We start from the raw sequence: 144,179 nt of genomic DNA on the forward strand, positions 1-144,179 counted from the left end.
ATTTTGGCACTATATTTACACAGGTTTCCAACGCTGGTGCAGGCCATCATATTAATAACATCTATTCAATGTGAAACTGTCTGCTGAGATCAAAAGGACTGCGATGCTGATCACAATTTAGGATGATCACAATTTCTCTTAGCCCTTTCTAGCATATGATAATGGTTGTGTAAAAAACACATGAAATCCTTGTAATTCCAATTGACTTTTTTTCATTTCTACCAAAAAAGCACTGTGGGATTGATGGTTTGGACATGTGAGGTTTCCATCTGACAGCAGCGGTTTGATGGGAGACATTGAAGCCTGTGAAAATGCAGTGAACTGTCAGCCGCATTGAGGGGGGTCAGGGAGTGAAACAGGCAGGAAAGGGCGTACCAAGGACCACATTCCCCCCTCAGATCTCTGAGTTGTCAGCATATCAAAAAGAAACTGCATTTCATATTTCGCCCCCAGCTTTCCCCTTTCTGTCTTGTTTCCTGAACTTCTTTCTGTCTGACCCGGACTTTTTTTAACCTTGAACTTCAAGGGAAAATCAGCTATAACAGAATTCAACTTATTCTCATAATATTGGACAGTCAGGTTTTGATTTGAGGTTCTGATGCATCTGATGTGTGCAAGAGAGAAAACCAGAATCTGCTCCAGTGATTTAGAGATTGACTTTGTATACATATAGATAGGGGTTTGAAGTTTTACATGCAAATAAGCTTTCATGGTATATGTTTAAATTCCTCCAAATCTCTCCTACACCTGGAAAATGCATTGGCTTGAACTAAAATCTAAGCCCAAATGTTAGTGCTAAATGCAAGCCTCCCCTGCACAATTGAGTCATAAAAAAATATATTGGAAAAACTAACCGAGTTGCCATCACTTCACAAATTGAAAAAAAAAAAGTTTTCGCTTTTTTATGCTTCCGACAGACTTTCTGGACAGTGCTGAACCTGTGTAGTATGGGTAACTGGGTGACATCTGAGCATAATTGGACTGTTTTCCCCTGAGGCGCCGATTCAATCAACCAATTGGTAAGCCTCCAAATGGAGAATCAGGATGCATCATAGTGCAATAATCCAAATCGGGGCCAGGCAGCAGTCAAGCTTTGCACCGTTGAACCAAATTGTTACAGATCTTCTTCATGAATGACAAATTATGGGATGAAACATATTGCAGCCAAGTGTCTTCATGGCCCAGATGCACATTTTATCTTTGATTGTGATCGCTTAAGCCCAATTGTTATTTCTCACACTTGCAATACTTTAATGGTATAGTTTAAATTTCACTATTATAGTTAATAGCTTTGACTATTTATACAAAGATTTGACAGCCTTCATAATAATAATCAATTGAAGCCTTTGTCATTACAGTTCAGGCTACAATCCTGAACTGCAATGAGCCGGACTATGAATTTCTTGGTCCAACAGTTAATGAAATATGAAGAGAATAGCCAGAAGTTAACTTGTTCCCAAGTTGAAAAACTAAGCTCTGAAAACATTTCTGATGGCCAACACCATGGTGCAGCTTCTTCAGAGAGAGTGTTATTATAAATAGGCTTTGGACGGCCCTTTTCTGGAGTTGTGTGCATGGATTGTGAACATTAGAATTCAGGGAGTGGACAAAATAATAGAAACGCCTAACACTATATGAATATCAAGTAGCTAATAAGGAGTAGGGCCATCCTTTGCCTTCAGAACAGCTTCAGTCCTGCTTGCACTGTTGCCATCCAGTCCTGAACTGTATGTAGTGGGATACTGAACCTTTCTTCAAGAGGGAAAACCTGCAGTTCTTTGAGGGATGAAGCAGGTGGAACTCTACCTCCCATAAAGGTTCAGTGATGTTTAGATTTAGTAATTGTGGAGGTCATGGAAGGAGTTCGACTTAATCCTGCTGTTTGTTTAGCAATGTGTATGGGGGCATTATCATCTCTGGGTATGGAAATATCATTGTACTCATGGGTTTTCGCTTTCTATAGCACCCTAGAGTGCACCGGTGCAAACACCTGGTCCTGTAACTGGTTTCATATTGAGCCTGGTCTCCTGTAATTTCGTGAAATGAGCACAGTGTCTTAAAATGCAAATATGTGCTCTTTGCATGAAATGTGAGAGAAATATGTTTACCCACAATGAAAGGAATATATGGAGGAGACATGACTGGTAACAGGCAGTATTTTGGCATTGAAAGGTGGAAAATAGGGGCATTGTGGTTATGGTGGTGGATAGGTGGATGCATTTACCTTCAATTCCAATGACCCGGGTATGATTCCCAACTCATTCGAAGGCATTTTCTATTGTGAGTAAAGTCTTACTTTTTAGTGAAAGTGTTTATTTAACCAGCAAAATGACCCTAACTGTTTTATTTTCCTAAACCTAACACCAACCTTAACCAAAGTTGTTCTTCCTTGCCTGACAAACAAAAGAAAATGTTGTTTCCAATTTGTGCTATTGTCACATGATCCAATTCATGGTATTGATACATAATCCAATATGTGGTGGTGGGATAATGTCACAGAATTCGCGTTCACAACACATCATCTGCGGTTCACAATTTGTGCTCATTTCACAAAATTTGATGAGACTGGGTTGTCACATTCCTTGTCCGTTATACGCCCATGCAGAGCAATCATCAGACCTACAGGAAACATAGTGAATGATGACTCATCAGACCATATTATTTTTTCTATTGCTCAGGACAGGTTTTGTACTCTCTACAATAGGTGATGTCTTTGTGTGTTGGCCTTGGATACAAGTGGTTTCTGAATGGCAGCCTTGCCATAAAGAGCAGCTTTATGAAGCTCATGATGTACAGGTTTTGTTGAGACTGTGTGACAGAGGTCTTGACTCAGTTCTGTGGTAGTTTTTGAGACCGTAGTTTTGTGGTGTTTGGCAACTGTCCTGTTTAGTGTCTTTCTATCATTGTCAGTGAGCTTCAACTTGCAACCACCTTTTGCAGTTTTTGAGAATGATGCAGCTACAAATCAGATACAGACTATTTGGTCTCTGTTAGTTAAAAACTCACATATAAACGTGGTGATTGTCAGACTAAACTAATCCCCAAACCCAGATCTGTGGTGAAGCCTGACACCTAATGGTGAAAAGTAGGGTACTGGACTGCTCATCTGCTATTGGCTGGTCTTTGTGTCAGGTGATGTCACCCTCCATAGAGTACAACAGGTGGTGACATCACCTGGCACAAACACCAGCCAATAGCAGACGGCCAGTGCAGTACCCTACTTTTCACCATTAGGTGTCAGGCTTCACCACAGATTTGGGTTTGGGGTTTAGTTACTCTTTAATACAGTATGACTTGCCTGTGTAGCTGCCTTTGTAATTGTGACTTAAATACCTCAAAGTCCTTTTTCATGTGGTGTTTTCCTTTATTCTGTCCACCCCCGTATACTTGGTAAGCCAAAGTGTGTAGGGAAGCCTGTGCAAAAAGCGCCAAGCGTTAAGGAAATTGGAACAGGACCTTAGGCCCCTAAGACCAAACTGTCCAGTATTGTCGGAATAGTTCTTGAATTCTCTCTGATTTTCCTTTTTAATGTGTTGTCCTTTGTTTTTTAAAGCAAAATAAAGCAGTATCCATTCTCCAGAAACTGTTGCCCAGCTGTGAAATACTTCTGTTCTGATCTATTCTACCAACCGACAGTCAACAGCCCCACTGTAGGGCACCATGTACATTATGTTTGTACACTTGGCACTTACATTTGGTTGTCACACCCTTGTAAATAGATAATGTATTATTGTGTTATTATTGTGCCCTTAAACTACATTTCCGTAGGTTAATGGATAGTTGTATACACTAGAACATACTATCTGCTCTCTGCAGCTTAAAAATGTTTTTCTCTATGTACAACCTGCCTTGTTTCTAAGGAGCTACTACAGATCCTATCTTAAAAGGGCTGACCTCCACTCCTCTTTCCCCCCTTCTTCTTTCTCTTTTAATTTTCTCTTGGCTACTCTCCTCACTCTCTTCTTTTTCTTTTTCCTTTTCTTTCTTTTTATTTGTCTCCTCACACCCCCTTTCTTCTCGTCTCTTTCATCCCTCTCTTCTTCTCTTCTCTTTCTAGTTCTAGTGTCCTTTCATGCTCTTCCCCGTCTTCTCCACTTTTTCCTACTCTCTTCTCTTTCCTCCCCCTCTCTGCTCAGCGCAAAAACAGGCGGCAACTTTCTTGCCAGAATTCCCGAGATACTTATACTTTAGTCAGATAGCCTCCAGCGACTCCAGTCCTCTGGGAAATAACCTTACCTCCCCATATACTTATCTCAAGCAGGGCTTTGCTCTTTGTTTTTTGAAGAAAAAAAAACGAAACAAAAAAAAACTGTTGCAGCATATGGTAATGGATGTAGAAACAGTGCTCATCAAGAATCGTGTCTCCTTCAGTAATCTCCTTTTTATCATTTTCTCTGTTTCTCTGTGTCTTTCTATGAAGAAAAAATACATAAGGATATGGATATAAAAAAAGTGAATCTCCTCTCTCATTCTCATGGTGTTTTTCTGTCTGTTTTTCACTTGTTCTCTCTTTCTTTTCATAGGAAGCATATGGATGTGAAGACTGCGCTCGTCATAATCTTCCCTTAAAATAAATTAAATACATTTGAAATGCTTGAGAAAGCACGAGGAACAAATTGACTTATCTCATCTCGCTGAAGAGTGTCCCTGGTTTCAAGGCAGAGGAGCGCGAGACCCTAACCCCCCAACACACACATGCGCACATGCAAGCAAACACACACACGCACGCTCATGCACATGCTTTTGCAGGAGGCAAGTGGCAGTACAAAGAGCCCTGTGAAGCATCAAGTAGTGACTTCCACTCTCGCTCAGGGGTTAAATTTCTGACCTTGGATGAGCTCTCAGATGCTTTTTCTTGCTTTCAGAAAATCACTCACACACTCATGCTCTTTTCCTCTCCTCTCCGCTGTCTCCTCAGTCTCTGAGTCACAAAGCACAACCCCGATGGTGGAATATGCTTTCACACATCACTGATTTCTCTTCAGTCTAAGCTCCATCACAATTCTCTCTCTCTCTCTCTCTCTGCTTCACTTTATTCTTTCTCTTTTGCGTCTCTCTCTCTCTCTGTCTCTCTCTCTCTATCTCACTTGCTCTCAGAGTCTATCTCTTGCTCCCTGTTGATTTAAAAAAAAAAAAAAAGTTCCTTTTCTCCATCCCACCTTCTGCTCCCCAATCCTCGATAACTTCCGATTTTCACTAGAGAGAGATGCATTGATGGGTTTTTAGCCTTTTACCATTATGAGAAAGATTTACTTCCTTTCCTTCTTTGCTCCTGATCTGGCCTGCATCTACGCCCATGATCTGTTCACATGTCTGCACATATCTCTGTACATGAACTGTTTATGAGTATGAACACTTATGTACATGCAGTTTACCCCCGTTCTAAGCTGACATGAAGCTTTATGCCTTTACAAAAAAGGCACATGCGAAAACCCACATGTGAATTCAAAGTACATGTGCTTTTTGGACACATGCTGGTTTACATACAGTATGTGAACATGTGAAATTTCCCACATGAAGATTTTCACCTGTGAATTGTCTCTTTGCATGTGAAATTAAGTTATCAGATGTAATTAAATGTTGTGATATGTAATTGCAGGTGAAAATGTGAAAAAAGAAATGTTCACGTGTGAAAAAAAACAACACTTTTAAGAATTTGAATTTTCCCATCTGTGTAAAAACTGCCACATGTGATGTCAGAATGTGTGAATGTGGAAAAAAAGTGATCACATATGAAAACCAACATGTGTCCAAAATGCACATATGCTTTGAATTCACATGTGACTTTTTGCAGTATCAAACAGATGCAAGTTATATGAAAATAAGGTCTCATGAAGAAGAAAAGTATGAATTACTTAAAAGATAATTGATATTTTTGTTTGTTTTGGTAGTTATTTGACTGGTAACGATAACTGACTGGAGGTCAGGCTCTACCCAGTTTTTTTATTTACAACTAGGCTATGTCATTATAATGCTTCTGTAAATCTTATAATGTAAATAGCTAACAATGCACACTTATACATTTGCTTGGTAAATTGGATAATGTGGATGACCAGCAATGCACATTTGCACACCCTGCATAAAATGAGCTCTTGTACCGGATTTCAAATTAGTAAATCTGTAAACTGCAAACATCTGTATATATTGCAAATCTCTCAATTATTGACATAGCAAGAATTATTTCAAGCCACTATAGGAGCTCTGTGTTAACATGATGGAAATGCCCTATTTTTGAATCTTCAATATGCTCTTTTTGCTGTATTTTTTAATCTATATCCTATTCATTGCTGCCACAAGGACCCAATTTCCCCTCCAGGATCAATAAAATTAATCTCATCCTTCTTTCTTTCTTTCTTTCTTTCTTTCTTTCTTTCTTTCTTTCTTTCTTTCCTTCCATCTTTCCTTCCTTCCTTCCTTCCTTCTACACAAGCCTAAAATGTTGCAAAATCAGATGTAATATTCTAAGACAATACACCATCCTCAGACTCAAATTAACTACAACCGTATCTTATTTGGGTCACTGGAGCCTTTTCAAGAATGACTATAATGGATGTGTTAACAACTGATAAAATGGAGGTTCATCATTGAGCAGACAATTTAAATGATAATAGAAAAGATTGCGAGAGCGAATTGCAACACAGTTTCAGCATGTTACGAGCTCTGATTTACTCCTCCAGGCCACAATTCGGAGCTGAGATAGGCTGCATTTACAATCCAGAATTCAATCTTCTGATCATATCTGAGAGTTAGATGAGGCTGTCCTCATGCAAACTCTCTACATTTGACTCGGATCAGATTTGCGTATCCAGACTGAGGCGTGCTGAATGCCTCGCATGCACACTGAATGTCAGCGGGTGCCTCATTCATAAAAATGCAGCACACTCAGATTGCATCTTCAAGTAGATATCATATTCAATGTCGCCAATATAAGTGTAATATATAAAATAACAGAAAATGACACATTACCGAGCTTCAGTCTGCTGCTCTGGTATAGCCGACAGAGATAAAAGGCCTCATTAGAAATCCATTAGATATCTTTTATAATTGTCACCACTGGCTGGAACTGGGCAACCTACAGCAAAACCGGGGATGTGTCTTCTATGACAAATGCATCAGTACACACTAACTTTTCATGGCACACACCTTTGGGACTCATTCTTCATTGGCTACAAAGTTAGCCCACTTAAAATAGTGAGGGTGTATGTAGCCAATTTGACCATCCCAAACTAAATGCAAAAAATAAAATGAATAGAAATTAAATAGAAATAATACAATGGTAATAATCAGATGTATGTACTATAATTTAAGGTCAAGGTTTCAAAATATATTTTGTAAACCTTCTTTTAGCTTAACTCCATCTGATTTCTTAGAATTAAAGTTGATGTGCAAGACAATTTTCAAGCCCTATTTATTATGATTAACCTGGCAACCTATGGGCAGGAGCTGAAGATGGTTTTCTACAGAATTGGTCTTTATGTATCTGTTAACATATGCATATATAATATATGCATGTGATTGTGATCATATATGCAAGTGATGTATGCACCATTCAAGAGTTAGAGCTTCTTTTTTTTGTTTCTTATAAGAGAGTGTTTGTCCACCTACCTTGAAACTTCAGGATCGATGTCATCTTTACCTGTTGATTTTAGTGCTTCATATGAGCTATAACATGTCTATACTGAGTGACATCTTCAAGACTGGGATGCTGTTTTGCTACGACAATACCATCACAGCACCATTAGAAATTGAGACGTTTTACCCCTTACCATCCATTTCATCACTGTCTGGTAGTCTGATATGAAATTAAAGATACCTTGGAATTTCCACTTTCAAAGCCTGGAAATGCTAGTTGTGTTTCTGAGCCTATAATAGTGGCTTCTATAGCTAGAGATCAAAGGGTAAAGCAGCTGTGAATATGAAGCACAACCAATCTCTCTCTCCTACTGATCTAGCTGTTCACTGAGCCTTTAACTGCTATTGATTGTTTTCCATGTCCAATACGACTGGACAGTCACTAATGAAGCCTGCCAACATGGTGTGTGTGTGTGTGTGTGTGTGTACATGCCAGTCTACAAGCATGTATGTGAATGCATGTGTTTCTGTGCAGTAAGTGTCCATTCAGCACAGTATATGCACATTTTCAATGTGTTATTTTCAATACATCTATGTGTAGTTTGAGACGAGCCACATTTGTGTAAGAACTCAACTCAAATCAACATACAGTATGTTAATGACTCAGGTTGATACTAGGGTTACACTGATGCATTGGGCCAACATTGGTCTTTCAATAAAAATCAGGTATTGGCCAATTGATGGACATGCTGAAAGGATTTTTCTCAACAGCCTCTGGGCAGTCTGTAAAACCTGCAGTGAAACCTGCCTCACCCTGCCTTAAAGGGGCAATAAGTAAGGTTTTTACTGCCCCATAGCACAAAATGACCGTAATATATCTGTGGGGTTTGATAGGGTTGTTGATCAATACCAACGACTCAACGATTACTTGGCCATGGGCCTGTCTCACCAAGCGAGATTAGTGGGTTAGCGAGCTAACTTTGGACTTAACCCTGAGTTTTCAGTCTCATGAAGATGGGTCACTTTTAAGCGGGGTAGATCACCATGGTAACCTATGCTGCACACCTAAGTTCAAGCTATCAGGTTAAAACTTAAAGAAAACTTTAAGAACCACCTCCTCATCAATCAACTCTCTGGGAAAATGGTAGCACTACTCCTAGAGGATCCTGTAGACTTTTAAAAAAATAACCAAATTGCAAAATTGCCATCTACAAAACCCAATATGAACAAAAAGCATTGCATTCAAATGAAGGGGATACTATTGAATTAACATGTAGTATGAAGGTCTGTTTGCATGGCAACAGGGTCTAGAGACTGGCAGAACACTTTGCTTCCCACGATGATTCATTGTCAGAGATATAATAAATGTTAGCAGCATTTTCAGGCCATTTGCTCACTCTGGCTATAAAAGGGGGCTTCTATCAAATAGCAGGTAGCTTACATGAGTTGACTATAGTTATCAACAATGAATGAAATTTACTGTTGCATAGGCTATTAAGTGCAGTGAAGTTCTTTCATAGGATTCCCGAGAGTGATTTGTTCAATAGATCGCAGCCATATCCCATCAGCTCAGCCCTGGTGGACATGAGGCCGACTTTGTGAATAGGAACTCTTTTCACAGCCTCGATGTGGCGGCACAACACTGTATCAGTGAAAAGTATGAACACTGTGCCTTAATGACAGGGCAGTGATAAGCCTATTTATTTACGCATTCACTATCTGCAATTTTCCTCCAGTAATCCTCTCTAACCTTGCCAGCAGCAACAGTGTTACTTTTCACTGTTATGTTTTGTATTGCTCATGTTTATTCATTAGAATAGTTTGTTCTTTTTGAGAGAAGAACACAAATGTTAATAATCCATTTCTTTACCATACCCACTTTTACAGTCTAGTAAACGTGTTGAAATTGTGGGCAGAAATTCGGCATGATTTTAAATCTATATCGTCACAAATTTTTGTCTATCAGCAGCTTCAATCTAAACACACTGGTATTGGCTCTAAAAAAACATATTGGATGCAAGCATTCGTGTGCCAATGCGTGCGCGCCTTATCCTTACATTCTGTCACCAGGCCTTGATTAAGACCTTCCCTCCCCCAGCCTTACACCATCAAACGCCGAGCAAATATCTTATGAGGGCGGAGACTTTTACGTCTCTTACATCCTTAACATCCTCCGAGACACCTCAAAGATTTCCAGACCTTTTGTTGTAAGCTTCAAAATGAGCAGTACCCATTAACAGGAGTCTCGTTTTTTTGTTTTTTTTTCTGGTCCTCTCTACTCCATGTGCAATTGCCTGGAGCAGATTGTAGAGATCAAGCCGGGGCAGCACTCCTCAGCTTTTTATTTCATTATTTTTAAGACAGCTACTGCAAGCCTCCTCCTCTGTGTCCTCGGGATATGATGGTGAGTCAATTCCCCATGTACTCCCTTCTCCCGCTCGCTCCCTTGTTTCTGACTAGAGTGGAGCTCTCGACGTTGCTTCTCTCCGTCTTGGTTTCGCTCGGTCTCTCTCCCTTTGTGTCTGAATTTAGGTCCTTCTGCGGCCCTCTCTCTCTCTCTCTCTCTCTCTCCCTCTCTCTCTCTCTCTCTCTCCCTGTTCCTCGTTCCCTCTCTCACTCTTTCTCTTGAAGCTTACGCTCCCCCTTCTCTCTTTTCTCTAACTTTACATATCCTTCCCCTCTGCTCCTTTCTCGGACTTTTGTCCTTTGTTTCTCCCCTCTACATTTTCTTTCGTCTCCATCTCCAATATAACTAACTTGTAAGTGTGTAGAAAGTGGAGTGGAGTGAGAGTGCGCTGAAAGTTTTGCCACATGAAAACTCCTTACTGGAGATCTGGGTCAGGGACTTAGTATGGATGAAGTGCCATGTCTTAGGGCATGACTTCTTTAACTTTTTTTTTTTCAGCCAGAGACTCAAATGAGAAATTGAGGTTTTCGAGCTGGAACCCAGGCTCATGTAAACTTACTGGGAGCCCACCACAGGTAGGGCCCTTGACCCATTTTCAGCCCTGACCCATAGTTTATGAAACCAGGTGTGACTTCAGCAGTTGTGCAGGGCGGACCCAATGTGATCTCAATTTGTGAAATGAGCTCAAAGTCTGAAACGCAGATTATGTGTTGTGGACACGAATTATGTGAAGATTACGTTCCTCCACCACAAACTGGATTCTGTGACAATAACACTAATTCAACACTAATTCAACACAAATTCGACACCTAAAGGTTGGCTAATGGTTAAGTTTAAGCAAGTAAAATAACTTTGGTTAGCGTTTGGGTTAAGGTTATGGTTAAGGTTAAGGTTAGGAAACTACAACAACTGTATTTAAAGAGTAACTAAACCCCCTTAAAAAAGTGGTGATTGTCAGACTAAACTAAACCATTGATGGTTGTGACCATCGGTTGTCGGTTTGGGGTCTGACCATCTACTATAGGCTGATCTTTAGTGCCAGGTATCACCACCTGTTGTACTCTATAGAGGGTGACATCACCTGGCACCAAAGACCAGACAATAGCAGATGGTCAGTTCAGTACCCTACTTTTCACCATTAGATGTCAGGCTTCACCACAAATTTAGGTTTGGGGTTTAGTTGCTCTTTAAAGTTAGGGTTAAGGTTACGGTTTAGGCAACTAAAACAACTTGGTTAAGGTAAGGGAAAGGCTTTGGTCATGGTTAATTGTGAAAAACTTTAGCTAAAAATTACAACTTAACTCACAGTATAAATGTTCTTGGTAGAAGCTGGGAATTGAACCTGGGTTGTCTGAAATGAAGGCAAACTCATACACCCATGCACCATCCCGACCACAACACCCTTACTTTCCACTGCTTTATTTCAATGTCAGACTAAGTTTATCGCCGTGCCTCATTCATGTAACCGTTTTGTGCTGGGAATACATATTTCTCTCACTTTTCGTGCAGGGAACAAGTATTTGCATGGGCCTTTTAACCTTAATTTATCCAGGGAAAGTCAGCTTAGCACACTTGCACATTCACACAGTTCCATTCATTCACACCTGGGAGCTGCCCAGTACAACCACAGTCTTCTGCTGTTGGCCACTGGAGCAGCTGGGAGTTAAGCGTCTTGCTCAAGGACACCTCGACAGTAGCTGTTTTAGGGAGGGGAGAGTGTTACTCATTCATTTTTTCTGACCCACATTTTTCCAGCCGGTCCAGGGATCTGGAACAGTGAACTTCCGGTCACAAGCCTACTTCTCTCGCCTCTAGGCTGCTGCTGCACAGAGATAGATCCATCATGAGTAAATACAGTCATTGAAGAAGACTCCCTCTCTACTGCATGCTCTTAGTAGAGTAGCTAAGCAGTCAGAAGCCTTTGGATCAAAAGATAGGAATTTGCTTTAGGGAAACCCAGAACTGGTTTCATGTTCACTAAAGTAAGAAAATCAAATCTGTTGCACCGTTCCAGCTCTACCAAGGTGCTTGAGCCCTTGTTTCAGCTGTAGTCGCACAGTAGGGGTTGTTCCCTGATAAAATAAAATAAAATCCCTGGTGATTGTTTAAAAATGTTGCTTTTAACCGAAATCCATCTGTGCCATTTGGTATCCCCAAATGACCACCACAAAGAGAGCAACTGCAAAAATTCCATCACACTTGGTCAACAAGAAAGAAAAGGAAATTGTTTAAACATGTTGCTTTTAACAGAAACACATTTCCTTTTATTTCTTGTTGACCAAGTGCGGTGGAATTGTTCTAGTTACTCTCTTTGTGTTGGTCATTTGGGGATACCAAATGGCACAGATGAACACAACTCGTAAACTACCAGGTTACAACATCCCTGTACCACTAGCTCATCCTATCACCAAAACAAAGCTTGAACTTACCCAGCCTCAACACTTGTATCCCACTGACTTTCTTGGCCAGCCTCAAAGACAAATGACCGTAATTTGTCCTTCCTATTAAACTATGGCTAAATGATCTAATCCTTCATTACAGTATATGTATATTATGTATTCATATTACGGCCCCCTAGGGGGAAAGAACCTCTGGCGGTGTTAGTTCCACCACTAACACAAGATAAGTAATGGATCAAAAGTAACAGATTCATATTGAGGATTTACAATTATAAAACTTGTGAACCTGTCTAACTACAGAAGAGGATTAGGGCCACATGTGCATGTATGTTTATGTGTATATGGACATGTGTATGTACAGATTGATGCTTTTCCATCAAAATTGTTTACATTTATGTGTAGGTATGTTGTCGTAGTTATTCACCAACATTCAGTGTGAAAACACTCTGATCTATTGTATAATTTATGCTTCATCTTGTCTTACATTTTGTTGTATTTGTTGTTTTGTTGTTGTATGCTTTGGCAATATATACACATGTATGGCATGCCAATAAAGCTCATTGAATTGAAAAATTTTAGAATTCTGACATTGATCTCAGAATTCTGAGAATAAAGTCAGAATTCTGACAATAATCTCAGAACTCAAATTTTTCATGTGGCCCTAATCCTCTTCCACATCAAAAAAACTGCGTCACTGTACATTTATGTTTGTACAGGCTTAAATGCCTTTGTGTGTGTTTGTGTGCAGGCTTGTGTGTGTAGATGCCTGTGTGTGTGTGTGTGTGTGTGTGTGTGTGTGTGTGTGTGTGTGTGTGTGCTGACAGCCGTGACGCCGACGTGTGTGTAGAGGGGTTGAAGAAGTGACTTGGGTGAGTGTTCTCCTCCCCACACTGAGAACGTCTGCTTGATGAACAATTATCATTCATTACTGCTAGCTGTCAGCCTCTCTCACTCTCTCTTTCTCGCCCTCGCTGACTCCCTCTCTCCCTCCCACTGTGTCTCTTTACCTCTCTCCCTCTCTTTCCCTCTCCAAGGCTCCCTCTTTTCCTGGATGTCCTTCAGCGATCGGCATGGAGCTGTCATTCTGTCAGCCCTCCGTCAGCCTATCGATTCACCGATCTTTGCCCGACCGTGGACAAACGCTTGCATGCCAATTTCTCGCTGTATTTTCCCTTTCTCCCTCTCTCTCTCCCTCCCTGACCTTCTTTTTTTTTAGCTCTAAGCAGTTTTGGCAGGGGGGTAAATAATCCATCCTGAACTTTATTCCACTGCGACTAGAATATCGCTCGTTCAGACCGAGGTAAAAATCTGCCGATTAGAAATACTGATAATGGCGGACTTTACGGTATTACGGACGCTCAGATGGGATCTTCTCATGGCTCAGGGAAGACAGAGGCAAGCAATGGAAAATCAGATCAGTGCCACAACATCAGATCTTTTTCTAACTGTTTTGCCTACAAATTTTGCCTACATTTGGATCCCTGGCAATCTGAGAAGTTTCGGTTTTTTACCTCTCAGCTTGAAGAGTTGAAGCCACATTCCTTCAATTTTTGAGTTCTTGAATTTTTGGAACTTTTTGTAATTGTCCCTTTTTTTTTAGCTTAAAGTTGCACTAGGCAACTTTACATGTTGGCAGCTCCAAATGGCAGCAAGAGGAAAGTGTTTGAAAAGAATTTGAACTTCAATACCCAGAAATCCTGTCAGGTGACGTCAGTAAAATGCACACAGCTCACTCATATTTACCAACCTGGCCGGTGTGTGATGCTTTATACCAAAGATACCAAACGGACAAGAGAGGAAAAAGATCTAACATTGGTCAGTTATACAGAACAGGTATATTTGTTTTTACATAAAAATCTTGCCTAATTTTCTGTTTTCTTGATTTTCTGTATTTCTCTGTTGGCGCAGAATGGAAGTAAAACAGCCACTCGTCTCAAATTAACTTTCATCATTTAATATAAGAACATTTACATCCTCTTTAAAACATTGAGAGAAATATTTCTGATCTTCAAACCCAGGAGAATAAAAAGCATGTCATTATAGAGCTGACCGGTAGGCATATCAGAACTGGTTGTGTTGTGGGTCGTACAGCAGCTTCTTTATGTACAAGTTAAAAATACATAAAACATCGTCAGGTCACCGGGTGTTACATGGTTTCGATTGGAACTGTACTTGATCATGAGTGGAGGAACAAGGAGGAACAACAGTTAATTTACTGCATCGAGTCACATTTCAATTAGTTTGCATTGTTATCACCCTTCTTGTTAGATTTTCAACTCAAACAATCATACTTGTAGTCTTGTCGTGGCCCATTTTTGTCCCAGACCCATAATTTAAGAATCCAGGCTCTGTTTTGGTTGTGTTTGTATGGTGAACAAGCTGTAAAAGCCTTTCCATACCAACAAGGTTTTTTTTTTTTTTTTTTACAGCAAAAAAAAGCACAGCAAGAAGAAACTAAAATTGACTTCATGTGTTTTTCTGTGACACACTTGCTTGCTTTTCAGGTTATGTGTACTGAAAGGGGGGAAAAAACAAATGCTCGATTACAAAGTTACGCCAGAGTTTGAACGGAATCAGCTTTGCATTTCGCATTTTCACACTCGCTGCATTGGCGTTGCTCCAAGTGAGAACTGTAGGTGAGGAAGGAAGTGAATGAGAGTCAGTGGGGTGTTTTACGCTCCCGACATTCTGCATCCCCCCAGTTGAACGACACCAAATTCTCATCAGGAGAACAATGCAAAATGGTTGCCACAGAAAAAAAGCAAAAGCATATTCACATTTGTTTTGTTTGAGTGAAATGTCAGTCAACTTTACTTTCCCTCAACCCTGGATTTCTGCATTTCATATCATCGGTGTCCTTCAGAAAGCCTGCACATCCAAATTTATCCATGAAATCCAATGAGAAAATCAAACTGCTTTTCCAGTTTCAGTTCCAAATCGAATCAATTGTGTTGACTCAGTCTGCCCAAAACATAAAAACCTGGTCAGCTAAAGCCAATGTAAAGCAAATTCTGAACTTTGCTGAACAGGAATCAATCAATAATTTCGGTGCATCGGCACTGCTTGGGTTGTGATCGCACTTGTTGCAGCGGTTAAGTCTCCTGACTGTCTTTAATTGGCTCTGTGTCACTTTCGGCTTCCTTCCTGCTGAGAAAACACACTTGCTGAGAATTAATTGTAGTTGTAGCATCTGCTGTGGAACATGCAGTTCCCAAATATATCAATTAAGTCTTGAAACAAAGTGAGTTTTCTCCAACATACTACCTTAAGGTTATACTGTGGAGTGAAGCATTAAAACCTCCAGACATATATAGTTAATGCCTTTTTTATGGAGTTAATACTGATTCAAATAAACAAAAGAAACCACATTTAAACCACAGTTATCCTTCCGTCTGTGCTGCACCGTTTCTTAGCTTGTCATACTGTATTGTCCATTATGTCATCCGCTATTTTAGTGGGACTCTCTGGCTGGTTAACTCCATATCACTTCATATTAAAGTCCCCACTCAAAGTCAATTTTGTACCACTGCTAATATATATTTTCCATCCCCCATATCTGGGTCTGTTTGCCTCAAAATTGTGGCAGCAGTCCCATCGCTTTGCCCAACAGGATAAACTGTCCTGTTCTGTTGCATGCCATCCTCCTCTGTTCAGGCCAGCGCTCGAATGACAGGATCGCTATCACAAGGGACAGCTATTTCCGCTGGGGGAATATTTGCATGTCAGCCGGGCCTGTCTGCCTCTCTCTCCGTCTCAATTTGTCATTCTCTCGTTCTCTCGTTTCATCTCGTTCCCTCTCTTTATCTTTTTTTCTCTCCCCTACGCATTCTCTCGTTTTCTCGTGGTCTTTCTCGCTCCGACTCGCGCTCGTTCTCTCGCTTTCCGATGGGGGAAAAAGAAGAATTCTGAGGAAAATGGATATGGGAGAAAAAGTGCTTTTGTGAGAGAGAGAGAGAGAGAGAGAGAGAGAGAGAGAGAGAGAGAGAGAGAGAGAAGAGAAGAGAAGAGAGGAAGAAAAAAATGCCCCTTGTCACAGATTTGAAAAGAGATGAAAATTTTAAGAGGTTTAAAGTGGTTGCCGGCCAAATGCGCACCGCACTCCATGTGCTTGAGCCACTTATAATGTACTTCAGGCAATTAAAGACAACATGAAGTGGCATTTTGAGAGTGTCTTGCTTCTGCAGTTCCACGTATCTCAGGTTGAAGCAGAACGCCGTCAGGGCGAGACGCAGACGATCGTTCGCAAGTGGGTGACGGGGAATCATCGTAAAAAAAACACGGAAAGCGACTCTGAAGAACTGGATGCTAGCCTGGATTCCTCCTCCAACACCTCCATCACCCTGTTATTAGAGCGGCGGTGCATGAAACCCTTGGAGGAGAGAGCCGAGGAGGAGAAGTTGCAGGTTTTATCTGATGCAGGGGAGGAGGGGATTGTCCAAAGGTCTACGATGATATTATCGGCTGGGATATTTTTGTGCAGCTGCTAGTATGCAACCTCTAAAAAGAAGCCATTCTCTAGGAAGGGAAAGCAATGGAGTGTTGATTTACCATGAATGATCAGTGTGTTGTCTGTAGACAGTGCCATGCCTCCTAATGGCCACTAGGGGTCAGATAGGCCAACTTTGAGTATGTGAGTGACTTTACAGGTCGAGGATGAGCTTCAACTAAAAGAGGAAAATGTTTGCTTGTGTTAAATAGGTGTACGTTAGGAAAATTAGCTAACAAGCTGAAAAGTCATTTTCAATTAATTAATTTGCCTTTAAAAGGCTGACGAAGAAATATTAGATAAACAGAAAAGTCAGTATGTCTGTGAAAATACCCAAAGCATCTGCCACAGTAGTATTTGTTATGTGACCTTGTCTATTCTTGATTGGAGGTAATGAACGATTTTGCCAAGTGAGGCATGCGTTTTATTTTTCATATTTTTTGCAAGCGGTCATGTGAGACCGATGAGCTATTGGAGGGTCGAATGTCAGATTTGTCAGCCGTGATGCTGACACAGTTGTAATCTACCAAATTTACGATAACATAAGCATGACTCACTTTTGCCTCTGCCTCTTGTCAGTCAAGGTCACACAACCGCTGACTTTGCGTCTCAGTCTCTCTCTCTCTCTCTCTCTCTCGCTATCACGCTGTCTCCGAACATGAAGCATTCCTCTGGATACATTCATAATAATGCAATTTGAAACCCCCCAAATCTACGCGGTTATTGATGACTGTGCCAAATGACCTACAGGTACGCGAGCGCGAAATGTACACACACACACACACACATGCCAGTCTATTTCACCAATTCTACCTCATTAATTCGAAATTCGTCTGACTTTCTAAACATCATAAATCACTGCAGGACCAGCGGCCCAACCCCTCTCACCTTCTCTCTCTCCCTCTTTCTCACTCTCTCTCTCTCTCTCTCTCATTTCCCTATCCTCTCTCTATCTCTCTCTCTCTGTCATCTGTTCCCCCCTTCAATCACTCTCTCCTTCCCTCTTTCTCTCTCTCTCTTTCTCTCTCTCTCTCTCTCTCTCTCGTTCTCTTTTCTTTGGGAGGTCCAGAAAGTTTGTACCATGCAGTCTAAATAGTGCTCTGATGGATTGGCTGTCTTCCACGGGCCTGAAGATTAGCCCAAGGGCAAACCCACTCCTGTTTCCTGGGTGCCACACCGAAGATGAATAACTGTTTATTAACCCAATGCAGAGTGACTCCTTCCCCACCTCATTATGGGGTGGGGGGGGAAATACAGGCTGCTAAACTTGGGCCAACCTGGCACTCTCTCTCTCTCTCTCTGTCCTACTCTCTCTCTCTTCCTGTCTCTCTCTCCATCTCCCTCTCTCCCTTGCTTTCTCAGATAAACCAGCGGCCTGATGTGATGTGACAGTGTGCATTTGGTTCTTGTTCGCTCCTTGACAACCCAGGAAATTGGCTTTTCATCTTACAAAAAATGCTGTACTCCATATATTAGGGGACATTCATCTTATGATGAGGGGCGGAGGGTAATTGGAAGTTTATGCATCCGTTTTATGGCGGCGTAGCGCGTGTGTGTGTACCGGGGTTCTCAAACGGTGAGGACAATGAAAAATATATGAATTTTAGTTGTCAACACACCAAAGAGGACCTCGTTCTATGAAATACAACAATATGTAATTTGCTAGAGCACACATGTTGTAACAGTGCACAGCTGAAAGTATTTTTTTGAAACAAGAAAATTGATTCCATATAGATAAACTACAACTTTTTTTACTTTAGCAAGCTGGGCACAGAAGAACTGCCGAAAATGAAATATAAGGTTGACTGAATTTCGGTGTGAAATTTGCGAAATAAAATCAGCCTGGTAAATTTGCAAAGTCTCAAGAGAAGTATCATCGCTGCCCTGCAGAAACCTCGTAACTCCGCTGTTTTCTGGTTCTTTGTGGTAACTGACATTGGCCCCACATGTAGAAAAAAGGTTTCATGGACCTGAGACTAAGCCAAAACCATTGAAAACACATTGTAAAATCATCAAATTCTATCGATTTCTGAGAGCTTGTCGCATTGGAGATAGAAGGTTTTTGCAGAACACTTACAGTATGAAAGTACCGGTGTGCACTGTGAGTAGAGTAGTGACTCAAAGCTTCACAACATCAAATCAAAACAAGGAACTCTGCATAAACTGTGACTGGCATTTACATGTAAAAGCTACATTACCACGTATTCTTCAGAATGTGTTTGATGTTCTCTCTTGGTAGAAATATTGAAATATAAAAAGCAAATGCAGCCTTCGCTGGGAAATCAAACACAGAAACTAAATGTGCTTCTTATCTTAACATTGACTCTCCATATAAGGCATGAGTTTGTTTTGTTATAAACATTTTTTTGGTCTTTGCACTTGGTTATCTAAAAAGCAATGTGCACTTCTTCACACCTTGGGTTAGATGGAGCGATATTTACAGCGCTATATCCGCAGACCTTTTTGTTACCACATCAGAGGATTTCTTTATGATGTCAGCTCAAAAAAATAACTTGACATTTAAGACATTTTGCCATTCGGTTTGCCAATGTGTTCACCTTTCTTTTGGTATAGTTACACCGCCAAATACAGAACATCACTAACGGGCTTCTCACTCAGATGTTAAGCACAGATACTTATCGTACACATTTTCAAATGCCAGATAAAATGGAAGGCAGGGATTAAAAAGAAATATTCAAAGACAGTGACGGGGTTCAGGATTATCAAAGTTTTAAACTGTTAAGCATGACAACTCATTCACCACATATATAATATTTTCCCTTTTTCCCCTTCCCCCCAGAGATCGTTCTGTAACCAAAGAAAATAGGGTTAGAAAAGGGGAAATCCTCTTCCATTAACTCGTATTGAAGACCCCTCTAGAGTTCCTCTTTACATATCAAAATCGCCTTTATCTCTGCAAGGCAAAAGTCTTAGGTATACATAATGACATCAGCTTCTCCGTCTCTGAGGTTCCAACTCACAAGGCCTGTCAGTGTAAGAGAGTCTCTTAGCTTCGTCCAGTGGTACAGTTTGTACATGCGTGTTGTTAGAAGCAGGGCAGTAATAGCAAAGTAAGCCTCGAGGCTAGTACACTAGAGCTTCTGAAAGAGTCCCAGCATCTGCGGTTCTCCCCAAAGTCCAAAACATGACTCCATTGCTAGCCAAGGGGCACTGATTGCAACTTCTAGGCCCCCAATAAAAAATGTAACAATGTGCACATACTGGAAAACCAACCAAACGGAACCATAAGAAAAGCCCAGCAATCCAGAATTTTGGTGTTGAAGACTCTTAATCCAGACCAGTTGGGTTCAACACACCGTTAATCCAAACGTTTTGGGACCTCCCCTACCCAGTGTGGGTGCGTCCCTGAATCAGCAACTCCCCCTTCTACTCGTGGCGTTCACTCCTGATCCTGGCTTGTGCGCTAAGCTAGCTAACTGCACAGCTGGGCCAGCTCAGGCTCGGGAGAAGCGTTGGGAAGCTTGGAGTTGAAGAGCTGCAGGGAGTCCTTGATGCGTGCCACCTCGCCGGCGGACAGCTTGAGCCGGTGGCGCAGCAGGCACGAGAACAGGTCCAGCGGCTGCGGTGCGGGCGGCGATAGCCGGTTAATCCGGTCTCTCATCTCCAACAGCATCAGGAAGGCAGCGTCCTGTGTGCCCTGCGTATACGGGTAGTCCAGCTGGAGAATCAAATCCTTGATGCCCTCGGGGTCAAAGTGCATGCTGTATCCGAAAACCTTCAGCGTGTTGATCTTCATGTACCCCAGGTTGGACGTCTGGTCGTCCAGGTCCAACGGTTCGTAGAAGAGCGTTTCGTTGACTGTTGGGTCGTCCGTGACAATGCGGCTGCGCAGGTAGATGTGCACCGTTTCAAAGAAGGACTTCCATTTGTTGCCCAGCGACAGCGTCCAGTTGTAACACTGTGACGTGGCAACGGTGTCCAATCGAGTTCTCTCCCAGTCAGGGAAGTCGGGCTGGTTCACCGGCATGAACCAGCTCTCCGAGTGGCTTCCCCCGAAAGGATTCACGTAAATCGCAGGCACGGGCTCCAGTGTTGAGTTCTTCGTGGAGCAAATCTGGAAAGAGATGCCCATGAGCATGTGGATAAGATTGGACTTGTTCTTGTTGCTCTTCAGCGTCAGCAGCATCCTCTTCCTCCAGGCGGGGTTGAACCAGCTTCCCAGACGGACATCGTTGCTGATGTAGATGGCGTGGACCTCTATCCTGCTGTCCAGACGCTGAAGCAGATACTTCACCTGAAGATGGATAAATAGATTGTGAGATTAGATTTGCACACACATACAGACAAGATAGACAGATAGATAGATTTTAGAAGCTTCTCAAAACCTCGGCGTCAGGCATGTCCAGGTCAAAGTTCAGGTAGTGGTCCAGGGACGCGGCAATGCTCGGCCGGCACGCGCCGAGATGGAGGAGGTTTCCGTGGTGACAGGCGCCGCAGCGGGTCGCGTTGTCGGCAGCGCAGGAGGAGCAGGAGGTGGAGGAGGTGCCCACGATGCAGGGAACGACTCCCTGGCAGGAGGGCTGCTCCACGGGGCAGCTGCAGCTCTTCACCTCCTCAGAGAAGGTGCCCAGAACTCCATGCTCATTACAGTAGAGCAGGGACTGGGCCCGGTTCAGCCAAAACCTAACAGGCCTGGAGAGAGAAGAGAAAAAATGTAATACAATTCAGTGCTCAGTGTATTCTAGCGCAGAATGCAGAGTAGGTAATCGTTTGTGTTGAAGTACAGCCAGGACTGGGCTCAGTTCAACCGAAACCTGAAAAGCCTGGATCAAGGTGAGAAAAATTGAGTTTGATCAAGTATAGTAGTACAATATACAATAGCAGTGACTCTGTCTATCTATCTATCTATCTATCTATCTATCTATCTATCTATCTATCTATCTGGCTATCTGGCTGTCTGTCAGTTAGTAAGATATTAAGTAAATGGGTACGTAAGCTAGTTACTTATTTTGGTTATTGACATTAGCATTGGGGCTTGCTATTAAATAAGGTATTTTGACGGTTATTGCAGTGAACAGCAAACTGTTCTCAGCTTAACAGCCAAAACCTGACATAGAAAAGAGGGGAAAATTAGCTATGATATATAAACAAGATGAGACCGTTATTAGATTTGGCTACGATTAACATTTGGTATTAAATGCTGTTGGATATGTGTTACATGATGTATGGCAGAAAGCTGACCCTCTCTGCCAAAACCTGGCAGTCCCTGGGCAGAGAAGAAAATTTGCTACTGCATAATAAGATAAGATCATTATTTGATTTGGCTAGGATTGGTGCTTGGCATTATGTGTTATTTAACTGGGCACAGCTCAGCAGCAACCTGGCTCCGCGCCATGGAAATGGGTTGCAAAAGCGTGGGTGGGGACCTATAGGTGTGGAATATCAGAGAGTTATAGCATTCTGAATATGGGACATAACCGTTAATATTCAGTCGATCTTTGGTTCAGTTGGACAAGTGAAAATAATATCCAATGCCGAGTATTGTAACTGCACAATAGTATCACTACAGTATTCCTTTCATACCACAAATAGTTTCGGCAAAGCAATCTAACTGGTGAAAGATGTCTTCTAACCATGCTGACAGTGGCCATAAAGCTTGTGGTATTTAACTCTTGTGGTACAGAGCTTTCCTTGTTTTCTCCTGTTTTGATTTCATCCAAATGTAGTAACTCTATTTGGAAGAAAACTTTTCAAGTGCACATGCATTGGTAACATTTGTGTATAAGTCACGATAGCCTAATGGGTGTTGTTTACTTAGATTGTGGGTACTACGGTGACGCTGACAGCCACATCACCCTCGCACCCATAATCACACTAATGAATCCCCTCTAGGGTGTTACTGCTGTTATAGCACCCATTATTATATAATAGAGAGCAGGGGAGGAAATGCGCTATGATAAGATGATGTGATGATATATTGGGATAGGGTTTGGGTTGGGTCAGGACTACAGCATCACCTCCAGTGTCAAGATCACCACTCTACAATCCATCTAAGTGAATAAAATTGAAGCGTCTTGATACAAAGAAGTCCATATTCTGTGTGTTTTATATGTATTATTAAGTGCAGTGTTTGTTGACATGGAGTTGTATATGTAGTTGTACTTCAGCATGAGCGCTGGGAACAGGTCAGCACAACATGACACTTCTGGCAGAGGGCCAAAAATGATGGAAAATTAAATAGTGGCTCAGTTTAAATTTAACTGAAGCACAGAAATATTCCACTCAGTCTGACTGATTGATTCCATCATTTACTTCTTGAACTGCAACCCATTTTCTGTTTAGACTTACGTTTAATGAACTAAGCTTCAGAGTATTAAGATACAAATGTGTGTCATTATGCCGAATGGTGAGAGTGTTGTTGATACAGCTACTAGTCAGAAATTTGACCTCAATTATTCCCAATAATTAGGTGCACCCAAAACAATGAGATGACAACAAGGTAAAGCAGCACAACGACTTCCCGAATCTACAAGCAGACTTTGAGCCTATTCTACTCCTCAATAAGAATGATCCTGCAATGCTGCAAATGTCCTTCATTTAGTGCAAATCGATTCCTCAATAACCATGACTGCTTTCCCTCTGACTATAGCAGACCCCCATTGTGCTCAACAGAGTAGAGGAGGAACAAAGGAGTGGGAGGGGGTTTGGGAGGGGGTTTGGGAGGGGGTTTGGGGTGGTGGGGGTGGGGGTGCATGCGGCGACAGCGGAGATGACGATGTTTTAGCTTTTAATTTAACATAATCCCATTTATAGCGAGTGTCTGGTTGATGATTGATGTTACGCGGGGAGCTTATCGGCCTACTTACAGGGGCCTTACAGAGGGCAGGAGCAAAGCCCTTCACATGCTTGCTGCTTTTAGTTCAGCCTACAAGGACACGTGTCTCCGCTGACAGCTACCGACAAGCTTTCCTAACCCGCACGCTCTGTATGGTCGGATTTACACAGGTTCAAAAGATCTGCTTTCTAACCCCTCGCCGCACAGATCTGATTTTCTCATCGTCGGATTGGCTTTTTTTTTTTTTTTCTTGCCTCCCCTCCCCATGAAAAGATTAGATTTGTGCCGGAAAAAACAGCAAAAGCCAGATCTTAGAGCCACACAGAAGTTCTTAACCAGTATAACTTAATTAAAATCGAATGAAATCCGCTTATATTTATGACCCCCTCAACTACACACACACACACATACAAACACACCCCTCTCTCTGCCAAAGTAAATGGGATTTTCTCTCCAGTAGCTCTTCACTCACTGCACAGTGACTCTACTAGGCTTGACCCTATGTTGTCTTAGCCTATGGCTCCTGGTTTTCCCTCACATCTATGTTCCTAAAGCCACATTATACATTTAGGTGTACACTTTAGGTTTACTGGGCCTCATTGGTGATGATACACAGGCATTTTTTGGGCAAATTTGGGGGAAATATTTTCTCACTGAAAACAATGTAGCAGTTTGAAATCTGGCCAAGCTTTGCTGGCAAGGTTTAAACATCAACCAATCAGAGAGAAGACAATTGGTCAGGTGACCTGTCCTCAGCATACAATATTTTCAAAAATCAAATGAAAAAATGGATTTTGGAAAGATCAAAATTCCAACAGCTAGGAAATAATAGCTGTGATTCTTTTTATATAATATTTAATCTAGCAAGCTTCACACGTTATAGTGTTCCAGTGGATAACAATGATAAAATGATAAAATTATTACATTTTCAGTAGAAAAGACGGGGCCAAGTTAGCAGTGATGGCAGCAGTATGTCAACATTTTCACTCCTCCAACTGTCAAATTTGTCAGTTACTGTTGCCCATTGCTTTCTTTGCCCATTGCCCAGTCGCTCATGCTCATTGCGCATTGCTGACAAATCTTTGGCCCAAATTAGCTCTAAAAATTTGCCTGTGTATCATCAGCTTAACCCCTTGATGTAGACATATTGAGTTTGGAAGTTGCCCTGCTGGCCTTGGATTGAACTTCACCTAGGAAACTCTGGTGTCAATCCTCTAAACAATTCTCCATGGGTGCAGAATACAGCACAAAAATCCCATTTAGATTTGTGTTTGCTGTTATCTTTCTGTTGGTAGGAGGGTTGAGGGGATGGGAATGGGGAGTGGGGGGGTTCTCCCATGCAGGAAAACCAAACATTCTAGCCAGCTAGCTAGAAATCCCCCCTCCTCCCTCCCTTGCTACATCCCCTCCTCCCGCTCCTCTACCCCCCCTCCATCCATAAGAGGTAAGCAAATCTCCTCTTTTGAAACGCACTCGTAGGCATAAACCGAGAGTTAAAAAGTAAAGTTTAAGCAGAAGTTCAGAGGTAATTTTTATGCAGCATCTTGGATAAGAGCCTCCAACGAGGACGTCCCTAGATTACCCTGCTGTTTATTCCATACGCATCTCATTTTTCCATAGGCAAAAAATCTCATTTACAGTCTGCGCTCTATTATTTATAGATTAGATTATTTATCAATGGCGATTTGACACACATTTTTTGAGGGGGCGGTGGGGGGGACGGGGGGGGGGGGGGGCATGACCGCAAGTGGAGATGAAAAAGCAGACATACATAAATTACCATCCACTTTGCTGCAGTAACATCGGCAACAAGTTCAGTCTGAAAATTGGCTCTGCAGAGATTCTATCCCCAGGCTAAGCTCAGGAAATCACACACAACATTGCCCAAACGCTCCAGCGTTTCCTTCCCCCCCAGGCCTGCGTAAATAGACGAAAATGAATGATGATAAAACAAATGGATTTGTGCGGAATTGGGGGAAAAAAAAAATGGGTGCTTTTGCAGCCGAGCAGCCCCCCCGATAACTTGTTGTTGCTGGTGTGAACTGGGTTAAGAGCCTGAGTGACAGGGGTGAGAGAGAGAGAGAGAGAAAGAGAGAGAAGGGAGAGAGCAAGGAGTGACAAAGGTGACAGAGGGAGAGAAATAAATGCAGAAAGAGAGAGAGAGAGAGAAGGAGAAGGAGGGAGGGGGGGAGACGTGGAGTGATGGGTAGAGGGAAAGGACTGTCAGGGAAATTAAAGTCCTCGGTAAACAAGTGCCGAGCTGTCAGTCCGGGAGAGAACTTGATTACAACATGCCACAACGCCACGTACATCGCCCCACAAAGGCCCCTTCAACCAGTAACTAGACGTTTCTTCTCTCTCTCTCTCTCTCTCTCCCTCTCTTTCGTTCTCTCGGACTCTCCCTCCAATCGTCACATCTCTCGCGCATTCTCTCACCATCTCTCCTCTCTCACTGTCTTTTCTCTTGCATCTTCTCTCCTACTGAATCTTCACATCTCTCTCTCTCTCTCTCTTACTCTATCTCTCTCTCTCTTACTCTGTTTCCCTCCCTCTCTCCACACCTGCCTTTCACAGGCTTGATTTCTCCCCACCCCCCACCCCCCCTCCCCCAGGGCGCAGCAGCCAAATTGCCTATAAATGACGGCTGAGTGAAGCATGCACAGGTATTTTGCTTGGTAATCAACCACAGGTGTCGAATTCACCATCAGAACAGAGGAGTCAGTCAACCTGTCACGTTGTGGCTAGATCTAGATGGTGATTTCCAAGCAGGAGCAGGATTACAATGTTGGACGGTGTTTGGCAATATTTTAAGGGAGTTATTTTTCTCTGTCGAAGGACTTTCTGGAGATTTTAAAGTTATAATCGAAAGTTCTTCTGGAATTCTTTTTCCTTGGATTTTCTGCTGATGAAGTTTGAGTTTCTCTTTTCTTTGTCTGTTCAGCCACGGTGGCTAACGCTGCTCATGCTAACTACCCAGTCTTCTTCTACTTAATCTAAACAAACTGCTGTTGCTTTATATGAAATTGTTGTGGATTATTACGTTAACCTTTTGGAGATAACAAACTCTCCACCATTGCGTGAAATGGTGTGAAATGAAACTTTATTTACTTTCAGTACAATCCACACTTTATCCGTACTTTATTTCCATTAGGGATCATTGCAGACTACAGATATGCACGACCCATCCAGGTACTTGCGGATGTACAGCGAATCCGGCTGCTGTTGCTGGTCTCTCTTTACGCTCGACAGCATTGCACAGTTATAAATTTTTACTGCTGTACAATCTGTTGACAGCAGAGAGCCAAAAGCATGGCATTTGGCTTGGCAGCAATCTAAAAATACATGTTTTGGACGGAAATCTGCTAAGAGGGAGCAATTGTGTACCCCACTGGCGTGTTTTTCCTGCTTAAACCCCACCTTCCCGTGTGTATACCTATCGGGGCTTTGCTAAATTCAAAGGCAGAGCTCTTCTCCCGACATAGCTCTGGGTTTTCCTAATGTACCTCTCTGGAGGCAGGCTGTTCGGGAGCCTACAGCCGTAATGACTCAGCACAAAGCAGCCGCCAAAGCTCCCGGTCCTGACAAATGATGCCTTTTTCATTTTGTTTGTTTTCAAAGTATCCCGGTAGGCCTACCTCTCTCGGGGCAGGCTGATGCGGGGCAGTTTGGGGCAGCGTTTGCTCAGGGTGAACAGCTTCCTGACAATCTTCTGGGCTTTCCCCTGGACCAGGGCGGTGCTGGACTCCAGCTGGGCGTAGCGCTTCTGGAGGGGCGGGTCGGCCGACCAGAACTTGGAGATCGTGGACACATTCAGGAACCGGTCGGTGGGCAAGCGCTTCAGGAAGGCTTTGAATTCATCTGGAGGGGAAATCGACAGAGAGAGAGAAAAGAGCAAATTACTCTTTCTCAAGTAATTATAGGTTAACAATACGTTTTTTTTAAGCGCTGAAAACCTATTCGCCACACTGTCTAATATCCCTTGTGGCGTGTGTAGATAATGACTGACTGAGGAGGTGGTTTCATGTGTCATTTGAATACAAAAAAAAGCTGTTATATTCTAATGAATTGCCATTACAAAGTAAACACCTGTGCCTCAATGTGCCGTTATGCTCATTCACCCCACCATTAAAAGCTCACAGTGTTCACAATTACGCCATTTGCGATATAGCCATTTAGAAACACACTAGTTATCTGGAGAGTGATAGCATGGCGTCACGTTCGGGTGGGCATTTTCATTTATCTCATGGCTCGACTGCAACTCCAAACAAGGTAGGTCAAAATCGGTAATCACAAGCCGATTAGACCAACAAAAGCATGCGCTAAAATGGCAAGAGGGCATTTTCTCTCCTCTATCTTTTGTGCGCCCCTCTCAAATGCACAAAAAATAGTGATAGGCCTATTCCATGTCAAATGCTGTTATTTTTATGCGCAAAAAGGCAATATCAATTATCCTATCCTATTATGGTTTTGTTGTTAATGCACATAAATAAAAGGATTTCAACTGCTACAGGGCTATCACATTTCACCAGCCTCTGTCAAAATGTCAATCCAAAGCATATTTTATTGACTCTTATCTCATTTGAGAGTGAAATTTTTGTAATGGTAATAAACCTTTTTTGTGATCCTGGGAATGAGATAAATTTGATAGATATTCTATAAGAAAAACAATCAAACAATCTTTCAAATAAAATTTTGAGCTAATGGCCCTTTGAAAATTGATCTCATATACTGTATCATTTCCTAGAACTAGCCATAATCCTGGGACAACTGTATTTGAGTCAAGGATTCTTAAAGTGGAAACCAGAGGTTGTCTACATGGGTAGTTCTCAGAAAAATGAATAATAGTCTACTGTCATCAGTATTACCAAATGAAAGACCCCATGAAGTGGCACAGAGAGCATGATTTGCTTCTGATCTAGCATCATTGCGGGTTTGGGGGGTAATAATTCCAACGGTTATCAAAATTTCATTGGATGAAATTTTTGTATACGCTCCCCCGAGTGCAGGATGAGTCATCAACAGAAATGTGCTGTTTACCGGAAAGAGACAATCTCTTAATTTTGATTAAAAATTTCTAGAAATCAACTTTATTTCGCCTGTATTGATGAATAGGTATACACTAAGTCCAGCAACAACGTCAAAAAAGTACAAGAAAGAAGAAGTTATTTTTCATTCCATGGGGTCAAGTTAGCACAATGTGAGCATATGTTTGAATGTGTGAATGTGTTTCTCGCCTCTGTCCAACCAAAAGCTCGTACATTTTCAACCTGAGACCCAAATGAGATATTGGACCCATGGCTCCTGAGCCATAGTTTGAGCAACCACAGCCTGTGTAGTACTGTTTCAAAACTTTAAACAGTTTTCCCAGATGGGGAACCTTGGCCAGAATAGATAACTACTTTGTTGTCCCAGCCAAATGGACATCTATTTCAGTGTTCTGGCCAAAACGGACAGATCATTTCAAATGGTGCTATCCAGTCAAACGGTCATCATTTTGAGGGGGGTCTTTGACATAGAAAGATTAAATTATACTGAGAATAATGTCTGCACAGAAGACACGGCTCCTACCCTTTGCTGGGTTTGCCAAAAGCATTTTTCGCATTAAGATCATTTTAGTTCCATTACGAACCGATGGGCAAAAGATTATGCCAGTACTAAGCCTTTGGGAAACTTGACCCTATTATTTCTTTTTTTTCTCCCACAGCCAACTAAGTGAGACCTTCTAGGATTGTTCTGGGTCTGCTGGAGAATCATATTCCCATGTGTTGTTGTTGGCAGGCAGACAGCGAGGAAACTCGCGGCCAAGCCGACCTGAGCTGAGCCGAACTGACGAGACTCAAGCCTATTACAGTGTTCAGTGATCCCCGCTGACACCGCGGTCTCTTCTCCCTATCTTCCCCTCTCTTCTGTGTAGCTCTGCCTCTTTCTCTCCATATGATCTTCCTCTTCTGTACAGTGGTGTCTCGCTCTCTCTCCGGAGCTTTCCGTCTCTGCGTCTCACTGTGTGTATCTCTCTCTCTCTCTCTCTCTCTCTCGCTCTCGCTCTCGCTCTCGCTCGCTCTCTCTCTCTCTCTCTTTCTTGCATCTCTTGCTCCTCTTGACTCTCTCATCTCTTTCTGTCTCTCCCCCTCTCTCACTGCAGCCCGACTCCCTGCTGACATGAGGCTAAATTAGTAGGGTAACATTAACTTTGGCGTTTCACTGTTTGCTTGCTACATTCCTCGGCTGGTCTGCTTTTACTGCCTGTTTCACTATTTCACCCCTACTAATCTTCCCTAAGCTGTAATAGCTGCAATGAGCCGGCTAGGCATAAATTCATCGTTGGGAAGAGATGGAAGGCAGACATCGAACCATTTATGCGGGATACAAATGCTGCCTTTTTGGAGGTCAAACTTTCCGCTGCATGCACTGCATGAGGCAGTGAAGTTGCTAGACTTTAGCTCCACCACTGCAGGGAAGCGTCTCTTTTCAGCTATTAGGAAGCACATGGATATAAATAGGTTCTACTTTTCTTAACATTTAAGAAAGAATATGCTGAAAATGCAGGAAATGAAAAATGGAGCGCTTTTATATTGGCTACAACTGTGGCTTCAGTATTTTGAAGAATTGCAGTAGAGTCACAGATTGCAAATTAGTCTTATTAGATAAAGGATTGCTTTTCTGATGCCAAAGTGCTGGTAAGCAAGGGAATTGTGCCCCAATATACAGTATATATCTGTACATATTGTCATAGCACATGAGTTAATATTTGCTAAATGCTGTGAACCATAGTATAAAACCTCACCTGAAATTATTAGATACAATAGGCATGTGGAAGAAAGCAGAAGAAGAGGCATCAAAGTGAAATGCTGTGGCTAATGTTGGATGATACACAAGTTATTTTTAGCTTTTCCAATTCCTGGGTAAATTAAGACGGTTATTTGATGGCGTGATTTAACTAATTAGTCACAGCAATTACATTTTAAATGACTTATGAATGTGATTATGAATTGAACATCATTAGCCGGTAATACAGGCTATATTACCTAGCTGAAACTGAAAGAAAGTAAATATGCAAATGATGTCCTGAAATTAGACATATAGATGCTGTAGCTATTGTTGCTAGGAGACTGATGATGGTGCCGTGTCTGATCAGTGCTGTGTGTGAACTGAGGATTTTTTTTTTTAAAAATTTTCTGGGATGTTAAAACTTCTAGTTGTTCTTCTGGATGTGTGACCTAATTCAAACCAACCTCGATATGCATTTCAACCACTTTCTAAGCGTCCATCCTAGACTATGGCACAAGGAATAGCTACTTAAGATCCTGTGTAATGGTGTTTTTTACACAATCATGACATCAACTATGAAAAATATGATCTTGTAAATGAAGTAGAATTTACTATAATGTAAAGTAAACCATATAAAATATAAAAGTACCCAATAAAGTACGCTGGTTGTGATGTGCGAGTGGCTTTGGCTACAAAAAACACTAAATCCAACCTTCCCCATGACTTAAGCAATGCAAAGTTCTCTTGTTGTCTTATCCATAATAATGCATTTTCAATTAAAAGTACAGTACTTGTCCACATGAGTAAAGGATAATAGTTTGTGCAGTAAGATGCAGAGAAGAGAGCACAGTTAAAAAGAGCAGCTGTTATTGGGTGAGCAACTGTGTTGGCTTGATTTCATGGCTAAGTGACAGCAATTAAATATTAAACGATTTATGGACATAATAAAAAAACATAATATGATTGTGATATTATCAAGATGCAACTGGATAATTACGGCACTCGACTAATTATTACAATAGTGCTAACACAGTTCGGGGACACACATGAAAAATGAATTTTTGCCCCGGGATCCAGGCTCATGAAAACATATTTATACTGTTGTCATGTACAGTAGGATCCCACCAGAAACAAACACGCACCCAAGACATAGTTTGAAAGAGGCGGCATTTAGTCACGCCTGAAGAACCTCAGTGAGGAAGGACACTGACTCATCCTCTCATGGTAAAACACTCTTTATTTTTGAAAAAAATTGCAAATAACAAAAGTTGAGACAGCTGGTTCAGTTGCCAGCCAAGCCACAAACTCAGTCTGGTATCCAGTGTAAATGAAGCGGATCCATATTTTGTTTCATCCTGATATTGCAGACGCGAGCTGTGTTTGTCTGGTGTCTGTTCTGGCAGAGCTGTTGATTTCCACAGTTACAGGCTTTGCAGTTGCATCACGAATCTCCTAGCAACCAAATCCATCAGACCCATAAGATAATTGGCTGAGTGCAAATAATGTCTAAATATATAATAATAACCAGGCAAGGAAAAGAGGGATACTTGAAAAAGACTTTTATGGTGTGGGTGCAGGCCAATTAATTAATGTTCTAAGTAAAATTGAATAGTCTGATAAGGTGGATTTGTTTCCAAATGCAAGTTACTGTGACACAGTAAACTGTCTTGTCTTTAGCCCTAGCCTCTACTCCAAAACACTCTGAGTTGTAGCTTGAGGTCAACAGCTCAATTAACCTGAACAGTTGGTTTTTGGGTTTGCTAGCTAGCTAACAGACATATTAAAGGTCCCATATTGTGGAAGACGGGATTTCCCTTGCCTCTTTGATTATAAAGGAGTTGGATGTGCTATCTAAACATGGTGAAAGTATCAAAACGCAGGGTTGCCAACTAAATCCACACAATCCATATTAGAAAAGCGAGCCTCTAAACGAGCCGTTTCGACTTCCGTAACTTTGTGGCGTCACAAAGGTTCGCTCATTATTATTTTTGTAAGAAATAATAGACTAACAAAGTGTTTTTTTCAAAGCAGTTGAGCAGTTGTCATTGTTTATTACCGGAGAGTTTTCCCTACCTGTAGCTGCCGGGCTGTGGTGCCTTAAAGACACAGCGACAGAAACAGCCTGTTCTTGGTAAGGCTCTGAGAGATGCTGGAAAATGAACGTGTAAAAATGGATTGAGAGTGTTTTTGGTACATGACACCACACACACAGCTTTTAATGGACCTCAAGACAGAAAATAAAACACTGGAAAGTCTAGAATATGGGACCTTTAAGCAAAAGCAACTGATGCTAATGTTAACATGCAACTACTAGCCACTACAAATGCTAACTCCTACTAGATGCGTTAGCTAGTGTGCATATCAAATGCGTTCAGAAAACAAGACGGTTGGCTGACCATATAGTTAGCTAGCTACCAAGCTGAAATTATTAATACAAACAAGATGTAATAGTGGCAAAATTATCAGTTCCCAGTCAAAAACGGCACAGAAATGAACCAGGCTAAAAGCTGAGGACCTCCAATATGGCCGCCCAAGGGTGCGTTACATCAGCTGAAAGCCCTGTATTGATATAATGAGCTCATTAGAATATCCTGTGTGAGTTGTTTTTTGGGGTGGATTTTGGTCTTGATAAAAGCCACATCTTCCTGCTTTGCCACTGGAAAGCTGTGAGCTGGCCTCGACAGCTGCTGCCTGTCCGCTCTGCCATGTGCGGCTCCAGCAGAGAGGCACACAGTGAGTCTCAGTATGACCATTAGCCGGCGAGATCAATGCCTCCGTACAACAATGCCTCGACACACTCCCTATCTGTTTCCCTCTGCCCTGCATCTCTCTCTTCCTCTTCTCCTCTTTGTCTTCCTCCCTCTATCACTGATTAACTCGCATACATTCACCCTTACTCCTCATCCACCCCCCCCTCCCCCATCATCTCTTCTTCTTTAGCTCTGTCCTCAAATATCTCCCTCTCTTGCTCACTCCAGTTCGCCTTCAACTCTCCCTTAGCATCACTCCCTCCTCCGCTTTCTCTCTCTCTCTCTCTCCCTTTCTCTTTTTCCCCCCACACAGTCTCAGTGGTCATTAGCACTGCCATCACGCTGGAGGAATTTGTCTGTCTGTTTTCCTCCCTTTTTCTGACATTTATGACTCCATGTCCCAAATTTATGGACAATTTGGCTCACTCAAAATCTATCAGATAAAGAGGCCGGGGGGGTTATTTTCCATAATGGGCGACCGCGCGGCCCCAGAATCTCAGTCTCCGGGCTGAGTTAGTGATTCATGACATCATCAGGCGGAGACGACAGCTAAGTGACTGGCTGGCTGAGGCCTGTTCATTTAACTCCCTACAAGGACGTGGGGCATTACAAAAAGTCAGAGCCCAAAAACGCTATATGCAGTGGCGGTGGAGAGTGAACTCAACTAAACTCTGCTCACCCTTTTTTTGTTTTTCGAATAGAGTTCACCCACCTTTGTGAGGATAATATAAATCTTGATAATGTGTGTCCTTTGTTGAAAACTGCCTGATGTTCATTGATCTGTGACCTCAAAACTGTGACTTTAACGCAATTCTCTTGCTTCAATATTGCTTGTTGTGTTGACAGAAAACATGTACACAAATATGCCGTATTCCCTTGAATATACTCCAGTCGCTGTCACCGTTCAAATTAGAATTGATATGTTTACAGCTGCCTGTCATGAGTGGCACACAGCATGGTGTCAGGAGAAACTCCTTTCTCATGATGCGTGTCCCTTCGTTCCTCCGTCGGCTCCATCCGAGCGCAGATCATTTCATTAAATCCCGCACGATTCCTCTCAACAGCCACTTCAATAATCCTCCTTATTCTTCTGGCGCCTTTAATTTGGTTAACAACATGACAGACGGTACGATCGGGGCGTTTTCAGGCGGCTGCGCAGCGCCGTTTTCCCCGTTCTTTTATTCCGCGGGACGCACGCCGGCTGGGAGAGACGGAGCGGAAAACAGAGGGTCCGGAGCTGTCGAGTAAGCTGCTATCTCCATCACTACAAAGTGTCTGTAGCACATTAAAGGCGCCATCCATCACGCATCTCGCCCTATAGTTAGCGAGGATGGGTTTTTACGCTTGGCAGTCTCTATACCTCCGCTGTATTAAAAACGAGGCTCGAGTTACATTTTGAAATAAGATCGGTTACTGTTCATTAGATTGATTGATCCTGCCAGAGATCAAGGGATCCAATCAGACTGTCCCGATATTTCATTTTACATCCCTGGATAACTAAAATTCTCAAAGTAAATGAGAAAATTTGTACTCATTTGTTTTTTTACTCCATATACCTCTATAAGAATTTACACTGCAAAAAATCTCCATGGTAACAAGTGATTTAGTGTATTATTGAGTCCTAAAATCGTAATTTTCTTAAAACAAGTGAAAAAATCTGCCAGTGGGGTTTGATAATTTAACTTGTTTCCAATGCAAATCAACTTGTAGAATTTTGTAGAATCAAGTGTCATTTTCTTAAAAACAGTGCAGTAATCTGCCTTATTCTGACACTCATTTCCAGAAAATTCCTCTAAGAAGTGAAGCTGCATTGGAAACCAGTGGAGTTATCTCACCTCACTGACAGAATTTTTCTCTTGGTTTAGGAAAAATAAGATTTGACGCAGATTGGCCACTCTGGGGAGCTGGAAAAATCATCACTATCACTTTCATTGTTAAGTGTGAAGAGCGGGGTAAAAGTCTCCCTGCCGGTGGTGACAGCACCTCCCCAGGGCAGCTGATGCTAGAGGTTGACTACTCCTGAACTTCTATGGAGGTGGATGTGCTGAAAGGTGAAAATGTTAACACCAAAGTGAAATGTCACTTTAACAGCCCCGAGATCTGATGGCTTTTTCATTGCATAGCCAGCAATAAAAAAAAAAAACCCTCCTATCTGATACTGTAACACGTTTGTATCTGTGTAAATCCAGTGGTAAAGGGATCAGGTAAAAAAAAAAAAATGGGGGGGTGCGTGTCTTTGTATTCAGTAGTTTGTGATCCATAACTGATACACTCTAATTACATTTGCTTCTTAATAAAGTAAGCTTTTTGTTTTCAGATTAGCCCATAATCCCCTCAAGACTGTCAATTTTTCCCAACCACATCTTCCATAATTAGTTGAAAATCCTTCAAGAGGCCAGGAGAGCTCCCTGTACTTGAGATGACTGTACATTCATAAGCAACCATACACACACACACCATACAATGAAGTGTATATGAATAGGTTCCAGGGGTCTTATCAAAACATGTTACGGTTATGTATAATCATATATATAATGAAAAAAATTATATGTTTATCTGTGAGAAGCATACAGGTGGAGAAAAAGGACTTTGACGTATGATTTATTTGACACAATATTGCCCTGATCATATGAAAGATACAGTAGATTATACAATACAGGAAGTGATGTGAATTTGAATGAATGTGAGTCTTCTGGTCCTCACTGGCCCTGAATAGGGATTGTTTACCTGACCCTGGTATGGAAAAATACCTTACTTCCATGCAGCCAACAACTCAACATTAGTAATAAAAAAGTTGTTTTGTTATAATTGGAGCGCCTTCTGTAGGAATCAAACACAACTCACAACTCCTGTTGATCGGTATAGGGTGGAAATAACAAATTACAATTACTCTTGTTTGTGTACTTGTACTTTTTAAGCATTTTTTGAAGCTAGTGATTTTACTTTTACCATACTTTGTTACATTTTAAATCACATCTATTACAGAGTTCACATTTAGCCTCTCCATAAGCATTATGGAACATTAAATGCTCAAATTAATCCATGATAGTAGCTTACTTAACATTAGTCAAATAGCCATCCATCCAGTATTAGACTATTGGCTTGTCTAGCTAGTAGCCTACAGTAGCCTTGCTAGCGACATCAATGAAGTAACATTGTTGAATAATGGGGATGAGCACTTTTTTCTAGTCACAGATCAAATACTGAAATAAATTTCAGAATCGAGTTAGGATACTCAACATAGACTATAAAATGTGCAATATCCACTGTTCATTTGTAGCGAGAAAACAGTTATGGAAGTTGATAGGCAGTTGTTGGAGGAGAGATTCATGCTCTCTATATATATCCTTAAAAGGTTGTGTTGATTCATACATTACTTTATTTTGTAAAGGTTTTTTCAATGAACAGAACCTAGTTTGAACTCTGTCCCGCATCCTTTTTGCATTGCATTTACTTTCAATTAGCTACTTTTCACCTATGACTTTTATCAGTTGTTTCACTTCTTGAGTATAGCCTCATTTAAGCTACTCTTACTTAGCTTAGGATATTCTGGTACTATTTCCATGGTCAGTCCCCCTGATGCGGATAGGAGACCAAGTACCAGCAGTTCACATTCAAATTCTTCACCAGTTCATCATTGAGAATTGCAAAGCTCTGGCTTCCAGTGGAATACAAATGGGCCCAAGGATAGATAAATTCCCCCATGTTAGGCCTTGCTGCCAGGGAGGTCTGCTTTACCAGGCTGAGGAATTGTAATTCTGTGTTATGAAACACGAGCACACACATACACATGATGGATTTACATTTAACCTCTCAAACACGTCTCTCAAACTCACAGCCTAAGTGAGAAATTGGAGTCATTTCTCTGTCAGCCGCGGTACAGTTTGGCTCCCCCCCGGGTTTGGGGAAGCAATGCTATCAGGCTTGTGTGCTTATTGGACTCTTGCGGCTGATCGTTACATGAGAAAAAAAAAAAATGCTTCAACGTTGTACCTTCAGCCTCTACCGACTCGTAAAGAAGATCAATCTCAACTAGAAGCGCCGTTTTCCTCCTCATCCGTGGTTGGCGGGGAGGCATAAACGCCGACACCTCCTCCGCCTCTTGATCTATGCGGCCGAGAGGTCGAGGAAGATAAAGATAGTTAAAGAACAGGAGGTGTGAAGCCCGGAGAGAGAGAGAGAGAGAAAGAGAGAGAGAGCGATGACACCAGCCGGCGTGGCTTCTTCGCGGGTTCGCCGGAACGTATAACACGGATGATTATGGACGCACTTTGCTGAGGGATGACTGATTCGTAAACATACTCGCATAAGCACCGCCGTATCTTGTGTGTACACACTGTCATGCAAACACACCATTCAATAAGTCACACACACACACACATACATAGAGCTAAGAGGCACAATTATTCTGCACCTTCTGAAATGTCACCAGGTTTGTATTGCCGACGCATTGAACATGAAGCTCTATAGGAGCGTCCCACATAGAGGAGAATAGAACAAATACAACCCGACAGCTCATATATACATCAAATATGTACACTGACTCTGAGGCTTATTCCACAGGCTCAACTTGATCATGCAAATGCATCTAGTGTGCCCTACATAATTATTGTCAGTGATTGCTGTGTGTGTGTGTGTGTGTGTGTGTGTGTGTGTGTGTGTGTATTTATGTGTGTGTTGCATAGGAACACACTCACAGGTGTGTGGTTAATGTGTTGCCACAAATCTGCAATGCACTGTTTCCTTTGATTTGTACAATGATTTCATGGATGATTCATACCTAATGCTGGTTGCCAATCAGCAGATTAGCATAATGCAGAAATGCATTCAGGTGTATTACTGTGATATGGTTAGACTTGTGTGGATATGTGTGGATTCAGACCAGAATATGTTTGTTTTTTACATCAAAACAGGTCCGCATACTGACTGGGGGTTGTGGACATTCTGGTAAACCAAAAAGAAACCAACTTTCACTCTCTTTGTTTGCCTATTTTACAGGTGCATCATTGAAAAGTGTATTTCATATATCATGGAAGACCCAAACCGGGTTGTGTGCCTGTCTCCCGCGACAAAAATAAAAGTCTCTTTTAAAGCGCCAGGGCTCTAGGGAGAGACTCCCGTTTATTAAATTTCGGACTCCCCGCGTGGAAAAAAAGTTCAACAATCGCTTAGTTCCCGTCTGCGCGAGTGGAAACAACACACTTCCTCCTCAGCGGCGTGTTCGCTGTATCATTTTATTATCCGCCGGGTCAAATTCCGCTCCCCGTACCGCTGAAACAAACACCTTAGGAGGCCACTGTACCTTTAGCATAGCTATCTGAAGACGAACTACCTCTCCCGCTCCCGCCGAGAGATCAGAAACGGATAATGGATTTAGGCGAACGCGTGTGTGTGTGTGTGTGTGTGTGTGAGAGAGAGGAGCGGGGGGTTCAATCTCTCTCTTGTATCCAGCCTGCTATTTTCAAGCTACTTACACCTGAGGGGAGCAGCTCTCACCCATTTTTTTTTTTGTCAAACTTCTATTTATTTACGGAGGGCCAACACGCGCTCTGTTTTTTTGGCAAACCCACACATTCCCCACACATTTGGGAGCGGTCCAGGAAAAACCGCGTGGTCTTCTTCTGTGGTTGCCGCTGGGAGCTGCCCACAGTGCGACCGCCACTTTCTCCTGCCGAGGCCGCCGAGCAAGCCGGAGGTCGCTCAAGGACGCTTTACGCGACGATAGCGGCTTGAGGAAAGGGAGAATGTTACCGGTTCCCAAATCCCCCCCCCCCCCCCCCCCCCCCTTCCCCCCTCCCCTCCCCTCCCCTCCGATTGAGATATTGTCTGAAGATCTGTCATTGCAGGGTATTACAAGTATCGCCTGCTGACTGTAGGGAATCGCTGCAGGGGAATAAATTGGTGGTTGTTTGGATGAAGGATGGAGGGAGGAATCGCCGCCTGAATTGCCGTGGCTCTCGGGGCAGTTTCTGTGTGTGTGTGTGTGTGTGTGTGCAGGGGATGGGGGGTTGCAATAAAAGAGTGTTGCTGTATGTGTGTTTTCATTCAGCTACCTAAATGTCAGTGCTTTACTGCAGAAGACACGGTGGCATTTGTAAAAAAGCGGTGTGTTTTGTGTGCGTGGGGGTTGTTATCTTTAATATATTGTTGCTTGTATCTTTACAGGTAACTACAAAATACAATCAATCTGTTTTCTGAGTTACAACCCAGAGCGGTTTTAACGTTATTGCTATCCTTGTCCGTTAGAAGAAAAAAACGGGCATGATCTTCACAGTAGGCAATGTGCAATGCATCTGTCTTTTTCTAAACGGTGAAAGAGAAAATCGGTGGATATATTTATGTTGTTGGTCTATTCCTGATGCCTGAGTGTTACACTGAGTCTTGTTTACCTGAACGCATCAAAAATGGAGAACATCTGAAAATAAAAAAGCCTGAAACTATGTAGAAAAACTAGACTGAAGCTTGCTCAAAAGCTTGGTACAAAGTAATTTGCGGTGAAAATGCGTGTTGTTGCTCAAACCTACGAGGGATTTCAATTTCCAGATTTCCAGATGCTCTGCTATATAAAATGAATGATATTTTAATCAATCCTGCTTCATAGTTGCTGCTCTATGGCATGACACTGATGTAATGTAATGGCATTTGACCTGTGCATGCATGTGGTGTGTGTGTGCATTGCTGTGTATGTGTGTGATACAGCATACTGAACATTATGCACACATCTCATTCAGCCTGTAGAAGCGAAGTGTAATCACTGCACTGAGCTGTATAACATAATAAAATAATAAAACAAATAATAAACGCATGGAAATATGTAACGTAATTCCCAAACCGGGTGCGATATAAACAGAGGAACCATATTCACGTAATTAGCCTTTTGACTCCAAAATATTCATGCACTTCCTTTATTTCTGTGAGCCGGTGTCGCCTCTATTTCAGCGAGACAGATTGCACTGTCTGGCGTGAGAGCCTGTTCTGTGCTTTCATTAACACCGTCTCCTCCAGTGAGCTCCTCTTTAGTTTACTAGCTCTCTCTCGTTCCTGCTTGCTCGTACATGTTTTCTCCATGTTTTTTTCTTTCTTTCTTTCTTTCTTTCTTTCTTTTTTCTTTCTTTCTTTCTTTCTGCCATCCTCAGCTAACGCAATGCAAGATCCAGCCAAGCATACAAGCCATCATTTAAAGGATAAGTTGTGGTGATTTTGAAACTGTATGCAATTAGTCTCTTACATACCTCTAGTACTCAGACCCACAGAGAGTATTGGTTCCAGAGTCAGCTGTCAGTAGAAACAGCAAGCTCCGTTGCCTCTTGCTGCTAACAATAAGTCCAAATGGGTTTGTCAAAATATCTCCAAAAAAGCAATTTGCAGGCTCCACAGTTGAGAGTCAACATGACACAATTCCTCCATTACGCGCACTTTCACTAATCAGAGAATCACAGAACTATTTTTCTCTGCTGCAGCACAAACTGCTGTGGGGTGAAAGTGTGTTACTGGCGGAGTGATCTCTTTTTGGACGGTCAGGTCAGATTGTAAACAGTACTGTTTGGTAGAAGACTGTCGGTTGGATGCCATATCGTTTTCACAGACTGGCTTTTTTGGAGATATTTTGACAAGCCCCATTTGGACTCATTGTTAGCAGCAAGAGGCAACAGAGCTCGCTGTTTCAACTGACAGCTGACTCTGGAGCCAATACTCTCTGTGGGTCCAAGTGCTAAGAGACTAATTATATATAGGTCCGAAATCGCCAAACTTATCCTTTAAGTCCTACTTTTTACAGCAAAGATTGCACATCGGTGAATTTTACACTACTGCTCCATCCCCTAAGAGGTCTTGTTTGGAAAATTCTAATTTTGCTTGCTTTCCAGCTGTGAGCAGGTTCAAGAAATAGCGACCGATTCTTTTTAGAGTTGAACTCCTCGCCATTTGAGAAAGCCTGCAGCCGCCGCCGCCGCATTATTAATTCAAGATAAATGGAGGACAGATGCATGATGGCAAACCTCTACTTAACCAGTGTAAGTCATTCGTTAACATGCAGACCTCATACATTAGGGGGGAAGCCATTCCGGGGTCTGACGGCTATGCCTAATAAGGGGGCATTAACCTTGAATATTCCCAAGGTCTCGGATAGCTAAAGGAACCCAGATGGGCCAGCGCTGCATTTGTCTGCAGACAGATGGGTTTTAACGGCGCTCCCGCTCAAGCTGCAAACGATCCCGAGTTATGGCGCCGCTCTGTTTATGTTTTTACACCCACTGCATTATCACTGCGTTCTCTTTATGTGTGAAGGTTATGAAGCCAAATGGTAAGTGGGTTATCTGTGAAGTGGAAAGCCAGCAATTTACGGGGGAACGGTGCTAACCGACATTATTTACATTGGAGCTCATTCACGTTATATTTTGCATTTTAAATGGCACTTAGAACGTTAAATATTTGAGTAACACATGCCGCATGTTTCAGTGAGACGGCTTCATCTGGCACTTGAAAAAGGCTCGTCCAATTTCTTCAGGGGGATCATTTCGGTTTCATCTTCTCATCTTTAGGGAAAATGTTTCCTTGAGGCACTAAAAGTGTTTCTCTGTGATGTTGTCTAAAAACTGGGGCATTTGGGGGCAACAGTACTGTATGTACAAACTTTGCTATTATACTTTTGCTCCTTATAACCAGTGGTGGAAAGAGTGCTAGAATGTGCTACTCAAGTAGAAGTACTGTTACTTTGCTGATATTTTACTTAAAGGAATAGTTCAGTATTTTGAACCCTGGGCCCAAATGACATGTTTTCGGTCATGATCCCTATTAGTAGAAACCATAACTTCGCTAGCCACCTGCTCCACCTGTCCGGTAACACCGGGATGCTCCCTCCTACTCTACTGCAATAGAAACCTGGCGGCATACGCGACAGTCTTTGACAACTAGGATAAACATTGTTTTGCAAAACACAACGCTCACAGTATAATCATACCGGTGTCAGTATGTTATCTTGAAAAAATTTTAAAAAACCGAGCTTTCAGTCAATAGTTGTATTCTATTTGGATAGGAACTATTTTTTCTCAAAGACGCACTACCTTCTAAACCGGTGTAAGCTCCACGAGAGCCAAAAGTATCCAAAAATAACTGCTGACAGAAAGCTCGATAACATACTGAGCATCAAAATACCGAACTATTCCTTTAAGTAAAAGTAAAAAGTAGCTCATTTAAAATGTACTAGAAGTAAAGGTTACTGAGTTACTTTTTAGAAAAGAGATGTGATCTTTCCCATGCAATTCTAAAAGGACGAGAGGACAGAGTTCAAACTAGATTCTTTTAATTGGAAAATTTGAAAATGACAAAATAAAGTGCACAAAAAGTAAAGCCAGGTTACTCTTCTTCTTGTGAATGGCTCCACAATTGACGTTGATCCAGTTTCTGTTGCTTATGGAGAGACACAAAATATGTTCCCTGTAATGCATGGGATTTAAAATGTAGTGGAAAGGTACAATTCTTCAGTAAAAATGTACTTAAAATGAATGACTTAAGTACAAGTAGACAAAAAAGCTACTCAATTACAGTAACTGGAGTAAATGTTATTACTTATTTCCACCCTTGCTTATAACCCGTGATGTTATCCGCATTTATTTAATCCCATTTTGCCAGTTGACATCCATCTGAGAGCAGTTATGTGCCTGTTTTCATTGTTGCAAAATGTTGCCTTGTCGAGTGCAACCACAGAGGAAAGAGGAGCAGTAAAAAAGCAGCGCTTTTATTTTTAACTAATGAACTTCAAATCCCAGAATGCACTCAAATCACTCAGGTGGACCAACATGAATCAGAGCTATCCTGCAAGAGGGCAGATCGGCCGGTTAGACCTCCAACAAAACGGAAAAAAAAACATATAGAAATGTTAAACTGGTAAATTCAATGACTATTCTCTTCCTTATTGACTTTAATGTCTCCCCACAGCGAGTCGCTCATTTCAATTCCTGTCCCCTGTGTTTAGAGTGGTATCACTGAAGTAGATAAAAAACACATTAACACCTGATTCCTTGTCTGTCTCACTGAGGAGAGAGCTGAAGGATATTATTTTCTCCTCCTTCAGCCTAAAGAAAGCCTTTTTGTTTTCAATCCTGGGGAGCATTCATCTCGCGCTGCTTTACAAGCTGCTTTGCTTGCACTTTTAAATTACGATTCCTTTGAAAGCGAGAGATGACCCTCTCTCTCTCTCTCTCTCTCTCTCTCGCTCGAACTCCACTTGCTTATCTTTTTTTTTTTGTATTAACCCCTGTCTGCGGTTTGATAGTAGCGCTTTAGAAAAGAAAACAATCGCTTTCCAGTTTTTGCAATCCCCAACCCGCTCGCCCATTCAGACGTAGACTGTGATAGCATTTAATGTACCAGTCAGAAGAGAATGAGAAGACAAAAGGGCGGAAATCTGGTGACACACACACACGCTGATGCATACACTTTGGCTGCGTTGCTCTCTGATGTGCTGATGTAAGTATTTCCACACATAACCACGCATGTACGCGCACACAACACACGTGCATACACACACACACAAACACACACACATACAACACATAACTCTCTTCCCGGTGACATAAATCTGCCATTTTCTCTTGACGAAATGAGGCGGCGAGACGTCGGACGGCCTGGACGTGCACATACGATCCAATCCGCGCTCAGCTTGAAACGCCAAATTTAGCCTCCACTTATTGATCAAAGTCCATTTATTTTCAGCGGTGCCAGCCTTGAGGCTGCCTCGCAGCCAGTGTCCTATGGCAAGTGTGTCGGCAATTACAGGTAAAAATCTTCATTCCGCAACGAAGAGCGTGTAGTGTGCTATAAATCTTTGTTCTCACAGCATGAGAGAGCAGAGAAGTGTTTCAGCTTCCCCCCCTGCAAGAGGACTGAGCTGTTCGGGGCCCAGGGCAAAGTAAAGGTGGGTGATGTTTGCAAGAGGCTTATATTGCACTGAGCTCTGTGTATTGAAGCATTGGGAATTACTTTGTTCCCTGTGGGGGTTGAGAGGCAGAGAGGGGGAGAGAGAGAGAGAGACAGATTAAAAGAGATTGGTTGAGAGAGAGAGAGAGAGAGAGAGAGAGAGAGAGAGAGAGAGAGAGAGAGAGAGAGAGAGAGAGAGAGAGAGAGAGAGAGAGAGAGAGAGAGAGAGAGAGAGAGAGAGAGAGAGAGAGAGAGAGAGAGAGAGAGAGAGAGAGAGAGAGAGAGAGAAGAGATCCCTGTAAGGGATTTGGCAAGCATTAGCACTGATCACTTAGGAGCTAAACTTTCCAAAGTGCTGAAGAATTGAAATGGACTTTTCCCTCCCCCTCCCACGCTTAACCTTTACACAGAGTGAAATAATTAAAAATCCCAATGAAGAGCCCATTGTGAATTTATGAATAGCAAATTTGGTCCCAATTATATCCGACCAATAAGCTGTCACCGTTGAGGTGAGTAATGAGCGGCTATAAATATCTGATGTCCTCTGGCGTGAAATGAAAGGTGATCACCCCGTCGTAAGAGGACGCCTTCTGTATGCTGACTAACCAACTGACTGGATAACTAGCTGAGGTAAATGGGTGATGAACTGTTAAATGAATCAACTACAGTCAGTCAGCGAACCAACTGACTAAGCCACTAACTATGCAAGCTGCTGTACAATGGATTCAGTTCATGATGGGGTAGACAGGCAATCCAGTGCAGGATGTATTATTTGTGAGTTTGGTTCTTAGGTCTCCAAACTATGGCATTGGCCTGAGCAACAACCCCCAAAAATCATTACAATCTGACAAGTGTTGGGTATTTGTTCCATTATTTCCATTTCGCCTTTGCCCGCCAGACACTATAGGAGATATGATACAAACAGGGGAAGTAAGCACACAGGCGGCTGACATGTTGTTATAATAATAGGCTCACCTATTATCCTACAATGGATGCAGCTGCAGTGCAATATTTATATTTTACATTCTCAGGTTTAGCACAAAATCTCGTCCAGGCTCTTCTCGCCCTCATCACATCTTCGCGGCTTAATGGGAAGATATCTTGGGAAGGCTCTGTCATGCAAATAATATGCCCAATCTTTCTGGACATTGTTATGTTTGCCAGATAAATCAATGGAAGTGTGCGCTCATATGTAAAGAAAACTTCTAGAATGTAGTCTCAAGCAGAGATTTAAGAGTAAGAAAATCCACCTAAGAGCAGCCATTGACTTTTCTTGTAGGATGCGGATCGAAGAGGGATTTATGATACACGTGAAAGCTGCAAATGATGGACTACAATGACTGTGACTGAAGGGTGCACAAGGAGATAGTGAGGGAGGCTAAAGAGTAACTAAACCCCAAACCCAAATCTGTGGTGAAGCCTGACACCCAATGGTGAAAAGTAGGGTACTGAACTGACCATCTGCTATTGGCTGATCTTTGGTGCCAGGTGATGTCACCACCGTTTGTACTCTACTATAGAAGGCGACATCACCTGACACAAAGACCAGCCAATAGCAGAAGGCCAGTTCAGTACCTTACTTTTCACCATTAGATGTCAGGCTTCACCACAGATTTGGGTTTGGGTTTAGTTCCTCTTTAAGTAATCTGATAGTGACAAGCTGTGCACCAAGTGAAAAAGCAGAAGCTTTCTTGAGAGGTAAAACAATGTGTACTGCAGTCAGGATGAGAAACAAAACTTTTCCCTATTTTGTGCATCTGGTGGGAGTTATTACTATTGCTAGACAGATGCGCCTTGTACCCAAAATAGAAGTGATGCCTTACCAGAAGACACAGAATTGTACAAAATGAGGGATATAAAACAAGCAGCTCAAAGCTGATCTGAGGAATTTTAGCTGCCACTTTTAGATAAGGACTTTTTTCACTCCTTAGATTAAGTTTGAGACCAAATTTAAATAACTTTCTGAGACGTTTGCATCCATATAGGCCCTGGTTGTTGTTGGATGACATTGAACATGTTACTGAACCTACGCTGCCCACCCTTAGTGGATTTGCATTTAAGATTCAGAGCAGAGTGTGCAGTTTCCTCTGGTGTTTGAGGTTATTTCTTTGAGGGGAATGTTTGCGACACAATTCGATTTGCTTAAGTTCTTCAGTGAATAAGAGAGAAACTCTGTGCCTTTAGCTAACAAAACTGAAGAACAAAATGTTTCACAGATTATTAAGAAATCGGGGCCTGTGTCATGTTAGATCCCCCGGACCAAGAAAGCAATGATGTAGATTCTTTGGTTTTGGAAGAATCATTAAATTCAGGGTCTACAAATAGCAGCGCAAACCATTACCGTGGACAAAAAATTGAACAGGCAGCTGTCTACAATTCTGTGCCCAATTTATTAAAACCTGTCATCCAAATGAGGTCGCCGCAATTTTAGAAAAGATGAGGGACAATTTTTGGCAGGGAAAGTAGTTTCATGGCAAGGACCCCTTTCTCCCTCTTCCTGCAAATCTTTTTGTCAGGTTTTCTGTTTTGTTTTCTTCTTCTGAAAATTAATGCCAAGGATATTTCATGACTTACGTTGTGATATTTGTCAAAATAATGCAATAATATATGAAATGTCCTCTGTTCTCCTTGATTGTAGTTGCAAAGACGTGACATACTTAATTAGGCCTAAAAAAAAGAATTCAAGTATGGGTGTAGAATACATGATACAGAAGAGTACCAAGCCAATACATTTCTGATGCGTGGGCATTCCTCCTTGCAATATAATGTTTTAGCATGCAGCACACAACAGGAGGCTAATTTGGCACAGGTTGAGAAGTTAAGACATGCTTTCTCTAGGCATGAAATGCCACAGGCAAAGTAACGCTTTCTGGCTTTGTAAACCACATGGAGACATCGCCGGATAAGCCTCCTCCCTTTTTGTGCTGCTCAACAGACACAACTCAAAATACACAGAACTTAAAAATGTCCCCCAGTTCTTTCCATATTTTAGACGTGCAAAATGCAGACAAGGATCTTCCAAGTCCAAAAATGTTAACCTTTACTTATTCAGGGAAGGTCGCTGATCGCCATGCTCTTTTCCAGCACCTCCCTGCATCATATTCACACAGTTACACACATTCACACCTGGGATACTACTGAATATTGCGATATTTTTGTGAGTATCGCGATATTTTCCGCTGCATTGAATATCACCCTCCCCCCCGGCCGCGGCAACAGCTGCTTAGATCACAACTGTACAAACCGTCAAATTTATAAACCTAAAATTTACTAGTAGGATAGTATAAAACCAAAAATAATCATAGTTGTAGTGACAAATTTGTCATTTTATTTCAAGCGGGTTTCCTTTTCCACAATCAGCCCACTTTCCTGGAAATGGCAGGATCCTCCAGTGCTTGAATAGTAAGATCAAATCTAGGCTATTAATAACCATGACATAATACTAATTGTTATGATTAATAGCCTAGCAATTTGATGTAATCTAGAAGAAATACCCCCCAAAAAATCCTGATAAAATCCCACAATATTATCACACGCGATAATATCGTATATCGCGATATTTTGGCAGGACAGCATCGCAATATTAAATTTTGGATATTGCCCAAGCCTAGAGGGAAGAATGTTACTCATTCACTTTCCCCACCCAGATTTTCCCCAGCCAGTCTGGGAATTCAATCCAGTCACATTCAATCCAGTCACAAGCCTGCTTCCCAAACTCTAGGCTTCCGCCCCAGGGCTACAACTAGGAAACACTGAATAGATCTGAGCCTGTACATCTCAATTAATGACACATATTAGCAATGGAAGTATAGGTGTGTGCCCACCTCTCTGTCTGCCCAACTCTCCTCCTCGTAAAGTTCATCCTCTGCTGGTTGAACTTTACGAGGAAAAGAAAGAAAGAAAAAAGAAAAAAAAAGCTGTCTTTGGCTATTGAGGCGCCGTTAATGAGCACCTCATTAACTGGAAGGTCTGTCTGCATGGCTGTATGCAGCTGTGACACACACACACACACACACACACACACACACACACTCACACATACATGCAAACACACACACACACGCATAGACACACACTGTGATGACATTTGACAGGCTGTGTGTCTGTGTTCTAATTGAGTCTCCGGAGACTTGTGTTGGCACTTGGCACCAAGAGAGCCTTGGTCCAGCTAGTCAGGCCAGCTTAATGCAACTGCAGACACACAACACTAACTCATTGGTACAATACACACTCTTTAAACAATGTGTGCTGTTCAAAGGAATTTCCTGATTGGGCCAACATACATCTACTTTCAGAGACTTTTGTGGAAGTAATTGTTTTGTTGTGTTTGCATGACTCCTATGCCTTTTATTTCATTGCTTTATTTAGTCTCTGATGCATTTACTATTCGCTATTTCACCTTGGATTTAGTTTTTCTAGTTAAATGAGTTCTTCTTCTTGTTATTCTCCTCCTTAGTCTAATCTAGTCTTGTTTATTTACATAGCCCATTATCTTCTTCTTCTGTTCGTGATCATTATGTCACTTTGACAACACCCGGACAGTTGAAGATTGCCTTGTGTTGTCGTGTTGAAATTTAGCAACTACACACTTTGTGCTTTTAAACAGTGTGTGTTGTTTCTATAGCTGTGTTAATTGACCAATTATTGCTGTTACAGTTGATGTGTTGACTGGTGCTTAGCGGCATCCACGCACGCAGTAAAGATAGATTGAATTTTCTCAGAAAAAAACAAACTATAAATACCATAAAGCGATGCTGAAACTTTTTTTTACCCAATTAATTAGTATGGAAGTAATTATGTTTTTTAATGCACTCAAAAGTACTTAAGGGTCAAAAGCAAAATGCCCAATGGTGCTTGGAGGCATTCCGCGCGTGTTTAGGCCAAAATAGCATTAAAAATATAATATTTATGTAATGCAACCAGAAACATTACAGTTCCCCCGAACCCTGTCCCGAATCCCTGTCACCTGCTTTTCTCTTATTTGTTTTCTACATGTACCTTACTCCTCAATTTGCAGTCATGGCGTCCCGGTGGGCGACGTGAAAAAGCAAAGTTCCCCAGTTCAAAGTGCGTGTTTACTAATTAGCGACGCTTTCGGCAACTCTCGCGGGGTTTCAATCTCGGGAACGAGCCGCTCACAGTTCGAGCGACTTCTGTAAACGCGCAAGTCCCCGACCGGCTTGAGCGCTAAACGGTGTATTCCCCCGCAGCGCCGCCGCACCGCCATCTTAGTTACGCTCGGCGGAGGTCGGCTGCAGGAAGGCGAGGCGGGCAAAGAGATAAGAGAGTCTTCATTACAGCCGCCGACCCCCCAGAGGGATGGAAGACACCTCCTCTTATCTCTATCTTCAGGAGGAGGGGGAGTCTTTTTTTTTTTTTACTCAGGACCGGGGAGGAGAAGAGGTTAGGGATCAAGAAAGAGGCTGTGTGTGTGTGTAAGTGTGTGTAATGTGTGTGTGAGTGCCTATCCTAGAGCAAAAGGATCTCCTCCGCTCTCCTGCTGTGCCAAAACTATCCTCCGCCGCTTTAAAAGATGATTTTAAAACAAATCGGAAAGTACAGCCACGCCACAAAAGCTTAAATACAGGATTAGAGGGAAAGCTGCGCCTGTGTTCATAATTGATATACTAGGGGAAGAAAAGAGAAAAACACAACTATCGCAGATTACAACTTGAAATAGCTGCTTAGGACATCCGCTTTTCTTCCCCCCCGCCCTTCATCCTGTCTTCTCATTTTCTTCTATCTCTACTTCTTTTCTCTTTTCTCCTCCTTCCTCTTCACTCCTTTTTTCCTCCCCATTTTTTCCTCCCCTCCACTTTTTGCTGAAGGATTATCTTCTCCTCTTCTCTTTCCTCCCCTGTCCTCCTTTCCTTCCCTCTCATCTCATCCGCTCTCTTCTCCTTTTCTCCTCTCTCTTTCCTCAGCTCTCCTCTCTTCTTCGATTTACTCCTCCTCCCCTGTAATGCCGCCGCCTCCTCTCCATCTCTCTCCTGTCCTCTCTTCTTTTTTGATTTACTCTCCTCTCCTTTGCTGTTCCGTGATATCATCTCCTCTCCTCCCCTCTTCTCTTTCCTCATCTGCTCTCCTTCCCTCTCCTCTCCTCCACCCTCTTCTTTGATTTACTCTCCTCTTCTGCCCTTTACCGTGCTCTCGTGTCATTCTCTCTCCTCCCCTCTCCTCCCTTCTCTTCTGATTTCCTCTCCTCTTCTCATCTCCTCTGCCTCTCTTCTTTGATTTACTCTCCTCTCCTCCCCTCTTCTCATCAGTTCTCCTCCTCTCCTTCCCTCTCCTCTCCTCCGCTCTCTTCTTTGATTTACTCTCCTCTTCTGCCCTTTACTGTGCTCTCATGTCATTTTCTCTCCTCCCTTCTCCTCCCATCTCCTCTTCTCTCTTCTTATCAGTTCTCCTCTCCTTCCCTCTCCTCTCCTCCCTTTACTGTGCTCTCATGTCATTTTCTCTCCTCCCTTCTTTTCTGCTTTCCTCCCCTCCTCTCCTCTTCTCTCTTCTCATCAGTTCTCCTCCTCTCCTTCCCTCTCCTCTCCTCCCTTTACTGTGCTCTCATGTCATTTTCTCTCCTCCCCTCCCTTCTCCTCTCCCATCCTCTCCTCTTCTCTCTTCTCATCAGTTCTCCTCCTCTCCTTCCCTCTCCGCTCCTCTCCTCTCTTCTTTGATTTACTCTCCTCTCCTTCCTTTACTGTGCTCTCACACCATTTTCTCTCCTCCCCTCTCCTCCTTTCTCTTCTGCTTTCCTCCTCTCATCTCCTCTCTTCTCCTCCCCTCATCTCTCTTCGTATCAGTTCTCCTCCTCTCCTCTCCTCCCCTTCCCTTCTCTCCTCCCCCTCCCCTCCCCTCCCCTCCTCCCCCCTCCCCTCCGCTCCTCTCCCCTCTCCTCTCCTCTACCTGTGTTGAAGGATTCATAGCTACCTGGCTATGCCTCTCTGAGGGAGCAAACGTCCCGAGATGAACCACCGCTCGCCTCCCTATTTGTCTGCTTGGGGCTCGGGCCCTGCAGCTATTTATAGCCCCGGATGTGTTATAAGTAAAGGAGGGAAAAAGAGAATATTGAGCACCGCTGATGAGCTTCTTTCTCGCTTCTGTCGCCTTCTCTCCGCCTCAGCCTTTTCTGTTTCTGTTGAAAACCTGGCCACGATATATGCACCTATCCACGCAGCTGTCTGTCCGCTCGTCAATCCGCAGTATCTCTCCACCTCCCTCTCTCTGTGTAATCCTCCAGTCCTCCGCCTCCTCCTTCCCTCCCTGCCAAGGCCTCCTCCACAGACATCTGCGTCGGTTTCGGCGGATGCCAGCGGTCAAGTCTTTCAGGGGAGGGGGGGGATCATCGCATCCTCCGCCGCGACGCCAGAAATACAGACGGGGAGAAGTGACCGCCCACTCCTCCATCCCTCCCCCTCCTCCTCTTCCCTCTCCCTCCTTCTGCCTGCTTTTGTGTTTCTATCATACAAGATGGTCGGGGGGGTTCGATCAGCAGGGAAGCCGGGGAAGTTGTTGTGTCGAAGACTCTGCGAGGGGGCGGGGTGAGGCGAGAGTTCGGCCGGGTCGACGGTTAGCCGAGCTCTCCCTGACCTCCGAGGTCAGGGAGATGTAGGGAGAGAGAGAATAGGCAAAACAGCGAGAGAGAGAGACAGATGTGAAGGAGAGAATGAGAGTCGGAGAAAGAGGAGAGAATCGGAAGTAAATACGAGTCAGGGGGCCGTGGCCGGATCAAAATGTTTTAGCGAGATTAAAAAATATCCAAACCCGGCAGGAGGGCTGGGGGTCGTCCAGCCAGAAAGTTTTGCTCACTTAAAACCTATTTCTTGCAATTTTACAATACATGCATAATTTATATCCATCTGAAAAAATGACTCTCTGTCCTGCAAATCCAGTAACCACAACATCCCAGTTATTATGGAAACATTAGACATGGATTAGACATGCATTGTGATCCCAACTTACTAAGCATGTCTATATTTGTAGACGCAACATTATATCAATTAACATAAACAGGGGAGAGATCTGTTAGAAGGTATTTGACTCTAACTTATTGCACCGATTTATTGTTCCGATAGCTCACAATTGCTTTGTTACAAGCCTGCACACTGAAAGCACCGACTAAATGCTGCACTTCAATTTGATATCTAATTCCCCTGTCAACAGGCCAAGCCAATATGATCAAACTCCTATTTGTATTATGGAAAGATACAATTAGACTATACTAGCATGGGGAAAAAACAGCTGATGCTATAACATCAAAACAAATATCATATATCCAGAAATGCTCTCATTCTAATCTATGCTGCTGTCTACATGCTCTGTACAGGCATTGCATAGGCTTTTACACCATTTAAGTGCATTTAAGAGTATTTTTTTCTATTAACAGTAGAAAGGCCATGGGGCTGACTTTAATTATATTAGAGATTTTGGTAACACTTTATATTAGGGAACACATTAATTATTAACTATGGGTTTCCCCTCAATAGTTTCATAATTTCCCTCAATAATTTGTGATACTAGCACCTTATAAGCCCCATACTGAGCAAAGCAGACTAAGAGCCCAATTCATCTGCAACAACTTCCTTACCGACTGCTATAAGCACTAATTAGGAGGCTATTGAGGGAAAACTCATAGTTTATGGAGGTTTGTAATGACTAACAATATGCATGTTAATAAGCAACTTATTAATAGTTAATATGTGGTCCCTAATCTAAAGTGTTACCGAGATTTTTAATTCAAATTTCTCAAATTTCTTTCAAAATTCTAACAAAAAACACAAAAATACACAAAATAATACACAAAATCCCCCCATCTACACCAGAACAACAGGCTAAAGAGTGTTGGTATGAATGTCTCTCCCTTTACTCCTCCACCGCTATTCAATGGCCAGAGCATTTTTGCCATGGAAACAAATGTCACACCTATGATTACTGACATACCTTTAGAACAACATGTGATGAGACACAGAATTGCCAGACATGAAACATGGGATATGTATGTGGAAGAACTCAAAGCATTCATTGTACTTATGTATTTTCGTGGAATATATGGTGATAAAAACATGGATATCGAATGCTACTGGTCAGAAAAGTTTGAACAAAAAATGTTTTTCATACTGGTTATTTCCTATCATTTTATTCTAAGAAGAAATGTGATTTTGGGTCTTTGGTGTCTTTCTGCTCACTCAAGCACATTTAGGCGATGTGCCTGTAATACGTTATATAATCAAGTGCTGGCTACGCCTTAATTTCCCGCCTCTACATATTGTTATATTTCAGAAATAACTGCACAGACACTGATTTGCTTCTGTTGCTTTTATCCCAATCAGAGTCTTACAGCATGGTGTTTTATTTCCTTTGTAAATGAGATTATTAGCGCCGGGGATTCTAAAGTCCAGCCTTTCTAATCCAGACAATAGCTGAGAATGATCCCATCTCTCCATGGACGCCTTCTGAAAAAATGCTTTCTTTTCCATATTCCTTTTGGTCTCAATACGAATATTCATCATAGGCTGACGAGTGAAGTTTACAATTTTATATCTATTTTATTCTTAATTTTAACTTAATTACAAGAGCCAACTATAAAAAAAGTCACTGAAATAGTGATTTCCTAATAGAAATAATCACTTTTATGAATGGTAGGCTATGCAGCTCTGTTGTTTTTGTTGCATGCTTGAGAAAGTTTGTCTCGTTCCATGGTTCCAAACCTTGCCTTCAAGCTTAATTAAGTAGGCCTATTCACTTTAGTGTTGATAATATATACATATATCAATATGTATATATCTAGGCATAATAACCCATATCAATTATGTAATTCTAAGGTCTCACATGTGCTGCTGACGTGCCACGACCGGAACAGACTATATGTAAGTGACAATTTCCAAACATAAAGGAAAAAATTACTGAAGTACTGGACCTCATTGTCGGCATATATGGCTATAGTGCTGAGAGAGAGTTTCAGTTTGCCTTGACTCCAGGTGTAGCACCGCAACTCCAGCCTGGTCTCCCAAAATGTCATGAAATGAGCACGATGTCTCAAAATGCAAATAGGTTTTCTGTGCATGAAATGTGAGACAAATAGGGAAAGGGTTATGTGAAGGAGACATGATTAAAAACGGACAGTAGAGTTCCGAATTCCAAACTGATACCAGTGATGTTTTCTACAGTGAGTGAAGTTTTAATTTTTAGCTAATGTTTTTCTTATTTAACCACCAAAACCATTTTGAACCTTAACTAAAGTTTTAGTTAACCTTAAGCAAAGTTAGCTAATTTTTTCATGTGACGAACAGGTGAAAATGGCATGTCCAAATGTCACATAACTAATTTGTGGTGGAGGATTGTAATCGTCACATAATTTGTTTCTGAGTTTGTTCCTCTTTTCACAACACAGACACAGACACAGACACAGACACACACACACACACACGCACGCACGCACACACACACTCCTCAAACCTCCATTGACCAGGCCCTTCAAATGCTTTTACTCTCCTGCTGGTTCCTATCCATAACCCTCAAACCGTGTCGAGCAGCAGGCTTCTGTTTGGAGGAGGGAGAGAAGAGGGGTTAAAATAAGCGAGGCGGAGGACGAGAGAGCGGCCGAGAGAAACCAGGGGAAAAGGAAGTTCAGCCATGATCTTAATTGGCTCCTGGCTGGCTGGCTGCTGGCTTGAGATCACAGCAATTTGAATAAATTTCAGCACCACAATAATCAACACGAAAGTCAACATGAGGAAAAAGTAAGCCACACAAAGCCATTTAAATAAAGAGATGTGGGTGTTACACAAGTGGAGAGTACAGAGTAAAAGAAAAAAAAACATACCGCAATGGTGTTGTCTCCTCAGATATGCTAGTTTTACTTGCAGACCTAATTATCTGTGGCAGGTAAACAGAGGAGCATCTGGCTATTAACTGCATAAAGAGACAGTGAAACAATATGTGCTGTGTATTGCATGGCTGTCATTCACTGTATATTTACTGTATATAGCCATGTGTCAGTACATCATTTTACATCATGACAAATCGCAGGTTGTTGTGGTTTAGTTGTTAATGTAAAATGAAAGAACCTATGCTTTCTGTTATGGAAAATATAGTTCCAAAATTGTGAAAATAACACATAATTTATGCATTTCAGCCAAGTCTGTATGGCATCTAAGAAATACATTTACCTGAAACCTCAATCTGGAAAAAATAAATAAATAAAAAAAATAAAATGAAAAAATGATTTGGTTGTGATAATGAGGTCTATTATAATAATATGAAAAAAAGTCTGGAAATTACAGTAAATTATGCGACCCTTTAATACACCCCTTCACTTAAATATAAAATAGCTTTTAACTCACCTGGGTCCGGTCTAGCCCCTTTCAATCAGCGATGGCAAGTATTCCATGGTGATCTATAATGTAATTCTCCAGTCGCCCAAGCCTGGCAATATAAGGCACCTAATCTTTTACTACTCAGTGGCTGAATAACATCATGATGGGGTGAGGGTGACCTTCAATGAAAGCTTCATGAAATCCATTAGAACTGAATTAATGTTTGAAGTGTGTGTGTGTGTGCGTGTGTGTGTCTGTGTGCATGTGTGTGTGTTTGCACATTTGTGGAAATTGATTAATCACAGGCTAGTAGGGCGTCCAAATTTATAACAATTAGCATCTTAATTATAATAATTAAGATTATTATCATAATTAATCTTGTAGTCCCTGATTAAAACAAGGTTGGCTGAAACACATTATTGACTATGACTAGTTCACATGTATGTTGAATAATAATCCATTCAGGACTACCGCTGGTGATACCCAGCTATACTTGACTGTTGACCATCTCACATGACTGTTTTCTAGATATTAAAAGCTGGAAATTTTATTTTATTTCATTACTGGGCCAACTGTGTCAAATCCAAAACTTGTAAAGTAATTTGTAACTCTATTTTCTATACATTAACGTTCTTCTTCTTGTTTTTCTTCTTGTTCTTCTTGTTCTTCTTCTTCTTCTTCTTCTTCGTCTTCTTCCTGTTGTACTTGAATGATCCTTATAAAATGATCTTATACAAGTGGATTTTGTCCTCCAGTTTATTTCTAACTCCACACTGATAAACAAAGAAGGGAGTGAGCGTTCAGATGCTTGGGGCATCTTGTTATACACTTTTCTCTTGTCTCTGAGAAACAGGAAAGGGAAGCGATACTGTAGGCGAAATGGCTGTTAAAGGATCTTGGGTTCCAGCCTCAGAAAGGGAAACCACATTTGCAATTCTGAGGTTTGGAATGACTCCAGCTTCCAGTATAGCTTTATGCAGGACCACCTTCCTTCCTACTGTGTTGAGCCACCAGCTTAAAAATCCTTCTTTATGCTGTATGCTCCCCTCCATCTACATCTCCCCTTTGTGAGTAAAGTGGATTTAATAGGTGGAATTGATGAGGGATCGTACAGCTTTCACCTGGATTCACCTGATCCGTCTATTTCTTGAAAGGAACCAGTGGTCCTAATATTTTGTACTATCAGTATAACCCATTCCAAATGAACTGACCATCTTCTTACAATGCGTCTTGTGCTTTCTGATGACTAAAAATACCATTCAATTTGATTTTTCGCGCAGCAGTTTGCGATGGTATGCAGTAAAAAGTGAGAAATCTACAATGGCTTTTTTTTTTTTTTTTTTTTTTAACCCTGTAAGGCCCACGGTTGCAAAATTACAACATCACTTTTAGCTATCCTAAAAAAAAATCTGTAAATGTTTTTTTTTTTAAAGACCACATTTACGTAGTCAATGGGTCCTATTGTTTATCCTCGCAATGCTATTGGATGGTAAATGTGTTTATAGGTCCGGCCATCAGGCCATGAACTCACACAACCTGCAAACTTTCCTTCAAGCTCATCTCTTTGTTTTATTGGACTGGATTTGTCAAGATTCAAGTAAGTAAAATGCCTTAAATAATTTTTTTTGTGATTATTACAATGTCTAGAACATGTAGATATTTAGTTATTGTGGAATACATTCATCAAATTTGATTTTGAGCTTGTTATGTCTGTGTTGCAATTCTACATATCTGGGTGAGGTTGGTAGTCAAAATAGCATGTGCACCTTACACATTACATGGGGACATTGCACTTCTCACATGTTCACATATGGAAAAAAATACTATTAGATATATAATGCTTTGATGATTCACTATAACTAAGTTCTAAATGTGTTTTCTCTGTTAAAATTTTGAGTTTAGACCAGAATTGAATAAATGAATACATTATTTCTGGTTGCAGTATTTGAAACTCTATCTGTAGCAGTATTTGAAACTGTATCTGTATCTGTATCTTATCAGTTAAAAAAAATACATTTAACTGATCCTGGGCTTTTTTCTTGGCTTTGTTTGCCCAAATAGCTGCTTGTTGCATTAGGCAGAAACAGGTTCTGAATGTTCTGGAATGTTTTGGGGGATGCTTGTTGCATTGTTCAGGGACAGGTGAGAATGGGCTATGGTGTAACCATAGTGCTGTATGTGGGGATGTAAGTGTTCTGGGGGGATGCATGTATTCCTTTTAGTATGATAAGTAGAGAGCATAATAGGCTAGCCAGACAATATTGTGTGAATGTAGTGGAATCAGCCTGTTGTTGTCTTTTTGCTATATTACAGATTAGTTCAGTGTCTATATGCATGGATTTGGCCTCTGGTCAAATCTCATTGAGCTGTTTTCCCATGAGTTTAGCGCCTTGGGGCTAAGTGCAGCGTTTCTGCTGGATTTACAGTGCGAATCTCCAATGCACAACCCTCATCCAATATAATCCTCCCCGTCTCCCTCTGTCTCACTGCAAAAACCCTCAAAGCGCAATCTGAATGGTTTCCAAGATAGTCTTCTGTCTGTATATAGGACAGTGCAAAACAAAAAAACAAAAACATGATTGATGTTTGGTATTACCAGATCAATGTGTCAATATCTTCATCATAGCCGAATGCAAAGGCATGCAGAGGGACAATCACCATGTCACATGTGATACGCAGTCTAAAGGGTTTACCCACAGAACTAAATCTGAGGGGGATTGTCGTCTATGAAGTCGCACTCCGCTCGATGGCTTTCTTGACAATGTCATGTGACGCACTGGCTGTCACGCTGCACAATTTGGCAAGAAGATTACTCTTCACTTTCTAATCTAGCTCCCAATCCAGGCTCAAGTCTAAGTACACGCTTATGTTTGCTTTCACTCAAAAGAGGCTACGAGACACAATGATGACAACAACAGCTACAACAAAAGCACGGTGCCAGAAAGGCTGCTTTTGGGATTTCTACTCTGAGAGAGAGAGAGAAAGAGCGAAGCACAAGACAGAGAGAGACAAAGAAAGAAAGAACGAAAGAAAGGAAGAAAGAAAGAAAAAGGCAGCCGAGGCGACTGCCTGTGCCAAACGCAAACCTCCTGCGAAATAAATGAGAACAAGAACGACAAGGTTAAAGGAATGCGTTGCCAAAATCTCGAACAGAAAGCAAATCTCCATCTCTGGGAGTCGAAAAAAAAAAAACCTAGTTCTTTTGTTGTTTTCACAAATCCAGGAAGTGCATGTGCTACATCCACACAGCGAGGCAGCATGCTTTATGGCGGCAATAAAGGCGGAAATGGGCAGAGATTCAAAGAGGCAGGGTCCTGATATCGTTGAGTGGGAATCCATGCCAGGACTATTTGTAGGTGGTACCGAATATCAAACAGTTCCCTGTTAGCTCGCAGGCATGCTTTTTAATTAACATAATGGAGGCACAGAGACAATTAAACGATTTGTACCGCATCGCGGGAAGGGAGGGCAACACAATGTGGAGCGGAGAGAGGCAAGAAAAGCGTTCAAAGACGTGGAAAGAGAGAGCGAGACAATTTAACATTTACGGCCATGATTTATGGGTTCGTCCATGATCTGCGGCTGCCACTTGTAAAAAAGGAGATGATGAGTAAATAGTGTTCCGTCTCGGAGATCTGGAAACGCCATCCAAGCAAGGGGAACATATGCAAAGCACACTTAGCGCTTGGTACAGCTGTTAAAGTGTAAACACTCCTTTTGAACGCATTCAAAATAAAGATTACTGAAGTCGTATGAGGTTAGTTTTGCGTTCGCTGAGCTCAAAGTCAAACAAGTTCACTGAAAGCGTCATGAACTGACGAAAGGGTTCACTCAATTTACCAAAGGCATTCAAACACACCCATAGGGATTTCCATTGAGAGCTGTAAGCTGCTAAAAGGGGTTTCTGAAAGATCCCCCTCCACAGGCGGCCACTCCATTTAAGCCACACATACAAGCAGTACGTATCGTGTTGTGCTTACAGAAGAATCTGAACCACAGGCTTACACAGTGACTGAGGTATACTGAAGAGGTGCAACGATAATGCTAAATCGTTTTCAATTGTTGGACATTTGGACATTATCAGAATATCTAATTTCATGTACACTATAATTGCAAAAATGACACAAATACCTCACAATATATGAATATCATTACAGGCTTCTATGGCTTCAGAACAGCTTCAATACTGTGGTCCATGTCCTGAACTGTGTGTAGTGGGATATTGAACCTTTCTTCATGAAGGAAAGCCCCCAGTTTTTGAAAGATGAAGGAGGTAGAACTCTACCTCCCTTAAAGGTTCAATGATCTTCACACCTCACAATGTATGAATATCATTTAGCTACTAAGTAGTACAGCTATCCTTTGGCTTCAGGACAGCTTCAATACTCCTTGGAATACTGTCATCCATGTCCTAAACTGTATCTAGTGGGATATTGGACCTTTCTTCAAGAGGGAAAGTTCTTTGAGGGATGAAGCAGGTGGAACTCTACTTCCCATAAAGTTTCAGTGGTGTTTAGATCTGCTGATTGTGGAGGCTATGGAAGGGGTTTGACTTCATCCTGCTGTTCATGAAACCACTTTTGAATTTGTTTAGCAGTGTGTATGGGGGCAATATCATCTTGTAATATGGGAACATCATGAAGGAAGAGTGTTTGCACCATAGGATGCATCTGGCCCTATAAAATGGCCTCGTATTCCTTGGCTGTTATAAAGTTATGCAGAGCAATAATCAGACCTAATGACTCTAGATGGCCGCCTGTTCCATTACAGATCCACCACCATGCTTCACAGTTGACAACAGACATTGTGTGTTGAAGGTTAAGTGTCTATCTATCCCTGCCGGTGAGCTTCAACTTGCAAACACTGTTCCTCTTTGCTGATGTAGTGTGTCCACATTTGGTGTACTGTCTATAGTCAGGATTTTCCAAACTGTTCCCCATGCCACATTAAATCATGTCCTGCAATGAGCACAAACTATTTGCAGGAGTGGACTTAGTGATTTGGGGGCCCAAAGACAAGCATGGGGCCCCCTGAATCCCAACCCTCACCCTTTTCAATCCATCCTTTCTATTCTATTCTATTTACCTTCAACTTGGGGGAGAGCAAGGTACTGGTATACATGTCTTGATGCTGGCCATCATTCTCCTCATCTTCAACATTATTATATATTTCTAATATTTCCTTGCCCTTGGCTCTGAGCATCAGTTGGCAGGGCAGCACACTCACCATCACTGTTGCAGTGGTGCTAATGTTTGAAAAACAAGCTTGTTATTCTTGTGTTTTGTGGAGCCCTCTGGCCTAAGACAGTCGCCTACCTTTGCCTGAAGGTAAGATTGCGCCTGACTATTTGGCCTCTGTAGAACTCTGTTAGCTGGCTCATGTTGCTTTGGAAACTGAAAAAGTGGTGATTGGCAGACCTCTTGTAAAGCTGTCACATACTGCTAATTGGCATTCAACTTGTAATTGTGATTTAGTTGCTTTAAAGTTAAAGTCCCTTTTCTTGCGGTGTTATTTTGTCCACCCTTCTGTATACCTGTAAAGGTATAGATGGAGTTCAGCACCTCAATGACTTTTTGGTCTTTGGAGACCGGCTAGCAACTAACAGCCAAGAATGGCCAATTTCTCTAGCAGAAAGTCATATCTCAGAGACCGATCAGCAGAAATTTAAGAGACAATCTTATAATAAAGAGTTCTGATTGTGGTTAGGATTACCCTACCAAGAGAATGCTCCACCCAACATCCAGCACATTAGGCTGGATTATTCGATTATGATCGCAGCTGTGGGTGCCGATGTGAGGAATGAGCTTCTCGGCCGTCATACATGTTGTAGAGCAAGGGAATGGTGTTGCTAATGAGGTCAGCCATACATGAAACATGAGAGGGAGCTTCTCTGTAATTTAGATTCAATTCCCTGCTCCAAGGGTGGGCTGGAGTGAGCGTTAACTCCCCGCTGAGAGAGAGAGAGAGAGAGAGAGAGAGAGAGAGAGAGAGAGAGAGAGAGAGAGAGAGAGAGAGAGAGAGAGAGAGAGAGAGAGAGAGAGAGAGAGAGAGAGAGAGAGAGAGAGAGAGAGAGAGAGAGAGAGAGAGAGAGAGAGAGAGAGAGAGAGAACTTTTAATTTTTTTTAAAAGAGGCTTTTGTACCTTCTCATGCTGCCTTTACCCATTTTGCCATAAAGAGGGAGTGATGCATTAAATGCGAAAGAACAATGTTTGACTGATCAAGTCCCACCATAGACATTTATCTGTCATTCAATTTAAAAGCAAAATATTCTTCTTCTTCATTATTCAAACCAATTCAGAATAGGCTTTCTATGGCACTAATAGTGATTATGAGCCAAAAAATATATTTGCTACTGTGAAGTACCTTTTAATCTTAAAGTAAACCCTTTTTATGTTGAGATCAAGAAACAGAGAGACGATGAGATACAATGTATAGCCTAATGTAAAACAAATAAATAAATAGAACCAGACATCTTTGAAGCATTCATCTCCATTGAAGTCCGACTGTGTAGCCATTAATATCATAGAAACTCCTTATCACCAAAAAAAAAGCTACTCTGTGAAGATAAGACACTTGAAACAGACACTTTTTCACTGATTTGTTTGAGCTTTATTCAGCTGTTGTCCAGGAATTAGGCGGGAGCGGCAGCAAACTAGCGCTAAGCCCAGAGGCTAGCTGTGTTTTCCACTTTCACAAAAATCAAAGGTGTGATGCTTCAAAGTGCATCTTATTCACACCCGCCCAGGACATCTCGCCTCTCAAACTGCACACGGGATTCATCTATACAAGAAGAAAAAAAAGTATAAACGTCTCCTGTAATGCTTTATCTTGGTTCTTTAGTTGGGAAATGCGCGAGTGGCTGAGGTTTGAGGCTATTATTCTCCTTTTCCTCTCTCCCTTGTCCTCCTTCTCTCTCCCTCTCTCTCTCTCTCTCTCTCTCTCTCTCTCTCTCTCTCTCTTTCTCTCACACACACACAAACACACACACACACACAATCCTCCCAGTTGTTTTCTCCTCGCCACAATAAATTTATCAACCCATCCCAGCAGACGAGATGCAGCCCAACCTCCAAGGCACTTCCAGCCAAAAGCAGTGTGTGTGTGTGTGTGTGAGAGAGAGAGAAATTATGCGAGAGGGGGGGACGGGAAAAGACAGAGAGAGAGCGAGAGAGAGGGGGAGAGACTGTGACTACTAATGTAGAGCTCTGAAAGTCAAACAGTATTTGCCATGTAGATTACCCTCCTCACATCTCACTGCATTCATTTTTCATCTTAACTTGCCTTGTGTGGGGCCTGTGTGAGTGATTTTATGTGTGTGTGTGTGTGTGTGTGTGTGTGTGTGTGTGTGTGCGCGCACATTCATGAGTGTGTGTGTGTGTGTGTGTGTGTGTGTGTATACACAGCATGCCTGTCCTTGTATTTGTGTGTGTCACTAAGTGTATAGGCCTTATGATATATTTAGCTCATTATTCAGACACAAGAGCATCCAAAAGCACTAAAGGGCCTCATTTATATGACAAACAACGCAAAGTTAAGCTTCCGACAAAAAAAAACGACAACGTCAGCGGAACCAGAAAAGTCTTGCAATTACGCAAGTCTTACTCTTCTCTTTTCAATACCGGCATCAGTGAGGTTGTATCTTTATAAAGATTTAATACGCAGCGAAAAAAAGAAAAAAAAGAAAAAGCCGCTCTGCATTCACTTAGCCTCATTTTGACAGCACCTGACTTTGCAAAGAGGGGGGGGGGGCTATACGATATACACTCGCAAAAGTTCAAGAGAAGCCTGCCAGAAACCTGTCCCCCAATTAAATCGCACCCGCACCCTTCCAAGTCATTAAAGAGGTAGCTGGTGGTGTGCAAAAAAAAACCGGCTCCAGCCAATTTAGGGAGTGACGCCCGAGTTGTTCCGCATCATCGCCGCCATTACATGACACACCTGTGTCTCGCTCCCGGTGATGAATCGTTTTCATAAAGCGGCCCGGCCTGGTGGAAATGAATTTAACAAGAGTGAGATTGTACACCTGATGGGAGGGGGGAGGGGGTGCTCCATCCCTGTGGCTCAGCAGGCTAAGGCAGAGGTTTCACACTCTTAGTTCCAATCCGGGTCTTGAACTTAGTCACACATCGCTGCATAATACCTAATGATGCGGCAACGCCAAAAAAAAAGTAATCTTGAAAAGAGATAACAGGCACCACTGGCACTAAGTTAGAACGTTAAGTCATAAGTCTCCTTTTCACTCTTAAAAAGAATATTGGAGAATGAATAACTTGTGAGGATATTGAATTCCCATGCAACTTTCCTTTAATTATTAACTTTCATAAAACAGCTTAGCTTAGTAGAAATGAACCAAACTCCTGTGAAGTTGTCTCCCCTATTCCATAACCATATTAAGAGGTCTTTTCTCTTTTCCCTCATAAAATATATTACATGGCATATGAAAATGATTACATTCCGGCTATTGCCCTCAATACTACAACAACTACTAATACTGCTATTGCTATTACTACTACTGCTACAACTACTACGATTACTACTACTAATAATAATAAATATAGCTGCAAGCGGCCATTAGTGGGGTCCAAGCCTATAGGGCAAATGATTTGACCGTGAGAACATAAGCTTGATTCATCATTTTGGAAATGTTCTACATCTCAAAGATTTTGGTACAAGTCCTTCAACTGCAGGTGAAACGGTGCCTGACATATTACCATTTAAAACCTTTTGTGAGAGGAAACGTAATAAAAAGGTGTTTGACATACTCACAAGACAATGTCCATCAGCTTTAGTTTTGAATTGAGAATGAATGAAAGAATTGAATGAAGAAATTAAAATGCTCTGTTTTTGTCTGCCTTTACTCCTTTTCTCCTTTCCTCGCATCGCAGTAAATAAAATGCCAGGAATTCTGGCTCCTCTGACAAGATTTGAAACCTGTAATAAATAATAATACCTGTTGTAAAAGGCAATAGGACCACAGTTTGGGAACACTTATGTATTACAACTCTAATTGATTGTGTCACTACAGAGTCAGATATTAGAAGCCCTTATAACAGGCTTACATGTACAATATGAACATGAACTTCATGAAGAAAATTTGAATTTGTGCTCAGTCATTGAGCTCAGTTAGGATATAGGGCATCATGGATGATTTTACTGTACCTGTTAGAAACTATACAATACGTCAGAGATGCAAGCTGTAAATAAAGCGTTACTACAAATTCCACTAACCCAAATACCTCATCCAGCTCGGGGAGCCATGAATCACTGCCGTTCCACTTGCTGCATCTCTCACCGGAGCTGAAACCATCTCATGCCAGGAAGTCATTGTCCAGTTGTCCAGGCCTCATTACTCTTATTTAATACAGTAAGTAGATCATAATATGCCAGAACCCCAGACTTCCTGAACAGTAAGCCAAAATGGCATAAGAAAGGAAACGTGCGGTCATGTAAAAACTACTGCGCTAGTGCTTTCTAGGTGCTGGGGCGGAGGGGTGGGGTGGTGGGGGGTATGAGTGAAACTCTGCTTGCCAAAGTGCTGCGGTCGCACAGTGTTGTTGGAACTAAGAGAATCGCAGAACAAAATATTTAATTCATGCGCTGAGTTTGCCACTATAGAAGGAAAATCACTGAGCTACTTCCTGGTATGAGGATGTCCGCAGGCTGCAGCGAGGACCCTGTCCATGCTGTGACTTCTACCGTACTGCTTAGTATACGAGTGCACACTGTATTTCCGGCTCTTATAGACATGCCCCTCCCAGTCACCTAATAATGGCATTCTGTCAATTGCACCTATTTGACTAACCAACCACCTTACCCTTCTCTTGTTTTATACAATAACGTACTTTACTGAATATCAGCGATCAGAGCATCAGTATATGACACAGTGAATTTGTGAATTCTTGATTTAAGCTGCTCAAGACCTCTTCCCTCTTGTTCATACAGGACACTAAAACCCCCCATTCAACAGAACCTCATTACAGTATATCAAGTTTCTACCTCATTATTAACAAGTTTCATACTAGTCACCATACTCATCCTATCTTATACTGTACAAATCTTCTACCTCATTACTTGCAAGTTTTATAATAACCGTACCAACCCCTACTTAACTCCATGATTTTTTCATTGAAGGTGCTCCAGGTCTTTTTGCTTCTGTTATAGACACTAAACTAAAACCTAATTCAACACAACCTCATTATCAGAAATGTTTCTACCTCATTACTAGCGAGTTTTATATTGCTAACCCAGACCTGACTCCATGAATTCTTGGTTGAAGCTGCTCCAGGTCTCTTTGCTGCTGTTGTAGACACTAAACCAAAACCTTGACATAACCCCATTATTCGCGAGTTTTCTACCTTATTGCCAGCGAGTTTAATGTTAACCATGCCAGCCCATACCTGATTCCATGAATTCTTGGTTGAAGCTGCTCCAGGCCTCTTTGCTCTTCTTCAGGTTCTCCTCCATGACCTTGATGTCGGCAAAGGGACAGTTGCATTCTGGGAAGCGGGCAGAGCATCGGCACCAGCAGTCGTTGTTGCGGCAGAGCAGCTCGCCCTCCGAGTTACATGCCACATAGCTGAGAGCTGCCTCCACAAAACGCCCACGCAGGAACTCTGGGAGGACATCTTGTAAACCTGGCAAAACACACAGCAAGGTATTTATTTATTTTTCAGAATAAAGAGCTTTTCTTAAAAGCCAGTTCCACCTGCTTCCACACATTGATATTCTTGTAAACCTGGAAAGGGCGTTATGAATGTTGAGAATGTGGCACTGCTTTTCCAACCTTTGTATATGTCATGGAGGAAAACAGCTTGATTTATTAAAGAAAGTTCTGAAATGAAATTGTTTGCATTAAGATTACATAAAGACTAGTTTGAAGTGGTTCCACAAATTAAATCAAGGGATCTTGCAAGTCACATAAATACAATTTCTAACTGTTCTATAAAAAGGTCATGATTAATAATAACAATGCAAGTCTTGAAAACGGTTGGAACATAGACATTTTTTTTTAATCAGAATAGGCTGCATAGGGCGTTATGTTTCATTGATAGCAACAATCCTTATTGCCACTTTTATAAATAGTGACTAGGAATCACTGCTGTTGGATGAAACATTAAAGATGAATGATTACTCATTTGATGTCCATGCATTTCTGAAAATACAACATGGCTTTCAATTGGTTCCATGTATTCATAGTTCATGACGCCTGTTCAGCGCAAAAGGGCAGTGAACATCTTTAATTCAAGCCCCAACAAACAAAGCTATGCAACAGCTGCAATATAGCCTGTGCATCAATGAGTGTTTCATAGGGATATTGATACTGACAACACGCTTTATCATGGCTGAGCCAACATAACCGACTTGTGCAGAGAGACAACAGCCCATCAGCTGGCTGTCTCTGTTGCATGCCGGCTCTTGCCTGAGGAGAACAGTCACTTAACCACATTTCAAATGGTTGTCTGCTTGCCTTTAATTGGTAAAGAGACTTCATCTGTGTGTGAGTTCTATTTTCACGTGGACAGGTAAGAAGCTGTTTTTTCCAAAGCATCATTTTCAATGCCAGCTCTTACAGAGGGTAGGTGTGTACACATGGGGATGAGATAAGCTTGCCCAAGGGCATTTTTTGCAGTTTTGGGCACTGTCAGTAGCAACTGTCACCTACTCTGCAGCCGCCCTAAACAACCCGCTGTGCCAACCTGCCATGTACAGGTTGTTTCCTATCTGCAGGTTTCATTATTTCCCCTCCCTGTTGTGTAATGGAGATTCTCAAATCATCATCAAAGCATCGGACGATCACCGGGGCCACTGTTTTGTTTTATTATAGGCAGGGATGCCATTAAATTTTCACTATTTTTGTTTTAAAACTAGCCTAATATGATTTTGAGATGATGGATGTTGACAACCCTCTAATAAATAAATAAATAAATAATGATCAATGCATATTTAATCTTCAGAGAGAAATACTGATAATTTTTTCTGCACTGCATGCTAGTTCCTTTCTCTTTATGTCCTCCGACTCTCTTAACACGTCACAATACAAATGTTAGTGCTTTCATTGTTTATAACTTGTATTGAAATAGTAGAAGTAGTAGCATTCATTAATAGTCATTAATGTGCTAAAGAAGTTTCATAACCACACCCATTCAAACCCATTCAAAAGCCATTGTGTGAATGTCAAAATGCGTAAATCATGTATTAGAAAACATTTTTTTTTGTTTATTTTTAATTATTAGCAGCTTTCAGGAGACCGCAGTATGGCGTTCACGCTGCTTCACTGAATCTATCTGTCGGTCCGTGGGTGTCTGTCTGTCTGCCTGTCTGTCTCATAATCATCAATTTGTTGTGTCAAAAGCTTCCTCTCCCCTCAGTTCACAATCTCATTTTGGATGATTTTCAACAGCCAAGTCAATCCCGCTGTGCCCCACTATGAATATGCATGTCTTTTCTTTGGTATTTACTCTTTCAATGGCTTGGAAAGAGATGTAATTAGTCGCATTTTTCCCCTTCCATGCTTTGGCAGGTGCTTTTGGGTCTCTCTCTGTGTGTGTGTGTGTGTGTGTGTGTGTGTGTGTGCACGTACGTGTGCGATAGTAGCAAATCTGGCAATTTGGGAGACAGCTAAATAACACACTTCTCATCGCCGATCACAATCCCGCTTTCTCTGTCTCTCTTCCATCTCTCCGTTTGTTGAACTGTCTATCCATCCCTCCTGCAACCCCCCCCCCTTCTCTCTCTCTTTCCCTCTTTCTTTGAACCTCACTCACTCTTTGTCTCATTTGGAAGGCAGAAGTGGTAATTTCCTTGTTGCGCTGCAGTCTTCACTCGTTAGAAGTCGCAGCTCCCATATTTAATTTTCTCTGCCTGTTGCTAATGACTTGCCTTTTATTTGCTACAGTAAGGTAGGAGAGTGTACATTATGTATACACACACACACACACACACACAGACACATTGCAAACACACTTGTTGAAAGTTGGCAAACAGAATTCTGGGTATTGAGCGACAATTTGTTTATTTTGCATTGAAACTTCTGAACTTAATATTACAAATAAAGGCAAGGTCAACTGCTGTTTTCAGCAAAAAATGAAATGAACAGCCTGGATTCTGTTTTTTTCAGTCAACAATAGCTAACAGCTCTTCATAGTGGCAACATAAAAGCACAGTAGATTAACTGTTAACATTAGTAAGCAAGCCTAGAACTCACTTCCCTACATATTTACATGTTGGTGCCACGACGATAAGGGTTTCCGGAAAAAGATTCAAGTGGGAGTGAAACATTCTGCAACACGCTTCCGGATTGGCTGTGATTTGTTTTGTTTCCCAAAGTGTGTTTCAACCTTTTCATCTGCCTTATGAGCTTTTTTGGAACAGTACTCTCTAGCTGCAGTTGTTCTGGTGGAAACTGTGGGAATGTCTGTTCTGTGTATCCTACGCAACGCTTGATGTTACAGCGCATCAAATTTAGAAACAGCCATGTTAAAAACTGAAGACTGTGATTCTTATGAGGAATGCATTGAAGGAGGGAGGGAGGGAAGCGGAAATAAAATATGAAAATATATGTTTATATTAATTCACCATCGGTGTCAAGCAGATTTTCACCTTTGACATGCCCGTTGACATCACGACAAATTAGCATGCGGCAAAACGCCTGTCTTCTTCATCATGCAACCCACATCCGCCGATTCCAAATGAATGAAAAATGCACATTTCAATATGTCGCATCGTGTTTCCTTGGTGGGTATTAACCCCCGTTTGACATTTCATATCATTCAAAAACCATACGAGGCCCAGAGATGCAATTAAGGCTTACGGATGTGGCTGAGGTGGGGAATGATCCGGCGGGCTTGTTCGGGCTGAAAGGAGCCATCAAGTAACATGACTCTCTCTGGATTGTCAGATATAGATAAGCTCTGAAAGTGGAATCAGCTAAAAAGGAGTCATATCCTTGAACATCTGAATGGAAGCTCGGAGAAAAGCCTTTTCAGCAGCCAAGCAATCAAATGAACACGTCGTCGCTGTCGGGTGAAATCCTTGTATGTCTTAAATATGAACTTTTCAGGAGCTAAGAAAAACAGCCTTGTTTTTTGCTTGACCACCATGCATTTTTGAGTTTATCCAATGGGGTTTTGAAAGGGTTTCAGAAGCCCAAGGGTTGTAGAACTTTCTCAACCCATAGAGGAGCATGTGATCCTTCCATTGAAGCTAAAATATGAAAATCATTAAGATTGTAGTTACAAGGTTTTCACATGGCAACAGCGATATGCAGCATCAACTTCAAACTAATAAGGTTTTGCATTCAACCAAATTCAATCAACATGTTCTATGCTCAAGAAATGACACATTTCCACTATTTTATCAATTACAGTATGTGGTCGAAATGGTAAATAATTTCAATATTTTCAATGAAATTACATTTGTTGAGATCTAAATGCGTTTAAAAAAAGAAAGAGCACCTCAAAACAAAAAAACAACCCTGAGGTGATCAGATGGCTGAATTGTTTGTCTATTGATTTATTTAGAACCCATTACTTCACACCTCCTGGGGTAGGCGTGTAAATTTAATGAGTGTGATCACACTTTTTTGTATAAATTAATTACACTCTTTGTGCCCAGAGTTAATTAACCTATTTATTATTAGGAGTATTCAAATTAAAGATGAAACCATCATTCCTTTAATTAATGTTTTTCATGCCTTCTTTAGTTAATTAGGTTCAATCTGCACACCTTATGTTTTGTTTGTGATCTAAGGCTGAGTAGCCTTGAGGTAGACCTGTAGCTCAAACTGGAATACATGTGTTTTTTCCCTCATAATCGCCACACAACAGTCTAGCAAAATGTAGCCACAACTAGTTTTTGTACAGTCCCACAGCTGTGTATTCCCATTAAAGGAATACACCAAGTTTTTAGGAGATTTTCCTGTTGGTCGCTTGATGAGAACAAAGACACCAAAATCATCCATGTGCTCCAGTGCTCCATGCTAACACTTAAGCGTACACTATGTTGAGCGATAGTAGGCTCCATGCTAACACTTAAGCGTACACTATGTTGAGTGATAGTAGGCTCCATGCTAACACTTTAGCATACACAACGTTGAGTGATAAGAGGCTCCATGCTAACACTTTAGCATACACTGTTGAGTGCTAGAAAGTGACTAGCATTGTCTCGACAGTGAGACATTTTGGTGCTTATGTTCTCCTCACTAAATGGATAAGTTGATCAACAGGTTAATCTCCCACAACTGTCTATTCCTTTAACACCAATGTTATTATTATTTCTTTTTTTTCATTTTCTGTCTCATCCTACCGACACTGTCATAACTTTTGCTACATCCTGACAACGTAGTACAACATCTTTGTCATGTCCTCTGTCACATTTAGTTGTTGTTTTTGAGAAACAAATGCATAGCCATTAAAATCTACACCATTCAACACCCTCCTCCTCCCTTCCTCATCTTCTATGTAGCGATGACACGGTTTTTGACACTGGTGGTGACACTAGTCTTTTTGAATATGTGTACAGGGTTTTAGGAGGTGAAAATGAACAGCTAAGTTGTAAAAGTCAAATTTTCACCGTAACATACTTAATTCATTTTGTTAATTAGATACTGCTCAACAAAGAACAGAGTAAATTGTGGGAAATGATTCTCTCAAGTGCTTTAAACTGTGAAGTTTGATAGTGTACCCCCAACTGAACGACTGACCTGAATTTGCCACTGTTACGTGTGGCCCTGCATGTGCATTATTGCACACTGCTTGTGGGTGTGTTTTATTCTCTCCTTGTCTCTCTCTCTGGTGCTTTCTCGCTCTCCTCTACCTGCTTTCTACTCTAGCTGGAGCACCTGAAGCCAATTAACCATCAGAGTTAAAAGGGGACCTGAGGAGCAGTGGGCGGGAGACACAGACAGACGCCCGACAGCCTGCAGCACCGCCGTTTTGGAGGATTCTTTTTTCCCCTATTGTTTTTCCTCAGCATGTTCTTGGTGTGTTGAGTTTTGTTATTTTAGTTTGTTGTTTTAGTTTGGGCTGGAGATCACCGGTAGTTCAGTTATCGGGTTTTTGTTTTGGTATAGTTTAGTTTACCTTTTCCTTTGGTAGTTTAGGGGGAAGAGCTGGGTTCGCACGGCCCATTGCGTGGCTGGCCCAGTATTTTCCCCATCTTTTGTTCTGTTTGGCTGGGATCTCCAACCCCTTTTGGTTTGTTTCTTTTTTTCATTTTGAGTATGGTTTATTTTCTTCTAAATAAAACCTGGTTTCTGTTACTCAGCGGTTGTGGCGTCCTTTTATATGTTTCGGTCTCCAGTTGAGCCTTAAGTGTTTAGGAGGCGGTAACATATTTGGGGGCTCGTCATTTTTCCGAATATGTTACGGCCTCCTAAACACTTAAGGCTCAACTGGAGACCGAAACATATAAAAGGACGCCACTGATTTTGTGCTGCTGTTTTGTGGGCAGTGATTTTTTTTTGCGTGCTGTGCTATTTTTTAGGCTGTGCTTTAGGCTGTAATCTGTTTGATATTTGCTCTTGAAAATGGAGTTTAATCTGGAAGAGTTTGTCGCGCAACCTAGCCTTGATAGATTCCATCGTTGCACAAAAGAGCATTTGATTGTTATTGCCGATCATTTTGGTATCACTGTGTCCAAACAGTTAAGAAAACAAGTGATAAAGTCTGAGTTATGGTCCGCGCTGTCTGACAAAGGGGTTTTGCCTTGTGAACCTGGTACGCCAAAAACAGGTTCACCTACTGGGAAGCAAAGTCTGGAGGAAATGCTCCGAGTAAAAGAGCTGGAAATTGAAATGCGCCGCTTAGCAATTAAAGAGAAAGAATTGGATAATGAGAGAAAGAACTCAGTAATGAATTGGAGTTTCGGAAAATGGAGGAGGAAACCAAAAGGCAGCTTCGTTTGAAGGAGCTTGAATTAAGGCAGTCTTACTCACTCACTAGGTCTGAATCTCGGTGTGAGGAATTTGATGTGAATAAATGCATTCGTATGATTCCTCCATTTAGTGGAAAGGATGTAGATAAATACTTCATCTTGTTTGAGCGTGTCGCAACAACATTGAAATGGCCCAAGAATGTCTGGCCTTTGCTTCTCCAGTGTGTACTTACCGGTAAAGCTCAGGACGCGTATGCATCTCTGTTGCCTGAGGTGAGTCTTGACTATGAGAAAGTCAAAGCCGCTGTGCTTAGGGCATATGAATTGGTGCCGGAGGCATATCGCCAAAAATTTCGCCGGTTTAGGAAAACAGACAATCAGACTTATGTTGAGTTCGGTCGCGAGAAGGAAGCTTTGTTTGATCGTTGGTGTCACTCTAAAAATGTCAAGGATTTTGACCAACTGCGTGACTTAATACTTCTGGAAGAATTTAGAAACTGCGTGCCGGATAAAATTGCTACTTACATCAATGAGCAGAAGGTATCCAAGGTGTCCGAAGCAGCTGTCCTTGCGGATGAGTACGTCCTCACACACAGGGATACATTTGAGAAGTTTCATTCATCCTCAGAGCGTAATGTTCCAGTAGCCAAACCCTTTGTTTTGCCGGTTAGGCCAAGTTTTGATGTGGAGGTGAAGCCTAGTGGTAAGGAAGGGGTAGGGGCCAAGGACAAGCCAGTTTGCTTTTACTGCTGGCCACACCATAAACAACTGTTTTGCCCTGGACAAGAAGAACAAGTCTCCCAGAGCAGTTAATCTGGTGAAAACTGAAACTTTGCCCAGTCAGCCCATTTCAGTGAAGCCTGATCTTGATGTGTATGCTCCTTTTATCATGAAAGGTTGTGTTTCTCTGACAGATGGAGACCCCAAAGTTCCAGTCACCATTTTGAGGGACACTGCAGCATCACAGTCAGTCATCCTGGAAGATGTGTTGTCATTTTCAGAAAAGTCCATCTCCTTCTCTTTGCTGCTTGCGAGGTGGTTCAAGAGTCCCTAGGCTTTAGTCCGGCAGAGTTGGTGTTCGCGCATACTGTGCGGGGCCCTCTCAAACTCTTGCAAGAAAGATGGCTGGGTGATAGCAAACCGCAAAATTTGCTTGATTATGTCTGTAATTTCCATTTCAAACTTCACTGCGCTTGTGAATTGGCAAAGCAAAACATGTCTGTTGCGCAAGCAAAGATGAAGAGATGGTTCGACAAGAATGCAAAGAGCAGGAGTTTCAATCCAGGGGATAAAGTGTTAGTGCTATTGCCTATTCCCAGTTCTACTCTGCAGGCACGTTACAGCGGTCACTATGTGGTCCAAGAAAAAGTGAATGACCGAGACTACATAATCGCCACTCTGGAGCGTAAGCGGCGAAGTAGGCTGTGTCATATTAACATGCTGAAACCCTACCTGGATAAGGAATCTGTTCCGCTGTCTCCTGTTAGAGCAGAGAGCCGAACTGCCTTGGCGCTGTCTACATTTCAGCGTTTGGTAAATACAGTCTTGTCGGGTTTATCACGCTGTGAAGCTTATCTGGACGACATTGTCGTCTATTCAAGTTCGTGGGATGACCACATTCAACAACTTCATGCAGTGCTTGGGAGGTTGCGTGATGCTAATCTCACAGTTAATCTTGCAAAGTGTGAGTTTGGCCAGGCTACGGTGACATACTTGGGCAAAGTTGTAGGTCGGGGGCAAGTCAAGCCGGTGCACTCCAAAGTTGAATCCTGTTGTTCCCTGCTCCTGTTTCTCGTTTTCACTGGTCTCAGAGTTGCCAACGTGCGTTTGAGTGTGTATAGGCTTTGATGACTAATGCTCCAGTACTTGCTCCACCTGTGTTCGAGCGCCCGTTCAAACTCTCTGTTGATGCGAGTGAGGGAGGGGGTGCTGTCCTCCTTCAAGAAGGAGATGATGGTGTGGAGCATCCGGTTTCGTATTACTCAAAGAAGTTTAACCGGCATCAACGGGTGTATTCTACAATTGAAAAGGAGGCTCTTGGCCCTTAAACATTTTGAAGTTTATGTCGGCTCTGCTAGCGCGCCTACCATTGTTTATACTGACCACAATCCCCTTGTATTCATTAGGAGGCCGTAACAGCCACTTAATGAAAAAACAGCTCTAAATCTCAGATGATTTACCGCTGTTATTTACCAAACTTCTGAGTAACACCTGTACATCTTGTAATTTGTGTATTTTTTAATAGGTTATAATTATTCAGTATAGACTCATAAGCTGAAATACCAATAATAATAATAACAATGATCTCATAAATGCAACTTTTATTTTTCAGTTTCCTTTCTTCACGAACTCAGCTCCCTCCGTGAATTTCTGGCAAAACCTTGGCGGAGGGTTCTCCTGTTGATGGGGGCTTTTAGGGTCATTACCCATAAGTCTTTGCCTCCATCCAGCCACAGATTTAGATCGCCCCAGTAGACCACAAATCACAGAGCCGCAGTTCTCCCTCTCTTTCTCTCTCTTTCGCTTTATGTCTATCTCCAGCCGAGACCAGACTTTCCATTTTGGGCAATTTGAAGCTCTTAAGCCTCCCCCGTGGTCACCACCCCTCTGTTATCTGTGTGTGTGTGTGTGTGTGTGTGTGTGTGTGTGTGTGTCGGTGTCCAAGTGTGCTCTCTCTCTAAGCCTCTCCTTTGGTGAGTGTTCGGTCCACTCTATTGGAATGCACTCTTGGCTGTAGAGGAGATGGTGTTTGTACCCTTGGACTGTGTCCCCACTATCAGAGAGCCTCGGTAAGCCTTGGCCGCTGCCCAGCCTCAATATACATGGACTGCTACTGAGTCTCTCTCCTCACTTCCCCTCTTTCTCTCTGTCTTCTCCCTTTCCGTCCTCCTCTATTCATCTCCGACTGCCTCCCTCTCCCCCGGTTCTCAGTCTCTCCGTCTCTCCTGTGTTGTTGTCATTTTCTTCCCGTCTCTTCATGTCTGCCTTTCTGTTTCTGTCTCGCTAGCCGCGCTTCCATCCAGCTGTCAGGCGGATTTTCACGCCAAACTTTTGAAATGTTCACAAAAAAACATCAAATTAGGTGCGTTTCCCATCCGCCGGGTCGAAGCGTATAAATAGGCTTCGTCGACGTCAGAAGGAAACACATCCACACATGAGGAGTATTTCAAGAATTGATTAGAGTCGAGCAATTTTGTTTCGTTTCCACTCATCTCGGCCATATTTAATGCTGTCATCCGAAGACCAAAACAAAGAAATGTGCTTAGTGATATTCAAATGCACCATTCTAATGCAGCTTGCCAATATTCTAATGACCACATAACAATATAATTGATGTGTTGTACAATGAAACTGAAGCGTTCATCATGCCAATCATGCCACGCCTACCTAATGATTTATTCAAGAAATGTGTTTCCATGGCTATTTATCGCCTAATTTTTTTAACGACAAAATCAATGATGTCCTAAGTGAGCGTGAAAACTTTTTTGGCAATATTGCAGAGATGTTATCGAACTTTCCATTCAGCTTTGAGATTCGGTATACTAATTCGATACATCATAATTTGCAAAAAGTGCAAAGGATGCAAACCCTGCTAATGTCTCTCTCTCTCTCTCTCTCTCTCTCTCTCTCTCTCTCTCTCTCTCTCTCTCTCTCTCTCTCTCTCTCTCTCTCTCTCTCTCTCTCTTTTTTTTTCTCTCTCTCTCTCTCTCTCTGTGTGTGCCTGTTTGTTGTTTTATAGTTTGTTTTCCATCTCATCTCAATTGAATTGAATCAATTTTATATGGTAGAAAGGCATCCAATATAGAACCAATTGTAATGTTCAAAACAGGAAAAAATATAAATATATTGTTCTTCATTTAGAAGTTTTTGGCATATTTATTGCATAGTGCATATTTTTGGAAAAGTAAGAGACTAGCTAGGTGTGCCTGTGATGGCCTGTTTGCATGGCCAAGTTGAATCCATTGAGCATGTAATGTCTCTCTCTCTCTCTCTCTCTCTCTCTCTCTCTCTCTCTCTCTCTCTCTCTCTCTCTCTCACAGAAACAGTGGCACATCAGGTTGTTCCATGTCCTAGGTTAGGGGGGGTTACTTCTCAGAGGATGGTTTCAGGGACTTGGACGGGGTTTTCCTCTTGAGTTGTTTATTTTTGGGCAAACATTGCCAGAGGAGGAGGTTGGTGCAGCTCCTGGTAAACCTCCTGTCAGGACTGGCCAAACTGGCCATCTGGTAGACCAGGAAGAACCAGATCCTCTAGGACCGCTGGTCTGCTGGCAGCTCGCCTCAGGGTGCAGCATGCCTACTATAGACTGATGGGAAACTTGGCCCAGTTTGAGATCACATGGGGTGGTACTATATAGAGTGGTGGATGATGTTGCCTTGTGACTAACTTTTTGACTTGTTTTTGTCTTAAATCTTTTTCATCTCCGCCAACGGGGGTTATGTTTTCGGCCCATTCCATCTTTTTGTTTGTCTGTTAGCAGGATATCTCAAAAAGTTATCAATGGATTTGTACAAAACTTTGTGGAAGGATTTGTCATGGGGCAAGGAAGAACTGATTAAAGAGGCCATCTGCTATAGGCTGGTCTTTGGTGTCAGGTGATGTCACCTTCTATAGAGTACAACAAGTGGTGACATCACCTGGCACCAAAGATCAGCCAATAGCAGAAGGCCAGTTCAGTACCCTACTTTTCACCATTAGGTGTCAGGCTTCACCCCAGATTTGGGTTTGGGGTTTAGTTACTCTTTAACTTGTCATACCAATTGGCCAAAGGGGGTGTGGTGGTGGGTGTGGCTGCTCACAAAAAGGCATATAACTTCCAAATGGATTCACATAATCCCATCAAACTGTTGTGTGCCTATCAGCAGACAGAAGAAGAGGCAAATCATCCATTATTGGCCCAATCAAACAACATGGGGCACTGGAGAGCTCATTTCCAGTTTAGACATAACTGTCCTGCTAATTTGGTCCAGTGGTAGAAGGGCAGCTCTAATGCTGATTGGCCATGTGGTGTTTTGAACAGGCAGATCTCATGTCCCAATTCAGGCCCAGTCAAAATGCGTGGAACTTGCATGTCTCGACAATTGCATAGTGTTGTGGCAGAGATATGCACTCTACTGAGGGGAATCTAGTTTTTGGATTTGTTTTGTGGTTTTCTGAATCACGGTGGAGGTAGTGGAAGCTAAATGCTGCTCATCCTGATTCATGCACTGGTTTCTGAATGGATTTATACTATGAAGAGGTCAATAAAGGAGTCTTTTAAATTCAAATAAAATTCTTCCTCTCTCTCTCTCTCTCTCTCCTCTCTCTCTCTCTCTCTCTCTCTCTCTCTCTCTCTCTCTCTCTCTCTCTCTCTCATCCGTCATGTTTGGCGCTTGGACTTGGTTTTCCTGGGGTATTGATGTGTTATTGACGCACTCACACTCAAGTACACACACACACACACACACACACATAAAGAGGTCTAATTTTGAAGCCAAAAACCCTTGCAAAAACATTCAATAAAAATAATAATGATTTCGCATCTCCACTTCAAAGCAGCACTCTGACTCAACGCCGAACAAGGAGGCTGCTTTTTCCCAACCAGTTAATGATGAGAGAGGAGTAGCCACTGTAGGCGCCAAGGCAGTGGTCTACATTTAACACAAGCACATATGCACACACACACAAACAGCCGGGCACGCCCTTGAGGTACACACACACACACACACACACACACACACATACACACACACACACACACACAAAGGCACACACTGACACATGGGCACAGATACACACACAGACTTTTTTCTCAGAAACTCTCTCTCTTTCTCTCTCTCTCTCTCTCTCTCTCTCTCTCTCTCTCTCTCTCTCTCTCTCTCTCTCTCTCTCTCTCTCTCTCTCTCTCTCTCTCATGCACACACGCACACACACGCACACACAGGCATGCAATCAGAGTCAGAGATCAGAGAGAGTGAGAACAGTGGAGTGTTGAAGCACTCAGGGAATAGAAAATACAAAGAGTTTTTTTTTCTTTGCCTAGAGAATGTACAGCATGGAGCTTTAGAATTTCCCCCCTATCGCCACAACATGATGTAACATCTTCCTTTAACTCTGCACAGACAGTGTTTTCTGTTGTCTTATGTTATTTTTTCACTTCTTGCAGGGGGGCAGAGGCTCAAACGCAATGAGGCTGTACTGTATTTTAGGAGTGGTGGTAGTAGCAGTACTAGCAGTTATGCTTTATGTACTTTATGGATCCCACAGAATTATTTATTGCTGAAACACCTTGAGCGATACAACAGAGGGTACAGAATACATTGCCAGAATGCATTGGTAACACGTGGGTAATATTGGGTATATCAATGGATGTTTGTGATTTCACGCCTGGAACTCCCTCATTTGGTTCAAGTGTGTAACACACAGAAAGTTTCAGTAAATACCCATATACCCATTTCCATATAAATAAATGTGAGTTTTGCAAGTCTCTATCACTGACGATTCTGTTTTTTTTTTGGAATAACTAGAAGAAGAACTGGGTAGTTAGCATGAACAGTGATAGCCACCATGGCTGAATAGACAAAGAAAAGAGAAACTTCATCAACAGAAAATCCAAGGAAAAAGACGTCACAGTACTGGACACACTGTTTGACTGACAGGTGATCTCTGGGAGGTGCGGATTACCACTTTAAGTTTACTTGTGACTGAATTTTGGAGGTGTTATTGAAGGGGGTTAGGTTGGGGTCAACGTGGCCAGACACGGTCCATCTACAGCCTGGTCAGATAACAGATGCCACATGAGACCGAGAAGCCATCAAGCAGAACAGACACATAAACTGCTGGACCGTAAAGTAAAGGGTCACCATGGCCAACTACAACACAGAGGAGGCGTGGGGGGTGGCAGGGTGGTGGGTGTAGGTGGTGATGGTGGTGGTGTGTGTGTGTGGAGTGTGTGTGGAGCCCTATAAGTGGATCTTCAGGGATGGGATTGCAGCGGCAGAGTGTGGGCATACATAATGGGTACGTGTGCATGAATATACAGTACTATGAATGTATTTGAAAGAATGCACACGTTCCTCTGTGCGTGTGTGAGTGTGTGTGTGTGCGTGCGTGCAACCTTACCCTTTAGGTGGATCTTATTTTCCGGGCTGTGCACCAACACCGAGCTAACCGAATCCAAGCTGTCGTAGTTGCTGCAGCCGAGAGGGCCCGTCCTTGTTTCGGTTACCTAGGAAACAGAGGAAGGACAGATCTACTTTCTATATATAATATATATATAATATACAGTATATACTTTTTATAATGCCACATTAGCAGCAAATGAGGCAGATGTTTGTTCCCATTTCTGGCAGTCAAGTACGCAGCTTGTGGCAGGCAAAGTGTGCGGAGGCAGGGATACGGCCGAGCCCCTCTGACAGCACAGAAAACTATCGCCGTCTTTCCCTTCGACTCTCACGCACCTGCAGCCGCAGCTGCCCGCAGCGCACCGGCCGCCTCGCTAAATGTTAACAAGAGCAGAGAGAGAGAGAGAGAGAGAGAGATGGGGGGGGGGGGGGGGGGTGAATGAGTGTGGGTGAATGAGTGTAGGTGTTTGTGAGTAAAGGGCTTTAGCTTTGAAGTAACAGGATCGCAATTACAAAAAGGGCGAGTCACATTAAGTTGAATGCTAATTAGCAGTATGCGTGCTTTGCAAGACGCCGGATAATCACTGCTTTTATATGGGAGTTTTCAAAGCAACATGAGGCAACGAACAGAGTTGCAAAGAGGTGAACTGTAGGTGCATCAGTCACAATTATACATTATTGGTAACACTTTAGATTAGGGAACACATATTAAATATTACCTATGGGTATTCCCTCAATAGTTTAATAATTTCCCTCAATAATATGTGATACTAGCATCTTGTAAGCCCCAAACTGAGCAAAGCAGACTAAGAGCCCAATTCATCTGCAACAACTTCCTTACTGACTGCTATAAGCACTAATAAAGAGGGAAAACTCATAGCTAATGGGCTATACTTGTAGAATACAATAGAGAAGAATAAGGTGCTAATAAGTGCTTTGTAATGATCAATAATGAACCAGTACACTACTAATGTGCATGTTAATAAGCAATTTATTAATAATTAATATGTGTTCCCTAATCTAAAGTGTTACCAAATTATTTAATGTGGGTGTCATTTGGTCTGATGTTCTGCATGGACGTTTCACAGGCAAGGAATACAAGGCCATTTTACCAGACAAGGAGCACCCTAGGGTGCAAACACCGTTCCCTCGTGATGTTCCTGTATCCCAAGACAACAGATCAAAGAGTGGGTTCATGAACACCGGGATGATGTCGAACTCAATCAGCATCACTGAACCTTTGGGAAGTAGATTTCCACCTGCTTCATCCCTTAAAGAACTGCAGGCTTTCCTTCATGAAGAAAGAATACCCACTAGACACAATTCAGGTCTTGTATGACAGCAGTCCAAGGAGGATGGAAGCTGTTCTCAAGGCAAAGGGTGACCTTACTCCTACAGCTATTTGATATCCATAAATTATTAGGTGTTTATTACTTCTCCTTGCTCGCTCTCTCTCTCTCTCTCTCTCTCTCTCTCTCTCTCTCTCTCTCTCTCTCTCTCTCTCTCTCTCTCTCTCTCTCTATAGAGAAAGTGAATTAGAGGAAGAGAGAGCAGCGGAGTACCGACGCTTCCAGTTACGTTTGTGTCTCATCGGGGACTGAAAGAAATCATTCCTCTGCGAAGAATGAATAAAAAACCAAGTTATTCTCTTTTCTAAAGCGATGTCCCTGAAACGTTCTGCCATCGAGGTCAATGAAATATTAATTTTGTATCTAGTGCAAACATCTGAGCTGGATATTAGCACGGCAGAAAATGCACACCATAGTAAATAGGATACATAAACAATATCCAACTTGACGCGTTGTGTGAGATGCTCTGCTGTGGGGCTTGTGGAGGAAAAAGTGACAGGGGGATTTGAGGAGGAGAGAAATGAAGTAGGGGAGAGAGAGAAGAGTCAAGTATATAGTCTCTCCCAAAAGCGTGGGAGAGACGGAAATATTCCAAGAGACAGAGACAGAATGCGAGGGATAAAGTCAGAAGACGGGGGAAGAAGAAGAAACAGAGACAGGAGGACATTAGGAACGAATGAGCAGAGGACAGAGAGAAATAAGAAAGAGCTAATTTCCCATGCCATGAGTGCTTGGGATAGTACAATTAGCGATGAGAAGATGGATGTGCCTTCGGGCGAAGCCATTCCGCAGCCAAATTACGCTATTTGGCAAATGATGCAGCCTGTGTGAATTTGTAGTCCTATATGAAAAAAAAAAATGAAAAAAAAAGGCCTTGTTCCTCACATCTACAACGCTCTGCCTCGCATTAAGATTGCATCTGTTATCAAAGGAAATGGAAGTAACCCTTCAAGGCATTACAAAAAGATACATCTTTTAAACATCTCGGATCTGGAATACCTTGGAAAAAAGTTTGACATCTCTGAAAGATTAGTGGAGATGGCGGCTTGGAGAAGAATAGAAGAGGCTGAAAGAGGCAGCTTTGGGTTGGTGTTTCAGCCGCACCTTGTGATCAGATATAATTCTTTCTTTAATAGAAAAAAAAAAAGAATACTAATAACACCACTCTTGCATCTTATCCCGTTTTATAGTCTGAAGTCTTCTCACTTCCCACAAATCAATATTCCATTCCGTCTGTGTTTATGCTGTATTGCCGACGCCACGCTGTGATCACAAATAGCGAATGTGCAACATTTATGATGTGAGCTTCGAAAATATCTCATTTCAATGCGGCGAGACATCATTTCTTTATATAAATTGTGTTTTAAAAGTCCTCAACGATGTTACTTTGCAAACTTAACATCAGAGCGTATTTCGCCGGCTAAATTGGACTTTGTTGTGTGTTGGACACGACTATGATCAGGCATTAAATTTTCTGTCAGGAAGGAACAGTTGATCCAGAGAATATATCACACTGAATATAGTTGTGTCCTTAAAACAAGCCTTTTTTAGTACTGTTATTGACACTATTACTGTTACTAACATTTTATGAGCCCAGCGTGTAGCATCAATATTGTATTTTGAATCGTTAACAAGTACAGACTCTATACTGTAGCACAGTGCATTCGTGGCTTATAGACCTAATTTATTGTCAATTTATGTGAATGTGAGTTTAGTTCTCTGGCTCCCTGGTTGATGAATCATCTCTTCTATGGAGAATACAGTAACGTTAGGATAGTTGGCTCGCTAGTTAGCAACTGAACCGCAAACATAGCTTATAGCATGTTACATACGTACATAGAAGCCCTGCTTGTGAAGAATTCCCTGGTCTGCCTCTCCTACCTAAGGAGGAAGGAGACTTCTTTTCATGTCATCAAATCTTGTAAACAAGTACATGTAGCATCGGTGTTGATGTAAGTTTGCTCCAATTCTTGTTCCAAACCGTGCCAAATATTGATGAACAGGAGCACATTTCCCACACCAAAATCCCTGTATCTCACTCTCATCTAAGGGCTGGTTCATGCTTCATGTTGAAACGGATGCAATTGAGTGCACAGTCAAAATTACGTAACTGACCTTATTCACATGGCGGCCATTTTGAATACTCAGGGTAGGAAACTGTACCTGGAAGAGTGAGTCCAGCTCTGTGCTACTGTTGTGAACCAAGATTCATATAAACATTTATCATTTCACAGATTCCCCACTGAAAAAATATTTTTGAAACGAATGAAGCAAGTATCCAGAGGGATATGTTTACATTTTAATATATGTAGTCCGTTATTGTTAGCTACCAGAGTCTCCTAGGTAGCTAGTAGCTTACTAACTAGCTAGTAAGCTACTTAACTTAATTAACTTTTTCGTGTCAAGATTGCTAGCTAACTTGATTATTGTTAGGTTCTGTATTTTGTCCTCACTTTTGTGTTGAAGTTTTATGTTAAGTTTTACTTTTATGTCAGTCTTCCAGGTGTTTCCTAGCCCAAGTGGTCAAAATGGCCGCTGTGTGAATAAGGTCAATTGTGGCCAAAACAACTGGACACATTGGAGTCGTGCACCACCCGAAATATGAAGCAGTCCAGGATTGACTGAACAAAGAGAAACCAGGACTACTGGCCAATTCCTACTGGAGTTTTCAGCTAAAGTACTGGACAGAACGTCTGCGGCTCCCATGCATCAACTTAATGCTGCCAAAAGCATAGCTGACAATTGGATAATTGCCCTATCTCTTAAGTGAGATTATATCAATAATGCAGGCACTATATTTGTTAACCATCATTTAAGCCCTGCCTGCTAATGTTAATTATGATTGACGTGCTCTGTCCTTTGTATTAATTATGTTTATTTAATAATTAATTATCACGTTAATTACCCTGGTGGCCTGCATATTACATTTTTGTTCCTTTTTTCTCAAGTAATACTTGACATGCTGCAGACCTGGTAGATCTCAACCATGTTCTACTGGATACCCACCTGACTGGGTGACCCCATGTGAAGAACTGAAATAGCAATACACCTGTGAAGTGCCACCTCTGTCTCTGCCTTTGTTTAATATTCCCAAGAGTCCTGCAGTGAGTGGGCATTCAATCCAGACTAGCTCTGAACATTGTAAAATTTTGTTCCCTGATAATTCAACAATGTGCTTTATGAGAAAATGCTAGAGTCTGTGTTGTGTTGTCTTATCATAAAAAAAGATTTAAATATATACTGTGTATATCGCTACATAGATCACAATATCTATATATCGTTGATACAAAAATGTGACAATACGTATCGTGGCGCAGAAAAATGAATCGTGATATTAGCTTCATGTTATTCTGCTGTAGTAATCACAAGTCACAAGCTCTCTATCTAAATTATATTATTTACACTTTGTAATGACATTTTTAAATTGTTTACATTCTAGCGAGCCAATGCCATTGCAGGAAAAATCCCATCCCCACTATATCGCAGCAGTCCATGCAAACTAATAGACGAAGAACATAAAAGTAAATTCTCCTGTCATGTGACCTTGTGCATTTGCATACAAATAGGATTATGAGACATAGCAGCTACGGTGTGAAGACTTATAGTGAAAGTTAGTTCTCATACAACTTTTACTTTAATTAGTGTATACGCCGCTCAATAAAGAACAGAGTTGATTTGTACAAAATGACTACCACACCATGCTGAATTTTCATAGCGCCAAAATATAGAGGAGCGAAGCGTCTCACTCCCAGTTCCCCTAGCTGACTCCGGCTCCTGACGACGACAGCGCTGTGGTAAAAATACACCGGCTTCTTCAGCATCAAACCCAGCCGGTTCCTCTCTACTTCCCAAAAGCAGACTTCACAGAGACGTCAGAGAAGTTTGGTTTTTTTGTTGTTGTTTTTTTTTCCCCTGACACATCTATAGTCTGAAAGGGATCCGTTACTTTTCAATGTCGGGGCGGGGGGGGGGCTTCCACATTCGTGCCAGAGATAAAGATAATGTATTGCGCTCCCGCCTCCCACTCCTCCTGTAACGCGGAGCCCAGAGGCGTACGCGGACACAGGTCAAGTGCTTCCCACTCACTGTCGCTTCCTCTTGGGTGATGAGCTGAGTCGGCGTGGCGGCGCGCGGCAGGTGGCTCGCATACAAGAGATGCTCATTTAGCACAAACGTGTGTCGAGAGATGCCCTTCGAGAAGTGGGAGTCCGTGTGTGTGTGTGTGTGTGTGTGTGTGTGTGTGTGTGTGTGTGTGCGTGGGAGTGTAGGGGGGGTCCACAAAGCCCAAGGGTGTTTGCAAATGCTAAGAAAAATGGGGATGTTTACCTGCCTGTCTGTCTTAAAGAGGAAAAGCAGAAAAAGATGATGTTATTTCTGTCATTGTGGGCAGTTTAGATTGGTTTTAAAAGACACTGCAACAGGAGAATAAGTCTAAATTACTGAATGAACAAGATTGACAAAAAAAAGAAAAGATTTGTGACAGAAAACACATTTGATGTCGCGGAAAATATCGCGATATTCACGAAATATCGCGATACTCACAAAATATTGCGATATTCGATGATATCGAATATTGGCCCAAGCCTAGCGGGAGGGTCATGATGCTTGGAACTGTGCCATTGACAAGGAATGATTTTCCAGAAATAGGATACCTATTTCTGATTCATAACTGTATATACAATACTACAGTGGAAATTAAGTTCATTTGAATGTAAAAGCTCAAGTAACATTTTAGGAGCTCACAAAAATCTGTTTCCAAGTCATGCTTCTGTGATTTCTAGCTTTTAGAGGGAGTTTGTTCACGTTAACGAAAATTGATTGAGCTGTCTAAGATCACAGAGCTTTCATGTTTTCCTTTTTTTTTGGTTTAATACTGGGTTTACATCAGCTACAGTATGAGTTTCGTGGACGGCTGCCAAACTGAAAATAAGACTGTTTTTCCTCATTTCAGAAAAGTTGACTTTGTAGAGAGAAAATCCTTTCACCTGATAGCAGCAACGTATGAATTGTAATTTCGGTTGATTTTTCACGTTCACACTGAGCCTTTTGAGCATTTGGCCGAGCAGATGATAACTGGGTTTCTTAGTTGGCGTACCGCACCTCTGGGACCGCATCGGTTTCCCGCCTTATGTTAAGTTGTCGCATCTGGCTCTACCCATTTTCCCGTTTCTCTTTCCCAAAGCTTTACCCATCACAAAGCTGCTAAAAATGCATGAGGTGGGTGGACGGGTGGACTTTCTACTCCTGAAGAGAGTGTGGAAGACTCATTCCTGTGTCCTTGGTGCTGAATGAGAATTTCCCTTCTCTTTTTATGTCGCCTTTTCCTGCACTGCATGACAGGAACCCAACTGAAAATTGGTGATTTTGCTGAGTGAGGCCCAAAAGTTTTTTTTTCTTAATACCACATTTTTTCCCCCTGCTAAACTAAACTAAACTAAACTAAACTAAACTAAACTAAACTAAACTAAACTAAACTCATTTGGAACTTCAGCAGCAGTTCAGTTATAACTGGAGCCTTTTAATCTCCAAATTCAAAATTAAGATGAATTGGCATATCGCACTGAAAAACAAGAGAGACAAACATGAGATTGTTTGCCAGTACATTCCTTGGCCCTTTCAATCAACCTGAAGCATTTACATTTGTAATTTAACTACATGTATTATAACACAGGACAGCCACTTTGCTTTCAATTCACATCAATTCAAAGTGTAAGCAGAAATAACATTTAGTTTGCTAGGGATATTCTCACTCATTAACTACTTTCTCACTCATTAAATCTTATTGTACCAAATGTTGGAATATTTTAATTCTGAAGAAAATCCATAATGTTACACATAATTTTGCCTTGTTTTGTCTGATTAAATTTTCAATGTCCAATTTAGTTAATGTCAGATTGGAATAGGAAAACTTACTCTCACTATTGGGTCAAAGGATATACTACAAGATAAGCATGAGAAGCGCTGCACTGCACAGTTTGCATGCATACACTATTTCACAAAAGGGAACAGAATGGACCAATAGGAGACTAACTGATGTGTAAAACGATGCCTCTGCAGATCTTAACGCAGACCAATTACTTGTTCATCTGTTACTGTTTGCTTTCCACGGGATTAATGCATCCAGATTGAAAACAACGGAGCGAATAACTTATTGTTCCAGTACAAATGTCACCCATCTTCCACTCCAAGTAATCAAATTTAACAGAATTTCAATTCATAATTAACTCGGGCTTCGACCAGTGCACCGCCATACTTCAGTAAGCAAGCCAACTCTTCTTTGTGTTATGTTTTTTTTGCTCAAATGTTAAAGTGGAAGGCCGTTTTGATGGAAAGCTTGCCAATAAATATGAAAATTGTATGATGTAAGTTTGCAGACATTCCCTTTTGTTCTTTTCTGGACAAATCTGTCTGGGTGAGCGACAGTCTTCACACAGAATCCACATACTGCAGCTCATATGTAAAGAAAATGGATGTCCAACAAACTTTCTTTGTTGCCATTAAAACTCAGTTGAATGGTCTCATAACCAAACTTTTCTTTCTAGGTAAAAAAGCAATTTGGGCGACCTGGAGACCTTTGTGTTCACTGTCTCTCTCTCTCTCTCTCTCTCTTGCACAACCATTCAAGGTTTTGTGGGAGATTTATTTTTCAAGCAATCAGCGCTCCAGTGTGCCTCTTTTTAAAAAGTGTAACTTGGCAATAAAACCGGTGGAGAGACGCTTTCACCTCTGCTCACTGCTAGCGCGCCGCACAGCGCATTTTCAATAACAACACTTGGAAATGAGCCGGCCTATTCAAGGTGCAGACAAAGTTGACACTTACTAATTACTTGTTTCAATCAGATTTTGCTATTTAAGTTGAAGCGTGAAAAGCAAAAAAAAACACGCGGTCCGCCCGCCCACACACCTGCTGTCACCGCCTGAAAGCCCACAGATCTCTTCCGATGCGGATGATGTATCGCTTGCTGTTGCTTTGCCACAAAAAAAAAAAAAAACAGGGAATTATACAAGGTGAAGCCAGGCAGCCCAGATAATAGGATGTATTTTTCTTCTTGTTCTTTTTGAGTGCGTTTTCATAGCGTAATTGTTCGAAATTAGTGATCAAGGTGAGCTGGGAAAGGCCTGGCGGTGGATTTTTGGGGGAAAAATTACTATTCGCCTCGTCAAGTGGAGTGTGCAGGTAAAAAAAAAAAAAAAAAAAAAGGCTGATTTTGGTGCTATAAAAAGGTGCATCACACATTCCCACACAGTCTTCTCATGCTACACCCACTTTGTGCCTAGATCAGACACACACGAGGCTTTCCTGCTCTCCAAAACTAACACTAATTTCCACATATTTGAACCTGTGTGTGGTACAAAGTGACTCAAAGCACATGCACACACACACATGCGTGAAAGCACACACAGGCTCGTAACCCAGCACAGTACAGTTTCCCAGTGGGACTGGGAAAGCAAAGAGAATTGACATTTGCTGTGTCTTAGCGCCTCGGCGGGCCGCGGCGCATAGGTTGCACTCGCAAAAGTCATGAGTTTTAATCCAGCTTGCCATTTTTATCAAATGTCATGTCCTCTTTCCCTCGCTCTCTCTCCCTCCCTCCCTCCCGTCTCTCCCCCCGGCCTCCGAGTAATAAAGCACCTTGAAAATAATCTTTTAAAAAAGATTGTTTGCGCGCATACCTAGAGAGCAGAGCTATTTGTTACAGATGCCACGTGCGGTAATATATCCCAATGGGACGGTTTTATGGGGCCGTTAATGTTGGCGTGTCTGCCTTGATGGGTGGCTGTTTGTACACTTGGTGTGTGTACTGCGGAATTGTAAACATAAGTCTACCTCCGGAGCAAAGAATACAAATGGAAATAGACGTTTTTTTTCCAGCGCCGCTTGAACGTCAAGAATATGGAGTGTGTGACTAGTGGCTCGCAGTGTAGATGTAGGGTGCTGTCGTGTGTGTGTACCTTGATGGCGGAGGTGGCGATCTGCAGGTGGTGCAGTCTCCTCAGGGTGCTCTCTCGGTCAGTGAAGTAGGATGCGGCAAGCTGGTGGAGCAGCTCCAGGGAGACCACCGAGCTGTTGCTGTTGCCCTCCGACTTCTTGCTCAGCTTCTGCTTGTCCAGGAAAATGGTCAGGGACTCCTCACCTGTGGACAGAGCAGTGGATCAATCAATCGATCAATCAATCAATCAAACAGCAGACCTACCTACCTACCTGTCAGTCTGCCTGTCTATCAATCCAGCAGGGATGGGACGTATTGTCATGTTTTTGGATTTGCAATATATTGAATTTTGATATATCCTGCCAGCCCTACTATCCAGCAAATTATTATTATTAATCCAGTGAATTATTAATTATTAATTGAATCAACCTGAGTCAATTTTTGTCAGTCTGTCACTTAGCCAGTAATTCAATAACATAGTATACTGAAGACTGAATTTTCTATCTATCTATCTATCTATCTATCTATCTATCTACCTACCTATCCATCTATCCATCCATCCATCCATCCATCCATCCTTCCATCTATCTATCTATCTATCTATCATCCATCCATCCATCTATCTATCTAGTCTGTCAGTGAATTATTAATTCAATCAACCAGCAACAATCAGTCAGTCAGTAAGTCACATAGCCAGTAATTAAATTAATCGATTAGTACAATTCCCTGTCAATGAATCCTGAAAGCTGTCAGAATTTTCACACACACACACACACACACTCACAGTAACTTGACTTTCTGATTTATTGCAATGAGCGCTGCATGGAGACCGCCGCTAATCTCCCTCTGAGTCTCATTTAATGTTTAAGTATTGAATCTTGTGTGTAACGCAGTTACAGACGGAGAGAACGGGACACCTGGGTCACTTCAATCATAACGGCGTTCCGCCGAGCCGGAGCAACAGGCTGCCATTCTCCTCGGCTAGAATTGGAAACGACGTTCCGGTTTTATTTTGCATAACACTTGTAGTTTTTTTGGCAGGCCTACAGTGCATCTCGCTGCGGTTTTTGTGGTTTGTCTGTGCTTGTTATCTGTGATGCGGATAATGTATCAGTAGCTTTCCGTTGACTTAGACTTAGTTGGTTTTTTTTGTGTCCTCTGATGCCGTTTTATAACATGTTTGTGGCTCCCTGCAATTATTGATGAGGAGAATTGGAAGATTTTTTTTTTTTTTGAGTAGCTGACACGGCTCACAGCATCACGTTAGGTTGAGCGTGGAGTGGAAATTAAAATGTACCAAAGGAAGAGGCTGATTTAAGTGCTATATTGAGGTAAATTACAACCCCCACAGTGTCTGGCTGGGCTAGTGTTTTGCCTAAACCAGACAGAAATTAGACTTTTCCAGGGCTTTTAACAAAGCAGGCCATCATTTCCGAATATTTTAATCACAGTGTGATGCAAGTGACTTAAATAAACCCCCCCCCTCTCTCTCCCTGCCACACACACACACACATACACATACAGAAACCCTAGGCTGTAGAATAATAGTACACCGCTGACAGCCAGAGAGAGACAGAAAGTGACTAAAAGAGGAACATTAGCTGGGTTTCCATCGCAAATTATGATATAACAAATTAGAAAAGCTGACTGGAAACGGCAAAATTAGATTAAAAAATGTCCCTAAAGTTTTTATGCCTACTCGAAGTGGAAAATGTTTGTGTAAAAAATGCAATAAACAGGGATGGAAATGCATTTATCGAACAAATAATGATGTATGTCGGCCTGACGAAAGATTCAAAAGTTAGTTGGTACATTAGAATATTATCAAGTGCATTCCTTTGTTTTCATTCTTGGACAAAAGTATGGAACATTAGCTGAGACTAGAGAACAACTTGTCCAAAAATAATCAATTCTTGAAAGTTTCTTTACTCTAAATTCCTAAACTCCTAATTCCAGAAGTGGGGACTCGAGTCACATGACTTGGACTCTAATCAGACTTGAGTCACAGTTTTAATTGCTTGAGACTTGACCTGATGCATGAAGAGAAGACTTGAGACTTGACTTGGGTTCTGGTGACTTGGGACTTGACTCTGACTTGTACTTTGATGACTTGAAAAGGTTTCTAAAGTCTTGACTTGAGATCTTGTGTTTGTGTAAATGACTTAGATTGAAAGTGATGAGATTTGTTCCAGCAGACGACTGAATTTAAATTCTGTTTTCTGAATTTGTATGGAATGATTGAATTTATTGAAGTTGAAACTGATTATAGAAATCAAACTCATGATGCTCTTACCAAGTTTTTATCCTATTAAAACCATATTGCATTGAAAAGTCCTAGATATTTAGTTTTCTTTAAGATATTAAATTGATACTGGACTCTTGATTTGTTCTGACTTGACTTGCTGTTCTACATTTAGACTTGAGACTTGACATTACAGTAATGACATGGACTTGACTTGGACTTGACTTGGTAATCTACATTTAGACTTGAGACTTGACTTGAGACTTGTGCCTCAAGACTCAAGACAGATTTGGGACTCGAGCGAAGCTGACTTGGTCACACCTCTGCCTAATTCACATTTTATTTTTTGCCACATTTCAAACGTTCGCATACAATTTGCCTCACAGTTCGATGGCAACAGAGCGAGAGACAGACAAAAAGAGAGAAATAGAGGAGCACAGTGACACACAGGAGAACAAGAGAGAGAGAGAGGGGAAGATGTAGAGAGCTGGAATGTGTGCATCGCTCTCAGCCACGGCCTCATCAGTATGCAGAGTATTGGCTCAGCCCGTTTAGTCGAGGCTGTTAATTACGTATGGAGTCTAACTATCACTCTGCCGCTGCATTCATCTCTGCTCTGCCTCCCACGCTGCCGCTCCAGTTCATACATCCAGTGTTAAGTGGCATCCAAAATTACGTGTCTGTGGCTCCAAACCCGACGCAGGACCAAAACATCACAGTGACTTGTCAAGATACCTAATCTGTGAGAGGGAAACAGTCCGGATTTTTCTGTCTGGAACAGTCTTCATCATCAATCAATAGTATTTTGCCATAATGCTTTTGTTCCTTATAGCCCATTACGTTACTAATAATGAATGTACAACATAGCTTTTGCACAATCCACATCTCAATTGTCTCAAAGCTTCAACATCCTTCTCTAACTCTTCTTCTTCTCTTCATCTGCATCTCCTTCTTTGTGATTGGTATAGATTTAATAAGCAAAATCAATAAGGGATAATGGCTTTTACCTGCATTCACCACATCAGTGTACCAGTCAAAAGTTTGGACACATGCATTTTTCTCAGTTTTTACTATTTTCCACATTTTAGAATAATAGTAAAGACATCAAAACTATGAAATAACACAAATGGAATTATGCAGCAACCAAAAAAAGTGTAAGTAAAAATTATCTTATATTTTAGATTTTTTAAAGTAGCTGCCCTTTGCCTTGATGGAAAGGCAAAGGCTTTGGAAAGAAATTCATACATAGGATCAACTTCACTATTAATATTTGTCTAAGAAACACATTTCAAGCATTTAAGCATAAAGCCTTTAGATCAAAATGGCTTTAAGAGAATGAGAAACATAGAATGTTCAATCAGGTGGGTCCAAACTTTGACCGATTTATGTGTCATGGCCTTGTAAATTTCCTCTCGATAAAATTAATGTTAAAAGGTTTCTTTACTCACTATCAGTCTTCCAAAGGTCTCCATATTAAAAAAAGAGACCAAATGACTTGTACTATATGTGGGCTGCGATATGGAGAGCGGAAGCAGCAGTGTATCAATATCTTGAGGTCAGCGCTCTGAATGCAACACCGGTCTTTGGTCTTGTTTTGCGAGGCGAACACGATCGATACCGCTGGCGATTCTGTTTTCGCGAGTTGCTCCTCTCCTCTGAGATTGAGGGTAAAAAAGAAATCCAATAAAGAGAGACTATGCTAAGAAACGGGTCAATTTAATCCCTCTCCTAACGTTCTTGCAGCTGTGTGTAATGCTCATCAGAGGGAAGGATTATGGTGTAAAAAAACACTAAATAAAACACGGCTGGAAGGTGCAGGTGTAAGGTGTGGTATCATTGTCAAAATGTCATAATCTCATAATCCTCTAATACAGTTAATAATACAGTTAATTGATGCCTCTGCGTTTTTTTTTTCAATGGAACACAATGTATTTTGAATGCTTTTCCAGGCTCCTAGGTTCATGAAATCAATTCATCACCGTTTATTTCTTACTGACTTGAAATTTGCATTGTTCTCAACCTTTTTGGCCTGTGACCCCTTAAAATGAAGTGACTGTCAAAGACAGTCCAACCAGAGAATTATTTTTTTTTTCGGGTTGTCTTGTTTGATATCAGAGGAGGCCTAGAGCAGTGGTTCTCAACGTAGGGTCTGCGGACCACCAGGGGTCCTTGAGGTGGTTCCAGGGGGTCTCGAGCAAATTGATGAATTGTTAAACGTCTCCATTATTTCATTTACAAGAAGTTAACACAATTAGAGAATGTAGAAGAATGACTGTTTTGATCATAGTTTCACGGTTATCTCTCTACCTACAATACAGACAGTGATGGAATTCTGGACAAAATCATATCTAACAATAAAAATATTCTCAGATTTGGGTCCGAGAGACAAAATCTCATCAAATGGCCCTAATGTGTACTAAATTAGGAGTCCTTGATATGAAAAAGGTTGAGAATCACTGGCCTAGGGGCTGAAAACTATTCAGTATTTTACAAGAAAAAAGCAGAAATTAGAGGAAAAAACAGGAAAAAATAGATGATCTGATCTGAATTTGTATGATCGAAATATGTTTTCTTCTCATCCCATAAATAATCTTTTGACCCCCCCCAGAATTATCTTGTGACCCCCAGGTTGAGAACCACTGACACAGAGGACCATGTAAACTTTCAATTCAATAAGAAAGAAGAAAGAAGAAGAAAACTGCAAACACAAAGCTGGAATTACACGGTTTTGATCTGACATTTGCAAAAACCAGGAAGTAGACTCCACACTTCTACTGTACTGGGTTGATATTAAGTGCTGGTACTGTACTTTCAGAGAGTACCACTCCAACAACAGGCTACAACTCAGTGGATTTTACTGCTGAGACCTAAAATGGGCAGCTTCCCCTATTTCTGGTGTGTCCCGACATTCCCTAACCCCAGAATAAAGGAGAGCTCTGTCAGACGCGGTCCTTCCTTACCTCCCAGGGTAGCGGAAACTAGGAAGTGGGTCCCGTACTTCTTGATGAGGTTCTCGTTGATCTGCTGCAGGGTAGGCCGTCGCCCCAGTAACCGCAGGTTGCGTAGGAACTCTGGCGCTAAGGGCAACGGGGCTTTGAGGAAATCTCTCTTCTCCGTCGCGAGGCTGTTCACTTTCCAATGGCTGAACTCCCTGAAATGAGGAATGCATAAAGAGGTGAATACACACGCAGCTCCCAGTAAGGAAGGATAGGCGAGAGAGAGAAGGAGAGAGAGAGAGAGAGGAGAGAGAGAGAGAGAGAGAGAGAGAGAGAGAGAGAGAGAGAGTAAAAACAGCAAGACTGAGAAAGAGAAAGCTTAAAGGAGTGTTTCTCAAAATTAAGACTACATTTCCCATATATCTTAGCAGGGTGGAAAATCATTTGAAACATCATTTAGATATGAGACAGTAAAATGTATTAAACTATTGAACCCCAGGATATTATTATTCCTTTATGTTTATTATTATTCCTTTATTAAAATTAGAAATGATTAGAAAGACTACTACTACTAATAAAACATATTCATGCATACTTGTGTGGAATCTGATCAAAATGTTGCATTAGACTCAATTCAGGTTAAGGGCTTCCCATAGACACCCAGTGTAATATTGATCAATCATACAGTATAATAAATATGCAATCAACCAAAATGCATCACATCCATTATATCAGAGGTGGACAACACTGACTGATTCTTACTGAAAGGAAAACCAATATAGGGGCCTAACCCCAATAATAACCCTATAGAACACCTAGACACAGATATCAATACACACAGGGAGAAAGGCTAAGATGTAAAAAGATTGAGAGGAGAAAGAAAATCTCTCTCTCTCTGCGGCCAGACTGCTCCCTGCTCACAGTGTGTGTGATGTGTCGGAGCTGAGAAACATTAAAATTAGTAGATTGGACTCGGCTTCCTCGGTTGTCGAGGGAAATGCCAGGCGGCGGCAACAGAGAGACCTCATTTCGGTTCAAGTGGTCAACAGTACACAGAGAGAGAGAGAGGGAGAGAGAGAGAGAGATTATTTTGCAGTTTGGAAATTCTTCCGTTTCAAGCGGCTGATCATCATTTCATCGGCTCATTCCTGCCGTATTGGAACCCCGAGATTATGCAAATATCAGCAGAAAAAGTACATCTGCATAAATTCGCCAGCGAAAAACAAGGGGCGTCGAATATTAACGCATTATGTATGCGTTCTCCCAGAACAAAACACTAGCAATGACACTGTTTTCCCATGGGTACACACACACACACACACACACACACACACAGAAACATACCCAGAGGGAGGTCCATATACTGTTTCACAGTCTCAGCTTCCCACCGGCAGCTCTTGCAGAGCCTTTTTGCGGTCAACAGTTTGCTATTACCGACAACACTATACTGTAATTATGCTGTTGACAGCATTGCGATTACATTAGGCTACATACAATGGACTAATTCCCTGAATAATATACGCAGTGAATACGCACAGGGTCATTCAAATGTTACCGCTGTAAAGACAGCATTGGGCTGTAATTAGGTTTTTATGCACTGCATTGCTTATTAGTCTTAAAGGGATAGTTCACATTTGTAACCATTTAACATGTACCTTGACACAGCAGGAGTGGCCCCTGGAGTATATGTTCAAACTAGTGCTTCATTAGGATGATCAGTCTCACACGATGCACCAATTAATGTCTCTGGGCTGACCACAGTCATAGTCACATTGTATTAACTCTGGCTCCATTGTTCATTCAAGAAAATAGTAGAAATTCTAGGCTGATTCACGATTTGTAGCATTAACTTTGGTTATACTGTTTCTTTTTTTTCCCCGCAAAAGTAGGATACATTTGAGGGAAGGTAAAACCTTGAATGAAGTTGAGAACACTGTGAAACTGAGTAAACAATGCCAAAAAAAAAAATGCTGCGTTGGGGTGCTGCAAGCAAAATCTCTCAAAGGAATAAACAGGTTAAAAAGTCAAAAGGAGCCGGAACAACCTTCACTTCCTCAGCTCTCCCTGTCAGCTTGCTTCTCTGCAGAAAGGAGTCATTAGTTAAATCATATCACCTTCCCTGCTGTATGTATCTCTTTACAGCATTGAATAATGGAAGGAGTATTACATAGGATGGCCTACTGGTTACAGGGGCCGCCTTTGTAGCTTGTAACATATTACATACTAGAACCATCACTTATACAACAATACGCTTTGTCATTAAATGCACGTTTATTTGCTGTCTTAGTTGTCACAAAGGAGTTAGCTGTATTTATTGCCATACATCACTGTGTTACAGCAGCAACTGCAAACAAATCAAAGAAAGAACCTATATGTATGTTTTTGCAGCGTGAGTTTCACCTTTTTGGCACACATTAGAAGTCTGTCCATCTGATTGTCCTCCATGATAGCATTCTGTTTTGCAATGCAGATGTTCACAAAATTTGGAACAGCATAATAATCCAGGTAAAAACTCCAAACGTTTGATGCATAAGACCAGAGGTGGAAGAATTATTGTTACTTTGCTGATATTTTATGTAAGTAGAAGTCAAAGTACTACTTAAGAAAATCAACTTAAGTAAAAAGTAAAAAGTATCTTATTTAAAATGTACTCTAGTAAAAGTTATTGAGGTACTTTTTAGAATAGAGAACGTTGTAAGCTGTGATCGTTTCCTTCCTTTTCATTGGAAAATTTGTAAATGACAAAGTAAAGCCAGATGACTCTTCTCACTGTGAATGGCTCCGCAATTTGTCATTTTATGAGTCCAGTTTCTGATGCATATGGAGAGCCACAAAATTTTACTGTGTAATGGATGTGATTTAAAATGGATAAGATTTAAAATGTAAAAGTAAAAGTACATACAATTTTACTCTGTAATGGATGTGATTTAAAATGTAAAAGTGAAAGTACACAAAATGTTACTCTAATGGATAGCAATGGAAAAGCAAAAGTACAATACTTAATAAAAACGTACTTCAGTTAAATTACTGACTTAAAATAGTCAAAAAAGTACAAGTACAAAAACACGCTCCACAATTACAGTAACTGGAGTAAATGAAATTAGTTTCTTCCACCCTTGCATAAGACCAATTGAACTAACATAACACAATCTAAATCAGCCTCGTCTCCACTGACAACTGAAATTATCAAGTGATAAATTAAGTAAATAAATGCCATTAACACAATTTTGCATTATGGATAAACACTGATGGCTGTATGCCCCGTCTTCTACTTCATTTTCTTCTTCTTCTTTTATTTTATGGTAGTTGCCAAACAAGTAATTATGTGCTTGAATGTGACCCGCTCGTCTCGAAGGTGGAGAGGACAGACTGAACACCATCTCCTGCAACATCAGTAATTACTGTTTTTTTTTTGGCAGCATCTATCTCCGTCTTTATTCTCTGTCGTTCCTGTGACCATTTGTTGCAATAAATCTGGGGAATCTTGCTTCACCCGGACAAATAACTTGATCGTCTCTCCTCTTTTACGGCCTGAGCGTACTGCACCGCCTTCTCTTTTCTCACTTTAGAAAGCTCTCTCTCCTTGATCTTTCACACGTTTCACTTTTCGCACATCTTCCGCATTGTGTATAATACTGTATTTTCTCCCTTTCCCACTCCCTGACCTTTTTTTCAATTTCTGCTTTTTTGTAAATTAGTTCCCCAGAGTTTCCCTAGTATTGAATAGGTGTGGTGGGTCACCCTGCCTTAAAGAGCTGCTAACACTAAAATAATTTCATTAGTCTGGGTTTCAGTGGAGAGTTTTAGTGTCCAATGATGGTCAACATGCTGTTTCAGAGGCTTTTCCACCCTGATAAGAATGAAATTCTGGGGGAAACACTGAATATAAGATATTGAATATTGGCACAAAATATTGGGTGGGGGGCAACTTCAGTCAAAAAACATCATATGAGTCTTCCTTGTAATAATCCTTTGGTGCGGAGGTTTAGAGTGAAGTGAAAAGCACAACACCCAAGCCATACCAACGTTCCCAATCTTCTGTTGTTCAGAGACTCCACTTTTTGTTATTTTCACCGACTCAACGTCTCCAATTTCATCCCATACCGACTGTCCTAATTCACTCCAATTCCAGAAATCAATGGCCCAAAATCACTACAGTACATGCCAACTCTCTTCCCTTTACTCCCCATAGCTATATGCTATGTGTGCAATGGCACTCTTTGTCTTTGGTCGGTGCAGAACACAAAGTACGGAATGAGAAACACGACAAAAAACAAAAAAAAGTCCAAATAAATGCATTTCAAAACGAGATTCCTAACTTTTCACAATTTCTAATATGACAAAATGACCAAAAAGTTGTTTTAAATGAATTTTTTGAACACAGCAGTTCCGTGACAAATACCCCCAAATCAAAGGTCACTCTCATTTGGATGCGGCAAAACAGAACAATTACTTTGGCGCTATCACACGCATCAAAAAGCATTAGTTTTAGCTTAGCGTTTCGCGCGGCGAGTCGCAGGACGCCGGCCATTAGTTCTGGACTGATTAAACATGAGCCGATGTAGACTGATGTGTTGTCGGAGCGTCTCCACGGTGACTGAGCACGGGGGATAGGGTAGCCAACGGGAAAAGAAGAAGAAGAAGAAGAAGAGGATGCGGTGCATCATTTACTTTTCTCCTCGCTTCGCTCTCTAAGAGTTAACGGCGAGAGTGCCGGCTGACTATCTGGCTAATGATGATAGATGGAGTTAATTAAAAGGTTTTAGCACAGCGCTGATTGCACCTGCAGCTCTCCGGCTCTTGGTTTTGCTGAACCAGAGGGAATATAGTGGTTTTTTTAAAGTCCAACCCCCCCCCCCCCCCCCCCCCCCACTCCAAAAAAATAAAACTCTCTACCTATGCAGAAATTTTCCCTTGGATGTTCTTCCTGGCAGCGTGTTGGAAAATAACACCTGGATATTATTAGCTGTCAGTTAGAGAGAGAGCAACAGACGGCTCTCGGGTAAACGTGTTTACCAACGCTTCGCACCGTTTCGGCGGCGGAGAGTGGGAATTCTGTACAAATGCATGGGAATTTCTTCTTCTGGAGCGGAGGAGTGGGTGAAAATGAAAATGAAATTATCCGCCGTAATGTGATGTTGTCTTTCTGGCCAAGAATAAACACTTGAATGTTCTTGTGTCCTTTTCTTTTAATGGCATTGGCAAAGAGAGAGAGAGAGAGGGAGAGAGAGAGAATGGAGAAAACAGAATGACAGTGACAGAGAGACAAAAAGCAGAATGAGACAAAGAAAAAATAGTGGGAATAGAGAGAGAGAGAGAGAGAACGGAGAAAACAGAATGACAGTGAGAGAGAGAGACAAAAAGCAGAATGAGACAAACAAAAAAATTGTGGGAATAAAGACAAACAGAGAGAGAGAGAGAGAGAGAGAGTCATCTTTCGTACACTGTACAAAACAACAAAAAAAATAGTGGGATAACAAAGAGAAACTGATCGAAAGAGAGTAGACAGAGAAGAGAAAGAGCCAGAGTGACACAAAAAGAGAGAGGGAGAGAGAGAGAGATCGGGTCATCTTCCGTACACTGTACTCTAAGCTCCTCGGCTCACCGCCCCATTGTATACCGTGAGCCCATTTGTCCCGAGCCTCACATGGTGATGAGAGAGGTTTGCGGTGTTGAAACTGAACAGACCTGAAACTTTATAATGAGCAGTTTCACCTGAGTCAGGTACAATCTCACCTCTTAATAAGAAGTGACCCAAATACTATTTCTGGCTCCACACAAAAAAGGGGAGGTGGGTGTGTGTGTGTGTGGGGGTGGGGGGTGGGTGGGGGGGGTGCAACCTTCAAGTCCTGCCATGGAAATTCTGCTTAACTCCTCACAACCGGCCCTCCATGGAAATGTGCCTCGATCCATGAGAGAAGGGTGATATTTTCAAACTGTTTTCTCCACCTGGTTTTTTCACCTACTTATTAAACCGGGGGGAGTTCAGGTTCTCGCAGCGGCGGAGGACAGGATATAAATAAGTATAAGAGAAATAGAGAGAAATGAGGATAATATAGCGCGTAATTAACCACAACCGAACAAACCGGGAAACAAAAGCAGTCGTTTTTCAGCTTTATTTTTAGAGAGCGAGTTTGTTTTTTTTGGCCGAACCTATAATTATCGTGTTAGTTCGGCTGAGGCAGGATTTTGAGCGCTTCATAAGACTTGACAGGCTGTGTCGTCGGGCAAAATCAGCACACAGCAAAAAAAAAAAGGTTATTACTCCGAAATTCTCCGCCACTGCAGTAGGTTCCTCTTACTTTTCCGCGAATCCGTTCTCTTGTCCCGGGACCCGAGTTCATTAAAACCCACTCGCGTCACTTGGGAGCCCGCTTGAAACGCGACCCTCCACCCAGACCGGAGGGTGGAAGTCGGTCCGTGATTTTTAATGATGTCTGGGTTCGCTCCCACCAGAGCCATTATGCATCTCCCGCCATGAATTAAACTGGAGGCTCACTGCGAGGGGGCCCCGAAATGCCGTTCCCCAAAATGAACTGTGACATCAAGAGGGAGCAAAGGATTTTATGGAGACCAAAGATATGATTTCAGTCCTATTTTTCTGGTTTTAAGTGTATATTTCTGAGCAGGGAAGTCAAAGCAATTTTAATGTGTGGTAATGTCCAATTTGCATGGTGTGTCCTAAATCTGTACAAGGCATCACCTGCCTACTTGCGCGGCTGGCGTATCTAGGCTGAGCGTCTGTGTCAGCTATTTTTAAAATTTTGTCAAGCTTCGGCTGAGTCTTGTTGGCTTAAGATGTCAAAGACACTGCAGCGTATACTATAAATGTCCGGTGACGTTGCCGAGATTTGACATCGTTTCAGATTGGAGGCAGAATCGGAAAAGCCGTTCATGTGCATTTATTTGGTAACGTATTGTTGCATCAGATCGCTGCATATTAATGATCGCTGTGGGGGGAATCGGGTTGTCACAGAAGCTGAGAGTAAGATATAGATAAGAATGAGACACATGCAGAGTAATAATTACAATGATGAAACATATTGAAAGTAACACATCACATAAATAAAAGTACAGCATCATGGTTGACAGATTTACAGGTTGAAGTGGGATGTCCAAGTGTGCATCGCCTGCTGTTCACATTATTGGTGTACAGACAGGAACAAATACACAGAAATGTGTCCAGATGTATAAATATGGACTGCAAGCTATTCACATAATCAGATTTACAGATGGAGGTAACATATGTCTTGTAAAATATATCCAGAAATAAGTGCAGGAATGTAAATGTGCATTGTTAGCATTTACAAATGAATGCAGCATACATGCAGGGATGCTTGCAGAAATGCATGTACCGTCTCATATACAATGATATGTATAGGTCATGTGCATGTACACAGAACCGAATTATGCAAGCACGGCAGATGGAAGTAGCATATGTGCACAAATACGGTAACATATGCACATAATTCCCCCCGAGTGTGCAGATGTGCATTGTTAGCTATCTCTTTGTAAACCAAAAATTGATACCAATATATGTACAGGAATATCTACCTGTCATGTGCATGGACACAGATCAGGAAGAATCTCAAGGAAAAGTAAATACACAACAACCTGCATCCATCTATTTTCCACTAGTGCTGCTCTGTCCACTGTGGACTGAAAGGTTTCACCATAGAAGAAAATAAGTATACTAACAATACAAATAACTAGCAATGCTGCAACAAAAGCAGTGTCTCTCAAGCAACCGTTACCTTTCTTATGATGGCGGAGAAGGCATTTTTCTAAACAATTCCTCACTGCAACATGTGGGACTTCATCTGTAGATTCATACAGAAACCATAGACATTCTGTTGATTCAATGTATTTAATGTTAGGCTCCCAAAATCAAGTTTATTTCGGCGTTAACGGTATTTTAACAGACACTTTCTGAACACATTTTGCAGAGGAGGAAGTAAAAAAAAAACAATTTAACCCCGAGTCATTTTAATTTTGCATGACGCGCTCTGAATCTGCTCGCCGACCTACCTGCCTTTCTGCACGGCTGGCTCTACTGTATCTAGGTTGAGTGTTTGTGCCATATGATACTGTAGCTATTAGTAACATACTGGCAAATCAAGGGGCTGAACGCCTCACTTTCCCTGTTAAATTTCCCTCAGCTATTTTGAGAGCCGTGGCGCAGCCCATCTCCCCATGTGCGAGTGTGTGACGGTGTGTGTGTGTGTGTGTGTGTGTGTGTGTGTGCACTGCGCGCGGAGGTTGATGTGCCCTATTTCCCTCCGAAACTGAAAAACTAGGTTTTTGGGCTTATTAATATTTGTATCCACTCCTCTCATCCCGAAAGAGAGACAGAGGAGGTCTATCACTTCAGCGCGAGGCGGCCCCTCTCTGAATTAAAATGAATTTGTTTGAAAAGAACAGGGTAAAAAGTTTCAATTTGATTGTTTCTCGGGCTGAATAATTGTTCGGAAAGAGAACGAGATTGAATATCTCGGGTGTCTTTGACGTAAAAAAGCGCCCTGCCAATGTTAATTTGTTGAGATACGGTCTGTCTGTCTCCGCGCGCTGCTGCCACGACTTTCCAGTAATGCATTTCTGAGATGGCGCCGCTATATAGACAATGGCATTATTCATAAAGCGTACTGCAAGAGCAAAATTACTTATTGATGCGCATAGGTATCCCCAAATCAGATAGGTAGAGAGCTTCTAAGAGCGCATTTCTGAACTCTGCTAGTTCTGGTAATAGAATGAATGTATAGATTGTGCACTCTTTGATGAATAGATAGGGACTTTTAGAGAGGAAAGACACTTAGCAATTAGCAGCAGTTTCCTTTTCCCAGGTATCTCTTTTGTGCAGCAATAGTATTAACAATCAAGTGGTTAAATACTCACTGGAATATATGTGATGAGCAGCTCTCAGCTTCTTTGTCTAATCCCTCGTTCTCACCGTCTGTGTGTCACTCTGGCTCTTTTCTCTACTCTGTGTCTGCTCTCTATCAGTTTCTCTGTATTCCCGCTCTTTTTTTCCAACCCGTTCTCATTCCCAACTCGTCCTATGTTGACTCTTTCTCAAATCCCTTGGCGTCGCTATAACGACGCTAAAGGTACCCTTCTGCGTCTGTATAGGACGCACCGGGTGTTCCATAGACTCCTCGCGGCAGTATGGGATGCCTAAAGCTTTCTCTCCTGGACCACGGAACACACAGTCTGGCGTACAATTTCTGCCCAAATAAGGCATTCCGCTTTGATGCATTTCTTTGCTTGAGCTTTTTGGTGCTAATATTGATTAAAAAAAAAAAAAAGGTTAGTATGGTTGTAGATCAATTTCGAGGCCAAATGAAAAAAAAAAATCGCTTGCATTTACCATTTGATGTCACCTGCTAGATAAATAAATAAATTTGGCTCATAACCTATATAACAAGTTATTTCAGTGGCATCTCAATAAACTCCATAAAATATAGCACTTTATCGTTACATCTACTTTACAATAAGCACAATTTAAATAGAAGAACGCAGTCGGGAGTTAACGTTTCTAAACGTTGCATAATCCATTTCGTCATTGAACATACCTCTTTCTGCCCATGAAACTGAGCTGATGAAATCGCGGCAAATAGCACCAACAAAAGCATATTTTTGTAATTCTTTTGATTATAACATCAACCTGTTGGTTCAGATTGTATTGCATCTTTCTAATATTGAGCAGTTTGCCAGTAAACAGCAAACTACAGTTTGCACTGTTTGGCACTTCCTATGAGCACTTCACAATAAAAGCCCTGCTCCGTGGGTTATGTTGTTTTGTTGTTGTTTCTCCCATAGTTGACGTTGTAAACATGGAATTGACATTGTTATGTATTTGAGGGTGGAAAAAAACAAATATTTTGTCAGATTTCAGCCACCTTAATGGGAAGCAGGAGAATTTCAGAAAATATTGCATTTCAACCCAACTCAGTGCTGCCTGCCATCAGTAACCCCACTCCCATTAAAGTGCAGCTCAATAGCTTTCTAGAGAAGTTGACCCCATGTGTCTAGCCCCTTGTGTTGCTGCATAATAAGCCTTCAAAAGTAGCCTGGGGTCAGAGTTCAAAGGGCAATATTGCAGTACAGGAACCACCCATGTTCTTCATATTGACATATGTTAAGGTCAAGGTCAAGGCCTTTCCAAAAATGTCTTTAATTTTGTCCTATGACAAAGTTACATTTTCACCTCTGTCCCGCCCCAGCCTCTTTCAGGCGTAGTTTCTGAGACCCTTTGAGACTCCAGCCTGGATAAAATCAAGTGAGCTTCTTAAAATAATATCCCAACTTCTTGGTAACAACTTGCTTCCTAGCTGTCCATCGTGTCCGATGATGACACTTGCTCCAGGGGAGGGGTGGGGGGGTGGGAGGGGTATCAGCGCCGTTGGCGCTGGTGCCACTTCATGTGGCTGTGGAGGCCGATGCGTGAGCCACACACTCGACCACAGGTGGGGCATGAGAGCCCAGATGTTGGGGTAATACCAGCAGCCCGCTGGTGTCGTTGGGCACGTCTCTCGGTCCTCCTCTGTTGGATGCTGTCGTGTAGTTGTTCTGTCCCTCTGGCACAGGTGACCTGCCAGGCCGTCCTATCAAGAGCCAGAGGTTCTAGGTGGTTGGGGTTTATGTTGCAGCGCTTCAGGAGGTCTTTGCTGTAGTCCTTGTAACGCCTCTTTTGTCCGCCAGCTGCCCGTTTTGCAGCACTGAGTTGGCCATAGAGGACTTGGCGGGGCAGACGGTGGTCAGGCATGTGGATAGCATGCCCTATCCAGCGGAGATGACGTTTAGCCAGTGCTGCTGCCATGCAGATGGTGTTGGTCATGGAGTAATACAACCATACTAACCTTTTTTTTTTTTTAAATTAATATTAGCACCAAAGAGCTAAGCAAAGAAATGCATCAAAGCGGAATGCCTTATTTGGGCAGAAATTGTACGCCAGACTGTGTGTTCCGTGGTCCAGGAGAGAAAGCTTTAGGCGTCCCATACTGCCGCGAGAGGCTTTACCATGGAGTCTATGGAACACCCGGTGCGTCCTATACAGACGCAGAAGGGTACCTTTAGCGTCGTTATAGCGACGCCAAGGGATTTGACAAAGAGTCAACATAGGACGAGTTGGGAATGAGAACAGGTTGTTTTTTCTGTTTGTCTCATTCTGCTTTTTGTCTCTCTATCACTGTCATTCTGTATTTTCTCTCTCTCTCTCTCTCTGAGTCACTTAAACATACCCTGTCAGAAAACCTGAACTGCCTATCAGAAAATGAAATAGAAAAAATTCAGCCGAGGGCCAAAAGCAAAACAGAGAGATGTCCCTTTTTTCCCTATTGTAATAGGGACATTTCATCCAAATGAGATCAGGCATTGTTGGGGACACCAATGGATCTGAGTATTTTCCCCAGCTCATTCCCTCAACCACTTGAATAGAGACAGAGCTTCGGTATTGGAATTCAAAACAAATCTTGCTAAATTATGAGAGAGCAGGAGCCGCAGCATCTAAACGCCCGGTTATATTTTCTACTGTATTGCCTCGGAGGTATCTTGCCGCAGGAGAGCGACGAAATCAGACGAGTAAATTGTTTGTGTTTTTTTCCAGCTGGGATGAAATAATTGAATCAGTGCGTGTTTATACACAGATCTGGTGGCACTTATTATCGCAGCGAGCCATCGACAATGTCCCGGTGTGATGTCATTTCGCCAACTCGCACGCACACATGTGGCCCAATTACGAGCCAATTCCACTGCACTAGTATGGGGTGGAGATGCAATCTGTCATCTCCTTAACAAAGTGAGAAATATTAATAGGAAAGAGGAAGTAAAAGATGAGCGTCAGGCCGAGTTCATAGCAAGAGACCTGGGCTGCAACATTGCAAAGGACATTAAGAAATCGAATATGAAAAAAAAAAAGAGAACAGTGAGATTGAGAATATGAGTCACCACCGCTCCAGTTTTCCTACCAATATCACTCAAGAGAAATAAAACAAAGATTAAATGATAAAACACAGAAAGGAGAAATGTATTACTTTTAATCTGACATGTTTAGGATATGTTAAAAGCAACATATGCTAGCTCCAATGTAATATTAAAGTGATAAACCAAGTTTCTGGGACATCGGCCCGTTGGTCAACTTACCTGTTCAGTGATAAGAACATTCTGTAGACGACAAAATCATCCATGTGTCCCCAGTAGATCTTTTGCAGTGTTCCATGCTAACACTTTAGCATACACTATGTTAAGTGATAGTAGGCGACTAGCATTATCCAAAGTAATTAAAAAGTTGTTAGTTGTTGGCTTTTATTATATGGTCTGTAGATTCATAAATTTTAAATATTAAATATTATTCACTCAATAAAACTGATGTAGCCAGGTTTGTTTTTGGAACTATTTCAGGTGAGCAATAAGGTATTGATCCACTGTGTAGTGATTCTTGCACTGTGTAGTGATTCATGCAATATGTAGTGATTCATGCACTATGCAGTGATTCACTTCTTGTGGAAACAGGGAAAGTAGTACATGGTAGTTTAAAGCGGTATGTTGTTTTTATATCATATTTCTTTTGTACCAATTGTACCAATCTCCTACACAAAACTGCCAGACTTGACCACAAATCATATAAGATAGGGTTAGGGTTAGGGTTATAAGATAGGGTTACCATTCAGCTTTAGAGCTGCTACAAGTTCTCATTTTCTCACTTTTGACATAATGCTAGTCGCCTACTATCACTCAACATATTGTATGCTGAAGTGTTAGCATGGAGCACCTGAACCAATGATATACCGGGGGTATCTATCTATCTATTTTGGTGTTTATGTTCTCATCGCTTAACAGCTAAATTGACCAACAGGCCAATCTCCCAAAAACTTGGTGTATTCCTAAATTACAGCGACATGTGTGAATGATAAAATGTATTATATTTTAAAACAATAGAGAACAGCGAACAGAACAGACGGCTGTTTTCTGAAGAGGTACAATAAGCACATTCAGCATGCGATATTGATTGAACATTTCTTAACTCGTGTTGTGTACCACACTATTACATATTTCACAGTAAAAGAAAAACACCAGCGCAACTCCTTCCCGCAGTGAAGCGTTCTTGTACATCTGTCTTGTTTTGTATGAAGTGCCTTGAAGTGCAGCAGAAACTGTATTTCCAACTGTGCCATTTAGTTTGCCATTGACAGCTGACATTGTCTCACACGTCCCACCCAATGTTTCATGACCCAGAGTACCAAGCCCAACCACTGACAATGCATCAGAAGCTGTCATCTGTCAAAAAAACCCATGGACATCAATGGCAAAGTCAAGCCACTTTATCCTGAAAAGTTGCTGAAGGACACTCATGACTTGCTAGTAGCCTTATTTTTGGCTTCCCCATTGCTTTGTGGCCAAGTGGCTTCAAACTATAACCCATTACGTACTGTACATCAGATTCCGAGTGTCCGTTCCCATGCAGGCCTTTGCTCCCCAGCTCCAGTGGACCAAAACTGTACCAGCAAACGCCCCCCGCGGCGTACCAGAAGCCCCAGAAAGCCTGCGCCGTGGCAGTGTGCTTGTGCCTCCATTAGTTTGCCAGTTCCCAGTGTGCTAAACATTAGGCGCGGTGCCAAAGAACACAATGTGGTAGAACTAACCGGTTCTTAGCACAACCTGGCCACCGTCTGCTCTTATCCATATGGTCAATTTGTCTTCTGCTCTCGCAGTGGAAGTGAAAGCACACACACACACAAACACACACACACTTGTTTCATTAGTTCTGTAACCTCTTTTTTGATAAACGTTGCTACCCTCCTATTTCTTCTTTCACCCAATCCCTCTGTTCTTTTGTTCTCACTGGTTTCTCTCTCTCTCTCTTGGCATCTCGTCTCTCCCTCGCTTTCTTTCTAACTTTCCTAGCTTTCTCTCTCCCTCCATCATCCCTCTCTCTCTCCCTCTATCATTCCTCTCTCTCTCTCTCCCCCCATCATTCCTCTCTCTCTCTCTCTCTCTCTCTTTCCCTCCATCATTCCTCTCTCTCTCTATCTCTCTCTCTCTCTCTCAGGTATTATTTGGACACACACACAGGCCCTTCGGTTGCCCCTGCGTCCGCTGTTTGGAAACCCTGTCGTCTGCTGTTTCACAATCAGCTGCTAAGTAAGCCTTTTGGCTCTGTCTATATCTCCACGATGGAGCCTTTAGTTTATTCCGCCCAGGGAGATTTTGTCCGCGAATCGGGAGAGGGAAGGATCAGCCACAACAAAGCAACATAATGCGGGGAAATCACGATTTCAGCAATAAGTTATCGGCCCACACAAAAAAGGGAGATGTGGAGAGTGAAAGCCACTTTGGTTGCTTCACATAAAAAGAGATGATTATTATCTATAAGCATTCTCAAGTTCAGCTCAGGAAAGATCTAAATGTGTCCCTGAATAATTGTGTAGAAATCAGTATCAATATTTTGTTAACTTTGGCACACTTATGCAACAACATGTAACAATGGACGTCACATAAATCTCAAGGTATTTGCTATTTGCTGGATCATGAGTCATCCAGACTCAAAAGACAGCAGAGCGCAAACCTGTCAACTGTGCTTGTATAACGCTACTGAAATAGCATAAGCTGCCACAGACTATGGCAACAATGTGAAACACTCAATTGAGGCTTGTCAGGGGTATTTCTGAGAACGGTTGCCAACGGTTACGAGGGTCACGCTACCATGTTGGAAGAGTGACAACTAAACTAAAGATACTGCAGTAGCTTGGTGGAAGTTCAAATAAATTCTAATTTGGAGAGTGTTTTTAGGAGTTTATTGCTTTTTGCAGTATAGTTAACTACAGCAACTCCCAACAATTTTTTGGCTATAAAAAATGAATAAGTCTGATATTACAATGGCCTTTTTTGTTCTTTAAATTTACATACAACAGAAAGTTCCAGGTCCATGCGGTAGTAATGAATATTACATACAAAATAGTTATCATTCCCTGTTTTTATTCCTATGACAAACAGATTGTATTATTTGGACTCATTATAAATACAGTGAACATTCCATATACTTTATTTCAAATTAAATACAATTTTGTTAACATCCTAATCCTAATCAATCATGTAATTTTGTATTACATGACATTACAATGTAGATATGATAATTTTTCCAAAGTAGCCGGAACTACTTTTCTTAGCAACTTTAGTGAACAAAACTATATTTCCCTTGAGGATAGCTTTGCTGCAGTTCCACTTTGTCCAATGTAAACTAATGGGCAGCTTATAAAGCTAGACTTTCAAAATAGCTTCCCCAACACTGCATGTAATTCACGGGGAATGAGAACGTATAGGAATGATTATTGTAATCATAGGCTCTGCTCTCACCACTATTATCTCTCCTCCTGCTGTGTAGACAGTTCTACAATAAAATACTAAATCAACAACAAAAGTCTTCTCATATTGGGCTCCCTGGGACTAAATCTTACACACACACACACACACACACACACACACTACATATTTCCCATCCCAGGATGTTATTTGTGCCCTATTGAGGGGAGAGTAAATTAGATCACATTTGCGACGGCAGAAAGGTCTGACTCAAACCGAATGGCTGTCGCTCACTAATCGAATTCCAACTCCAGAGATCTGATGGGTTGCCAGATCGTTCTTTGAACTGATCAGTTTCTTATCCTCTGTGTGTGTGTGTGTGTGTGTGTGTGTGTGTGTGTTGTTAGAGAAAGAGAGAGACAGGGAGAGAGAGGGTGATAGGGAAAAAGCTAGATTGTGTGTTGGTGCGGTTATCAGAGTAAGTGTGTGAGGGAGAGAGAGAGAGAGAGAGAGAGAGAGGAGGGGGAGGAAGAGGGGAAGAGAGTTTTATGCGGAAAACATCTTTTCATGATGAAAAAAGAGGAAAATATTGCCTGGATTTCCATCCCATCAGTGTTGTATCTTGCCTAATCTTCTCTGACGGAAAGTACTTTTTGATGTTTTATTGTCTTGGTAGCTCCAAGTTCTCCCTCTCTCTCTTTCTCTCTTTCTCTCTCTCTCTCTGTCACACACACAGTAGGGGCCTGGAGGTGCAAATGTGCATTGGGTCTTCTGAAATTGATGTGTGTGTGTGTGTGTGTGTGTGTGTGTGTGTGTGTGTGTGTGTGTGTGTGTGTGTGTGTGTGTGTGTGTGTGTGTGTGTGTGCACTGAATGTGCTCAGTGGGACTCAGTAAGTAAGAGTGCCAGTCTCGCACTTGTACCTCATGGGAGCTACACATCAAAACTCCAACACCCCCAATACATTTTCAATGGAGTCCATGTGAAATATCTAAAGTAAAAAAAAAAAAAAGAAAAGGTTGTTTTCTGCAGCTAAAATAAGCTTTTTAAATGTCATTTAGTTTACTGTTGAAAATATGCCACACACACTGGATTCTACATACTTCATGATGTCATGAAATATTAAATAACTATACTGCATTTAATTCACATAATTCACTAAGGCATGGTTCAAGGAACTTGGGTTCAGGCTTATGCACCATGCACAGTTTGAGTTCTCTTCTAAATGTGTCACACCATAACATGTAGAATGACATGTATGAATGATTGAAAAGTGTTTGGTTTATTGTGCATATTTTATAATATATGCATATGTATGTTGTATGCATGACTGTACTCATGTGTGAATGGATGTTGGAATAACTGATTATAGTATATGATATGTATATTGTATGTAAGACCCAATGCATTTGGCATGTTTCCAACAGCAAACTACTTCAAATTCTCATTTTGCGTTTCTCCAGAAGACAGTTTTCTCAGATAATCTTTAAGTTTTGTGTTATTTTGCAGTTCCGGTGGGCATTTGTATCAAAATGACTAAATACACAAGACGTAATTAACTATTATTAAGTGGCAATACAATGTTAGGTATTTGTAATGTACATGGTTTTGTATCATTTACATTTTGTTAGAATCTCAGAAGAATGCTGTTATCCTTCATGTACGTACATTATAATTTTTTGTCTTCTTAAATATTAATTCCTGCTTCCTTATTTTCTGATTTCAAATTGGATGCTGACTGAATGGAAAGGCACGCAGATTCACACACACACACTTGCTGTCTCTCACTTATTACTCCCTCAGGAGCAGCAATTCATTACACTACTGATTACTCATTACTTCATTACTTCTCCTGTGAGAGATCAGAGAAATCAAGCGTGGATTTTCAATGTTCTTGTCATCCTTTTGGCTTGATAAAATCAAAGTAGTGAGAATACTTCCGCTCAGAGATAGTCAACTTTTCTGCCGTTACTCATGTAAACTCGTTCAGTGTGAGAAGATGATGACAAAATATGCTGAAAACAAAACTGGGAATGAGGGTGGGATCTAGTTTTTCAGTAATCCAACTTCAATCTGATATTATAACAGATAATATCAAATGTAGCAATTTCTTTTTATTGTGGCTGCAGTATTATTACTGAAACTGAAATAGTAATTTGTTGTAACACTAGTTAGGTAAAAGTAATAGCTTAGTGTTGGGTGTCTCATTTTCTCTATGTTGCTCAAACACACACTCTTCTATCTGCACCGCATGGCTCAATACCAACTTCAACGTCTGTATGCCCCAGGTACTCGACTATCCTTAGCCTGCTGTCATGCAACAAAGGAGTCCAAAGAAAAAAAATCACTAACTATTCACTATCTAAATTCGCTGTTTGGAATTTTCAGCGAAATGGAAAATGACGACTATCAAGCACACTATCCTTAACAGAAGGGAATGTGTGCCACCATTGAGGGCTCATTTGTTCAGCGTAAGAATTGAAATAGCTTGACTCTCCAAAGCTGCACAATAGTGTCCCTGCTTCTCAAAATCAGACAATCCACTGCTTCTCCTCTTCTTCTCTGCTTTGTTGAGGCTGGCATTGCACTGTATTAGGTATTATAGTGTGTGATATTAGATAAAGATTAAATATTAATGATTCCCGTGGGGAAAATGGGTCATTGCTGCAGCAAATAGTAACAGGATACAGCAAAGGAAAAACAGAGTAAATAAAAATATAAACCACTGGCAATTTCAACACTAGAACATGTTAAGTAGAATGTTTGAATGAAAAGTGTGGGAAGATTAGGGGGTGCAACATAACAGCAGTAGAACTTACTGAGACTAAGAGAGAATGAATGCACAATATAAACAATATAAAAATATACAAAAATAAGAAATATGTGCACTTTGAAATAAATGGATAATACATGGATAATTACAAAAATAAATGGATAATTACAAAATAATTTAATATATATGTGAAATATAATTCATGAGAGAGATATGGGAATATGTAGTAAACAGATATGTGACTTTACGGCAAATATACATGATGGGCAAAATGTGTGTCATATTCATATTGACGAAGGCCATACACATGTACAGAGTGTGTCTATGCATGTAGATGTGCATTGTAAAAAACTGTACTCCTTGTCAATATATTCACTTGCAGAAGATATACAGTATATGTACATAGAAAATAGAGATTAGGATGTGTGCTTTGCTTGCTGTCCCCTTGTCAGAAACTCTGAAAAAAAACAATGCTCTGAAATAACAATGCGCAAAACACGTGCATTATTGTCATGTGCATTATTGTCATGTGCAATACACAGTGTAGAGGGACAGGAAGGACAATGTCTCTGCCTTTGTCAATTTCATTCAAATCAGTACAAAGATACTGTTTTTCTTGCTCTCTCAGTTGCATTCTGTATGTCTGTCTCTCTCTCACGATATTGCAACGTTTCTGTCTGTCTCTGTCTATTCATCTCCCTCTCTCTGTCTCTCTGTCTCTCTCTCTCTCTCTCTCTCTCTCTCTGTGTGTTTGAACCCAGTTGGTGCTTAAGACCACTGGTAATGTGCACAGCAGTTGGCGGCTCTTTCATTTTATTCCTTTATGAAACAGATGGGTTAACATATCAAAAGGCCTGCAAAGACCCTCTGTGTATGGGTGTGTGTGTGTGGTGGTGATGGTGGTGGTGGGGAGAGGGGTGTGGGGACGAGGTGGGGTCGTACCACATTTGCTGAGTTATTTATGTCCGTTGGTGGGAGATGTGTCGGTCAGCTAACACACACACACACACACACACACACACACACACGTGTGCGCGCAGTGTGCCTGCCGGGCAAGTCCTTCCTACTGCGCTGGCTGTTGCTCCCTGACTGTTTCCATCACAGAGCCACAGGCCTGTTTCTGCCCCGCTGCTCTGTACAAGCTCTCTGTGTCTGTGATGGTGTGGACTACTGTAGTAGGACTAGCACAGTCCAACCCCCACCCACCCTCCACCCCCCGACCCCCCCACTCCGCCCCCATTCCTGCATCTGTCCTGCCTCTATCCTCCATTAGCACCGCAGTGGCCAATCTTTCTCAAGTGTAGCAAAGTACAAGTGAATATTGGCCAAAACCCCTGTCTGTCTCAAATAACTGGTTGCCAGATGTGTATTTGTGATATCAGATGGCTGAAAAGAGAAAAGAGTGTGATCTTTTTTTTTTTTACCACCACAGCATGGCCGCCACAGTGCTGTGGGCTTCAAGAGCCAAATTCAGCCAGGGCAACTGGAAGTGGGACACTTCTCTCCTCTACACAGGACTTTGAGGTGATACACACCCTCTGGTGGCCATATTGGACGTCTTCAGCTCTTGGGCAACTCTGTGAACAGCTGAATGTGTTTCCGAACATACAACTTGTTTGTCTCAACAGAATGCAATATACATGGTTCATTTCAATGCTGTTTTTGACTGGGAACTGATCGTTTTGCCAATGATAAGCTAATGTCAGCTTGTTAGTTAGCAAACCATAGTATCTGTATACGACCCTGCTGACCCTGTTGTTTTGCTGCCGCTGTCACTGCTAGTGTACAAGCTGGGAGAAAGCACGCCATTGTTGTTAAGGGAACACTTTGAGTAGGATGCATTGGCTGACAAATCCAAGTGCTTTGTTGTAGTGGGTAGTGGGGTATGTGGCATTCTAATGAAAAGAAGTGCATTTACGAAGCGTACACACAGGAGGAGGACAGGTGGAGGGACAGAAAGCAGCAGCCAATGCCAACATAAAACATGAAAATGTTACATGAGTGACAGGACTTGAATGACAATTACTTGCTACTTATTCAGTCAAATGAAGGTAAAGGTGTCTTATCTCCACTCTATAGACTGAGCATCCCAACATACAGCAAGGTAGAATCTGTTGTACTGGTTGCTAAGTAACTGAGTCAGTTTTTATATGGCTTGCAGCATTCTGAGCAGTGCATACTGTATGTTTTGACATGTAAAAGGTCTGAGACTGCGGGCACATTCGACTACTGCAAATTGAAATGAGTGTCAGTAAGTTTCACATCTACATGGCATCAGAAGATAGGGGCTTACTGCAGAAACAATAGAGAATCTTGCATGTGTTGCATGGCCAGTGTCAATGTATATAGAGACTTCGAATTTCACAGTGATTCTTCATGCAGGACATGGAAGCATTATGGTGCGAATCACAATAAAGACGTACAGGGGAAAATAGCATGAATAGATTCAAGCAATTCTTTATTCATTGAAGACTGCAGGGATTTGCACCCTACAGTATGCTCAGCATTTAGTCTTGTTAGCCTATGCTAATGTTTATTAGCAGCCTGAGCCCGAGAATGTGGGAATCACAGCGGTGTCTCCTGCTTTGTGCAAGCTAAAACCTGTTTATAATTACAATTATTACAATGTCGTTTGCGCCTAATATAGTATAGTACAGGGTAGTAAAACGGCCAGAATTTCCATATTCACACTGCCTGGATGCAAGATTAAGTCAGCATTAGAAAAAAAAAGTCTGGAAAAGGCGACATACGGCAACCATCTGAAACGCGATGACTCATGACTTGCCATTGGAGAGAGAAACACAGAGAGAGAGCATTATAAAGTTAAAACAGGAGAGATACAAAGCCGCAGCTCTATGACACAGATGGAAATGGCACCCTGTTAAATCTGATGAGTCACAAGCCCCCGTAGGAGACAGAGAGAGATGCTAAGAGATTCCTCGGTGAATAAAATATCTCTAGCTAATTTAAAATACGGCTAGAAATTAAGCAGCAGTTTTATTTCAATACCAAGAACGACACAATTTGCCAAAACCTATAAAATCTGAAAAGCCTTCTGGAGCGAGAGAAACAGAAATCAGTAAAAGTATGCCAAGTTGCCTTCTCAGTGACTGTTGAAAGTGTCCTGCAGCATAAAAAAAAGGAGAGCCGTGCCACGATCTGCCCCACTTATGTCATGGAAACTTCACCTGTCATCTCGCGCTGCACTTCCCCTTCATCTGTCACGGATGCTGTCGTTTCTGTTTGACTCAAGCTGAGACGGAGAAAGAGAGCGAAAGACGGAGGCAGACAACGGAGGGGAGAAAAAGTGAATGGGACGGGGAACGTGAGATCGAGAAGAAAGAGGACGACAGGAAAATGCTGTCATTTTTTATTTGCGCAAGGAGACGCCTCAAGTTTGAAAGAGTGAGGGGAGAAGACAGAAAGAGAGAGAGAGAGAGAGGACAGGATAGAGATGGGGGGTGGCGGTAGCCTAAAGGTTAGAGAAGAGGGCTGGTTCCAATCTGTAAACTTAAAAAGGAAACAACTATGGTGGAAGTGCCCTTGAGCAAGGAAGTTGAAGTGATGTTGAACTTTAGTGCCTTGGGTTGTGTAGCTTCCTGGACATGATCGGCCAAAATCTGTTGCTCCGGTAGAGGAGACTGGAGAATTGCTTTTTTTCTCTCTCCGTTCACTGCCATTGTATGACGAAACAGATTTCTAAATCACGCAAACAAAGCAGATTCTGACAATATCTAAAAAAACTAGTCATGTTGCTGAATTGTGGTTACGTGAATCGCTTTCTTTATGTTTATTAGTGAAGTATTACACAATTTCAATCAGGAAGACTACCTAAATCATTAATTCATGCTTTACCTTTACCCAATCAGAGTTGGGGAACGATTTCCCTCTTTCCAGAGAACCAATCAGAGTTAGCCGTCACTGAGCCAATCGTCTAAGTGACGGGAGTATAAACACGTCACCTACTATGCTATTGTGCTACTCACAGAACTATGCTGACATCCAAATTCCTACATCCGTCCCGAATGTACTCCTAACTTCACGAATGGGAGGAGTTCCTCCATGGATCTTACGCCAAAGTTTCCATCATGTTTCGCTTCTGAATAAAGGTTTTCATTTGAGCATTCAACCTAGTCTCTCCTGATCGAAAACCTTTCAGTTTGAACAGGTGTAACACCGAAATCCGGTCGGTGGAAACGTATGCCGATGGAGCGAAGAAAATAATACCTTTACCAATAATTGTAAATAGGTAAAAAAAAGTGAGAGACTCATATTTAATATATTTGCAGAATCTGCTTTGCCAAATTCCTGTTGCCCACTTTTTTTCGCCTATTTACAATTATGAAACCGCAATTGTCCAATCTCACGGAGCACTGGAGCAACAGATAACAGAGAATCGACGATTTGGGGGTTTTACCATAGCCAGGAAGCTACACAACCCAAGGTACTACCAAAGTTCAACAGCACTTTAACCCCATGCTGATCCAGTGGAGCTGCTCTTTGGCTAACAGCAGAAAACTGTGTTGTACTGGGCAGGTCCCAGGTGTGAATGTGTGTAACTGTATGGATGTGAAGCAGGGCATCACTGGAGAGGACCGTAGCATGCTCAGTCGACTTAAAAAAAGATTGCAAGTGAGAGAGAGAGAGAGAAAGTGAGGCACGGGCCAGGATGATTTATTTCAAAGCGGTGCATATGTGTTCTTCACAGCTGTATAGCTTTTGAAACATGCTCGCAGTCAACTCCCATTACTGTCCAAGCTAGACAAAAACATCTAGTAATAAGGACATGTAATTTTCTAGCGAGTCTACATTTGTGACATTACAAACAGCTGTGACAACTTTCAAGGCGACCAGCTGAGAGAACCTATTTTTAAATTTAGTGCATAGAGAGAGGGACGGACAGGAAACGAAGGGCCAAAGTAAAAAAAAATACATATATATATATCTATTCCAAGTTGAGGAAATGAAAATTCAAATTGCAGCCTTAGCAGATACAGTGTATATCCATCACACTGGGTATTAAATTTGGAATGATGATAATGGTGATAGGGGCCAACATGAACTCTGGTCCTGGCAGGACTCTACTGCATCATTATAGACCACACATCTAACACCCGCTGGACTCTGCTAATACGCATGGTAGTCAGCGCCCGCCAGAAAAAAAAACCTCTTATCTCGGCAGACATTGTCTGATTTGTAAAAAAGAAAAAATTAAGAAACACCTTTGATATCCCATTAAAAATATAAATATTAAACATAAAAAATAAAAGTACAATTTGTCTGTATAGTGTAGACATGACATCAACTGGCAAAGAGAGAACAATAGTCCACAAAGATAATATCAATGAAAATCAAACATTAAATAAATCTTTTAGGACTACACCAAGTTTTGAGGAGATTGTCCCCTTACTCAACTTACCTGTGAAGTGATGAGATTATAGACACCAAAATCTTCCATGTGTGTAAAAATAGCATACTGTTGTGAACTACCAGGGACTACTTTCCCTGTCTCCACTGGAAGTGAAGGTGGTGGGCAATGTGAGACTATGTACAGCTAAAGATCTCACAGCGGATGAATACGTGGTTGTTCACATGAAATAGTTCCAAAAATAAACGTGGCTACATCAGCTATTTTGAGTTAATGATATGTCATTTTTAAAATGTATTTTTCTATATGCTAAAATGTTAGCATGGGGAACCGGATGTGATCTACCAGGGGCACATGGATGATTTTGGTGTCTATGTTCTCATCGCTTAAAAGATAAGTTCCCCAAAATCTTGGTGTATTCTTTTATCGAGGTGAAGGTGGAGGGGGGAGGTGTAGGCCCTGAGGACTGATGTGAGATATGATGGAGCAGTGCAATGGAGTGTTTTGCAGGGCTGATTATCAATACGCCTTCTGGTGCGTTCTTATGTCCTCTATGACGCATTGTACGTAATTATCTAACCACCGAAGCACGATTCCAAACCAAAAGAACGACAGGACGGAGGACGGATCCATCTCAAACTGCAAGGAAGCTTCTCTGTGCTCACTTTCACCAGAAGAACGTTCTCTCCAAGACAATTTAGGAAGAACTTTCTCCACAAGGACACAAGTATCGACTTGGCGTTCTTGGATTCGATAATCAGCCTAGGTGATGAGGAGGATTTCAAAGGTGATTCTGTGTGACTGATTAACACATTGTAAAAGTAGAAACGCAACCATTTAATTTCCTCAACTGCTTAAAAGGTGATGCTTGAGAAGATGCAGTTTCTCTTGGGTGTTGATGATATTGTGGGGCTCCCTGTGTCTCAGTCAGTTAGTATGCTTGCCATATACTGTACCACGTATTGCACAGGTTAAAATCCCAATGAATGTCCTGTTAAGGACATAGAAAGCACTACTAGAGTACTATTATTTCTTAAATTACTGTTACTAATTCTTATTAAATCATTATTCTGCTTTGAATTATGTGTTATGTAACTATGTTGTCTCTTATTCAAAACGGTGAGGTACAAATCATCCCGCTCTTTTGTTCTTGTCTGCCCTTGCACAACTGTCAACTAAATGTGAAATTGTATGATGAAAAGAGTTTCACAGAGGAGCTTGATCTATTGATCCTTCTTCATTTATGACAGGATTTTAGAGATATTGCAGCTTTTAAAGGGGGATTCCACTGGGAATAACTTTTGAGTGGTTGTTATTCTGCAAAAGTTGACATTTTCCTAAAATTTCCCAAGATTTGTGTCTGTTGTTTTATGAGTTTGAAGTTACGAGCTGTCAAGGAAAATGTAATGCTGTAACATATTTGAATTGCATCGCCTGAGATGGTTGAGAGTTGATGACATGTGTCTGTGCCTATATTAAACATCTATTATCCTTTTTTATATTTCAAGATGTTTAATATAGGTATGGGAAAATGACATTGATCTTGTAGAGCTCATAACTCATAGAAACGCAGAAGAAAAGCTTGGGAAATAGTAGAAAAATGTCTGCTTTCACAGAATCACAACCTATCAATTTCTGTGGTATTACCCTTTAAAACCTCAGCATCTGCATCTTTTAAAGTGCTGAGGGCGGTGTAAGTGACTTGACTTGAGAGGCCAGCACCCATCGATCAGTGAGACCAGGCACTGACAGCCGCACTCTGAACTATTCTGTAGCATATAACATGTTTTGCTCCATAACAATCACAGACACACCAAGGTATCTGCAGGCTTCAGAAAGCCACATGAAAGACTTTTTAAGACCTTAGAATAAAACCTTAGAATAAGGCATATTTTAAGACTTTTTACGGCCTAGAATAAGGCACTTGGAAATGAATGCTTCAGATGTTCAATTACATTTTACAAAAACAAAACTTTTTCTGCATATTGTATTAACCTTAATAAGACATCTAATAACTATTTAAGACATTTTATTACTTTAATGTAGATAATTTAAGCACACAAACTTTCACCTGTAAAACCTCTCACCTGTAAATCTTGTATCTGGTAGAAAATCCCTGCTGGAACCTCTCTCTGAACTCGGTGTACTCCGGAGAGCGGTGGAAAGGCCCCTTTTCTGACAGCAGCCAGTCCAGCTGCCCTCCGCTCTGCCTCGCGCTGAACCCCCACGACGAAGAGGAGGATGAGGAGGAGGACGAGGAAGAGGAGGAGGAGGAGGACGGCGGGGAGCCGGGGAGTGCCTTCCCTCCTTGTCCCCCGCCACCGCCCACTAGTTCAGCTCGGGTGGGCCACGGCAGCCACAGCAACGCCCACGGCAACCATAGGAGCATTAAGGAGGGCGCCAACCATCTAGCAAGGGGGGCGGAGCCATGGGAGCACCTCTCTCTTCTCATTGGCCAAGGAGTCGCCATGGTCCCGGTGGTGATGTACTAGGGCACCTGGGACCGGCATTTCTTCTGACAGTCACCTCCCACTGGCCTGGAGGTGAACAACGAGACAGAGAGAAACATTTGGTTAGCCTTACTTTTAATAAAAACAGTGATACAGTCGGAGGTTGCTGCGGAACACGTATTGACCTTATTCACAGAGCGGCCATTTTGAACACTCAGGGTGGGAAACTCTACCTGGAAGAGCAAGTCCAGCTCAGCTCTGTGCTACTGTTGTGTACCAAGATGCACATCATACAAGCATTTATCATTTCACAGATTCCCCACTGAAAAACATATTAGAAACAATTGGATCTTATGAATCCGGAGGGATATAGGTTCACATTTTAATATATTTGGCCCATTATCGCTAACTACCAGAGTCTAGCCTAGGTAGCTAGCTAGTAGCTTACCAATTTCCCTGCTAAATTCAAGCAGTTGTTGTGGTTGTTCTTCCCGAGAATGCTAGCTAATTTGGTAACTGCTTGGTCTATCTGAAGTCCTCACTTATGTGTTGAAGTAGTGCTACTTTTATATACAGTATATGACAATCTTCCAAGTAGAGTTTACTACCCCCAAAATGGCCGCCGTGTGAATAAGGTCAATACTGTGTAAAGGAATTCACATATTTTCTGAATTCGTAATTTTACTATAATTGAGAGCTGACACTGCCTTCCACATCCCTGCAGTATCTCTCAATATGGAATTGATCGTACCGGTATGATCATTGTGAAGAACTCTCCATAGTCAGGATGCAAGTGCAGGTAGACTTTAATAACAGCTGAATCAGGCTTGGTACAAAGTGTTAACCAAATCAAAACTTCACAAACGTAAATGAGAATGGATAAGAGAATTGAGGTACAGCAACACACAAGAACCTAGTGCAATGCTACCCAATGCTACCCCTTGGGTGCAATGCTACCCAAGGAAACAAAGGGGAAATGTAAAGGGGCTCAATCAGTCCTTGATGATGAGGTGTGGATGATTAGTAGACCGGTGAAGCTGAGTGCTGATAGGTTGTAGTAGGAGGCAGTGGAGATGACCATTGATCTCATGTCTGCTCTGAATGTGTACATATATGCTCTTTAAGTCATTCTCTGCATGTTATAGATATATTATTAGACTTTTTTTTTAACTAACCCTAACCCAATCATGAATCAGGGGTACACTTTTTATTCCTCAAAACAAATGATGCTGCCATAATGTTGGTGCATTTTGTTTATGAGGGCACAGTACTGTAAACAAACATGTAGCTGGTATGAGAGAAGTGCAGACACCTTTTAGTGAATCGCTCTCCCAAGCAGCCTGCATATCACCCTGCAAGATTCCATTTAAACATCTGGGAAGTGCACTTTCAACATGTGTATTCTTTGGACGACACAGCAAAATGTGCATATCTTTCAGGTGCTCTCAAGAGTGCACTTTTCACATTGGCTCCTGCACTCAAATCAAAGCTCTAACAAAAGTTCATGAATCAAACATAAGAGGTTTCTTACTATCATCGGAGCACTCGAAATTTGCAATGATTGCTTGGTTGGCTTCATAAAGTGTGGCCATTGACCCTGGGACCAAGCCAACCCACTGCAAAATGTCCTTGTAAAATGTCAAATATATATAGCCATCAAAAGGAAGGTGATCACAGCTATATAAGTTTTCAACGTGGCAAGGGTCAAAATTGAAATCACTTTATTAAAACAGTTTCCGAGTGATGGAAGATCACTTTTGAGGTGCACTCGAAAGCTGTAACAACCTTGTGCCACCTTGAGTGGAGAATGTGCAAAGTGGCACCATAGATCAGCGTCTAGGGCTTTCAGTTTCTTCCGCCTCTTGATGGCTTGTGTGTTTGGACTGGAATGTCATCACCCTCCTCCGCACAGATCGGGGGTGTTAGCAGGGCAAACCAAAACACATCACTGCAACCACAGCATTGTTGGAGTGTGACTTCTCGATCTCTGACTCACACCAAATATCCTCCTTCGACGCTTGCTTTTATTTAGTCAGAGCACAAGGACACATCACGTTTTCACGACTTTGAGGTGACACTTTGAAAAGCCTTTGCAGCACCCTTCAGAAAAGCAGAGGCTCGCTGTTCATTTCACTACTAATGACTAGCTGTATCGTTGGGTGGAGTCTTCAGGGACGAGTCAACATTTCAGAATGGATATGTAAAGTAGCAGCGAAGATGCTATAAGTGGATTGGGATCCAGAGTATTCCCTGTTTATCTTACAAACAAATTGATAATTAATTTCAGGTGGATAAATGCAGGCTCAGACATGAAAAAACAATACTCAGGGTGATGCATTTTTAATTTTCGCTTGCTGCACCTAGAGATTACTGCAGAGTTTGAAAAGGCAATTAGCAAAGTCATCTGTCAAACGAATGTATTTATGCATCTAAACGGGATGAAAACTTGATGAATGGGATGGTATGCAGATGCTGTTTCATGTATTGCATGGCCCCAAGGTAAACCTAGTGCAAATTAAAAATGTGGCACCTTGTGTATATGTCATTTCTCTTTTTGTTCTGTTATGCAAAGGGCCAAAATCAAGCTATGTAATCAGATAGCTACACATCCCAGACTTGAATGCCTGCTTAGTAAGTGTAAAAAAACAAGAGTCTCACAGCCCCACAACGTTGAATTTTGTGGAAGCGTCTCTGCCAGGAATCGAACTCGGGTCTCCCACTTGAGAGTCTGCAGTCTAACTCCCTGCGGGCCACATGACCCATAAAGTGGTGAACAGAGCGACCTACTGACCGACTGGTGTTTTGCAAGGCAAACACCAGTCGGTCCAGAGCTAGTATGACATACTACCGACGAAACACCAAAAAAACCATCACTCCTACAATGTTGTAGACAGCTGTGGAACGCATGCCGAGACACACTGAAGGTGTTCTAGTTGGAAACGTAATGACCTGATAATAAACTTTATGTTGCTGTTTCCTTTGATTTGGCAAGTACATGTATCTTGCACAAGTCCATATACTTCTATTCATATCACTGTAGCCCAATGAAAACTCAATTAATTCTCATACTCAAACTCATAACTCCAGTTATGGTCATGTTCATGTTCATCAAGCAGGTTTCACAAAGCTAGGGTTGTCAGTCTGAACGCAAGTCTCCTTTCTTTAATTCCTTGTTGATATTGGTTTTCAGCCAACATTAATGATACGCAATATCTCTATATTATATTACAAGAACATCCGATCATACATTATTTTTATGGTTCAGTCGCCACACCATGGTAAGTGGTTTCAATTCCGCCTTATTTTTCCATTTTATGTGATTGTACTTATAAGACCATACATTATTCCTAGGAAATTGACCCATAATGAATGGACCAGGATTCAATCAAACAAAATAGCTATGTAGCTGTTTAAGGAGATGGAATGAAATGGGGAAATGATTGGATGTGACAGGCTTTGAAAAGACGAGGGATGGGAGGGTGAGAGGAACGGAAAGGTGGGATGGGAAGATGTGCGGAACAGAGGACGAGAGGAGGCATGGGAAGGGAAGGTGAGAGGTGCCAAGGAGGGATGGTGGAGAGGAAAGGAATGATGGGATGGAAAAACGAGAGGAGGAGCGGGAAGAGAGGAAAGATACTGTAGTGGCGTGGAAAATGAGAGGAGGAGAGAGGACAGACGGGAAGATGAGAAGAGGAATGTGTGGAGGGAAGACCTCCGATGTCTCCTGCTACCGTATCTTCACTTCTCCTTTCATCTCACCTCATCGCTCTCTCTTTTCTCTTCTCTATCTCCCTTTCCCTACCCCTCGCTCTTCTCACTGCCCTATTTCTTCCTTCATCTCTCTCTCTCCGGCATTTCTACCTCTCAATCATTCTCTTTCTGCCATCTTTTCCCGCTCCCTCTCACCTTTCCCTTTCATCTTCTATCTACCTTTCACTCTCCGCCTTCCCTCTCTCTCTCTACCAGAAACCCTGGCCGTTCGCTCCCGAGAGCCCAAATTCCATCACATCGTCTGTTTTTGACAATTGCTTTGCAACAGTAAGCACGAGATGAGAGTTGAGATTGTGATGCTTTTTCTGCCAATTGTTAACTCCACCATAAATATAACACAACCCTCAATGGATTTTTTTCCCCCTTATACGAATAGAAGCTGGCTCCCTTATATTACCATATATGTTGGTAGTAATATCGATTCATAGAAATTCCTGCAATGACTTTCCAGTCTAAGGGGCCGTGAGATTTGCCTTTCAAATGAAGTTCTTGAAAGTTCTTAAAGCGCCACCTCTCACGGAAATAAGCAATACCCGCACCTGCTAGGCCTCGCTTTTCGCTCCTCCCCGGAGACTCTCCCGCTAATTATGAAATGCATAAAACATGCCACGAACGCCAGCGAGACAATGGGAGGAAATTGTGAATTTTTAGCCTTGACATTTAATGTTCGCCTTGCATTATTCAGACACCCTTTTTCGTATTTACCCTTCTCTCTCCCGACTTGGGGAACGAGCCGCGAAGGAAAAAGGCACGAACATCTCAAATCCATATCGGGGCGGGGGGGGGGGGGGGGGGGGGCGGAGGGGGGGGGTGAGGGCATCCAGGTGGAATGGAAAATTCGACCACGTGTCGCGCTTAAATAACATCTCAGAGGCGACGGAGGAGTCGAGGGAGCGGGGTCGGGCTTATGTTTACCGGGAGTTTTTGGTTTTTTTCCATTGCCTTCGCCAGGTTTAGCGCGCAGGAGTGAGTCGTAGTACCGTGTTTGCACAAAGAGGCAGAAGGCAAGGGGGAAAAGAAAGGAGATGAGAAACATGGGAAACAAAGCTGGGAGGAGTGACGGAGGAGAGGAAAGAGGGAGACAGGGGGAACGAGAAAAGCAGACTGACAGACAGCCGGGAGAGAGCTGAAAGACGGGGAGAAAGTCAAGTATAGGCAAAAACGAGGCTCTCGAAAAATCTAGCTGTGTCACTCCCTCCACAACTCCTTCCCTAAACTCACCACCCAGCCACCGAGCGACCGAGACGAAGGCTAAGGTGAAAGCAGTTAGACCCCTTGACTCTATTATGTAATTCGTGCTCCACTTTAGAAGGCAAAGAATTATGTGGGGAAGCCGGTGTCCTAGCTTTCTCCTTTCCGAGTCAGGCGAAATTACAACCTCCATCTCTCTCTCTCTCTCTCTCTGTCTCTCTCTCTCTCTCTCTCTCTTACCACAGTCAGCAGAGAACATGAACCTGCAGCAGAATTCATCAGCTCGCTATCCGTGTGTACTGCAATTACTGCAGCTGGGAATCCCTATTGAGTCTGACTTAATAAGGCTTGCGAGTGTGTGTGTGTGCACCCGTAGATATATGTGTGTGTGTGTGTGCATTTGTACCGGCACACCCATCTTTCATGCCTGCAGATGTGCGCATTTGTGCTTCCTTTGTGTACGTTATGTAGGTGCGTATTTGTGTAAATGTTTGTGATGCGGTAATGGGTGTTTGTGTGATCGTACAGGCGCGCGCGCGCATGTGTGTGTGTGCACGTGTGCGCTCGAGCACCTGGCCGGGCCCCTGGCAAACATTAGAGCAGGTGTAGGTCCATCAGCATTAGAGGCCAGCTGTACTCCTGAACCCCAGCAGCTCACTACTCACCTCTCAGTGTTTATGCGAGTCAGCAGCAATAGCTGGCCAGCTGCACACCTGCTCTACCCCCCTGTAATTCTGGCTCACCGCACACCGAGGGTGGGGGGGGGGGGGGGGGGGGGGGGGGGGGGGGGGCTTGGGTACACAGAGAGAAAACGGAAAAAAACAGAGAATGACGGAGGGAAAGAGGAAAGAGCGAGAGCCGGACACGAGCCACGGAAGGGATTTCGATACTCGAGTGGAAGATGAAGAAGCAGGATGACAGCCGAAGAGAGAGACAAACAGAGAGGTTAAGAGAGACAGACAGTTAATACAGAGGAAGGAGAGAGGGGGGGAAAAAGAGAGAGAAAGAGAGTGACAGAGACAGAGAGAGATTTACATGTTGATGTGGGCTCGGTTCGGGGTGTGAATAGCAAATAGCCGGCCGGAGGAAGGAAAAGTTGATGTCTTGATGTCGGATTTTCCCGCTTGGACATTTGTCGAAAGCCTTGATTTGGTGAAATGGACAGCAGCAAATACAGGTTCCATGTGCTATCAGCTGCAATGTATATCCAGTTTGCATAGATATGTGTATGCAAACTGTCGAGCATTATAGCATCACTACACTGCAAACATATTGAAAACAGTGAAATTATCTCCCAGTGCAGGAAGATAATTTGATAATATTCTGAAATAAGCTCGATAAGTTTGAATACTTGTAATTATTTTCCAGTGTACGATACCAAAACACAGCCGAAAGCCCTCCACCCAAATGGAGACTAACACAGCTCAGCTTCTCTTTCAAGAAAATCTCTGCAATCTGCCCGCATGAAATTAAGCAACTTCGATTGATCTCAATCTTTAATTCGATCTTGATTTTTTGGGGGAGAGAGGGTTGGCGGGTTTCAAAGCAGGTTGTTGACAAACTAAAAAAGGAGAAAAACTTCATGATTAAAGTAGGAAAAGGTCAATCATCGTGCTCGGACTAACTCCCGTCTGTCAATATTTTATGAGGCCTTTTCAAAACCCTCAGAGATAATTAGGAAACCTTGTCTCCCCCCACTGAGTTTGCCTCAGGTAACTGCTTTGTTAGATGTGCGGTAAAAAAAAAAAAAAGATCTTGTTAACAATCCTGGAGAGGCAGAGAAGAAAGATTAGGGAGAAAAAAGGGGTTCGTAATTAAAAAGTGTGACCGAATTAATCAGCTGAGGACAATTAAAAGGGGCGTGAAAGGGCATCTGATAGAAAAAAACAAAAAACAGACAAAATGTAATCGGCTTTTCTCAAACTCAAACTCTGCCTTAAAAGCTGTATCAGTTTTTGAACAAGCAAGGTGGCAACACCCCCCCTGAAAATGCACAAGCACACACACACACACACACAAGCATGAACGATGGATTAACAAGGAGCAGAACCAGCAATAATGTCAGCGTACAGCATAAGGCCGATAATGTTGGGAGACACACACTGATGAGCTGTGGCTGGAAACTGGAACCCATACAAATGATATGCTGTGCTGGCTGTCTGTGTGTGTGTGTGTGTGCGTGCGTGTGTGCGTGTGCGTACATATTACACCCATGTGTGTTAGTGTGTGTATGTGTGTGCGTGTCTTGTCAGTGCATTCTTTGGCCAATCTCCAGCTTTACAAACAAACAGCCATATGGTCAATTAAGGCCCATCAATACCTCTGTTAGCGTCTTTACCAGCTGATAATTAAGAAAACAACAGCCTGTCAGCATTGTTTGCTGAAAGTCATATTTCCCCCCCGCTGTTTGATGTGAGGAAGAAAAAAAGACTGGATATGGTGTTACTTGAATTGTTGGTTAGAACACAATAATAATAAGTCATCATGTGTGCATCTTAAGCACATTATAATTACATCAAGACTGTATCAGAGAATGCCATAATATATTATAATGCATCATGAATCTGGCATGAGCAGGATATAACTGATAACATCATTTGATGTCACTTTACTTTAGATAATATGAGTTCATTAATTACTTGTTAGACATTGTGGCACACTAATAAGAATTCCCCAGCTCATGATACATTTGATGTCTTATAAACAAAAGGAATATATAGCTTCCAGTGGTAAATACATTACTTATAACAGCCTTATAACCTTATGGTTATGCCAGAATCATAATGCATTACACTCCATGCGCTACGCTCCCTCAACAACCACCACCAAGCATGATCTCAATCAACTAGTTGATGGCGTGTTATAGCCTCAGTTGTTTGTCCTTTGGAACTTGGTTGATAAGTACTGAAGTAGAGCTTCAATAAATAATGACACGCTGGTGGGTTGGGAGCTTTGAAAATGCAATCAGTTGCAGGTTACTGATTACCTGCTTAAAACCGGTACTCCGAATCAGTGATACAATCTGATTTATGTCAGTTGCATCCAGAATAATTGCCTCCTAAATCTATTGGTGAAGGCATAAAAAGACCCACAGCTTATTCCAATTGATCATTTATGTAACGCTACTATTTCAGATTGTGTAAAATATTTTTTCTGTCCAGAGGAATGAATCCTGCATTTTTGAGGGGGCACATTGGTATCACCAGCTTGCATTGTTGAACCCTCTACCTTACCGCTCTCCAGTCAAGAAGTCCAGTGGATTTTTCTGATTGCTAATCATATTAACGAGCAACACCTTGTGTGAATTTGAAAACGATACAACAGACAAACACTCGGCTAGCCAAGATTAGAAAACATCAAAGATTTTCCCAGCATTACTTTTAAGTTGTTCAAAGAGCACAACACTTTTCATTGGTGGTTAGAGAGTTTACATTGCCATGGTTGCAGATTCTTTTAAAAGAATTGGAGTTTTTTTCCAGTAACTACAATGGATTTTCGTACTCAGATTATAATTACATTATATAATATAGCACTCCTCAAACACTTCATAAAATGTAACGGCCAATAGACAACTGAAAATGACACAAGCTGCTCACTAGATATGACTCTGCTCCATAAAGCCCCATATGTAAACCACCATATCCTCTGGCTTTTCCATCTCTATCCTGCTCCTCCATCGCAGCCTTTTACTCGCTCCCTCATTAGCTCCCCTCCCTTCTCCCCTCCCTTCCTCTGCTCCTCCTCCTTCCCCTCGCCCCCCTCCCTCTTCATTTCCTTCCATCTATGGGTCTGATAATTACACAAGCTGCTCACTACAGAGTCAACCAGCCCCATAAAGCCCCCATATGCATACTGCAACATCTCCTTTATTAGTTGGTAGCTAGTTTAATCCCCTCCAAATAGGTCCACACAGAGTCAGTTGGGCGTCAGTTGATATTCTGCCAGCAGCAGCAGAAAGCAAATTGTAGTAATTGAAAGGACCGTAGGGGAAGGGAAATTCAAATTGCATTGGTGTACTATACAGTAATATAGGTGTACCTGAGGCCATGTTTGGAATATACATGAGATTCGCTCATGCCAGTATACCTGAAACTATCTGCATGAACAGTCTGGAGGTATTAATATTATGTTAATGATGCATAGAGAAGGTCAATCATGAAACATCTTAGAAACCCCTTTAGGCAAGGCCTTAAAGAAAAATTGTACAACGATAAAAAAGTGAGAGACATAGGCCTAGTTATTTTCTCAAAACACAAGCAAAGAATAGAGATCATCCTTTTGAACAAAACACAGTGAGATCAATCCAGTAACATTAAGCTATCATCATTAATACTAGAGAGGCCAAAAGAGCCTTACCATTTTTGTTGTTTCTTTTTTGTTGTTTTTTTCAAGGCACTTGTCCCACTGGCACTTCACTTAGCTGAAAATGGCTTGTTAACCTTGTTACCAGTGGTTTCATGCCTCATTGAAACAACTGCTAGAAGTAAGCTAGCAAGCTACCTTGCTAGCTTAATGATGTATGCTACAAATGCTAATTATCTGGGTAAGTTAGGGGGGAAATTCCTAAACTTTTCCCCCCATATTACATGCTTAGAGAAGAAAAACAACAGACTAAAATCCAAATGTCATGGCATGCATGACAATATCATATCTGGTAATTGTTGAATCGCCCCGAGCTAATGCTAAATATAATCAGTGCTGCCTGCATCCAAATAACAGAACAGTGAACTCACAAACAATGCTAATTAGCTCCTAGCAGAATTATCCACCACAGTTGCAGTAAAATCTTTACATATACAAACAGTTGGCTGATAATTGAGCCAGCACTGGGCCCCTTGTGGGCCGTCAGATGCTTACCAGTCTGGCCATGTAGGCTAATGGGCCAGCCATGCAATTAGTATGAGTCCAATGGTAGCTGTAATGATCATTCCCACTATTACACAGACAAAAGAGCTTTGACCGAAAACACTAACTAGCCACAGTGTCACTGATAATGGTTGGACTGACACACGCTACGCCGGACAAGCAGATTCCCCACATATTCATTGCTGCCAGTAAGACCCAAAGAAGCCACAATTGCTAACCAAACACGTCTATTAATGAGCTTATGGTAGAATCAGCTTTTGGAGGCCCACAAAGGTTTCAAATAATTGTTGGGTCAGTGTATTCTTACCCAACAGCCACCGCAGCATTGAATTACAATGATAGCTGATGTCCCGAGGTCAATTTTTCATGTCTAGATTAATTTTCTGATCAATTGATTTTGTGCAATTATTTGCTTATGATATTGCGGTTACTGTTTGCCTTGGTCTAAGGGTTTAGAATTAAACTGATTGATTTCAAAGGCGGTTGTGCTGAACATTTCTATGAATACAGAGATATAAGATTCACTTATCTAAAGTCCAGTGTCTAATTCAAAATGCCACAGCGATGGTGTCACTCTAATAATGTTTGAACTGCCTCTTAATACTCTCAATCATGAGAGCAGCCAAGCAGCAGTGGCCACATTGTTGACCGGCAGCATCCATTAATGAGCAATGTAGTCAGTGCTGCCAGCTGCCAATACTGCAAAGTTAACAATAACAACCATTAATGAGTAGAATTAGCGATAGCCGTGGGCCCATCACATTTAAAAGAAAATCTATAGATAAACAAACAGCTGGTCATTAACCAAGCTGGCCAGGGCCACTTGCGGCCATCGGATGCTTCCTAGGACAGCCATCAAGGACAAGCCCAACCCAAAACCAATGGAAAGTGTGATAGAAATTCCAATATTCTGATAAATCATATGCTCTACTACACACATGCAGTCATGCCAGTCCATAAAAATAATACAAAGATTCTTTGGCAGTCAGTTACCCACTAAATTACTGTGACACTCATAGGCAATTGCTCTCCTATTCTTTCTAGTTCATTTCCAAGCACACCAAGTGAACGTGTAGAATCAACACTGCTTATCAACAAAACTATTAAGCTATTAATAGGAGTAACTATTGCCTTGGTTCAGTTCAAAGAAATACTCTAGACAAACAGTTGGCTGTTAATTGAGCCGGCACATAAGCACTTACGGGCCATGGAACGCTTGCCAGACAGGGCCATATGTAGGCTAATGGGCCAGTCATGGTGTTAGAATAAGTCCAATGATAATGGTGCTGAACGTTCCCACTTGCCAAGTTCTCTGCTCTGATAGGCAACCGTTGACCTGGAAATCGAGGGGAACTCATCCTAATTCTATACACATACCAACGCTACTTTCCACGGTGTTAACAACATTTTATGGCAAGCAGCCATTTTGGGCCGCACCACACAGATGAACTTGGTGCTTTGGCCCAGGCGCTGGACACATTTACCCCCAACAGTCCTTACTATGAATAATCAGATTAAGGTACTAATTAAGAGCATTTGCATGGTTCAAAATGATGTGATTTCCCCCCAGTAACATGGGTTTAAATGAATTTATTTGATAGTTTTCTCAGAGAAGGATGTGATGCAATAAGACACAGCCTACAGACATCTCAATATCAGACGAAAAATGTCAAAACATTTTGTCTGTTTTTTATGGGAATTGTTTGTTGTTTGTATTGATGCATCTTGAGAACACCTTGATGCAAGAGTTGTTATTCTTGACGCAATGACCTTACTTAATTAAGATAATCAGACTGAGTAGTGTACATGACAATTGCGGCTATAAATTTGAATTATGAGTGTGCAGGTAAATATAACCATTGGCTTTTGGAAGAGTTTTACATGGTAAACTCATTCGGGAAAGCTGGTAATAAAATGACATTTTGACACGAGCAAGTTTCAGAAACATAGATATGTTCAATTAATATAGATTACATCTTGATAATGTGTACAAGCAGTTGTTAATTTCATCTCAAATCTAACATGGAGGATGATGGGGGGTGATGATGATGGGGTCATTGTTTTCTCTATTTTTATTCTGAGATAATTAACATGGTAAACAGCACATTGTGTGAGGTAGTTAAGGGTTTTGTTTTTGTTATTCTTAGATCATTTGTATTCAGCGCTTTAAATTTTAATTACCCCAAATATTATATATTAGGGGTCTTTTTTTATTATTCATTATTGAATCTAAAAGGTGCATTTTGATCCAACTTTTTCTTCCGCATAATGGATGTCCTGTTAAATGAGCCTGAGTTTATGGCGTTTGGTCACATTTGTGCTGACAAGGGTTATGCCATCCCCTTTAAGGCCATTTCACAAGGTAAGTAATCGCTGCCCAGAAGTCATTCATCTTCAATAAGTGGTGAGCAGGCAGGTGGAGAGCCATGGGCCGTCTGGCAGGCGGGCAGAGTGGGAAGCAAGTTCGTTCTGAAACTGTCGTGTTTATGCTCGGTCGGCTCGCACACACCCGCCCACACATTTGCTCAGCCAGAGTTGAATCATGCTGAAGTTTCTTTGCTTGACCTAAGGAATGACAATTCTCATTTCTCAATCAGTTCATATACAAAGTTGATTTTTGCTGTGAGTCATTTCTTTGAATTGGTCAAGCTTAATTGTTATCTGAATAATGACATACAGATGAAGAGCGTGGCAGAGCATGCATGCAAGATTGGGTGTATCAGATGCATGATGTGCACCTTATAAAGTAATTAGAATTGCATACTTGAGTTAATTACATTTGTCATGCATTTAAAGCTGCGCTAGGCAAGATTTCTATGTAAAAATACACCTGTCTTATCAGCCTAAATCACAAAGTGGGGCTGCAATAGAGAAGAGTGTCCCATCAATCCGAGTTGAGATGCCGTAGATTTGCCCTATGTACCCAAATTAAATTCTGGTGTCGGGTATGGTCACTGGTGGGGAATCCTGAGCACTCCATCCAAACAGACAGCTGGACTCACCAACAATGGCTGCCCCTCTTCACCTCCTCCAGCCCCACCAGACGCCAAGAAGAAGAAGACATTTAAGTCCGAGGAATGCACAGTTTACTGACGCCAGTTAGTCTTCTGGGCAATGAAATCCTCAAATTTCAAGCAGTTACCTCTCGCTGCCATTTTGCGACCACCAACCACGTTGCCTAGTACAGCTTTAACAATATACAGTATATAACTATAGATATGAGATATATATGCTTATAAATGGGGATATAAGATATGTCATCTTGAAAATGGAGCATTTTTCCACCCGGCCGCATGCTGTTGGCCACTTCTATGGTAACCAAACTTGTGTGTCTGTTCACACAGGGAGTGAGAAGTGCTGCCGAAAGGCCACACGGGTCCACAGATGGCATATTGCTTACCATCTGAAAACAGCTTTATCCCTCCTCAAATTGCAAGCAATATAGAGGGATAACTCGTACTTGCTTTGACAATAAGCAATATCTTCTGTATTCATTTTAATTCTAAGGTCAAAGAAAGTGTCCCATCTACTCTTTCAGGCACCAGAGACACCAGCAGCAACCATCTCATCCTGCTTTCATTGCCATGGCACTTTGACCAGGCAATTCTCATTTTGTTTATTCCCATTCCATGCAGCCAGACAATCTATGTTCTATTCATTGCGGTCCTATATGGCCAGATAGTATTCATTCTTCTGCTTCTAGTTCCTTTATCATTACGAATAAGGTTTGATGTGGAATCTCAATACGTTTCTTTGTTGTGAACATTTCATCCTCTCAAATAACCTCCATATCGGAGGGGTTCTGATAAACACGGCCGCATCTGCTGCATAATTCAGAGGTTCTAAAACTTTTTCAGCGCCAGACCAAAATGAGAAATGTAATCCCTTCCCTTGGGACCCATGCAGGCTCATTATTCATTGCCCTGTCATGTGGGAACCCCACCAGAACTAGGCCCGTGAAATATTGTGGGTCACGGCACATAGTTTAAGAAAGAATAGGGCATAATCTATGGTGTTGGGCAGTTTGCTCTATTTGTTTTAGCTCTGTGTGTGAGGCCATGCCAGTCACCAAGGGCAAATATTGTCCTTTCGTTTCATTACCGTGGGGACTGGGTGTGGAGGGGCAGAAGCGCTGCAGCCCTGTCATCACAGAAATATGTTCCACATTGTTACTGTATTGCCTCTGGTGGCAATCCTTAATCAAGGCCAATTGCAAGGCCATCCTCTCATCTCTCCGGCAGGCAGGCAGACAGCCGTTGCTGACACATGTGTCACTCACACTTTACTCTGAGCACCTCAACCGTAATGAGATCAGCTGGTGTTTGCATGATGGGCGGAGATGGTGATATACATGGAGGGACAAAATCACAACCTTGGACCATTTTCAAAGAAGGAAATCCGGCAGGAATTTCTCAGGGGAGCGTATGTTTCTATTTGAACCTTATTAAAACCAGCCACAAGCAGCGAATTTGAATTTCTGAGATTAGCATTTTAGTGAATCAATAAAAGGAGCGACTCAAGGCCTTTTACAGGGTGGATTAATCTGTAGAAGATTCATCAGAGTTGCCTTCGGGGATGGAAGGAGGCCCCCCTCTCCCTCCGCCCCCCGCCTCACGTTTTCCAAAAGAGAGAGACACTCTTGGCCCACGCTGAAAGGGAAGGCATGATTGAAGGCTTATTTCCCCTTCCAACATCATCAGCAGCAACCCTGCCTCCATTACAGAAGCGCATTAGCACCTTATAGTCAGTTCATTGAAATGTGTTTAAGAAGTCTCCTCATCCGTAACAGATGTACTCCAGTTTCCTGGGTCTCAATGGGTATGGGTACCTCCCACACTCCTGCATGTGCGCACACATCCACACATGCACATTTACACACACATACACACATACACACACACACACTGCGAGTATATCTCCTAGCGCATCACAGATAGATCAAGAGCTATTTCTTAATGATCTTTTCCCCTGGGATTCCTATTGAAAATCATTTAGTTTGCAGCACCGCTCCTCAATAAAAACCTGAAGAGGTCTTGTAATTGCTACACCGGGCCACAGCGGCGGCGCTTCATTTTGCAGAGCAGAAACTGTGGCAGTAGCGTCGCAAAAGTGCCCCATCATGCATCTGTGCTGTATTTAACCTCCGCCGGCACTACAGTGGCCGTTTCCACCTCTCCTCACTCAAATCTCCTAAAGTACAGCTGAACAGGTAAATCGAAAGACAAAACTATCAAGTGTTTGACAGATAAAAGGAGAGCAAAGTTTGACATTCTCTAAAAATCCAACTGCCACAGTGATTCATTCGGTAAAAAGTCGAGCAACGGCGGTGACGGATTTCTGCGTATTAAAAACAACCGTGGCAAAATGGCAGGATGTGTGAGGTCACTATTAACAATGACAAAGATGTTAGTCACATGTAATTCTATAGCCCTATATTGTGCTGAAGCCTACTGAGCCTTTCCTTGTTTGATTTGTCACACTATTCATTTCTTTATCACTCTTTGCAGACAATCATTTGGCTCAGCCCTAGTGCTCCTGCAGCCCTATCTCTCAATGATCTTCACCTTGGGGGATATCTACAGTAAACCATTTAGCAGCACTGCTCTCTTCTATAAGCATGGGTGGATTAGCCCAGTGCCCCCCCCCCCCCCCACTCTGGAGCCCCAATGACAAGAAAGCCCCCAGGAGACCCTAATTATCATAGGAAGAGCAAGTTATGTGAATGAATGTATATTGCAAGTGCATGACCGGAAACAGCGCCAAATCCCGCCAAACAGACAGTGGCAGCGCGTTTTATGATTCATTTTGACAACTCCACCCTACAGAATTCACGTTATCCCTATGATCTTGGCCCGTTCAGTCAAGATCTGTGATTAGAACCAACTCTCTCCCAAAGCCACTGCAGAGAAGAAGACATAAATCCTGGGGCTTCTTCGCTGACACTGTGCAAGTTGGTGAATTATTTTTACAGTACCCATGGTGATGCCTGGCAACATGGGCATATTTTCTGGTTCAAAACTGTTGGCACTGCAATTAAAGCAAGCTTTCAATGAAAAATTGCAAACAAATAGTGTGCGGATCCAAAAAGTCAGTCTCCCATGAGCAGTCGGTGCCGCAGCGCTACATTATGTCTCTTAATGACATCGGTTTTCAAAGCCGAGGTTCCCTGATTTCTACTTCTGCTTCAGGCTTTGGGGAGGGAGTTACTGACATCATAGGAATATCACATGTGAATTCTGTTTAAAGGTAGGCATCCAATCACTGTTTTGAGACATGGTCAAGCACAGTGTATTAGATCAGTGGTTCTCAGGGGGTCCCCAGCAAACTGATGAATTGTTAAACTTTATTTCAGCATTTCAAGCATTATTTCATTTACAAGAAGTTAACACAATTAGAGAATGTTGAAGAAAAGACTTTTGATCATAGTTTCAGTTATCTCTCTAACTATAATACAGATACAAATATTCTCAGCTTTGGGTCTGAGAGACAAAATCTCATCAAATGGGGGTCCGTGGCCCTAATGTGGACTACATTTGGGGTCCTTGATATGAAAAAGGTTGAGAATCACTGTATTAGATGAGGGCCTCCCTAAGATGTTTGTGTCAACCTGTATGGAAGTAACAATGTCCCTTTACATAAAAGCATATAAGCACAAGCTTGACATATACGCATCCACACACTATTCCTACATCACAAACAAGTTAAATACATCCTAATTCATATTGACATGTGTTGATATACTATGATACCATGAATCTGATTGGACTGTTGTTAGTTATACAATTGCTCCAAGTATTCAAACTTTGGTATTTCTTTGCACAATAAACCTTTGTGCATTACTAGAGCGATAATACCCAAGAGAGTGTTCTCTGTGATTTACTCTTTTACTGTGATTATAGGTATGACAGTGATGCAGCACAGAAGTACCCATAATGACAAGTAAGGCACATCCTCAAGGGTATTATGGCTTTTATACGATGGTTTTCAATGTGTGTTAGGCTCCTGAGAAGTTATCTTTTAAAAGAATGTAGACATGACAGAATAAAAAACAGAAAAGATCACTAACTAGCCCCCCCTGGTTTCTACAAGAGCCACCATAGCAACCGAAGAAGCCGAGTTGCCGTGCTTTGTGGAAATGATCAGCATGGTAGTTTGGCCAGTCAGGCTGAGACTACATGCTGTATAAAGCCTATTACCATATATCCTGTTTGGACTATGCTGCACTTAGGATGCACATATCTGCTTTTGATACCGTGCAGTTACCTACGTGACCCCGCAGAACTATAAATAGCACGCTGAGGATAAGCGTTCACGAGAAATCTCATAAATCTCTGTCGCGTCCCGGAGAGACGCCGGAGCTCCGAACTGTGTCAAGTCGAGCAGAAAGTTCTGATTGTTAATTAACTGCAACAAAGCTAATTCCTATATCGGTTCATAATTAACACACTGGGTTTTTCCTCTGAGGTGGTGACGACCGCATAAACAGTACATGAGATGCGAGGTCTGCACAGTGATTCCAAACAGGCTCGCTATACGTTCAAGCCGTGCAACATGTTGACAATTGGCTACTGTAGCGTTATAAATGCCGTTTTGCAGCTAAGTGATTTATTTTGTGTCCTTCACTTGTGACGTGTAAAGAAGACCGTTGGACCATTTGCTGAATAATCAAGCGAGCGTAGGACTCTAGTCTCATCTTAAAATGAGCATTGCATGAAGGTTAAAACATATATTCCATACCGTTTGCTGTTGCGAGAGGCATATATTCCAGACAACCTTGCCTGTCAACATAATTTCACCTTTCATGTGCACCAGGCTGTCATTGCTTTGTGTCATCTATTGGAACTTTTAATATAATAGCACCCGAGAGACATAATGATACCTAAGGTGTTCTTTGCTTTGATTACGGGTATGACAGTGACAAGGTTAGACACAAGAAAATTGCACAAAATAGTGTCATCAAAGTAGCAACCACTGTAAAGAGCAGATTTTGTGTCTTTTAAGCAATGGTTACTAATGCAGCTGAGACGTTTTTGTTTGGTTTTTCATCGCAGGATACAAGCATGAGAATAAAAAAATACACTAACTAGTTCGCTCATCAGCCAGTGCATGAAACATCGATAAACATATCTGACAATTCGGAGAACTTGGCTTTTAAAAGGGGTCTACGGTGAAACACTGGTTTTTACTCAAACACCCACACACACACCCATACTGTATGAGTACACACTTTCGGCGACTCTTTAGGACTCTCATCTATGAGATTTCGATGGGAGCGAGGTGGGAGGATGGGTGGGAGAGAGGTAAAGGTTAACAGAGGGGATCAATAGCAGTGTGTCTGCTGACGTATCTCAAAATGACTCCGACCACTGTTTTAAAAATCACTCACAACGTGTTCAAAGGCCAACACTCATTGACTCTCTACTAGTATGTAGGGGGGTGTGTGTGTGCACGCGTGTGCATGCATTTTTAATTGCTTCTGCCTGTCCTTTGAGTGTTCCCCACCACTTTGCAAACAATTAGTTTAATGGAGCATTACGCCGGTATCTGGGTTAGCAAAGTCAATACATTGACATCCAATCGACAAAAAGTGTCAGTGCAGCCACTCATACAGCCATGGCAACTCTGTCACACACACTTCAAATTACACAAAGACTACAGAAAACTGCTCTCTGTTTAAGCAAGTGGTGTTATTCATAGGATCTTGGATATTTTAGACAAAGACTCAAGTCTCTCCCCATGCAGAAAAACAAGACTCTACAAACCAAGAGGCGAGCCGCTCGTCTGTTTTGTCACAGCAAACGCTGGAAGGGCGCCATTGACAGTAAATAGGACACCACACACACACACACACACACACACACACATGTACGCACACTTGTACATATACACAACTCCCTGCATTCTTGGGAACGAAACCCTCCAGTTGGTGAGCGCTGATCGCCTATCCAGAAGGAAATTAATCTCTTGCTGTTCTTTCCATTTTTTCCATTATGAAAAGTGCCAACACATCCGGTCCACACAAATGAATGTTAGCCCTCAACTAGCTAATGTACCTCAATTTCTAGTCAGGCTGTGGCACAAAAAGCCATTACAAAGGGAATGAAAAAAAAATAAAGAAATCAGCTACTCTTGTTGAACCGGAGGCCCCCGTATTATTCAGTTTTCATGATTACGTTCTCAAATCTACTACTGTATGGCTGAGGATAATAATAATGTTCTTCATGATGTTTTGCATATGAATGTAGTGAAAAGCTGAATTGAATTAGTTGAATTACAAGCTTCAGTCCTCACAGGCAGAACAGTCACAATACTGGACCCTGATTGGCCGACAAGAAGCGGCTCCCTCTAATTCAAATGAGGTAAACCTGCTGAGTGGAGGCTTTTAGTCCAAATGCTGCAAACTGGCCTGATTGGAAGGATTTCACTAATTATTTATTGAGGGAGCCAATCAGGACGCGATGTGATGCGTTTCCTGAGTTAGTCTGAAATTGCTTAACCACTCAAATAAAACCAAATTTGAACGATGTCTTCATAAACATCTTTGATCATATATGTATATAAATAGAGGAAAACTTGAATTCCCATAGACCAATCAGATGCCAGTATTTTTTAATGCCCTTTGTCATTACCACAGCAAACAGTCTGATTCAAACTTCAAAGTTACTTCACTCCATAGTATGCATCACAAATATTTCGACATCCGAATGCTCACAAGACATTTCAAGCTTGAAAATCAGCCCGAAGCAACCGAAGATACTGTCAACAGAAGACATCTGTAAGAGTACACCTTATCTTACCTGATCCCCATTGACACTAGTGCATCGCAAAGTACTTCCTCACCGTATTCCTGTCACGTCTCACCAATAATAAAGGCAGAGTTTGGAACCTCGCCCCTTTTCCTCCGATCCGAGAGCCAAACACTGAAGAAAACAACATTTAGATTTCCTTTAATCTCGCCACTCAAATTGTGCTCTCTTATTCGTGGTAGCACTTTGGATGCTGACATTCAAGCAGGCAAGTTCTCCTTTATCCATTGAGCACGGCTGCCTCGCTGCTTCGCCGCGCGTCTGAAGTGTGAGTTCACATGAGATGTGTGTACAAGCTATTGTTGTGGTCTTATTCCTCTTAGCCCTGAGGTTGCAACGCGCATCCACTCACTCTCCGCTGCTGCTGATGTTTCTAATTACGTTTCTGACGTCTACTCAAGGTCTTTGCACTCCACATTTGTCTCTTTCTGACTGTCTGTCTGCCTCTTTCATGGGCCACTTAGGCTGTGGATAAACCAGAAGACTTTCAAATTCCTAACCCATTTTGAAAATGCTTTGCATAACAGCAGATTTTACAGATTTTTTTGGGGGGGAGGTTTTGTCCTAAATATGCTCACGTCTTTCATTGGCGGTCTCTACTCTTGGAATGAATCTGTGATCCTTACACACTTCAGGACATTTCAGGACTCCATGTCGGGTTGTAAATATCCAACATATTCAATATTATCGGGCGCCTCGGGCCAGTCTGGGACTTGATTGGTGTGGTTAAGATTGAATCTGTAAACACCTCACACTGCCAGATAATCTTTGTCCCTTCGATTGTCGGGATAGGCGAAACTGAATCGGCTAATGTCTGTAGGTACTGTATCTTTCTCGAATTGAAGAGGACCAATATTGCCACAGAGTTTCAGCGCATAATAAAGAAGCATGCATGATATCTTCATTTACTGTACGCTAGATTCAATTATAATGTTGAAAAGAATTGTTGATATTGTTCCTGATGTATTGAAATGTCTAAAGCTGCACTTGGCAACTTTGCACTTTGGCGGGCCCAAGTGGCAGCTTGAGTTAACGGTTTGAATTTTTGAGCGTTTAGAGGACTTTGAAATCATGCAACATGACACCAGTAAACTGCACTCCCCGGACCTAAACTTGTGGGTGGAGGTGGTAGTTTTAAACCATCATTGGTGAGTCCAGCTTTCTCTAGAAAGTTTTGTATTTCGCTCTTAAGTTTTGATTCATCATTGCCTGTATATTTCCTGCCAGTGACCATACCCGACACCAGAACTTCATTTGGGCAAATAGGGAGAATCCTACAGCATCTCAATTAGTGGAGATGGGACGCTGTTCTCTGCTGCAGCCCCAATTTGTGGTTTAGTCTGATGAGGTCTGTTTTTACATAAAACTCTTGCCTTTGCAGCTTTAAATGTAAAATACAATAGTAATTATTCCTGAGCTTGTAGCGTGGAGAGACAAAATTTTACAGCAACAAAATCCTTTCCTCTCCTTGCCAAGCACCGCTGGGAATTTCAGGACATCAGAGAGAAAGAAAGAAAAATCTGGAATATATTATTAAAATTCAGTTTTTAGTATTTGTCCCTTATTTCCATGTTTTCGTCAAATAAAAAATTGTAATTCTGTGTCTGTCGCTTGACGTTCACGCTACTGTCACAAGCTCAATTCCCTGGATAACCATGACTTTTGATATCTCCCTCTTCAGTTTCAAAGGTGTGATTTTGATAAGACTCTTTCTCTTTGCTTTTGTAACCTTTTGTATAATTCCCAAAATAAATTGCTGTCAACAGCCTCTTCGAGTTTGCGCGGCATTCGTATGTGCCTTGGAGTTCCTTGTATGTATTTTGAAAGTGAATGAATTCTCATAACAGTTTCTGGTTGGGTTCTGTTTTTTTTTTTATTTGAGAGCAACCTCAACACCTTTTGAGCGAATCACATTATTGGTCAAGCCGCTTGCGTTTGCACGTGTAGACTTTCGTGTCTTTTTTTCCTTCTGTGTTAGATTTGATAATGAAACCAATTTGTCAAACACATTACTTGCACGTTATTGCCCTGTTGCCGATTTCATTCCCGCCGGGACAAAGAGAAAAATTGTATCTATAAAAGGTTTAAAATTCCTTTAATGGTCCACATTAGATGCAAATTGCTCCAATTTAGCCTCAGACCGTTTCTACCTGAGAGGGAGAGGGTAGTTTCTCTGTGGATAGGAAGGGTTTTCATATCAGAGGTAGCATTAAATCTACCACACGGTGTCCCAGTAAAGTGCATTGGTGTATTGACAATCACCTCTGGACCTGCTATTGGTTAGATACAGGCCAGGAATGTTACAGAGGCCCAATACCGGTCAATTGTTTTGCTGTGATCTAAGTGGATATATAAGAAAGTGGTCATTCCCCACATTAAATATTTAATCTCACATTATCTTTGTTCTGTGAATGCTTCTTCTAGCAGAATGATTAAATTGCAAATGTGAACAATTCACCAGTCTAACTAGTCCTTTTAACTGGTGATAGCACTTTATCAGCGTATTCTTCATACCAGTCAGTTGTGTTCATGTTCTTAAGTGTTCTACGGCGCAACAAAAAATCAGCAGTACTGGTTTTGTTTCATTCACCGGCATTAAGTAGCAGGGAGAGTCACTAATGGAGATATCTTCCTATCTGCCTGTCTCTTTAGCTTTAGGAATGGGTACCAGCCTCACAATAAGAGGGGAACTGAGTCCCGCTGCTATTTTTACATCAATAACACTTGTATTGGCTTTTCTACTGGGGTTGCACTTTGTCGATCAATACAACAATAGCCCTGCATGGTGCCGTGAATTAATTACACACGCAGACTCGCATGCATGACTCAACTGATTCCAACAGTAAAGATTTGTAGCTGGAAATGTTTCTTTAGGGAAGCAATTTATTTTTGTGGTCTGTCTGTAAAAGTTGCTCAATATTGCTTCTTGGGACTGTTGTGCGTGTGTGTGTGGGTGCACAGCGCTGGCCTGTTGTCTATAGTGCAGCAGAAACTTTTGAAAAATACCTTTTAGTCTCAGCACCTTTGAGGAGAAAAACTATTGCGTGGCTGCTCATGGGGCTTTATCAGAAATCGGTGAGACGCTGTTTTTCCACATCGCAGACAAGAGAAAGGGAGAAATTGATCACGCAAACTATTCCCATGCAGCGCCGGGCCTTGCGTTGGAGCAGCTTTTAAGAGGCGATTTGTGTCGTCGTCGCTTGTTTCCCGCTATGCAAACACCTAAACTTGTCCCCAGGCTCATTAGAATTGCCGGAGCCATTTGACAAATCATTTTCTCCGAGTGATGTGGTTGTAAAGTGGCTGTGTGCTCGGGCTCTCATTCCACTTTAATAACGCAGGGCTGAGCTGAACTGAGCAGAGATGAGATGAGAAAATAGATCGGGCTACATTCAGCTCTGTGATGGCCTCAGATAAATGGATGCACTATCGAAGAGGGGGAAGACTCAGCGAGTCAGGTCAGTCGCGGACTGTAATGGATGGAAAACAAAACTGTTAAAAGCTCAGTTATGGAATTGCCAATTGTACCTACTGTACTGTGCGATTGTTTGCTCTCATCAAATGGGTCAGCTCCTATGCACCGAGTACAGAAAATGATTTATTCTGATAATTTAACTGGGTTTAACTGGTTTTGATTTAAGCTTATGATTTCACCAAATAAGTTCCAAAGTGATTTTTAAGCGACGGGACAACTTTAGGAAGGTCATCCTAATATTTTGTAGGCCTACACTCATCGCATGTGTCAACTTAATGCAGCCATTTTGCATCCCTCTTAGTCCACATTTTGTGTATTTCATCTGGGATGCAAAATGGGCTATTGCAGACCAGAAGGCGCATTATCTGGTCATGCCATTGTGAGTTCCCTGGTTGAGCTAGGCTGATAGCTTGCTAGAAAGAACACAAAATTGCTGTCTTAAAAGACCAAAATGACATTTTATCTCTAGTTTCTCCGAAAAAACAACACTGATACTGCAGTAACACCGAAGTGCACCCCATCCATTCCACAGAACAGCCTTACAGAAGTAGAGAAGAAAGACCGCCACTGCAATTTGTCCATCTCTATTTTTCTTTGACAACCTTTCTCTTGTGTCGGAGCCCTTTGTGAATATATAGGCTGCACTTCTATCAGCTCTTACAGTAGGGTTCTGCTTCAAGGACCCAACACAACTACAAAGACTTGCACCCATTTTTCCTCCCAAAAACCAAAGCCTCGCCTCTTTACATAACTCAAACTGCCTTGAACCGTTCGGCGGTCCTTTTATGTTTAATTGTTTCGAGAGGAGTTGGGACACATGGTCCTTCCAACTTCTCCCCAATCCACCCCAAGCTATACCTCTTCTCTTTGGTGCTGTGATCTCTCTCTCTCTCTCTCTCTGGCTCTCTCTTGCCTTGCTCTGTTTTCCCTCTCTCTCTCTGGCTCTAAGCGAGTATCTCATCCCCATCTCTTTCCCTATACCCTCTCTCCTGCTCTTTGCTTCTTTTTCTCCCCTCTCCAAATATGTCTCCCTCTGCTATCTCTCCCTCTCTCTCCTCTCCTCCCCTCCCTTCTCTGTGACTGTGGTAACAACAAAGTAGGCCTGCCTGCTACATACACTATCTTCTGCTTCCCCTCCCACTTCAATTCCAACTCTCGGAGAAGAGGCTGGAGACCTTTAAAACCCCTTAAGGTAGACAGATCAATAGAGAGAGAGAGCTGCTGTGGCGCTTTGCCCCAAAGGGGAGAGAGAGTAAAGGTAGCTAGGGGAGGTATAGGGAAGGTAACAGGGTGTAGTGGTTGCGAGGCAAGGGTTGCTTTCAGATAAAAAAAAATAATAGTTTTACCAC

At 41.9% G+C, this 144,179-nt stretch overlaps 1 protein-coding gene across 1 annotated transcript; it reads right to left on the reverse strand.

Moving 5' to 3' along the window:
* Positions 1-20,297: 20,297 nt before the first annotated feature.
* On the reverse strand, positions 20,298-119,741 carry brinp2 (bone morphogenetic protein/retinoic acid inducible neural-specific 2). Its single transcript, XM_071907024.2, has 8 exons — positions 119,359-119,741; positions 93,863-94,053; positions 88,683-88,864; positions 79,379-79,484; positions 65,803-66,039; positions 27,296-27,518; positions 21,211-21,517; positions 20,298-21,119 (listed from the first exon to the last, which is right to left on the reverse strand). Exons 1-8 carry the CDS (start codon positions 119,739-119,741, stop codon positions 20,298-20,300), a joined length of 2,451 nt encoding a protein of 816 aa, XP_071763125.1.
* Positions 119,742-144,179: the final 24,438 nt, after the last annotated feature.

The sequence above is a fragment of the Centroberyx gerrardi genome, chromosome 13 (genome assembly GCF_048128805.1).
Source record: "Centroberyx gerrardi isolate f3 chromosome 13, fCenGer3.hap1.cur.20231027, whole genome shotgun sequence".
Classification (NCBI taxonomy): Eukaryota; Metazoa; Chordata; class Actinopteri; order Beryciformes; family Berycidae; genus Centroberyx; species Centroberyx gerrardi.

Bases quoted from the DNA above. Each gene is read 5' to 3' on its own strand.
- brinp2 (XM_071907024.2), bottom strand. From the start codon at position 119,741: ATGGCGACTCCTTGGCCAATGAGAAGAGAGAGGTGCTCCCATGGCTCC. The intron at 88,865-93,862 runs GTAAGGAAGGAC...CTCTGTCCACAG, and splicing joins AGTTTCCGCTACCCTGGGAG to GTGAGGAGTCCCTGACCATT. The intron at 21,518-27,295 runs GTAGGCCTACCG...TTCTCTCTCCAG, and splicing joins ATCAGCCTGCCCCGAGAGAG to GCCTGTTAGGTTTTGGCTGA.